This window comes from Pelodiscus sinensis, chromosome 5, assembly GCF_049634645.1.
Source record: "Pelodiscus sinensis isolate JC-2024 chromosome 5, ASM4963464v1, whole genome shotgun sequence".
Taxonomy (NCBI): Eukaryota; Metazoa; Chordata; order Testudines; family Trionychidae; genus Pelodiscus; species Pelodiscus sinensis.
Genome location: NC_134715.1, coordinates 21,160,295 through 21,304,473, shown reverse-complemented (window position 1 = coordinate 21,304,473; position 144,179 = coordinate 21,160,295). Strand labels below are relative to the sequence as shown.

The 144,179-nt window shown below is 44.7% G+C and overlaps 1 protein-coding gene across 1 annotated transcript; it reads right to left on the bottom strand.

The window, feature by feature from the left end:
- Nucleotides 1–55,579: 55,579 nt before the first annotated feature.
- LOC142829501 (uncharacterized) lies at nucleotides 55,580–138,832 on the bottom strand. Its single transcript, XM_075929183.1, has 3 exons — nucleotides 138,788–138,832; nucleotides 56,596–56,938; nucleotides 55,580–56,209 (listed from the first exon to the last, which is right to left on the bottom strand). The coding sequence occupies exons 1-3, from the start codon at nucleotides 138,830–138,832 to the stop codon at nucleotides 55,662–55,664; spliced, it is 936 nt and encodes a 311-aa protein (XP_075785298.1). The 3' UTR covers nucleotides 55,580–55,661.
- Between the last annotated feature and the right edge of the window lie 5,347 nt (nucleotides 138,833–144,179).

Here is a 144,179-nt window from a genome sequence, read left to right as displayed (position 1 = left end):
CCCCAGAGTCATTCAAAGTAATTACTCCCCCATGCTTCCTGGGGCTCTAAGTTGAGGTAGCGAATCCACATTAAGGCAGCCTGCCTCAGATTTTTTTTTGAGGCTTCCCTGTGGTGTGGATACGCTATTTCAAAATTGTTATTTTGGGGGTATTTCAAAATAAGTCTCCTCATGTAGAAATGCCCTGAAAGAGATTGGTTTAAAGTGGAAGCATGAGGTGAATATCCCTTCCAAATTTCTTGTTATGACAGCTTTGGGTATTTGGGTATTATCCATAAAAATATCCAATCCCTTTTAAATATTGCTGAGTTCTTATTGTTGTATTAGTTTTGAATTTTCCAAATCTTAGTTCCATTCAATGTCCCCTTGTCCTTGCATTATGAGAAAGAGAAGACAAAACCCCCTGAAATACCTTCTCTTTAAACAGTCAGCAGTTTTGCACTTTTAACATGAACTCTCTTATTAGTCTCCTTTCTAAAGTAAACAATCTCTCAATATTTGACAGTTTCCTCATAGCTTTAATGATTCTCATCACTCTTCATTGAACCTCCTCTGTTTCTGCAACATACTTTTTGTGATGAGGAGAGCACTAATGCACAAAGTATTCCAAATGAGGTTACCCAACTGGTTTATGTAAACAACAGTTTCCATACTTTGGCCTGAGGGGCAGATGGATTGACAAAGACACACTGATGACAAGGCTCGACAATGGAAATGCTTGTTCAATCTTAACTGAAGACATCCTTAAATGATTGTGATAGAAATGTAGCCGTGTTAGTCTGGGGTAGTTGAAGCAAAATGCAGGACAATGTAGCACTTTAAAGACTAACAAGATGGTTTATTAGATGATGAGCTTTCGTGGGCCAGACCCACTTCCTCAGATCAAATAGTGGAAGAAAGTAGTCACAACCATATATACCAAAGGATACAATTAAAAAAAATGAACAAATATGAAAAGGACAAATCACATTGCAGAACAGAAGGGGGATGCGGGGGGGGGGGGGGTGGGAAGGGGGAGGAAGGAAGGTAAGTGTCTGTGAATTGCTGATATTAAAGGTAGGGAGAGTGGGATGTTTGTGAGTTAATGGTATTACAGGTGATAATTGGGGAAACTGTCTTGGTAATGGGTGAGAAAGTTCAAAGTCTTGTTAAGTCCTTGGTGATAAGTGTCGAATTTTAACATGAATGACAGTTCAGAGGATTCCCTTTCAAGTGCAGATGTAAAAGGTCTTTGTAGCAGAATGCAGGTGGCTAAGTCATTTAGAGAGTGTCCTTTCTGGTTAAAGTGGCAAGAAACTGTTTTCTCTTTGTGATCTTGTCTGATATCTGTTTTGTGGGCATTAATCCTTTGGCGAAGTGTCTGAGATGTTTGTCCAATGTACATAGCAGACGGACACTTTCGGCACATGATAGCATAGATTATATTTCTGGATGCGCAGGAATATGTGTTCTTGATCTTATAACTTACTTGGTTAGGTCCAATAATGGTATCAGCAGAATGAATATGTGGACAAAGCTGGCAACGGGGTTTGTTGCAAGGGAAGGTACCAGGGTTGGTATTAGTGTGGTATGTCCTGTGGTGGTTGGTAAGAATCATCTTGAGGTTAGGTGGTTGTCTATATGAGACTATGGGTCTGTCTCCCAGAGCCTCTTTGAGTATGGTATCCTGTTCCAATATAGGCTGTAGTTTATTGATAATGTGTTGGACAGGTTTTAGTTGGGGGTTGTAGGTGATGACAAGTGGTGTTCTATTGTTGGTTTTCTTGGGTCTGTCTTGAAGTAGATGGTTTCTAGGTATTCGTCTGGCTCTTTCAATTTGCTTTTTTATTTCTCTGGGTGGGTAGTTGAGATTTATAAATGCTTGGTAGAGATCCTGAAGCTTCTGGTCTCTGTCAGTGGGGTTAGAGCAGATGCGGTTGTATCGAAGGGCTTGGCTATAGACGATGGATCGTGTGGTGTGTTCTGGATGGGAGCTGGATGCATGTAGGTAACTGTATGAGTCGGTGGGTTTTCTGTAGAGAGTGGTGTCTAATTTTCCATTGTTGATTTGTACGGTGGTGTCCAGGAAGTGGATCTCTCGTGTAGAATGGTCCAGGCTGAGGTTGATGGTGGGGTGTAGGTTGTTGAAATCTCTGTGGAATATCTCCAGTGTTTCTTGGCCATGTGTCCAGATCATAAAGATGTCATCGATGTACCGTAGGTAGAGGAGGGGTGAAAGGGGACGGGAGTTGAGGAAACGTTGTTCTAGGTCAGCCATAAATGATTGTGTAAGTGTCTGGTTTACAGGATGAGCACAACAGATAAGCAATATCTGATAATCTGCATCCAAATTCTGTAAGGCTACTAAAGTCAGTCAAGTTACTCTAGATTTGGTATAATTAAATGCAGACTTTTTATTTTTGTTTCTGAAATAGTATGAGTTTTTAATAATTTGGGACAGGAATAAGGATTTTAAAATGCCTACAAAATTAATTCAGTTAATATGCACAAACTATTCTCAGCTGAGATGTTCTGGTTATTAGGAAGATTAAAAGATCAGTGATAATTACTGACCCCTGACCAGGATAATTCAGGTTTTTGATTGCTCAAAGCTAGGACTTTTTCTGAAGATACTTGGGCGAGTCACTACTCTTACACCCAAGCCATCTTCCTGAGAGAAATATTGAGTTGAGTGGACAATGCTAGGGTTGGAACGTGCAATGGCACTTGAACTAGATAGCTCCAACTTGGCTGACAGTGTGAGAAGCTGAAGAAAGCAGGAAAATTAGCATAAATTCCTTTGTAGGGGGCGAGGAGAGAAGGTTCTTTCTTTTTTTCTCAAGTGCTCATCTAACAATACTAATGATACAAGTGGAATAGCTATAAGCATAATAGTCTATAGTGCATAATCAAGCATTGATAGCTTTTGTATCATATGGCATGTTAATGAAATGGCTCCCTGGTGTAGTCTAACCTCTGTCAAGAACATTCCACACAAACTACTACCAGAAAAGGCTTTTCATCTTCACATATTAAAATACAATAATAGTTGCAACAAAATATTTTTTTCCAGTGGAAAATATATAAATAGTTTTTAAATTAGAGGCAGGATATAATCACATTTTCTTTCCTGTTGTGGTTTAAAATAACAACTAGTTTGAACACTGGGCTCCAGTTAGGCAGTATTTTACTAAATACAGAGGGCTAGATGCCATAAAGCAGCATACCCCTATTAACTTCAGGGAGTCTATGCAGATTTACCACAGCTGAGAAATCTTTTAAATAATCACATACAACAGGAGTGTCTAATATGCAGCCAATATGCCAAACCTGGACTTCATGAGGTATATGTGTGCCCACCTGGAATTTAAATTATCTAGACTCTCAGCTTTCATTTAAAAAGAAATTATTTCTAACCCTCATTGGTAACAAAGGAAATCTTTTCAAAAATGGACAACTTGATTTAATAAACAGGAGATCCACAAAAGTAGAGTAGAGGCATAGGAGCAGTAAATAAATAATGGAGCTATATCTATCTCATAGAACTGGAAAGGACCTTGAGAAGTCATCAAGTCCAGTCCCCTGCCCTTACAGCAGGACCAAGTACCATCCCTGACAGATTTGCTCCAGATCCCTAAGTAGCCCCCTCAAGCATTGAACTCACAATCCTGGATTTAACAGGCTAATGCTCAAATCGCTGAGCTAGCCTAGTAAGAATTAATAGGAAAGAAGAGAGGCAGTGGAAATAAAGGGACTAGATTGTCTCACTGGGGCTAGGTTCACACAAGGGCATAGATTCAAATTAAGATGCACAACTCCATTTACGTTAATTGCGTAGCTTGAGACGAAGTATCTCAGATCGAATTTTAGTGTCATCCACGTTGTGGGAGGTTGACAGGAACACACTCTCCCTTTGACTTTCCTTACTACTTGTAGGAGCAGGACTAGTGGAATCAATGGGAGTGCCCTCTCAGTTCAAATTAGCATGTCTTCACTAGAACTTCTCATTTGAACCCTGGCAGATTGACTGCAGAAGCTGCAAACTTCTCTGTAGTGTAGACATAGCCTGAGGGATTCTGAACATGACAATGAGACAGTAGAGATGTGATGAATATATATCAAGTTAGTATATAAAAGCTGTATCCTTCTCTTGCTCCCTGTGACATCAGTGGAGGACTCTGCTGTGGATTGAAGAGAATATGATTTCTGAATTTATATGCAGAGAAAGGGGCGTCAACAGCCTCTGCAGGCCCCATGGCAAAGTGGGTGGACAGCTCTGAAATCCCAGAAGAGGTGGGGCTGAGCGCAGAAGGGCAGGGCCGAGGGCAGCCAATCTTCCATGCCACCTGGAACACAGTATGCCCCTTTTCCCCAACTCTTAGAGCCACCCAGAGCATGCAGCATAGCACTCTGACAGTGATTTAAAGGCCACAAGGAAACTGCAGTAGCAGAGATGGTGGCCAGGAGCTCTTGGCTCCTTTGAATCACCAACTCCTAGGGCAAATGCCCTCTTTCCTCTGCCCTCTTCCCTCCCGCCATTGGTGGGCTTGTCCAAAGATGATAATTAAATGTGAAATCTTGCTCCTTGCACCAAGGGAATGTGACACTATTGCACTTCTATTTAAAATTTTTGCTTTATGTGACAGTATTTAGAGGTTGTGTTGGTTGATTTTCAGAAGAGCTCAACAACAATTTCAGCAAATTAACAACAAATTAAAGAAGCAGATTTTAAGAGGTGCTCAGCATATTGGGTGCTGAGGCCTTTTGAAAATCTGACCCCACTCGTTGGTTCTAAGAACTTAAAAATCTGCCCTACAATAACTGGTTATCGTGGGCAGATCAATTAAAATCTCAGTGTAAATGGCAACGGTAGCCAAAAACAATATGTTACCAAGCATAAAGAACTGAGTAGAAAACACAGTATCTGATAACTATTGTACTTAGAGGAACAGAAAACGAATGCACAGAAAATAAGATACCAAGGAAAAGTGTTAATGACATTATTTTTAGTTTTTATAGGAAATTAAGTAAATTGATAGCAAACCGGCCCCTTTTAATTGCATATGCAATAGTCCCAACAGGTCTCCCTATAATACACATACTTTATATATGACAGAATTATTATTGCTCGCAGACCTCTCTAGCTTTCTATATACCTACATACAACAATGTACAGTAAAACTCCGATGGTCCGGCATCTGATGGTCCGGCACTCCTGATGGTCCGGCACCATCAGGAACCCGGAAGTGCTCCGGGCAGCCAGACCATTGGAGCTGCTCTGCCCCCCAGCTTCTCCTATTCAGCCGCTGCCGGGTAGGTCCCCTAGCGCTGCCCCTCGGGGCTGCGGGACCAACCGGGTAGCACCCCAGGTGTCCCCGACTCAGCCGCTGCTGATACTGATCAGTGGCTGACTCCAGGAAGCCCGAGGCAGAGCTGCTCTGCCCCGGGCTTCCTGGAGTCAGCCGCTGGTCAGTTTCAGCAGCGGCTGACTTGGGGACGCCTGGGCAGAGCAGCTGGGGTGCTGCCGGGTTGGTCTAGTAGCGCCGAGGAGCGGCGCTGCGGGACCAACCCAGCAGCACCCCAGCTGCTCTGCCCCAGGTGTCCCCAAGAGCAGCTGGGGTGCTGCCGGGTTGGTCCCACCACGCCAAGGGTCGGTGCTACCGGACCAACCCGGCAGCACTCCAGCTGCTTTGCCCCAGGCGTCTCCGATTCAGCCACTGCTGGTCAGTTTCAGCAGCGGCTGAATCAGGGATGCCTGAGGCAGAGCCGGACTATTGGAAGGGGGGGCTAGGAAGGGGTCTAGGGTGGCATCCCCCCCACCCCAGACCCCTCATAGCCCCCCCTTCCGATAGTCCGGCATATCTGATAATCCGGCACCCCCTGGGTCCCAAAGGTGCTGGATTATCGAAAGTTTACTGTAGTTACCTACATACATTATCTTTTCATTCTATGCAATTCACTGTTTGCAAGAGCAAATACAGAATTTTACATATAGAAACAAATGCATTTTCAAATTTTGCAGGTCCAAGAAAGAGACCTGTAAAAAATTCATCCCAAGAAGATCTTAACAGAGAATTTACCAATACTTGCCCATTCCTAAATACATAACATTTTTGCTTAGTGGAAGTCAGTTTGGATTGGGGAGTCTTTTCAAATAAGTATATTAATGTTGATGGTCATTACAGCTTGAATCTTTTTGTCTTTAGTGTTATTTGTATAAGCACAGCTTTCATCTAGGATTAATGAATTCATTTTTACTTTATTACAAGTTTTCAACATACCGTAAGTTTATTAATTCTCAGCATTTTAGAGAATTTCAGTTTTGGCTGTTTCATTGCCTAATTCACATCTCATCACCTTAACCCATCCCCAAGTCTGTTTGAGGTGCTGAACATCCTCAGAAGGTGCTCAGCATTGCGAAGGATTTGATAATGTTCACTGCTCAGGTTTATTTAATCTTGAAAAGCCAAAACTATCTATATCACATGACATTACTTTCACCTCACCCAGGATTTACAAGAGGGTTAGTATATAAGGGTGAACAAAATATTGAGATTTGCTAATATCAATAGAATCTTAAGCTTCCAGAATGTAATTCTATTCCTCTAAAAGGATCCCAAATGTAATGAAGAGATGGCTAAACCGAGAAAACTGGACTGTCTAGTGTCTGGGTGAAATGTCTGAAGTCTCTGGGTGGACGCACACAGTGAGCATTTTTTAATGTTTCTCTCTTGTCACAGAATTATTTTTTTTAGATGAGATGATGAAATGTCTCCGTTAGCTGTGCCATCTGTATTGCTCACTGTGAAATCTGACATGGAACTGAAATCACACAAAGGGAATGTGGTCAGGCTTTCAACTCTGGCAGTCAGTGGGAGGAGAAGGAACACCCTTGCTTTGCAGCAAGAAAAAAAGGACTGACTGTAGGTTGAAGGTTTTACACTTTCCTTCTAACTAATACTTTGTGCTTTTTTTTCCAGATAGGGTTTAATAAAAGTAGACCATTTCCAGTTTCTCTGTACATTCTTGGACTATCAAGCAAATCAGGCTTTGTTGTTTTAGTGGTGGAGACTTCATACTTTAGCAGAAGATTTGGGAAATTACTTGAGCAACTGATAGGAAACGCAATTATTTTTCATGCAAGTAGGGAAGATTAGAAACCCCTCTGGGCGTCTAGTACAATTGTACACAGCTTCCTATGCTCAGTGGAGTTATAATTTGGGGGTTGGGGCAGATGTAGCATCCCCATTCATTGAGTGAACAGTGCTCATAACCTACTTACTTAGTGGGGCAAAAGCCTGTCCCTTTGCCTTTCACGTCCCAACATGTCTTCCTGAGTATTACCCATTTCATGCACCCTCCACTCCCTTAGGTGTGGCCTTATATTGTACAAAAGTCAACGTGCAAGGTCATCAGGATTCCATAATCTGCACATCTGGGAATGTTTCAGAAGATTCTGGCTAAGGGGGTATACACATGTAGTATTCTTGCAGAGAGGATTGTTAAAACACCAAAGCCCCCTGTACTTGGCCACAGTGCCCATATGATAAACAGTTACGTAAACTAACATCTAATAAGTAAAAAGAAAGCCTGGGTATATATCGTGATGATATAATTTGAAATATCAATTAATAAATCTTAAATCAGAGCCTGCTCTTTAGTAGCTAAAAATGGATATAGTCAACAGAGCAATGGGGGCTTGCACCAGCTGAGAATCCAGCTTCAGGGGCTTAAGAACTTCAGAGAGAAATATTGACCATGATAGTCCACAATAGTGAAACTTTTGTAGCATTAGATGGCCTCTCACAAATACACATTACTGTGTGCGGTAATTTATTGCGGTTTTGCTGAGCAGTATAAAAACACTAACATGAGGAAAAGCTTAAAGGAGACTGTCCTTAGATAAGATAATTTTTCAAAAATGTCAGTGAAATTGAGTAAGTTTTTTTAAAATTCAAAGCCTTAAAACTTGGCTCCCTTTTGTGAAAACTTTGCAAACTGCTTAGCATTTGTCTCCTTCGCTCAGTCTAATAAAGTCACCTCACTTTATAGTGTATGGAATATATATAGTTTGACACTTTCTTGGGCAAAGGGAAATTTTCAAGGGCAGGAATAGTTAAATGGGGAAAAACTGACATGGAAAAATGACACTGGCTCTTCTTCACTGAAACCAAATGGGGCATGGAGGAACATTAGCCGAATATAAAATGTTTGTCATTAAAACCAATGGATGAAGTAGTATGTGAAAACCCTATGACAGGGAAAATGTTATGGCCAATTTTTTTACTAAAGTGGCCACTAATTTAACTGTCATCAAAACAAGTGGCTTTAAAAGTTTGTCTTATTGTCACATGGAAAGCTTTATTTATTAGTGTTCCTGGCAATAGCCAGCACTAGACTTTTGGTGATTCAGAGGAGAGGAAAGACAGATAAATGGCTCAGGCCCATGAAATGCTCAGAGAACTCCTGCTAAGTGTTTGCTGCATTCATTAATTTCAGTGGGATTCAAAGGCACCTGTCTCATGTTAGGAAAGGCTCTTCGACTCACAGCCTCAAAGCCACACTGTAGTCATCTGCCTCAACATACTTCTTTTCTATCTTTAAGGAGTCTACGCAGTACCCCAAACTCAAAATAAGATATGCAATTTGCACTATGCAAATCGTGTATCTTATTTTGATTCTATTTTGAAATAGCTTATTTTGAAATTTGGCATGTCTATGCAGTGCTAAATTTTAAAATAACACACTAGTTCAAGACACCCCTTAACCCTCGTGTAACAAAGGTTACAGGGATACCGAAATAGCGCGCCCATTATTTCAAAAAATATTTCAAAATAACGGGTGGCTTGTTCAGATGCAGAGTAGCTATTTCAGGATCCTGGAAGTATCCCAAAATAGCTGTGCAGTGTAGAAATACCCTCATTTAGGGTTAGCAAACCACTAACAAATGTAAAAATATAAAATTTAAAACCTTTAATAGGTAGCAGGTTTAAAACAAAACAAAGGAAGTTTTTCTTCACTGAAAGCAGAGTCAACCTGTGGAACATCTTGCCAGAAGATGTTGTGAACACCAGGGCTACGTCTACACTGGCCCCTTTTCCGGAAGGGGCATGTAAATTTCACCAGTCGTTGTAGGGAAATCCGCGGGGGATTTAAATATCCCCCGCGGCATTTAAATAAAAATGTCCGCCGCTTTTTTCCGGCTTTTAAAAAAGCCGGAAAAGAGCGTCTACACTGGCCCCGATCCTCCGGAAAAAGTGCCCTTTTCCGGAGGGTCTTATTCCCACTTCAAAGTAGGAATAAGACCCTCCGGAAAAGGGCACTTTTTCCGGAGGATCGGGGCCAGTGTAGGCTTTTTTAAAAGCCGGAAAAAAGCGGCGGACATTTTTATTTAAATGCCGCGGGGGATATTTAAATCCCCCACGGATTTCCCTACGACGACTGGTGAAATTTACATGCCCCTTCTGGAAAAGGGGCCAGTGTAGACGTAGCCCAGGACTTTAACAGGGTTTAAAAAGGAACTAGATAAATTCACAGAGGTTAGGTCCATCAATACTTATTAGGCAGAATGGGTAAGAATGGTGTCTCTAGCCTCTGCTTGTCAGGGACTGGAGATGGATGACTGGAGAAGGATCACTTGATGATTACCAGTTCCGTTCACCCTCTCTGGGGCATCTGGCATTGGCCCCCGTCGGAGGACAGAATACTGGGTTAGATGGACCTTTGGTCTGACCCAGTATTGCCGTTCTTATTTTTAACTCAATAAAATGAAGCAAATACCAGTGAATACAAGAGATATAGACTTAGGAATAATGTTTGGTTTCCAAGGAAAGAAGTCATGTTCCAGGTATGAGGAATCATTGCGAGCAGGTCTGAGGCACCACTGTTTAATTCTGGGGGAATCTGCAATTGTTGCATTTGGAGCCATAGTAAAATTTCAGAATATTCCCCAGAACTGAATGTTGTACTAGCAGCAGAAAAACTACTGCTCTAATACCAGCATAGCATAGTTGCTTGTGATGTGGAAAATAGAGAAGAAAGCCAGCTGGAAACAGCCTAATGCACAGGTGGGATCCAAAATATGTTGCTGCTCCCAGGGTAAATTCTACAAATATTTCCTAAGAATGGAATGACCACCTTAATAATAGCAACACAGTTCAGTAATGGGAAGGAAGGAGAGATGCATTTTTGGTGGCACTAAACAATGGTATCAGAAACAAAAATGGTGAGTACGACAATTAAGAGGAAATGTGCACACATCTGAATATCTATTGCTGCCCTCCAATATGCATTGATCTTTCAACGGTGAAGAAAAGGAACCACCGCCAATGCTGAGAACAGTCCACTTAATAGGAGCCTGACAAGTGATACTGAATCCTATGGTCACAAGCCACGCAGGAATAATCTCTTCTGATAAGGTATCATTTCCAAAAGACTAGAGGTGCTTCAAGTAAAATGTGCAAGTTATAAGGAAAATACTTTGTCCCATGAGAGACCAATCATTGTTTATAGCCCCCAGCAAAGTAAGCTAATTCACCCTCAACTGATGTATGGTACTCCAATTATGAGGGTTGGTCTAATTTAAGCAACAAAAGAAATGGGCCACACTAGGAATAAAAAAAGATTATCCTTGACAAATATTTGTTAAACATGGAAGTCTTTTCTTATTCATATGAACTTCAATCTCTATTTCATGAACAATGTGTTCAAAGTCAGTTTGCTATGTTAGACTCCCTCCTTGGTCTTCAGAGCCTTTCATTTGTTATTATATCCCCTATACGCGTGTCTTCAGAAATGACCAAAAAGACCCATTCAATTTCCATTTTATTTATTAAAGTAATTTTCATCAAAGAGACCATCATGAATTATTTCAACTTCTGGCATCATTACAACCTGCTTTTAGAGTTTGGCAATTCTAAATAACTCCTAAAGAGATGGGAACATACATAAAAAGAAGTAAGAACATATGGATTTGTTTATTTAAGTATTTCTAAAGATGTATGCTTCTCTACATGGATTATCATGACAGTACTAATTTGGGCAAAACTATTTGTAGGTGATTAGATTTGGAACAGAAAGATAATAATGCTTGTTCATAGGAACTGTGTGTATTAGGATGAAAAGAAAAGATACCAGTTTTAAAGCACATTTGCACTTGTATGAATCTAGAAAAACTACAGAGATTTCAGTGGTGGTCTAGTCATTTGAATGAAATGTGGAGTACTGGAAATTTGTGGTGGTCTTGCAGCTGTCCACATCTGAGCTTCTAGAAATATGCATATGATTATGTGCTTATGCATATTTTTCTTTAGGTACCTAATGCTGTAGAGGGGAAAAGACCAGAAAATCTACAACATTTCTGTAATTGCTAAAAACATGGATCTAGATTAGCATGGGCCATGCATGACACAATATACACAGTTTAGTTTTATAGTGGAGAATTTTCTCAAGTCCACTTGCAGGTTAGAAGCGCCTGTTTCCCTTCTTGGTTCCCAAACACTGGTACTTGGCCAGAAACAATTTAGTATACAGCCTTTGGGAAATACATACAATATAAATCCCACCTTGCCCCATAAGTGGTAATGGAGTTTGACCATTGGCTTTAGTGGCAGATGGACTTTAATGCTTTTGCATGCTTTTTTATTTTTTAAACAAGGTTTTCGAATCTATTTCATATTATAAATGAAATATCTTTATCCCAAGTCTGAGAAATTATTATTCTAAATAGAACAATCACAAAAGTGAAAGAGGATTAACAGACTGGACATGTGCACATATACTTCAGAATGCTACCTATACCCTCTGAATACAAACAAGCTAAAAAATTTAGTCTTTACCCTTATTACCCTTTCCCAGATGGTTACAGACTAGATATCTGAATCCATGGCAGTTTCTTTGAATTATGCTGCTGACTATTGTGCTCTCTCATTCCTGCCAAGAGAAAGAGAAAGAAAACAAACTGAAAATGAGAAAGACATAAAATCTTTATTTACAGCCTGTGATGAAACAAGAGGGTATAGTAGAACTCTGTCTTTAATCTTGCTAAGAAAGCAAAGTGAAATGGCCAGCCAGGAAAAAGAAAGGCTCCATGGAGGAAGGAACAACAAAACAAACAAAAAGTCTCACGACTATGTCTGAAAGCAGCAGGGAAACAGGATTCCAGAGTTTTATCTTTTATACTTATTAAGAATTGCAAAATAACCAGGCAGATTGATCACAGATGTGGTACAGGATGTGAATTCCCACCTGTAAATTGGGGATAATACCACATAATTATGTGCCTGCTAGGCATGTCATTGAGGATTAATTAGATAATGTTTGTATTGCTCTTTGAAGATATAAAGCACCATAGGAGTGTCAATTATTACTGTTTCCAAAGATGGAACATCCAAGTTCTGTTAAACCTCAGATCACAGACGACCCCTCGGGGGTGCCTCCTGCCACTCGCCTTCCCGCTCTCTGGGGCTCCTCATTGCCCGGTCCTGCTGGGCCAGCTCCACTGGTCTCTTCCAGCCAAGGCCCCGAGCTGAGGTCCTTGCCCTCACTGAGAAGCAGTAAAGACAGTGAACCACTTCAGGTCCAAGGAGAGAACAGTTTAGGGCCCAGCCTCCTGAGAGAGCTCTCCCCAGATGGGATCAGACCCCACGGAATTAGGTAAGCCCCCTTTAACAATGAAAGGGGGAATGTGCACACTGGTTGCCCCCCCAGGTAGCAATTGCTTACACTGGGCTTGATAGAAAATAAACATGATTTTATTAAGTGGAAGCAGCAGGATTTAAGTAGTAATAAGTGAGAACAGGCAGAGCAAAGTAGGTTACAAATCAAAATAAACAAAACCGCTTGGCTAATTCTCCACTGAAACCTCAGTACAAACTTAATCAAACTCACCCTAAAACCACTTTTCCAGCTGCCCCTCCAAACAAGGGCTTTCTTACACGCCCTGGGGTCCCTGGCCACTTCATTCAGGTGCAGCCCAACCGAAAGACCCCAGGCCTCTGCTCCCCTATTCCTTTTGTTAAAGGATTGAGGCCCCTCCCTACCAACCACTGCTCAGGCTGGAGGACAAAAGAGATAATTTAACAGTTGAGGGTAAGGTGTTACCCTCTATGTCTCTCATTCATACATTTGAAAATCACAAAGTATTCCCCACGCCACATGTCTAATTTTACAAACACAAATGATACATACAAGAGAGTAAGATAAAGAGAACCAGTGGATTGTGACATGAAGATTGATGGGTTACACAAAATTATTTGCTCAAAACACTTTTGAGATATGTATATTCATGTCCATAAATCCATTTCCAAAAGCATGGGGGAAGGGGTCCGTCACATTTACATTCCTGCTAGATAATCTGCAGTCATATTCTGACATTTGCTGCCACTTCTTTGCCATCTTCTCAGCTGAGATAAATCATAGAAATTGAGGAACCTACATCTGTTCACATCACTTGAGAATTTGACCCTTTCCTCTATTAGCAATATAATTGGATTAAAAAAATATGGGAATACATTTTATTGTGGGGCCTGCTACAGAATAATTCTTAGCAACCTTAGGCGATTGCAGTGTGGATGTAAGTGAAGTTTTTCCGAAAAAACTCTCTAGTGTAGATATTGCCCTAATGTCTGATAGTGCCTGCTCCTCCTAGGCCCTCTGCAACACTCCTTCCATCCACACAGCTCTTTGCACACTAACTAACTGCAGAGAAGCTCTTTTTAATCAGTCTCAACTGTTTCAACACTGGCCCCAGGTGTTACAACTAGCCTTGGTTCACTTGACTCTGTAAACCCACTTAATTAGCCCTGGTTGATGCTGGGAAGTTCTCGCTGATTCTGGACTAGCCCCTGCCAATTTACCTTGGGAACAGAGATTTACTCAATCTGAAGCTAATATGCTTCCCTTCCATCACTTTCTTGTGTCCCTCTGGCCTGCCCATGTCACAGTATATTGATATGTAGTCTACAAAACAAAATGAAAAACAACCTCATCTGGTTTGGGGTATATAGTCAGATTTTAAGTATCAGAGGGGTAGCCGTGTTAGTCTGGATCAGCAAAAGTGACAAGGAGTCCTGTGGCACCTTATAGACTAACAGATGTATTGGAGCATAAGCTTTTGTGGGCGAAGACCCACTTCGTCAGAAGCATGTAGTGGAAATTTCCAGAGGCAGGTATAAAATGCAGGCTAGAGATAACGCGGTTAATTCAGTCAAGGAGGGTGAGGCCCATTTCTAGCAGCCGATGTGGAGGTGTGAACACCAGTCAGATTTTAGTGTCAACCCAAGTTCATTGAGATGTCTGTGAAGGCTTGTAAGCCTTCAGTGTAAATTCCAATTGAAACATGGACTGACTTTTCACTTTGAGTTCCTGGATGTGCTTGAATTGGAAATTTGGAGCAAAACTCAAAGTAAAAATCTATGTCAACTGAAACAATGCAGCACGGTTGGAGAACCAGAATTGCCAGAGTGCACAGAACTCTAATTATCTGCATAAAAAAAGGAAACACTTTTACAGTTCAAAGGAAATATGTGAAAAACACAATTGAAAAGAATGCAGTACAAGGGAGGCTATGCCATCAAAGATGAACATTTATTAACTATGGCAAAGGATTCAATGGTCTATATCACATGCTGGTAAACAATCAGTGTAGCAAGTTTCTCATCATAGGAAGTAAGAAGAGATTAGGAAAAGGAACCTAAAGATTAAATCGGTCTTTTGTTAATCTGAAAAGAAAAAACATACTGGGTGAAAATCCTGGTTCCAGTGAAGTCAATGACAAAATTCCCATCAAATTCAGTGAAGCTGGATTTCACTCATTGGCTACGTCTACATTGGCCCCTATTCCATAATAGGGATGCTAATGTAGCACTTTGGAATAGGCAAATCCGCGGGGGATTTAAATATCCCCTGCGGCATTTGCATTAACATGGCTGCTGCTTTTTTCCGGCTTGTAGATAAGCCGGAGAAAAGCGCCAGTCTGGACGCGATCCTCCGGAAAATAAGCTCTTTTCCGGAGGATCTCTTATTCCTACTTGAAAGAGCTTATTCCTCTGGAAAAGAGCTTATTTTCCGGAGGATCGCGTCCAGACTGGCGGTTTTCTCTGGCTTATCTACAAGCCGGAAAAAAGCGGCAGCCATGTTAATGCAAATGCCACGGGGGATATTTAAATCCCCCGCGGATTTGCCTATTCCAAAGTGCTACATTAGCATCCCTATTACGGAATAGGGGCCAATGTAGACACAACCATTGTGCCTAACCAATTTCTGGTGTAATTCCACTGCATAGAGAAGAGTTATATTAGAAATCAGTATGACTGATTGTATTTAATAAAGCTTTGCTGGATCACAAAGGCTATGTGCTTAAAAACGTGGCATTTCCAATGACTCAGGGCAGAAATCTGGAATACCACTGGGAATTTATCATTTTCCTGTGGTCTACCAGGACCAGCGAGGAAAGGCTGCCTCTTCAGCCAGAAAGACATCTTTGCTTGCAAAGTGGTAAGCTGCTTAGCATAACCTCATGAGGTTGACATCACACTGTTTTCCTCTGACAGGAGAACACACCATTCTCTTAGGGTACATCTACAAAGCAGCATTATTTTGGAATAACTGACATTATTCTGAAATAACATAGTCCGTGTCTATACTACAAGCCTTTATTATTAAATAATAGTGAGCTGGAGGACTTCTTACTCTGACTCATGGGATCCCTCATTTCATGAGGGCTGTGTCTAGACTGGCAAGTTTTTCCACAAAATCATCTGCTTTTGCGGAAAAACTTGCCAGCTGTCTACACTGGCCGCTTGAATTTCCGCAAAAGCACTGACGATCTCATGTAAGATTGTCAGTGCTTTTGCAGAAATACTATGCTGCTCCCGTTAGGGCAAAAGTCTTTTTCCGAAAAACTTTTGCGCAAAAGGGCCAGTGTAGACAGCAGAGAGTTGTTTTCCGCAAAAAATCCCCGATCGCCATTTTTGCGATCGGGGCTTTTTTGCGGAAAAGCGCGTCTAGATTGGCCACGGATGCTTTTCCACAAAAATTGCTTTTGCGGAAAAGTGTCCTGACAATCTAGACGCGCTTTTCTGAAAATGCTATTAACGGAAAACTTTTCCGTTAAAAGCATTTCCGGAAAATCATGCCAGTCTAGACGTAGCCGAGAAGTAAGGGAAGTCAAAGGAAGAGTGTTCTTCTTTTGACTTCCTGCTGTGTAGACAGCGACAAAAGCCATATTAAGCTATTTTTACTTCAGCTACACAATTTAAGTAGCTGAAGTTATGTAGCTTAATTCAACTTTAGCCTGCTGTGTAGACGTATACTTAATCTGCCAGAATCATCACTGCAGTGTGCTTTTCCCAGCTGCTACCCAGAGGAATTTTGGCTGAGGCAATGAAAATTCCTCTCGGATTTTCCTGCTGGTGACTAGGTCTTATACACTCCCCACCTGTGCAGGTAATGTCTATAAGTCAAAAGGCAATCCATACTACATTTCATACTCTAGCTAACCCCACTAAATAAAACATACCCTCCCCTGTAAAAAAACAACACAGCAGCATTATTTCAAAATAATATAAGTTATTTTGAAATAACAGAGTGCGGTTTACACAGAAAGCCCATTATTTTGAAATAATTTTGAAATAATGGGCCTCTTACTCCCTCACTTCATGAGGAGTAAGGGAAGTCGAAGGAAGAGTGTTCTTCCTTCAACTTCCTGAAGCTAGACAGCTCCAAAAGTCGAATATGGTACAGGCAGTCCCCGAGTTACACGGAGCCGACTTATGTCGGATCCGCAGTTACGAACGGGGCCCTCTCCCTGGTCTCCAGCAGACCAGAGAGAGGAAGCAAAGCGGTGGAGCACGCGGGCATCGGACAGCCCAGACGCTGTCTGCTGCCTGCGTATTCAGCCGCTTTGCTCCCCGTCCTTCTGGTCTGCAGACCAGGGGGACGGGGAGCAAAGCAGAGCAAAGCCGCGGAGCCCGAGGGCAGCAGGACAACCACGGCGCATCTGGGCTGTCCCGCTGCCCCCATGCTCCGCGGCTTTGCTCCAGACGCCTGTGGTACAGCAGCTGGGGTGCTGCCGGTTGGGCGCAACTGGACCAACCCAGCAGCACCCTAGCTGCTCTGCCCCAGGCGTCCTGATTCAGCCACTGCTGGTCAGTTTCAGCAGCAGCTGAATCAGAACGCCTGGGGCAGAGCAGCTTGGGTGCTGCTGGGTTGGTCCAGTAGTGCCGAGGAGCGGCGGCGCTACTGGACCAACCCAGCAGCACCCCAGCTGCTCTGCCCCAGGTATCCCCAAGTCAGCCGCTGCTGAAACTGACCAGTGGCTGACTACAGGAAGCCCCTGCCCCGGGCTTCCTGGAATCAGCCGCTGATCAGTTTCAGCAGCAGCTGACTTGGGGATGCCTGGGGTTCTTAAGTTGAATCTGTATGTAAGTCGGAACTGGCATCCAGATTCAGCCGCTGTTGAAACTGATCAGTTTCAGCAGCGGCTGAATCTGGACGCCAGTTCCGACTTACATACAGATTCAACTTAAGAACAAACCTACAGTCCCTATCTTGTACGTAACCCGGGGACTGCCTGTACTTCAACTTCAGCTACACAGTTAATGTAGCTGAAGCTGCATATCTTAACTTGACTTTAGCATGCAGTGTAGATATATCCATACAGTCCCCAGCACAAATGTCAAACTAAAGTGTGTAAAAGGAAGATTAGCAGAAACATTCAGGTTATTTTCACACCTAATCTTGTCTACCAGAAGAGTGTCATATCCATAGGGCATATGACATGGCTAATATTGTATGAAACTCTGATCAAGTATATCTACAATAAAAGCACACAAGAATTCTGGCATGCTGTTTTTCTAAACATTTTCATTAATATTATCTTCGGTGGCTAGCAAAAAGAAGACAGGGTTAAAAATCCCAATTTGCCAAGGCCACTTCCTATTGCTGACTACAAGTAGAGAAAAGAAAGAAGGGAACATTTTCAATCGATCCTTATGAGTTCCACTGCTCTAAAGCCATAAAAAGCAAAGATAGCTGACCATAGAAACCACCAGCATGTAATACAAACGGAAATAGGGAACTGCTTGTAAGTTTCTGACTTCTTTCTGTCTAATACGGTTTCGATGCTTTAACTACTAGTTACCTTGGCTATGAACTACCCTTAGAAGCAAAATAATGCCTGGGTACATCACCTCAGTGACACACTTTTGTAACTCTGCTACATTATTTAATAACTCTTCAGATCAGATCCTCGGCTGCTGTAAGTCCACATAGCTCTATGGGCTTCAATAAAGCAACACTGATTTACTCCATCTGACAATCTGTCTCTCTGTTCATTAATCTGAAGAGCTGGTATTTGGGCAAAGTACAGGAGAAACCAACACCTCCAGAGATCATTCTCATTGTGTGCCATAGCACGCAGAGATCTCACAACTAGGTTGAAGAAACACAATTAGAATAAAGGCTGCATCTACAATAGGTAAATTAGGATTTGTAATTTACCACCCTCAAACCAGAGTTATTCAACAAAATGGCAAAAATGCATAACCTCACACAGGATAGATTTTACCTTTGAAACCAACCATTGGAGCTGGGCTGGCAATGAATTATGGGGTCTAATTTTCATAGAGTAGAAAAGGCCAAAAGGAAGGCTACAAAGGATGCCACTGAGCAGGAGAAGTGGTCGGGAATTTAGAACTGGGGAAGCACAAAAAGTAATACTAAGATGCTGGAAGTTGAAGAAGGGAGGGAGAAAAGTGAGAGTGGAGCAGCTGTAAGCAGTGGGAATTAGGAGCTGGAAGAAAAGGCATTGGAGACTACAGGAGTCAAAATGAAGAAGTGTGGCCTAGGGATTATGGCACTATCCTGTGATATTGGGTTTTCACCTCCCTACTCTCACCAGCCAAGATGAAAATCTTTATTTTGAATCAGGAACCTTTCTAGTTGCTGTAAAATGGAAATGCCATCCTCAGGATAGCTCTGGCATGGCTTTGTGTTCCATTGGTAAGAGTTTGCTTAACCCTAGCTCAGAGTTGGAGTGAGATGTGTGGAAGGAAGTTAACAGAAAGCCTGTTAGTTACCAAGAGAAAGGAGATGTTCATGGGGTTCTCATGGATTCAGAGGGAAATGGATTGGGGCTGTGTGCCAGGACCTGAGAATAAAAAAAGATGAAATACAGATTTAAGCAAGAAGAATAGTCTAGTAGTGGCTAGGATGTATACAGGCTTGTGCAAACCTGGGTTCACTTCCCTAATCTGCTGCAGACTTCCTGTGTGACCATGAGCAAGTCACTGCAGGCCAACTTTTACAGGTGTTGAAGCACCAAAGATGAAGACAGCCACGTAATTTATATGTAATTAATTAATGTATTTATAAAAGTGCCTAATTGAAAAGAAGGTGCTTCCAAAAATCCCACTAGGTGTATCTTTGTATCTTTAGCTGTCTAAATACCTTTGCAGATCTGGTGCTTATGCCTTGGTTCCCCAGCTATAAAGGGGAGAAGGGTTTGATAACTCTCCCCTACCTCAGAGAGGTGTTGGGAGGCAGGCCCAATGGAAGGGGTATGTGGTAAAGGGGGTAATTGCCCTGGAGCCAGGCAATTCAAAGGTAGCTGTGGTGGCTGAATCTTTGGGCCCTTTAAATGGCTGCTGGACTGCCATGGGGTGGGGCGTCACACTCCAGTTGAGGGCGGGCTGCATTCTACCCCACCCCTCTGCTCTTGGCTCCCTTTCCTCCAGGAGCGCACAGTCACCTTCTCCCTCATTGCACAGGGTCCTGCAGAGGCTGTCGGCTCCGCTATTGAGTGGACACATATTTTAAGATTACGAGGTGCCCAGATTCTATGGCAGTGGGGAACATGCGAGTACCTACCATACACTGACAGGGAGTCTGAGAACTGCTTGTGGATACCAAGGAAATGCTTTGCATTCCTCACTCCGAATACCTACAGAGCAGGTAACAATTTCAGATTTCATCCATAATAATAAACAAATATAAGTGGCAACCAATAACCATATTCAACTGGAGTTCATAGGAAAGGCTTTCCATCAGCTACTGATTGCAATGGGCAAAACTGTAAAAAGACAGACTTGTGTTAACACCCCTGATTGAGAAAGAACCACAGACCTGGATTTGTATGATGTAAATGAGATGTCATCCATTACTGGGCTTAGGTCATTGTTATTTTCAAAGGAATCCTAGACATTTTGAACCTAGCTCTTCTTGCGCCAATCAACATCTGGGAGGATGATTACATCCAGACCAGCCTCTGATCAGGTACTTCTACTACAACTTTAGTTACCATAGGTAGGAAATATGTAATGAAATTGGAAGAAAATACACTTTCCCCTCTCCCGTGATTGCAAAAGCCAGTTCATTGGGAGTTCATGCTTAAAGACAAAGAAGTTGATGCTGGCTTGGCTGGGTATCTATTCAACTGAGGAATTAAGTTATGAGAGCGAGAGGAATGGCACTGGAGAAATGACTATGCAATCCAACAAACACGCCTCTGACCTATTCTACTGCAGCAGGCTGCAAAGCTCTATAAATCACAGTAAACAAGTATGCTGGTCGATCATATGCTGCTGGACTTACAATGTCTGGCAGAGAGTGTGCCAGAAATCAATTGAACCTCTTTCCAGGATTTTATATTGCCCCACCACATTGCTAAAGGCAAACCAGAACTCTCCCCCTTACCATATTAAATCTTAAATTATTGTATTGCATGCAACCAGGCATAATGGGTACTATTCAGTAAAACATGGAGATGGTCATAGGAGAAGCAGGCAGATATTTAAGGCTAGAATCCTGGCCAGAGCAAAGAGGTGGAGAGAGGTTCACATTAAGGGTGTGTCTAAACTACATGGCTACATCGATGGGGCCATGTAGATTAGGCTGATCGGCAAAGGAAAATGAAGCCGCGATTTAAATAATCGCAGCTTCATTTAAATTTAAATGGCTGCCGCGCTGAGCTGACAAACAGCCGATCAGCTGTTTGTCCACTCAGTGCGCTAGTCTGGACGCTCCCGCGCCGACCTGAAAGCCCTTTATCGACCTCCCCGTTATGCCTTGTAGGATGAGGTTTACCAGGGAGGTCGATAAAGGGCTTTCATGTCGACAGGGGAGCGTCCAGCCTGCCCCGATCTGCCGACAAACAGCTGATCGGCAGAGCGGGGCAACCATTTAAATTTAAATGAAGCCGCGATTATTTAAATCACAGTTTCATTTCCCTTTGCCAAACAAACAAATCTACAAGGCTCTGTTGACGGAGCCATGTAGTCTAGACGTACCCTTAGAGTGGGACCTTGGCTGAAAAAAATGGAAGAGAGTAAGAGTGTGGGCTGGAATAGATATGGGGAGTGGGAAGTGAAGGCAAGAACGTAGACTTGGGTAGAGGCTAAGAGAGGCAACAATTCTCAAATGTGTGGAAAAGGGGGCATGCCTGGAAGCTGGGAATTGTGTTGTGGTTTGGGGATGTTCTTGGTGGTCTCAGAGAAGGGATGGGAGAAATAGGTACTGTGACTTGAGAGAAGTACAAAGACACTGCTTGTCTTTGAGGTAGCCTGGTGTTGAAGAATAAGGAGAGGGTTGGAAGAAGCGTTAAATCAAGTTATTTGCTAGGCAGAGGGCTGGTTTCTCCAGCAGTGATTTTTAAAACCCTTCTCCAGCTAAACTCCTGTTGACTTAAATAAAAACTTCACTGTTACATTCATGGCGTTCAACTGTGAACTTGCTTAAACCTGTGAGAATCAGAAAAACCTCCACTGAACTCAGTACAGTTACAGTAGGGTAAAACTTGCCGTGGGAGCAGAATCATGAGTATGTATTAGAGGGCTGGAGCACATAATGTACAAGGAGAGGCTGAGGGATTTGGGCTTATTTAGTCTACGGAAGAGAAGAGTGAGGGGTGATTTGATAGCAGCCTTTAACTACCTGAAGGAGGTTCCAAAGAGGATGGAGAGAGGCTGTTCTCAGTGGTGAACAGAACAAGGAACAATGATCTCTAGTTGCAGTGTGTGTGTGTGTGTGGGTGGGAGGAGGAGGTCTAGGTTAGATATTAGGAAAAACTACTCTACTAGGAGGGTGGTGAAACATTGGACGAGGTTGCCTATGGAGGTGGTGAAATCTCCAATCGCAGAGGTTTAAGTCCTTTCTTGACAAAGCCCTGGCTGGGATGATTTAGTTGGGATTGGTTCTGCTTCCAGCGAGGGATTAGACTCAATGATCTCTGAGGTCTCTTCTAACCCTATGATTCTATAACTATCTGAATGAGCAAAATGAAAATACAGTAAATAGGTACAGTAAATAGGTATCCAGACTAGGGATGTTAGATATCGTGTAACTGAATAGCCATGAAACTGCATGAAATCTTAGTGGTTACATGACTATTTGATAGTCCTTGGGGTTGGGGCCAGCAGTCAGGGCACACCTAGCCCCACACCCAGGGAGCCCCCACCACCCCGCACTGCAGCCTCTATATCAGAGGCAGCAGTTCAGGGGGGCAGATGGAGCTAATCTGCGAGGGGAGCCAGTTTAAAAACCAGCTCCCCTCGCAGACTGGCTGCCTGCCACTCTGCAGCCCCCTGTAGACAGGGGCTGCATCTGCGATAGATGCAGCAATGCACAGGTGGGAGGGCAGGCAGCACCACAGAGCTGGAGGAACTGGCTTTTAATCTGGCTCCCCCCAACACTGGTTCTTGTCTGCCCTCTCTGCCTGTGTAGGAGGCAGCAACAGGGGGGCAGGCGCTTCTGCAGAGCCGATATATGCCTGTATCAGCTCCAGCCTGCCCCCCCCCAACCTTCTTAGCTGCTGCCTTTCTATCAGAGGTAGCAGCATGGGACTTGGGGGAAGGACAGGAAGATCCGATACTTGTGAGGAGCCTGCTTTTAAGCCAGCTCCTCATGGGCACCAGCTCCCACTCACCCCCTTGCTGCCTCTGATACAGAGGCAGCAAGGGAAGGGAATGCAGTGTAGTCAACAAGATTAACTGATAAGCCTAGGCTTATCAGTTAATCATATAGTCGTCTACACATTGATAGCCCTAATCCAGACTTCTAATATCTTTTTGAATACCTGCTCTGAAGTATATTTCACAGCATGCAGTATGGAAGATTTATACAGGCAAGATCAAGGTTCTGACACTAGTTTGGTATGCAACAAAATCAGGACATTCTAAGCGATGTTAAAAACATTGCTTCCAGTTTCACCAAATTAACATGAAACAAGTTTCAAAATAAAAAAAAGTCATATTTGATTAACCCACCCTCCCCAGATTTCACTCTTATGCTTATACAATTGGGTTTGAACAAAGTTGAGCATGACGAGGATGTTGAAAAATCATTTCCATGTGAACGGTGTCCCTGTGACATCTGCATTATTTGTTTAAGAATTGTACATGCACCACACCACGAGCTATCAACTTCCACTTAGCAAAGCTCTGAATGACCTTACCAGAATGACGTGCTCATGTGAGTCACAACTCCTGATAGTGTTCACTCAGTTATGTCTCAGTAATTTGAACTAATTGAGTCAAATAATATAATGTTACAGGACTTAGGTGTAAACAATTTCTGATTATTCTTTAGCTTCTCATCTTCAATTATCAGCTCACACTAATCACTATTACTGTCAGAACTGACATCAGAATCTACAGCAGTGTTTATCTTATTCCCAGTTCTGATTTCAGTAAGTTCATTTACATATTTTATCTATTTCCCACCTTAATGTCTCATTCTTGGTATTCTGTCTGAATTAAAAGTGTGCTCCCCCATACTGTACTTTTCTCTTTTCAATATTTGTTTTATTCCCATTGCATTTTTTTTCATTTTGGCCTCAATTATTTTATTTCCAGGATTGCATCTAACCTTTTAAATTCCCTGCTTGCCTCACCTCCCATTTCACCTCCTAATTACTTATTATCATAACTTGTTTCTTCTCACCGACTTGCTGACTGACTGCTCTACGCATGTGTCTAATGAAGTGTATTGCAAACAATTGAAGGCTCTCAGCAAGAGAGTGCCAAACAGCCAGATCCTCAATACCCTCTTGTGAGCTCTATGAGGGTTTGTGTATACTGTACCATAACTCAAAATAAAATCCGCAATTTGAGCTATGCAAATTGCCTATCTTATTTAATTGATATTTCAAAATAGGTTATTTTGTCATTTGGCACTGTCTACACCAAATTTTAAAATAAAGCGCTATTCTGAAATGCCCCTTATTCCTTGTAGAATGAGGTTTATAGGGACGTTGGAATACCGAGCCCGAAATAATGGGCTTGCTGGGAAGATGTGGGATACTCCCGTATCCCGAAATATCATTGCATGTAGATGTAACCCCAGAGAGTAGTAGCAGATTGTGGTTTTAGCTTGCCAACTTTGAGATCCATGGTTATCCATTGTTTACAGAGAGATGCTTCTGCTGCTGCCCTATTCTTGGAGTGGTTTTAATAGCTACACTGTATGGAAACAGTCAATAACATAAAACATGTTCATTTTATTAATGATACTTAATAACAGGCAAACAAAATATTATTTTCATCTCCATTGTGTTTCAGGGCTTTTAAATATTCTCTTATATTTTACAGCTCTATCCTCCCCCCTAACCTTTTCATTTCTGCTATTATCCTTTGTTTTCATCCTAAATGTATCTAGCCTGGTTTTAGGTTTCCCTTTATTTCACACTCCCATTCTCTCCTCCCCCCAACATAATTATATTGGGATGCTAGGATCCCCACACTATTATACATTTAGCTCTTGCAGCTTCTCTCTCTGTATTTATGTAACTGTATATTTCTCCTTTATCTTATTATGTCTGCCTCTTCCGGTGCCACATCTCTGTGTATCTTGCCTCTTCTTTCACATCTTCTTCCACTATTCAATTGCTCCCCCCTTGCTCTCTATCCCATTTCCTTATTGATTTTCTTAACATCTAATCATTAACCTTTTCCAACTCTTAATCCAGTGCAAGTCTTTTTTTCTTTTAGACCTTGCTAGTAAGCAGTGCAATTTAAATTGAAATTTGAATAGAGCACAGGTCAGGATTCGAGTGCAAATATGGCTATGATTTGTTCAGTTTAAAAGGTTATATTGCGTTTTGGATAGTTGGTCTCTTTCATGGGGTTTACTAGATGAGCACATAATATAGCGGTCTATGACATAATAAACTAACATAATTCAGCCAAATGAACAAAGTAGGATTTGATTCCAATCACTGTACAAATGGTGAACTATGAAAAATAATGGCATACTTTAAGAATAGTGCTACCTAAACTCCATGGCTATGTCTAGACTGGAATGATTTTCTGCAAATGCTTTTAACAGAAAAGTTTTTCCGTTAAAAGCATTTGCGGAAAAGAGCATCTAGATTGGCACGGATGCTTTTCCGCAAAAGCACTTTGAAATCTGAAAGTGGCTTATGATTTGGGATGGACGTCCATATTAAAACTTTAACCAAATATGATAATAATTTAAGCTCTTTCCAAATGCATCTATTGATTCTTATACTGTTTATTTATTATGGGCGTATGTCATCATTTCAGGAATAAAAATAATAAAACATAGCAGAATCTAAGAATATTTAACTGGAAGATGCAGGAAATGGCATCCAGTTCCAAGATGATCACTTTTGGGCTCTGCCTCATTTAGGCCGTGTCCAGACTCAGGGTTTTTTTCGGGAAAAGTAGCCTTTTCCCGAAAAAACTTCCCCTGCGTCCAGACTCAAGCCGCGTTCTTTCAAAATTATTTCGAAAGAACGCGGCTTTTCTTTCGATGGCAGTAAACCTCGTTTCACGAGGAAGAACGCCTTCTTTCAAAAGTTCCTCTTTCGAAAGAAGGCGTTCTTCAATGTAAAGAGGCCGTCTTCGAAAGAGAGCATCCAGACTCGCTGGGTGCTCTCTTTCGAAAAAGCAGATTTCTCTTTCGAAAGATCCGTCTGCAGTCTAGACGCGATCTTTTGAAAGAGGCTCTTTCGAAAGATGCTTTCGAAAGAGCCTCTTTCGAAAGAAGCCTGCAGTCTAGACATAGCCTTAGAGAGAGCCAGACACAGGAAGGCTATGTCTAGACTACAGGGTTTTTTTTTTTTTTTTTTTAAAGTGGCCTTCTTAAAAAAAAAAATTCACCTGCGTCTAGACTGCCGCCATGTTCTTTCAAAACTAAATTGAAAGAATGCTGCAGTTTTTTTGACAGAGGTAAACCTCATTTTAGGAGGAAGAACGCCTTTTTTCAAAAGAGCGCTTTCAAAAAAAGGCATTCTTGCCCACAAACAGGGCTTTTTCAAAAGAGAGCATCCAGATTGCCTGGGTGCTCTCTTTCGAAAAAGCGGATCCCTTCTTCCAAAAAAGTTGTGGCTGTCTAGATGATCTCTTTCAAAAGAGGTTTGTAGTCTAGATGTAACCAAAGATGGCATGCCAGGAAAAAAATCCCTATGAGGAGTGAAGCAATTCTAAAAGAAGGGATTCCAGAGCAGAGGACTTCTTCAGTATGCTAAAGAACATCACTGCCATCGTGTTTTCCAGGTGCTTCCTTTTGGCTATTTCAGAATTGGTTCCCTAAGTATGTCTTCACTAATCATAGCACTGATTGTCTCAGTAAAAGGAATGAATATTGTATGAGAAATAAATGCTGTTTGGCAGGAATTGCAGAGTTCAGCAGCATATTCCTGTTCTGTGTACGGGAAGAAAATATAATATAGAGAATATTTTGTCCCTGTGTCGCATATTTCTTGCACGCTTTTTATGATCATAAATTCTGTAAAGCCTAGCAATACCACATACCTGACCGAGATATACTGCAAGGTTTTTTTTATGGTGCTTTGTAGCAAGTATCTCACTGAAGCAATAGGTATTGTATAACAAATGTAACTCAAAGTTTTCAGTTCCATGGGGGAGGGAGGGCGTGTGAAATACTGTATTCTCTACTTTCAATTGACATTTGCAAGCTTGGCAGTGATATGCCTCAGCCAGGAAACAGGTCTTTCACTGTGGTAGTATGGGGTTGACCCAGTACAATTTGCTGCATGAGATGGAAGTGTAGCAGACAGTCTTCCTGCTACCCTTAATCTGTCTACATTTTACTTCAAAATTCCATTGATTATGTAGGTATTCTGATGTCTATAAATAAAAGGACACATAGGTCCCAAACAGTTTATGTAAGATATACTATAAATTAACATTTTTTTTATTTTCAGACTGGCCTATCCTCACAGATGGTTATCCACCCATTGGCTCTGTATCACTCCCACTCTAAGGCTGTGTCCAGACTCAGGGGTTTTTTCGAAAAAAGTAGCCTTTTTTCGAAAAAACTTCACCTGCGTCTAGACTGCAGCCACGTTCTTTCGAAATTAAATCGAAAGAATGCGGCTTTTCTTTCGACGGTGGTAAACCTAATTCCACGAGGAAGAACGCCTTCTTTCGAAAGTGCTCTTTCGAAAGAAGGCGTTCTTGACAGCAAACAGGCTTTTTAGAAAGAGAGCATCCAGACTCACTGGGTGCTTTCTTTCGAAAAAGCGGCTTGCTTTTTCGAAATTCCGCGTGCAGTCTAGACGCGCTCTTTCGAAAGAGGCTCTTTCGAAAGTATCTTTCGAAAGAGCCTCTTTCGAAAGAGGCTTGCAGTCTAGACATAGCCTATGAGCAACAGTGGTCTAACAGCTGACTGATCACCTTTATTTTTGTTCTTAGAAACTTTTGATCCATAAAAATCTGTACAACTGAGAGAGACTGGGGTGAAATTATAGAGATCAACATCAAGACAATTTCCATAAGGTATTCTTTGCTGTTTAGCTTCCTACTATGGAAGATTAGGAGCATCTGTTTCTCTTCTCACACAGCACAAACAAAACACACCAGTTGGTGCAGACCTTCCCCAATAAAGCAGGTTATAACATGAATGATAGGATTTTCCTCAAAAATGACCTAGAGCTGCTCAACCTAGCCAAGTTAGAAGCTGAGAAAATGTCTGTTGAAAGAGAACATCTTTTGGCCTAGAAATTGAGCAGCGGACTCATGCTTGTGATACTTGGCCTCCATTCCTGGACCTTTCATTGGTTTGTGGACTGACAGGGGGCATCATTGCTCTATGACTCAGTTTCCCTATCTGTAAAACAGGAACCTCCTTTGAATTGAACTTTGAGAGCTACTGATGAAACATGCTATATAAATAGTATTATTTTATTAACAATAGTGCATTATTATTCAACCATTGTTTTTGCACCTAAAACTATTGTGTTGTACATATTAGAAATTCAGGGAAATAGATGAAGCTCTTGTAAGTTTTTTAAACAAATATAAGTGTCACTATTTACATGGGGGGAAATGGAAGCAGAGAAATTAAGTGATTTGCACAGAGGGAAGTATGGTGAAAACTAGGATCTGAATACAGGAGACCATGAATAATATGCTCATTTTCAGACTGAGTTTACATTTCTCCTTCCAATTTATTTGGAAGTTTTGGAATTTCTATCAGCCAATTTGTTCCCTCATTCACAGTCCATTTAAATAGTCTTAGACTAGCTAGTTAGTGGCTGGCTGACTGTCCTCCTCAACTATAATGAGATGCGGATGCATTGGTGAAACTTTCCAGTCTTCTACTTACCGAAGAAAAACAACTCACTGGAGTTTGACTTAGAGGTGAAATGTTTAGCAAACCCTAAATCATTATCGCTGCTAGCACAAGTCTAAAGAGGAAGGTTACTATCTGTCTCATGAAAAATAGGTTTCATATGTATTTCATGGATTTTGTCAAATAAGGAAATAGTAGTATATGTCAGACAATTAATTGGTAGGGTCACTAGTACAAAAGGCCACAATTGCAAGAGGTTAAATTATTTCTTTGGCTGGGTGACTTTCAAGGAAGAAGAGCACAAGGTAGTAGACATTTTTTATGTAATTATCCTTTCCCCCAAATACATTTCCAACCACAAGTATATTTTTGTATTATTTTATGTGTATATTTTAAACTTAGACATATCAAAATTTAACTTCAACAAGGGGGAAACGAAAAGTTTTATAAAGATTTAGGTTGGTTGGGTGATGAATGGAGAAAATAACACCTGACTGTTAAAATTTAAACTACAGTTATCCAGAAGAAGTCCCCTCGCAGGCATAAGAGGTGCATCATAAACATACCCCCAGTGCAACACAGTGAGTTACAGGCAGAAGTGTCAATCTCATTTCATATAAGAGGAACCAAATTCCACTGCGAGCATTTTCTATGGACACATCTCTCGGTGTGTGATTGAAGGAAGGGATGTCTTTACTTGTCAAGACTGCTATCAATTTTATTTTCCCAGGGTGACCTCTACAGCATTGACAGCTCCAGAGTGGGTCTGAAACACTAGTTTTGATACAAAGACCTGTGTAGTTAAATGGCATATTGTAAAAGAAGGTAATTTATAAGCACATAATAGAAGAGACCATTATGGATCACTATACTTCAAAAGGAAATTCATGGATGTACATTTCTGACATATCAATTTGGAGCATATGCCTCTGGATGACTTCACCCCTCCCTGCCTTTCTTCCTAGCCTGTCTGTACTTTAAAGGAAGCCATAATAAAACTAATTTCTATCATCACCAAGGGCACTGCAGATGAAAAATGAGCACACAAGTTGAAATGAACATAAATATTAGATGCCAAAATACATCACTGTTCAAAATGCAGTAGGGACTGGCTGTTGTACAGGCCCGTATATATTCTGCAGTTTGAGACAGAGTCATTTCTGTTTCTTTCAGAATGATAAATAAGTCACAGAGTTCAACCACATAGCCAGTTAACATGTACAGGATACAAACCTTGATAAAAAGTGTTGCATTTTCTCTCCTTCCATCAATCTTTGTGGTACCATATAATAATCACCAACCTCCCACCCTCTAAATTTAAACTGCAAATCAGCCACTGCATTACAGCCTTCAAATTTCTATCCCTGGCTCCACCTTCAAAAATATTCCAACAAACAACAGAGTTCAGGTTAAAAAAAAAAAGGACTGGTGGAATTTTATAGTTTGTTTTCATCAGGGCTCAGCACTCACAATTCCAGTGGAATCAAAGGGCTTAGTCCTGTAAGGTGCTGAGCGACTCCTTGTGCTACCATTGAATTTAATGCAAGATGACTATACTGAGCACCTGGTTGGATTCGGAGCTTTTTGTGTGTTTAGCAGTAGCATTCTGAAAACAAAGTCCTTTCTTCAGATTCAGGCATTGAAAAATTCAGTGTAGCTATGCCAATGTGTGATCCTAGGACCTCCAAAGTTCCTCTCTCTGTCAACCATTTCCCTATCTCCAGCTGCTAGAGAAATATCTATGTTTAAAGAATGGATGGTAACTAAAAACAATAGTAACATACATTATATTTGTTCTCTTGAGCAGCAGATATGTTAACTTTCTGTGGGGAAAAATGTGTGTCTCATATCTGCTTTCTATCTTATTCTACTCTAGGCTAACAAGGGCTCTGATATGTTTATCTTATTCCCCGAATGATGCTAAAAAACTGGAAAACTGCTGAGAGCACATTTTGACCTGGAAATGAACTATTTTTGTTTTTTATAATCTGAGTTTACCTAATTGCTTTCAGTGATACCAACACAAAAAAAGACCAGAAGAAAGGAAAGTTTGCTCTGGGTAAGTTATTTATTCCCCCTATAATCAGACCAGCAGTTACATATTATTACTTTGATGCCATTCATTATAGTTATTATTATGGAAGCTATTAACATTCAAGAATGACCTCTTTGTCCTTATAGCCACATAGACAAACTTATTGTGGGATGGGACCACCAGCTGTTTCAGTACCATGTTTTCACATACTGTACTGATTATTATTATTAATAGTTTTAGAATATTAAAATGTGTGAGTAAAAGATCAAAGGGAAGCCATGAAAACGGAAAAAAAAGAATAGCCCATGTCCTTGGCTAGTCTCAGGCTTGGGAAATGCTGCACAGCATTATCACACCATCAAAGATTTCTTTTTATCACATTTTATTGTACATCCATAGCACAGAGGCATAGAAGACCTCCCGGCTGGACATACTGACTTCGCATCTTTCAAGTCTTTCTCTTTGTGTGACAAACTAACTTACTTGCATCTTCACTTCTATTTTGTTTGTTCTCCTTCCCACCTTAACCCTTTATCAATGAGTATTCAGAGCCAATGATACACTCATTCTGGTTATTTTCTGCCTTTTACTGCCACTCCTAAAATAACATCAAATACGCTGGACCACATTACAATGTTAAAAGTTTCCCTTTAAAGTATTCTATCTATCATGGTTTACATATTTCAAGTGAAGTTTCTTTGTGCAGTTTTTGTCCAGGTTGCTGTGCCTGAAAGTGCATATAGTGTTGTGTGTTCAGGGAAAACCAACTGAAAATCTCTGTGGAGGGGAGTAGGTAATCCATAACTGCCAAGCAGTGGGGCCAACAGACTCTTTGGGACCTTAGCAAGGCAGGGGACCAGCTCTGCATCCTAGAAAGGTGAGGCCTCAGGGGAAAGGGGAGGAGCTGTGGATAGCCTCCCTCAGGTAGCCTGCAACACCACCTGGAGAACATCACATTTCAGAGAACACCGTGTAGGACTCCAGCAGCAGTGGGGAATTTGACCAGTATCTAGCTCACAGCTCTATCAACCTCAGGCAAAGATATGTGAAACAGATATTTTAATAATTTCAGGTGTAGCTGATGTAGAAATGGATAACTATCAGAAAGACATATATGAGTGACTGAAAAGACTGGGGCTGTTTAGAGAGCTGGTGAATAAGAGAGAGTGTGATAGAGCTGTACAAAGAAGGTAAACTGTGTGCTTGTATTTGGCTTATTATAAAACAAGAGGAAGGCAACAAATGCAATACGGATTAAAGGAAATACATTTCTACAAAGCACATATATAACAGTGGAATTTACATCCACTATACATAACTGTAAAAACAGACTAACACAACTACTTCTAAGAATACATAACTGTGTATTTTCTACTTTTAAAAACCAGAAACATGCTATAAATAATGGTGACCACTAAGACCCTGATCCAGCAAATATATACATTATTAAGTTTAAGCATAACAGTAGTTTTCAAAGGTCAATGTTACCAATTGTATCTTCAGTTTTAAAGAATGTACTTAAGTGTTTCCAGGATCAAGATCCTTATTAGCTCTGTGTACATATGCTCAAAACACCCTCATCACTAATATCTTCACCAACCACTAACCAGTTTCCATGTTGTGGGGTATATTCACTAAGAAGATAATGGTGTCCAAGTATGTAATTTTTCAGATGGCATGGGTCCCTTCATAATTGCACTTTAAAATGGGCCATAGAATGGAAATAGCCCTACCACTGACAGTGGATGACATCCTCCTGGTCATGGAAATAAGAAAGACCCAACTGGGTCAGACCTAAAGTCCATCTAGCCTAGTATCCTGTCTTTCAACAGTGGCTAATGCCAGGTGCCCCAGAGGGAATAAACAGAATAGGTAATCATCAGGTGATCCATTCTCTGCCACCCATTCCCAACTCCTAGCAAACAGAGGCTAAGGACACCATCCATGCCCATCTTGGCTAATACACATTGATGGATCTATCATCCATGAACTTATCTAGTCTTTTTTGAACCCTTTTATAGTCCTGGCCTTCACAAGATGTTCTGGCAGAGTTCCACTGTGTGTTGTATGAAAAAAATATTTCCTTTTGTTTGTTTTAAACCTGCTGCCTATTAATCTCATTTGGTGACCCTACATCTTGTATTATGAGGAGAAAATAACACTTCCTTATCTACTTTCTCCACACCAGTAATGATTTTGTAGACCTCTATCATATCCCCCCTTCGTCATCTCTTTTCCAGGCTGAAACAAGGGACAAATCCTTGCTCATGCTTTTGAATCCATAGCCTCAACAGTGTTTGAGAATATCAGTCATAAGGTGCTGCTTTCACACTAAAAAAAAACCTAGTGGGATTTGATCTTTATTTTCTGACAGAGCTCAGAGAGTCAGAATGAGCAGCATCTCCCATTACTACCAGGCTCAAGAAAGATTGAGTTTCTTATGGTGAGGATTCTGCAGACATACCCTCCTGTTAACATCTAGGCTACTTCTAGACTGCATCCCTCTGTCGACAGAGGGATGCAAATCAAGCACATCGAAATTGCTAATGAAGCAGGGATTTAAATGAGCATAAACATGGCCACCACTTTTTTCAAAACAGAGGGTTTTTTTCAAAAAAAACCCCGGAAGTCTAGATGCGGATCTGTCGAAAATAAAGCCTTTTTCGACAGGTCCTGTATTCCTCAAAAAATGAGGTTTACAGGATCTGTTGAAAAAGGGTTTATTTTTGACAGATCTGCGTCTAGACTGCTGGGTTTTTTTCGAAAAAACTCCGTTTTGAAAAAAGCAGCAGCCATGTTTATGCTAATGAGGGGCAGGATATTTAAATCCCTGCTTCATTAGCAATTTCGATGTGCCTAATCTACATCTCTCTGTTGACAGAGAGGTATAGTCTAGACACACCCCTAGACATCACAACAATTGGTGCCTGCTCGGTGCCTGACTAGAGCACATGGTTATTTTTACATGGATGTTCAATCATGAAGGGATGCTACCGATTCCTTTTTCTCTCTCAATTGCAGTAGAAGTATAAACATTTTAACATTCCTCCTTGTAAGCCAGCCAACTCAGTCCTGGGGCTCAGGCCTATCCTCAGGCCAACACCCACCCCGTTCCCAATCTATGAAAACCCAGTCCCTGGGGCTGAGCCAGGCAAATAAACAAACACCCCATGGTCCACTTTAAACCCAGGCCCTTAGTACAGGGTGAGAGCAGACAAACAAACTCAGGTGGTGGGCTAGGCCCAAGCCCTGGGGCAGAGCAGGGCTGACACAAATACAGGTAGCGACAGTTTTAAGCCCTGGTCCTAGTGCAGGGCAGGGCAGATAGTCAAAGGCTGTTTGTAGTTGCAAGGACGAGACTGCACCCAGGGAGTGGAGTAGCAGGGAGAGGAGCATCCCAGCCCAGGGCCCTGGCAGTGGCAGGGCTGACTGCCACTGGGGTCAGTGGGGATCCAGCTTGCAGCACACTGACTCACTAGAGCACAATCAAGTCAGCCTGACTCTCATCAGCTGCCCCTGGGCAACTTCCAGATCCCCCCTTGGGGTATATGTGGCTCCATGGAAGGTTCTCAGGGTCGTCAGGGTAGCAACCCCTGGGTAAGTTCAGCAGCGTTTCCTCATCGGTTTGGGGGCCTGGTGATCTGGGCCAGTCTTCAGCATCTGCCAGCTCTTCAGTGGATTCCCAGCTTGGGAGTGTAGGGAAGGCCTCGGCTCCCTGGCTTTTATACAGATAGTCCTGCCTCCTGACTTCTGGTCAGGTAAAGGGGCAGGGCTAGTCTTTGCCCACCAGGGCTCAGAGAGGGGTTCTTCCCACTCTGGGTCTCTGAGCGGCTACCCCTGCTCACTACACTCCTACACTTGGGACATTTTTTAGCTCCTAGTCAGTGCAGTAGCTCAGCAGTGAGGCAGAAACATTTTTTGCACCAGCTGCTACAGTAGGAGGAACAGGCAGCCTGCAAGCCCCACCCCCACCAAAAGACGACTGTAAAATGGATTTGGACTGCAGCACAGCAGGTGGATTATCTTGGCATTGTGGTGATCTCTGGTAGAATGTCTACTGAGAGTCTGGAGATGTAGAGGAGGGGAGATGATGGCCCATTGATGAATAGGAACCTGGAGGAGGGTTGTAGGCCACTGCTTTGTTCTGTACAAAATACATGAATGTTAAAGGTATATGTGTGTGGAGGTTAGAGAAGATATCACTGGACCTATGTTTCAGGTGGGAAAAGGAGGTAATCTATGGGTGCATGTGCAATGCAAATGTTTTCCCTTGGCTGTAAACTTTTCCAGGCTGTTCATCACTGAAGTATCTGAATGCCTCAGGGATATTAACACATTTTATCTACCCTATATATTATCACATAGGGAGAACTGAGAGTCAGAGTAAGATTAAGGCCAATAATGTTCAAAGTGGCTGTTGATTATCGGTGCTTTTATTTTTGAGACACGTTGGGCTGTATTTTCAGAAGTCTTGAGTATCCACAACTCTATATGGAGTCAGTGGGGACTGCAAGAACCCAGAGCATGTAAAATTAGTCCTAAGGTATCGCAATGAAGACCCAAAAGTAAGCTGCCAGTTTGGAAAACTTGTCTTTTGTTAACTCTTCCAAGGTCACAAAGGAAGTCTATGGCATAGTGGACATATTTTCTGGGCCTCAGTTTACCGCTGAGTTTATTTAGATAACTATACAGACTATTCAGCATTTTTAAAATTTAGATTGCACATCCTAGTACATATGCATATTAGACATAACCTCATACAGCTTAATATGTTTCTCACAAATTGAATACAATAGCATTAACCCTTATATTGACTTTAAACATTCCCATGAACTCAAATATATATTACTCTACCAATCACACACATATTGGAACAATTGTATGCAGTCATATTCAAATTCATATACATATGATAAATAGACATGAACTTTTCAAAATAAAAATGCAGTTGAGAATGGAAAATATAAGAATAGTTAAGGCAAATAAATAAAATAATATCTATCTATCTATCTATCTATCTATCTATCTATCTATCTATCTATCTATCTATCTTTGCCTTAACTATTCTTATATTTTCCATCCTCAATTATATTACAGAATGTATTGGGTTTCATTTTTTTAAAAACTAATTTTACACAAATAATAAAGGACTGACTATTTTACTTTTGGGATAGGTTATTTCAGCTTTTTTGAGCATAGTTCTACAGCAAAAGAGGAAAGGTTTTGTGAGAAAAACTGACAACCAGACAAATATACTGTAATAAATAGAACAGCATTCTAAAACCAAGGAGGTGAAAAGGTGCCAGTGATGGGAACAGAACTGGGAAGCTTCACAAGATAATGGTTCAATTCACCACTACTCTAACCAAGGTGCCTCTCCAATGAAGCTCATGCCAAGCTGCTCCTGATCTTGCCAAGGCTGAATTTGGCTTGAGGGCTTTCGGAGGAATGTGAAGTGAAGACAATTCACTTGGAACACAAGAAGTGGTAAGTTTTCCCAAACATAGAAGACAATATCAAAGAATGTGAGGGGAGAAGTTATGGGTGGTTGGAAGAGATTGTATGTCATAATGATAAAGCTTGAAGGCCAAAAGCCATTATTGTTTCCTGTGCCTGAACACACAATTCTCAGTGATATTTATAGGAGTGCCAAGAACAAAGCCTTACAAATTATAGCAGACATCAAAAGGATGGTGCATGGCCTTACTGGTGAATAAGGCTGCTTGTTTTACTGAAATAGTTTCATTCAATTATACCTTTTTCATTCTAAGAAGGAAGGAGGAATCCCTTCCTTTCAGATAGTTTGTATATTTTGAAAATAGTAATCATAATATTCTGCATGTGATGCATTTGATTCAAATACTTTATGCAGGTTGCCTCACAGATAAGTACAAGGAGTTAGGAATCTGTGATAAATTATCATAATCAGAGACTCAGATTCATGCATAGTGGAATTATTGTAAAGAAAATTATTTGCTTGTTCATTTTAGGCTTCCCTTATAATACAAGATTATAATACTTATTTACAGGAGCCTTTGGAGAGGTGTAAAGCATTACTACACAAAGGAAACACATCAAAAGACAGCCAGGCAAGTTAAACTATAAACGCCAATATTATTTGTATTCAAGTAGGTCCGGTAGGTCTTACATACAGTATGGGTATGTCCACACTGCAGAGTTTTTCCAGAAAAACAGTTGTTTTTCTGGGAAAATAACATTACGTCCAAACTGCAATTACATTCTTTCAACAGAAATTTGAAAGAACAGAGGGGGGTTTCCTACAGTGGTAAACCTCTTTCTATGAAGAAGAAGCCTTTTTCTGAAAGAGCTCTTTCAGAAAAAAGGCATGTGTGGATGCGGAAGAGGGAGTTTTTTCAAAAGAAGAGGTCTCCAGGAAAAAGCACAGGTTCCCTGATGGCCACGTTGTCCACAGCAACCAGAACTTAAATGCGAGATAGCGCCCAATCAATGTGGATGCTATCTTTTGAAAAAGCAGATTGCTTTTTCTTTGCACTTTTGCTATACGAACGCTCTCTTTTGAAAGAAGTTTTTTCGGAAGATCTCTTTGGGAAAAGCCTGCAGACGTAGCCTTAAGAGATTTCTTGAAGCAGGGTGACTGCTCCGCTCCAGGATAAAAAGGGTAAAAAACAGCCCTCGGGGAGGGCTGTCCCAGGAGCCAATGAGAGGTGGGATAGAGTCAACCAAACAGGACTTGGCTAGGCCCTAAAAGATGGGAACCTGGATGAGAGGGGTACATACTCTTACTCTAGCTCTGATGGGAGAGGGACCTAACTTCCTGCTAGGGAGGTACGATGGACAGAGCAGTGCTGGGGAAAAGCAGGGGTGAGCCAGAGGAGCTCCCGTCTGAGTAGTTCCAGGCTCAGGCTCAGCAACAGGTGCCTGAGGAGTACTAATGCTACAGGGAGACAGCCAAGGCAGGCGAAAGCAGCAGTCCACATCCACTTGCCTATGATGAGTGACCATTTCAGACTGCAATTTGCCTCTGAAGTATGGGCTAGATGATGACTGGCAGTGAGTCACTACCGACAGGTAAGTACAAGAAGTTGGAATTCCCTGAGGAGGAGGAACTCAGAATGCGGGTGCACTCTCATGGGGCAGTAGCCTGAGGGAAGGCACTGCGGTCTGGGAGGGATGTGGGTCCTGATTTAAGTGGATAGAGAACAGACAACAGGTAACAGTGGGCAAGACATTGGCTGGTTAGAGCTAATTCCTAGAGTGACCAGCAGGAGGCCCCATAGCAGAGAGTCATGGACTGTTACACTGCCCCAAAGAGCTTACAATCCTGAAAGGACAAGACAAACAATTGGTGGCCAAAAGAGAGTATTATTTTCTGTATTTTAGATAGGAAATTGAGAAGTCAAAGGTATGCCCACATTGCAGCTGGTAGATACTACTTACGACGAGTGTAGATAAAATTGTGCTAGTCTGAGCAGAACTAGCAGGGTAAATGCAGCAGTGTGGATGTTGTGGTAAGGGCAGTGGCTCAGGCTAGCCACCCAAATCCAAGCCCACCCAATCCCGATCATGGAAGGCCAGCCTAAGCTGCTGTGTAGGACAGACATTCCACAATGCTTTTTGCCCGTTAGCTGGACTCAAGCCAGCACAAGTCTGTCTAAATGCCTTGAGAGACACCAACCCCCTTCGCCTCCCACATGCTGTCAGTGACTTGCCCAAGTTCAAACAGAAAGTCTGGCAGAGGTAAGAAATTAAACACTATCTCTTGACTCTAAGTCTAGTTTCTCAAAAAGACCATCCTTCATCTCAATTTATTCCAGTCCTCAACATTATCTCAAATCAGCTTCAAATCCTTTAAGGTGGCTAGTCTGTAAGAAGAGAAAGATAAAACACATGCTTTCTTTTAGTGACATAATATTTTTTTTAAACCTTTCCCAAATCGCTTCCTCCTCTCACCCACTCCCTGTTGCAATAATAGCAAACAATTCCACGAGGAAAATGAAAGAAGAAAGTAGGAGTTAATGCAAAGAGTTAAGTTATATAATAAATCATTTTATCACTGCTAGACAGTAAGAACAAGTGGGAGGAGGAAAGTGGTATTGGCCTGTTTTAATCAAATGGTTATCAAACAGAGCTCATACACAAGGTTTATAACCAGCGTCTTTGCTGGCACCTCTTCTCCATCTTTTGCTCCCCAGCATTCTAAAGTTTGTATAGTTATAGTCAGTCATACATGAAGAAACAATTTGCTACAACGGCATCTTTTTTTAATATTGACATCATGGAAGGTGAAACTGTCATGGACTGAGTAAAAGGTATGCATGGCCAAACTCAGAGCGGAAGCTAAAAAGAGATCTAGTGTCCTTGATAATGTGTGGAGTGATTTCCCTCAGGATAAATATGATAAAAATTACATTATTTCAGGAATGAACCTAAGCTCAGGAAAACATCAGCAGAAGGATAACAAAAAAGAAACTTTCTGGGTAAAAAAAAAAAAAGTGGGTAAAACCAGAAACCTTTCTGAGTAAAAAATGAGTTATTATTTAACTGTGGGAAGAAGATGAATTTCGGGAATTATTTCACAATGGATAGCTCCCTATTGTCTGCCCTGTTTTAAGGCAAATATAGTATGATACTTAACTGCTGCTCTATGTGTACTCTGAGGATACCTGGCCACTTTCACTTGTCCTTCAAGCAAGAAATGATGTACATGCACCTCAGAGATCAGATGCTACTGAAAACAAATAAATGAATATTTTAATTATATCAAAGCTACTTCTGGAAAGACTATCATATCTTGGGGCATTTACAAGGGGAGTGATCTTTTTAAAATTATTTGTATCTGGCTAATAAAAATACATGTTTTTACACATCTTTTACTGTATTGGGTCAGGACGCAGTTACTGTAATAGATATTTTAGTTCACTGGAACTTTGCCCTTGGCAATGTGTTTCTGCCTCGGGTGCATATCTGTGTATTGCCTTTAGTGTTCTATGAACTCTGTGTGCAGAGACAACAGCCAGTTTGCTCCAAAAGTTGCTGCAGCTTATTACTCAGAAGTTAACATATTATGCTCTCTCATGGTTTTCCTTAGTCCAAGATAAATCATAGAATCATAGAATCATAGGACTGGAAGGGACCTCGAGAGGTCATCAAGTCCAGCCCCCCACCCTCAAGGCAGGACCAAGCTCTGTCTACACCATCCCTGACAGATGTCTATCTAACCTGTTCTTAAATATCTCCAGAGAGGGAGATTCCACCACCTCCCTTGGCAATTTATTCCACTATTTGACCACCCTGACAGTTAGGAATTTTTTCCTAATGTCCAATCTAAACCTCCCTTGCTGCACTTTAAGCCCATTACTCCTTGTCCTGTCCTCAGAAACCAAGAGGAACAAATTTTCTCCTTCCTCCTTGTGACACCCTTTTAGATATTTGAAAACCCCTATCATGTCCCCCCTTAATCTTCTTTTTTCCAAACTAAACAAGCCCAGTTCATGAAGCCTGGCTTCATAGGTCATGTTCTCTAGACCTTTAATCATTCTTGTCGCTCTTCTGTGTACCCTTTCCAATTTCTCCACATCTTTCTTGAAATGTGGCGCCCAGAACTGGACACAGTACTCCAGCTCAGGCCTAACTAGTGCAGAGTAGAGCGGCAGAATGACTTCACGAGTTTTGCATACAACATACCTGTTGATACAACCTAGAATCATATTTGCTCTAAATGTTAATATAGATTGAAGTATGTGTTTTCTGTTGGTGCAAAGGAAAAGATAAAACTTCCTTTCATTACCATTTAAAAAAGCTTACTGTTCTTCTGCATATACCATGTTTTTGAATAACTATCCTAAAGATATAGTACCACATGCATGCATGGTTGGTTGGTTGACATGCCAACATTAAGCAATGATAATTTCACAATTAATCTCATCTAAGGTGGTTAAACAGGCTTAGCTAGCAAAGCAGTATAGTGATGCATTCTGAATCAGCACCTAGTGGCCGCGTATAGACTGGCATTATTTTGTGGAAATACTTTTAAAGGAAAAGTTTTTCCCTTAAAAGTATTTCTGCAAAAGAGCGTCTAGATTGGCATGGATGTTTTTGTACAAAAAGTGCTCTTGCGCAAAAGCATCCGTGCCCAGTATAGACGCGCTTTTGCACAAGAAACTCTGATGGCCATTTTAGCAAAAAATTAAGGTGCCTGTCTACACTGGCCCTCTTGCGCAAGTATTCTTGCACAAGAGGGCTTATCCCTGAGTGGGAGTGTCAAAGTATTTGCGCAAGAAGCACTGAATTCTTACATTAGAACGTCAGTGCTCTTGCGCAAATTCAAGCGGCCAGTGTAGACAGCTGGCAAGTAAAATCTTGCCAGTCTAGACGCACCCAGTATGTTTCACTGCTCTTGCACAGAAAGGACATGGGGTGGATAGGTCAGTAGAGAGTTTTGAAAAATAAGTCTATTCCAGAGGATCCCTCAATTGACACATGCCCTGGAAAGTTCACTTTACTTTAAATTAGATCCACCACTCTACAGGGGCAGGCTTTGAACAGAAAAGATGAGCAACGCATCAGATAGATTCTAACAACAGGAAAAAATATGGAAATTCCACAGGTGAATAATGATGCTTGATGTTCCACAGGTGAATAAGGATGTTAATAATTCTTATGTTCATTTGGTCATTATCATATAGTCTGTATGTTCTCACAAGAGCTGAAAGGATTTTCTGTATTACATCTATATAGGGGCTTGATGTAAATGTGTCATACTTTTCATTGGATAGGACAACGTAGAAGATTAATAGGATAAAGCCTGTGTGTCTGATTAAGAAATGAACGCAAAAGTCCACATTTTCTATTTAAACTGAATAATCTACCAATTCTGCATCAAGTGCACACGTGTATGACATTAATAGAAGGCATTTAATTTGCGTATCTGTGCTCTAATCTCACCTTTCAATGTTCATTCAAAAGGAACAGGTGCAAACAAACCAGACATGGAAATAAGGGCTCAAATTAGTACATTCAAATGGAAAAATAAGGCCTGATTTTCATAGCTTTTGGACAATTACTAACAATTGCTAATGTCTTTTGGAGTGGCCAACTATAGTCTTACAGTCAAATATAATAGATCACTATGAATTATGTATGCATATGATTAATTGTGATGACTAACCACTGGTGTTCAAGTAAGTGACAACTATAGTTATTATTATATTACTTTGCAATTATAATGAACCAAACTGACTTCATTTACTTTAACATAATTACTATGTGTTTAGAATCATAGAATCACAGAATACTAGAACTGGAAGGGACCCTGAGAGATCATCAAGACCAGTCTCCTGCCCTCACACCAGGACCAAGCACTATCTAGATCATCCCTGGCCGATGTCTGTCTAACCTGCTCTTAAATATCTCTAGTGATGGAGATTCCCCAACAACCCTAGGCAATTTATTCCAGTGTTTAACCACCCTGACAGTTAGGAAGTTTTTCCTAATGTCCATCCTAAGCCTCCCTTGCTTCAGTGTAAGCCCACTGATTCTTGTCCTATCATCAGAAGCCAAGGAGAACAATTTTCCCCCCTTCTCCCTGTGACACCCTTTTAGATACCTACAAACTGCTATCATTTCCTCTCTCAGTCTTCTTCTTTTGAAACTAAAGAAGCCCAATTCCTTCAACCTTCCCTCATAGCTCATGTTTTCTAGACCTTTAATCATTTTTGTTTCTCTTCTCTGGACCTTCTCCAATTTCTCCACATCTTTCCTGAAATGTGGTGCCCGGAACTGAACACAATACTCCAACTGAGGCCTAATCAACACAGAAGAGCAGAAAAATGACTTCTTGCATCTTGCTCACAACACTCCTGTTAATGCATCCCAGAATCATGTTTTTTGCAACAGTATCACACTGTTGACTTATATTTAGCTTGTGGTCCACTATCACCCCTAGATCCCTTTCTGCCGTACTCCTTCCTAAATAGTCACTTCCCATTCTGAATGTGTGAAACTGATTGTTCCTTCCTAAGTGGAGTACTTTGCATTTGTCCTTATTAAACTTCATTCTATTTAGCTCAGAACATTTCTCCAGTTTGTCCAGATCATTTTGAATGTTGACCCGATCCTCCAGAGCAGTTGCAACTTCTCCCAACAAACTTAATAAGCGTAGTCTCTATGCCATCATCTAAACTGTTGATGAAGATATTGAACAGAACCGGTCCCAAAACAGACCCCTGAATAACCCCACTTGTTACGCTCTTCCAGAATGACTGTGAAAAGTTAATAACTACTCTCTGGCTGTGTCTACACTGGCATGAATTTCTGGAAATGCTTAAAACGGAACAGTTTTCTGTTATAAGTATTTCCGGAAAAAGAGCGTCTACACTGGCAGGCTGCTTTTCTGGAAAAGCCCTTTTTCCGGAAAAGCGTCTGTGGCCAATGTAGACGCGCTTATCCGGAAAAAAGCCCCGATCGTCATTTTCGCGATCGGGGCTTTTTTCCGGAAAAGACTACTGTGCTGTCTACACTGGCCCTTTTCCAGAACAGTTTTCCGGAAAAAGGACTTTTGCCCGAGAGGGAGGAGCATAGTTTTTCCGGAAAAGCAGCTGATTTCTTACAGTAAATCGTCACTGCTTTTCCGGAAATTCAAGGGGCCAGTGTAGACAGCTCACAGCTTATTCCGGAAAAGCGATTCTTAATAATTAAAGACATAGGAGAGAGATTTTCCATAGTGCTCAGCACCTAACAGCTCTCTTTGTGCGTTATGTATGGTCAGATTTTCCAGAAAGTTAGGGAGCCAACGTGCTGACATCTTTTAAAAATCCTACCAGGTATTTTGGTGCCTAAATGGGACTTGAGCTCTTTTAGAAACTTGGACAATGGAGTGCAAAATAACACTTGAAATTCTGGAATGCTAAAATTTTGTTCTGTAGTTTTGGAGCTTCTGTAACATTTTTCTAATGAACATCAACCAAACATGCAAAAAACAGTGCTGCCTATCGTTCCCTTGACTTGTACCTTGAAGGGAAGATTGTAGCTTGAAATGCCGCAACATACCTGGAATTGAATTGAAAAAAAAAAAAAAAAGATAATCTGAACATTAATTTTTAGATATCTACAAACTGCAAAATAAAATAGTATGGTGAAGCTATAAATGGAAAATATAGGCCTATTAAACATATGCTTCAGAACTAGTATGTGTATGCCCTTCTTATCATTATTCAAAGGGGAGAGCTATGTTCTCATTTAAATACCTATAGCCTCTCTGTCTTTAAAACACCAATCTTAATACTTTATCTATGACTAACAAGAGAAAAATTTAGAAAAATTAGGCCAACTCCATTCTATGAGAATCTTAATGAACATTCATTGCTTGTTTTCATTACAAAACACAGCTGCAGTGTCATTCATAGTGCTAAACATGCACATTCCTAATTTACCACCAGCTACTGGCTTGTCTTCACCGCTGAAGGGATGCATATTTTTTAGCAAAGGGTAACTAACGTGCATAGACTTTTTTGAGGTTAAAAAAAACCCCGCAGTGAAAACCAGACACTTTAGATTTTCTGAAAGTACCCCCACCTGACCTGAGCCTCGGCAAGTTTACCTTGTGGAAAATCTAAGGCCTCTTTGCAAGGTTTAAAACAAAGTAATTAGTCCAGGCCTGCAGAACTCAGAAAGCGGCGAGGGCCATATTACTCCAAAGAAAACAGCTGCGGGCCGCAAGTAGGGATGCTGTCCCAAAAAATACCGAACATACAGGCTAAAAATTTTTGTCGAGCAAAAAAAAAAAAACAACCCACCACCATACATGTCTCTGCTTGCCTTCCCCTTTCGCCTGACCTGTCCCCCTTCCCTCCCCTCCCCTGCCTGGCTTCTGCCTTCCAGGTTGCGGGACTGCTGGAGCCTTTTAGAATCCGGCGGTTGCCAGCCGTGACATCACGACACCACGTGACACCAGCGTCTTGGTGTCTGCCGGCGGCCTGCCCTCTGGCTCGTGCCCCGCCTCCTCGCACCGGAGCTGCATGCAGGCAGCCCAGCAGTGAGAATCGCCGCACTTCCCCTCCCCGGCGGCACTCCGCGCCTCCACCCAGCTGACAGATTGGATGGGGCTGCACTGTCTGTAGTCGGCACGGGCCGCACAGTGAGCCCCTGCGGGCTGGATGTGGCCCTCGGGCTGGATGTTATGCAGGCCTGAATTAGTCCATGCATGGTGGTAACATGAGGGTGAAAAAGGCTCTCTTTTTAGCATTGAAGGCAAGTCCTCTGTGAGCTATATATATTAAAGTCACCAATAAAACATGAACATTTCTGCAAGCCCAATTTCTCCAGACCACACATATTTTCCAATTCTCTTTACAAATGAACCATCTCACCTTCACTAAATCTTAAACATAATTCAGTTCTATCTTTGCTTATCAGCTCAGAAATATGGGCCTTTTGTATATTCTTCTGCATATGCTGCTTCAGAGGTTTACATTATGTGGTTGCATAAAGAGAAGGTCAGGACAAGGAGAGCCTTGTCACTGGAGCCATACAACATCCTCCACTGACTCTTGCAGAACAGAAGTGTGGGCAATGCAGAAATTACCACAATATTAGAAGAGACCCCAAAGCAGCTCTGTCAGGTGTCTGGAACTCACCAGAAAGATATCAAGCTACACAGCGGTAGAAATGTAGCCGTGTTAGTCTGGTGTGGCTGAAACAAAAACCAGGACTGTGTAGCACTTTAAAGACTAACAAGATGGTTTAATAGGTGATGAGCTTTTGTGGGCCAGACCCACTTCCTCAGATCAAATAGTGGACGAAAATTGTCACAACCATATATAACAAAGAATACAATTTAAAAAAATGAACACATATGAAAAGGACAATTTCTGAAATTTGATTTGTCCTTTTCATATGTGTTTGGTTTTTTTTAATTGTATCCTTTGGTATATATGGTTGTGACCATTTTCTTCCACTATTAGATCTGAGGAAGTGGGTCTGGCCCACGAAAGCTCATCACCTATTAAACCATCTTGTTAGTCTTTAAAGTGCTACACAGTCCTGGTTTTTGTTTAAGCTACACAGCCCATGCCATGGGCTGCAAAATGACCAGAATGTGGGACAGTCACGGTCTTCCATCCCGTTAATAAACCTTTAGCATCAGTCTTTCAGAATTGCCATCTCCAGTACCTAATATTTCATTTCCATTTTCTGCAGGATACAGAGCATGCTGCTCTTGTAGAATACTTTTCTTTGTAAAGTAGGTGGTTTTAAAGATGAAGTACTTTGAGGATGCATTTTTGTAACATGCACTGCAATCTCTTGGTGTAAGGCCAACATACCAAATGCTCACATACTAACTAAAACAAACTATCATTTAAGGCAGTGGCCTCCAACCTTTTTACACCCAAGAACACTTTTTAAATGTCAGGGCAAACCTAAATCTACTCCATCCCTTCCCTCTGACCCCACCCCTACCTTGAGGCCCCACCCTGTCCATTCCCCTCCTCTCCATCACTTTCTGTGCCCAGCCCTTACTCACCTCTCACTGGGTTGATACAGGAGGTGCAAGTTCTGGGAGGGAATTTGGGTGCAGGAGGAGATGGAGAAGGGGATGTTGGCTCAGGGAGGGGACTCCAGGCTCAGGTAGAGGGTTGGGGTGCTGAGCAAGCCACAGGCAGGAGTGCAGGAGTTGGGATTTATGAGGGGCTCAGGACAGGGGGGTTGGGTGTATGATGGGCTCAGGTTTGAGGTGTATGGGAGGGGTGCAGGAGTGTTATGATGCTGTGGCCAGATGGGGGCTTGGCCCCAATTGAGGGCTTGTTGGCCAGGCTTCATTTTTAAATAAAATATTATGTCCAACACAAGTGGCTTATCATTGTCTTTATTTATGGGAGGAGTAGGGAACATTTTTTGGGTCAGGAGCCACTGACACACTGAAAAATCAGTCAGGGGCCACACAAGTAAGAAGCAAAAAAACAACCCCTCCAGTCATCACTGGTGTTGCCCCAACTGAGAAACTTCACTCTCCTGGCACTCCAGCTCCATGGGGGAGTGAGGGAGGGAAGTGTAGGTAAAACTGAGGTTCAAGGACTCAGGCCAGAATAACTCTTCTGGGGTTCCAGGTCTTTAACAAAGTGATTTTCAAACTGTGCTCTGTGGATCATGAGACATCTGCAGAATGCTTTGTGATTGTTCTCAGAATGAAACACTTGGAGAAACAAATGGTGGAGAACTGGAGTAGTAGGTGGGATTTCTGTTTTAGTAATTGATTCTCAGAAGGTAAAAGTTGAAGAACCAGTGCTTTGTTGTATGTGAAATTTCAGTTTCTATATTGGAGTGGTCCTCAAACAGGGAGCATCAGAATCATATGAGAATTTCAGTAGACAAGAAAACGACATGGTAAACAGAAAGATGTGATTTCCAGGTCCAATACTTTGTGTCCTATCATGGTTAGAAAAGAATACAGCATATAACTGGTTCTTTGATTTCCAGTGATATATTCCTTTCCAGCTTTAACTTTTAATAAGATGTTGAACTTTATCATGATAGTTGTTGTCTCAATCCAGAGATACTTTTGGGGCACTGATCCAAGACAACATATAGCAAGTCCTGAACCTCAGAGCAGTATAGTTTTACAATCACTAGAAGAGGGGCATGACACTTTTCTATTGGGTTATTAAACACAACAGGATTTAGAATGCCAAGTTTTGGATCACTGCAACACTCTTCTTGACCTTGACTACCATACTGCTAGCCTCTCCTCCTGAATTCCTTTCTTATAGCTTATTTCTTGTAAAAAGACTATTCTACTTTCTTCCTCAGCAGCATATTAACTAATAACCACAGATGCCAGAAGGTTCTTTAAACATCTCCAAGTAAAATAATAAATCTAACAAATAAAACACCAAAATAACATCCTCCAAGTAAATAACATTATAGCTAAATAAACAACATTCTAAATAAATATGGATTCAACTCTGCATCAGTCCAGTTTTGGACTGATATAATCCCAATGGAAGGAAAGAAGCATTAAGGCCATGGTGAATTAAGCCCCCAAAGATTTTTTTTTTACCTGTTATACACTGTCAGTGTTTTAAAAGAATGATTTGTGATTAGCCTAGTGGAGGAATATGTGAGATGGTTTGTGAATGAAACATGGCTTATGAATCAAGAAATTCAGATTCTGTTCCCTTCTAATACTCACTTTGACTTTGGGCAACTCTGTCCTGTGGCACCTTAAACACTGAGGCTGTGCCTACGCTGCAGAGCTTTTCCGGGATAGCTCTGCTGTGTCCAAGGAATGCGTCTGCTTTTCCTAAAGAAACTTCGGAAAAGCAGAAGTGTTTTTTTGGCATCCCTATGAACCTCATTCTATAAGGAAGAAGGGATGTTCTGAAAGAGTGGTTTTTCCCGACATTTGGCCCCGTGAAGATGGGCTAAATGTTGGAAAAGCCTATTTCAGAAGAAAAACAGTTCGCAATGTGCGTATCTTTTTCTGACTTTTCCCTGCAGTGTAGATGTAGCCTGAGAGATTTATTTGGACATAAGCTTTCGTGTGTGTGTGCGCGTGCACACATACGCACGCACTACATGTACAAGAGTGTACAAGGGGGGAAAGAGCACAAGAAGCTTTTCTTCCTTACACTTCTCTAGAGATCTCGTCCTCACCTGAGCACAAGCACTGATTCTGGCTACCCCTGCTGATGCAAGTAGCCACGCATCCTGACCATAAAATGAATGAGGAGTGGCAGGGAAAAAGCAAGGTCCAAGGCCTTCCTCTCTCTCACTCCTCCACAGATGGCAGAACTGGCAGGTCAAGGATGGGAGGGCAGACAGCACTCCCTTAAGGCACATAGCAACAGGTGCACTTGCCTACCCTGTGCCTCCTGGTGCCCCCACTGGGGCAGTGCACCTTTGCCTCCCGCCAGGGGGCCAGTTCTGAGAGGTCTCAGCTGAGTCTGCAAATGCAAAATCCTGTCCTAAATAAATTTTTAAAGCACGTGGAGAATTCATCTTCCTGGGTTCCCTTATCATAATGACACCATGTAAATCCAGACGACAGCAATTATCATTAATACTGCATTGCTTTTTTGGAACACAGAATACAAAAAAAACATTTCTAGCTGAGATTATTAGCAATTAAAGAGTGTTGTCATTGTTCAGCCATTCTGAAATAGTTTTTGCCCTCTTTATTATCTCTTACACCGAGTATGCCTTTTCCTTGCATTTGTAATGTTTTCAAATCAGAAAGTAACTGAGAAGCAATTCAATCCATTGTCTGGGGCACTTTTTAATGTGCCTTTAACTTAATTCCACAAGAATGTTTAAATGCAAATAATAGAAAACCTGCATTAAATTATGTATATTAAAAGGAATAATGGTGAGAAACCATGGACTATTTCAGCAAATGGTAGCTTTATCGAGCAAATCTGATAATAGTTGCATTAGGATGAAATGAATAACAAACTATCTGAGGTCTCTTGTGACCTCTAACCCATTATATTTAAACATGGTGGCTGTGTCTAGATTGGCATGATTTTCCAGAAATGCTTTTAACGGAAAAGTTTTCCGTTAAAAGCATTTTCGGAACAGAGCGTCTAGATTGGCACGGACGCTTTTCTGCCATTTTCGCGATCGGGGCTTTTTTGCGGAAAACAAATCTCAGCTGTCTACACTGGCCCTTTTGCGCAAAAGGGACTTTTGCTTGAACGGGAGCAGAATAGTATTTCCGCAAGAAGCACTGATTTATTACAGTAGGAAGTCAGTGCTTTTGCGGAAATTCAAGTGGCCAGTGTAGACAGTTGGCAAGTTTTTCCGGAAAAGCGGCTGATTTTCTGGAAAAACTGGCCAGTCTAGACACAGCCAGTCTGTTTCCTTAATAGATATTGAAGCCTATCACACAAATCTTCAGTACCTACCCTGCTATTTTGTATTAACACTATTTATTATTAATTAACAAAAATCAGGTATATAGCTTAACAAGCACATTTCCCTAGCATTTCTCAAATCCTTAAGTCATTTTTTTAATTAATGGAAAATGTACATGTTTTATTTGATGGGGTGTGGATTTATTTGGGCATAAGCTTTTTTGGGTAAATAGATGCTAGGAGTGGAAATCATAGAGGTTGGGATATACAGGCAGTCCCCGGGTTACATGGATCCGACTTACATCGGATCCCTACTTACAAACGGGGTGAGGAAACCCCGCACTAGCTGCTTCCCCCCAGCAGACCAGGGAGACGCGAAGCTAGCGCCCCCCCCCCCCAAGCAGACCAGGGAGATGTGGAGCGGCTTTTCTCAGCAGACACCTCAGCTTAAGAATAAAGGACTGAGGGAAGTGAGGTGTGGGAGAATAAAACTGAGCTCTGGAGAAATGTTTGGCTAGAGTTTCCCCTACAATATGTACCAGTTCCGACTTACATACAAATTCAACTTAAGAACAAACCTACAGTCCCTATCTTGTATGTAACCCGGGGACTGCCTGTATCTATGAACTACATGTACAAGAGGGGCAAAGGGCACAAGAAGCTTTTCTTCCCTACATTTCTCTACAGATCCTGCCCTCACTTGAGGAGCTGAGAGCAGGGAGCTGGAGGTACGGGGGTGCAGGAGTCAGGGTTGAGGAGTGAGGAAGGGCTCAGGGCAGGGAAGTGGGTGTATGTGTATGTACAAGATTTGTACCAGAACTGCTTGCTGCTCCCCTTCCTGCTCCTGTCACAGAATGAAAGCAAAGTGTGCTGCTCGTGTGCCTCCTGCTCGCCCCAGTCATAGTGCGGAATGTAGCAAACTGGGCACTGTCCCCTTGCTCCCAGAAGAAAAGGAACAGACAGCAATGTCTCTGTATGAATCAGGGAGGGAGGAGCATTGGCCCCTCCTCCCAGCTCTCCCTAAAGGGTATCTAGGGTGTGGGGAGTAGGGCTAGCAGTTTCGGACAGGAGGGTCGCACACCTCCAGCCAGCCCCTTTCACTTGCGTAGTGATTCTGTCTCTTCTATATGGCTTTATGAGAAGCAATCCCATTCCAGGCATATCCCATTTCCCTGGCATAACTAGAAATGGTGTTGGCAAGAAGGCGTTGGCCGGTGGGAGCCTGATGTGTCCAAAAAACGGGTGAGAAGCATCAGTCCCTGGCCGCTATTGTTGCAGTAGGCACAGATGGAGGAGGAGTGCATATCCCCCAGCTGGGGCACAGACAGACACACAGAGACAAACTCTCTGAAATATAAAGTAAATAGGTGTCCATTTCTCCACCCCTGTTGGCCCAATGGGGATATACCTGTCTCAGTTCCCCTCTTTGGCCCATAAGCCTTGGTCTACACTAGGGCTTCATTTCAAAATAACCACCCTTAGGTCGAATTTATAAGTGGAGCATCCACACTACTAAGCCCACTATTTTGAAATAATGGGCTGCTTATTTTGAAATCTGTACTCCTCTTTTTCTCAGAGAACAATGCTCATTTCAAAATAGTTATTTCAAAGTAGCATTAGTGTGGATGTTCCAGTGCCACTAATTCAAAATAACTACTCCTCAGAGTAATTCGAACTAATTACTCCCCAGTGCTTCCTGGGGATCTAAGTCGAGGTAGCACATCCACACTAATGGAGTCTGCCTCAGACTAATTTTGAGGCTTCCTCATAGTGAGGGCACGCTATTTCAATTTTGAAAAAAAACACCTATAGACATAACCTATAGTTATGTCAATTTTAGTAATTTCAAAATAATTTCCTAGTGTAGACATGCCCTAGCTACCCTCTTGTCATTCTGGAGTATAACTCCGTTCTACTAGGCCTCTCCTTTTCCATTTTATGAGACGCAGTCCCATTCTAGGCATATTCCATTGTCCAGGCACAACCACATCCTGACCTTACTTTAAGTTATGAAAAGAGGAAGCTGCACACCAAATTTGGTGGACCTGGCTCTTTCTGTTTAGGAGGAGTTCTTGAACAAAGGAACTCAAAGATGGCCAGAGAGACAGACAGATACACATTTCTAAAATATGTATTAAGATTCTGTATATGCACTGGATACATTGCATAATTAACCTTCATTTTGGGTATAGGCTTTGAATTTTAAAGCAGACCACCTATAGATCTATAATCCCAAAGCCTTGTTTAGTCATTCTTTTCAAACATTTTTCAAAGTGCAAGTGAGTCTTGATATTTCATGACCATTAATATAACGATGTCAGAACTGGCTTGCAGCCAGTCACAGGCATGAAGTGAGGTTTATGGCAGCACTATTGCCACTTCAGACAATTGAGTGAAGTTGTTAACAGACAGATTTATCCTTGACTTGAACTGAAACTGCTCAAACATTAACAAATATGTTGCCAGGTCCTGATCTCATCCGCAATGGCCAAATTCTGTGCAGACTTTCATGGGGTAAGCCCAACAAATGCAGTGGGTTTACATACTGTGCACATCAAGGCAGATTTTGGCCCATTGACCTCAGTGCTGTTATTCCTCATTTACCCCAGACTAAAATCAGAATCTAGCTCTAGGTTTCCAGATATAGGGCTAGATTGTACCATTTGCACCATGCCTGATGTAGGGGGTGGGGCAATTCTGCAACATCCCAGGGCAGTCTCTCCTGGGCTGCTCATTGTGCATAGAGGGTGCATATTCGGTAAGAATGCCACATTTATTGCTCCCCTAGTGCCAGGCCCCTATTCCATAGCACAGGATAAGGCAGGGCCATAAACAAGAGTTGTCCTCATGATTGGCTCTTCTGGAAGCCACACAAAAGGATAAGTGGGTTCTTGTACGTCTCCTCATCTACATGCCTGTACTAGAACCAGTCACAATCTGGCCCATATGCTTGTTTTCAGAATCAGTGAGACAATCAGAAATGATGATGATGATGAAGAAAACCATGATATTCTCTCTATTGCCAGCTGAGGATTTAGTGAAGTAGGAATTTTAAAGATCACAAAGATCTGCTTAAAGGAAGAACAATGTTTAATAGCAAACTATCTACACACAGTTGCTTCTAGCTGTAAACCAGACCATCTTGTCCTTCAGCTCAGCCCCTCTATAAGTTCTTTCATGCTGAACAGCAGGTAACCATCAATATTGCTGCTGGTGTACAGTGCAATGAATTTTTAGAAGAATAAAGAGATTAAATGAAACTGAGCCTATGTTGTCCAGCAATTCAGCAACTCTGAGGCATGTATAGTCACTTATTTCATCTGTATTAATTTGCTTTGGGCATTGTATAAATTCATTCTTTTATGCAAAGGTTCTTTCCATAATAAAAAGACCGAGATGAAGGATTATTACACCTAGATGAAAATCAGTACTCAGTTTCATTAGGTCATTTTATTCTGTTGTAAAGATATTGTTGGTGCTAACTTACCTGTATACAGTTTTGACAAGCTGCAATAATGGAGATTAAGATAGAAGGCTTAACTTATAAAATAATAGATCATGAGCTTTCGTGGGTAAAACTCACTTCATCAGAAGAGTTGGAGATGAAGTGGGTTTTACCCACAAAAGCTCATGATCTACTATATGTGTTAGACTCCAAGGTGCCACAGGATGGCTCATTGTTTTTAAAGTTATGGCTATCCCTATGAGACTTCATAAAATAAGGCGGTAATCCAATCAAGTATGAAGATGCCAACTCCTGATATATAACAGGACAAGTTTTGAAGATGAGGTGATCTTTTGAATGTCTGCATATTTGTGAGTGCAGCCTCTGTCACCCAGTTTATGTACTGCCACATGTGCCTGGATGACAGAATTCATATGTACACACCCAAATTTTCAAGCTCAAACCAAGCCCATGTGGCTTTTCTGTTTGTGGATTATATTATTGCTATGTGGACGTGACAGTGTGCAATAGCACACACATACAACGAATGTGTGTACAAAGTTGTATGCATATGAATGGGCTTGCATCTCCAGTTTCACTCCAAGGCTGTGTCTAGACTGCAGGCTTCTTTCGAAAGAGCCTCTTTCGAAAGCATCTTTCGAAAGAGGCTCTTTCAAAAGAGCGCGTCTAGACTACAATGCGCGGATCGAGAGATCGATCCGCTATTTCGAAAAAGAGCGTCCAGACTGCTGGACGCTCTTTCGAAATTGAAAGCCACCCGGAACTGCTTCTGCCAGGGCATGGGGGCAGCATTTCCTTCCGGGTGCTGCCTGCCTGCCCTTTGCAGAGACGCGTGGTGAGAGGGACACTCCTGAACACCCGTTGCTCTGCTCCTGCAGCTGCCTTTGCTGTCCCTTGAGGAATTTTGCAAGGCATTGCAGTGCTGCTTTGGAGTGCTCAGCTTCCTGGGACACCCCAGCAGCTTTTTTCTTTTGAGGTTTTTCTGCTTGCAGACCCTTATTTGTGGCATGGAGCCAGAGCTGCCCCTGGGCAGGCGATGGCCCCACACCACCATACTGCAGCTGTTGCTGCATCTTCGTGAGACAATCATGAGGCTCCTTCCCGAGCTGGACCCAGACCAGAGGGACGAGGGGTTCCCCCGTCTGGCAGCCACACTGCCCTTGCCTCCGAACTTTTTCGTGGACAGGCGTGTTTGGAGGTTTGACACCAGCTCTGACTGGTGGGACTGGCTCATGATGGAGATCTGGGATGACCAAGACTGGCTACGGAACTTCCGCATGAGAAAGACCACTTTCCAGGAGCTGTGTACCTGGCTCGCCCCTGCTCTGCAACGGCAAGACACCCACCTGCGGCCCGCCATCCCCCTGGAAAAGAGGGTCGCCATTGCCCTCTGGAAGCTGGCAACCCCCAACAGCTACCGCTCCGTGGGACACCAATTTGGCGTGGGGAGATCTACTGTCGGGGCCGTCTTGATGGAGGTAAGTCATTGTCTGGGGACAGTCACAGTTTGGGGTGGGGGGAAGGGAGACTGTCAGGAAGGGCCAAGTGGAGTGGGAGTGGGAGGGAGCTCCTCCACTCACCCTGAATTGTGGGGGGGGGGTTCTGAGGAGGGGATTCCCGGGCTGTTTGAGAGGGAAGGTGGGCGGTGGGTTCTCCTCCTAAGACATAAGGCACCCCTTCTAACACTTTGTTGTCTGTCTCGTTCTGCAGGTGGTGAGGGCCATCAATTCGGAGCTGCTCAACAGGCTCATCTGTCTACCGGATCTGGACAGCATCATGGCCGGCTTTGCTGCCCTCGGCTTCCCCAATTGCGGAGGAGTGCTCGATGGGACACACATTGCCATCCGTGCACCGCCCCATCGAGCAGCCCAATTCATCAATCGAAAGGGCTACTTTTCTATGGTCCTCCAGGCCCTGGTCGACCATCGTGGACAGTTTTCGGACATTTGTGTTGGGTGGTCAGGGCGGGCACACGATGCCCGCATCTTCAGAAACCCGTACCTGTACCGGAGGCTTCAGGCAGGAACATTTTTCCCCCATCGCCAGTTTGCAGTTGGGGATGTGCACATGCCGGTGTGCATAGTGGCTGATGCCGCCTATCCCCTGATGCCGTGGCTGATGAAGGCCAGCTGGATGCGAGCAAGGAGCAGTTTAATGCTCGCCTTAACCGGGCTCGCAACCAGGTCGAATGTGCGTTGGGCCGTTTAAAGGGCAGATTCCGGTGCTTGCTCACATGCCTCGACATGGGGGAGACCAACATCCCCGAGGTGGTGGCCGCATGTTGCGTCCTCCATAACCTCGTGGAGAGGAAAGGGGAGGCCTTCCTACCAGGGTGGGGGAGAGCTGCTGATGCCCAGGAGAGGCTCTTTGCCCAGCCCCGGACAGCTGCCATCCGCCAGGCTCACCGGTCTGCAGTTGGCATCCGGGAGGCCCTCCGGGAGCAATTCTCCAGTGGAGGCCACTGAGTGCACTGAGGGGCTTCTGCCTGGGGACTGGGCCCTGGCCCCCAATAGAAGCTTCCCTCCACAACCCATCTCCTGACCCAGTTTGGACACATCACTTACACCAGGGTGTGTTTCAAAATAAAATGTTCTCTTTACTTATTTATAATTTTGTACATATTATCAAACAATGTGGCAAAATAACAAAAAAAAATTTCATTTTTGTTGATGCCAAACTATATACAATAAACAAACAGTTCCTTTAACCCTTTGTTTGTGCTTAATAAGTGGGGTGATGGGGGTGATTGAAACCTGGAGGGGGGAAGGGGACTGGAAACCTGGAGGGGGGAAGGGGATCAGGTTGAACGGGGCTTGGCAGATTTCCCTTTCCTGGCTGGGCCTCGTGTTTGGGGTGCTCCCCGGCTACGGGATCGGGTGATGCACCTGTCGGTTGGCTGGCTGCTGGGGGGCTCTTGGGACGTGGAAGCCTGGGGGAGAGGAGGGCCAGGGGGAGAGAGGGGCTGGGGAGCTGGGGGGGCTGGGGGAGAGGGAGGTCCAAGGGGGGAAAGGGCTGCTGTTGTGGAAGGGGGGTTTGGTGGGGTGGGGTCATGGGGTGCTGGAGGAGCAGGACCAGGCACAGCAGCAGGCAAGCCGCTGACCTCCCTCAGGGTGGCGTACAGCACCGTGCGCTGCAGGACCAGCTCATTCATGAGCCGATCACGCCACCGCTCCTCTGCCTCCGCCCTCTGTAGCAGGATGGCGTTCTGCTCCTGCACAGCCTCGACGTGCTGCCGGAGGATGTCGGCGTAGACACGCCTGTGTCTGCGGCTCCCATGTCTCCGAGGTGGAGATGGAGATGGAGGTGGGGCTGGGGTGCTGCGGCCCTCTTCCACGGCTGGTCCGGCTGTGGAGGAAAAGAAGAAGACACAATCAGTCCTATAAACTGGACTCTGTAGCACTTACAATACTAACAGGATGGTTTATTAGGAGATGAGCTTTCCAGGGCCAGACCCACTTCCTCAGATCAGAGTAACGCGGCTACATTTCTATCACAATCAGTCATGTGTGCAACAGCTGTCCAAAAGGGCATGCCCTCTCCCTTGAGACAGGGGAAGCAGACATTCTGAAGGTCACACTGTGTGTGTGTGTGTGTGTGTGTGTGTGTGTGTGTGTGTGTGTGTGTGTGACCTGGGCATCAGCCTGAGCATGACAGGTTTCCCTTGTGCATCACCCACTGTGCACCCACCTACCTCCCCCCCCCCGGGTGTGACACAAACTCACTGTACTCACCTGCTGCTTCCTCTCCCGCGCCAGATGACACCTGGGAGGCCTCAGAGGTCTGGGTGACTGGCTCCAGGGTGAGGGTCGCCGTCTCCTCGCTGTCCTCCTCCTCTGGGCCCATGTCCCCGTCTCCAGACTGCTGTAGCTCCCGCTCTGGAGCGTCCACCACCGGGTCTGCCAGTCCGGACTGCACGAACCTCCGTGGTGTGCGTGCTTCTGCACTGCCACCCAGGATCTGGTCCAGCTCTGGGTAGTAGGGGCAGTAGTGGGGGGCTGCCCCAGAACGGGAGCTCTCCTCCCCGGCTTTGGCGTAGCCCTGCCGCAGCTCCTTCACTTTGGAGCGCACCTGGTCCTGGGTGCGGGGATAGTGGCCCTTCTGGGCCAGGGCTTCAGCCATGCAGCCATAAATGTCGGCAATTCGCCGCCGGCTTTTGAGGGCCTGTAAGGCCTCCTCCTCTCCCCACAGCTCCAGCAGGCTCTTTATCTCTGCGCCGGACCAGGATGGTGCCCGGCGCTTGGAGCCCTTGGCTGGGTCCCCAGAAGGCTCGGTGGAAGGGCCAGGACGCTCTTGGGGCTGGGACATGCTGCAGCAAGGTCACCGTGTGCTCTGGCTCCTTGTCTGCAACAAGTGGCTGTGAGGGTGCGCCTGTCCCTTTAAGGAATGGCTGCAGCCAGGAACCACAGACATGCAACCCATGGCCCAGATTGTCCACCAGGGCTTGTTCCTGGAGGCCAATAATTTCGAAAGAAAGGGCTCCCCCCGTCCAGACTCACGTTCTTTCGACGGATCTCCCTCGAAAAAGGCGTTCTTCCTCGTGAAACAAGGTTTACCGCCGTCGAAAGAAAAGCCGCGTTCTTTCGATTTAATTTCGAAAGAACACGGCTTGAGTCTGGACGCAGGGGAAGTTCTTTCGAAAAAAGGCTACTTTTTTCGAAAGAACCCCTGAGTGTGGACACGGCCCAAATGGTGATGTCTAGATGGTGGTGGCATGTGAGTTCAGCTCCTGTAGAAGTTAGTTTTTAAGTTTTGTTCCTTGTGTTTGCATTTTTTTTATAGTTCAGTGCAAAGGAAAGAATCTTCCTCCCTTCCACACTTACCAGACCATTACACAGAAGCCATGTGCAAAGGAGCCCACAGGCAGTAGGAGCATTAGGTTCTGGAGTGCTCTTCCTCCCCGCCCCCCATCCCCTTTCTGTTCTGAAATGTGATTTGTCCTTTTCATATGTGTTCATTTTTTTTAATTGTATCCTTTGGTATATATGGTTGTGACAATTTTCTTCCACTATTTGATCTGAGGAAGTGGGTCTGGCCCACGAAAGCTCATCACCTAATAAACTATCTTGTTAGTCTTTATAGTGCTACATAGTCCTGTTTTTTGTTCCAGCTTTGGCTCCTTTTGGGAGCCAAAAGGAAGATAGAAAGGGGTGGAGTAGCACAAATCTGCATGTACTGTACACGGAAGGCTATGATATGTGTGGTCCTATAGTCGTCAGAGCAGTAGGTCTCTATTCTCCCTAGAATTTCAAGTCTCTGAGGGTGTGTCTACACTACAGCGCTAATTCGAACTAACTTAGTTTGAATTAGTTAATTTGAACTAAGCTAATTCGAACTAACGCATCCAGACTAAAAAACTAGTTCGAATTATCGTTTTGCTAATTCGAACTAGCATGTCCACATTAAGTGGACCCTGAACTGGGGTTAAGGATGGCCGGAAGCAGTGCCGGCAGGGCATCAGATGAGGACTTAGAGCATGGAGCTGCTGCCTCAGGCTAGCCGAGGGCTGTGCTTAAAGGGACCCGACCCCCACCCCAGACAGACAGTTCTCAGGGGTTCCCCGCTTGCAAAGCAGTCCTGGCTTGGAGTGCCCTGAGTGCCCACACTGGGCACATCACAGCACTCGGCCATCAGACCGGCTGCACTTGCCGCAGGCTGCCATCTGGGCAAGCCCGCAGAGCCAGCCCAGTCCTCCCCATCGGGGGCTCGTACCCCATTCCTCCCTCACCTCCTTCCACTTACCCCTCCCTAGCCCCCCTTCCTGATGTACAAAATATAGAAAATGTGTGGTCAAAAATAGAATTTCTCTTTATTGAACAAAACTCAGGGAGACTGGGAAAAGGAGGTGGGAGAGGGGAAGAGAGAGGGTGGGAGAGGGGAGGGCAACTAAAATGATCAGAGGTTTGGAACAGGTCCCATATGAAGAGAGGCTAAAGAGACTGGGACTTTTCAGTTTAGAAAAGAGGAGACGGAGGGGGGATAGGATAGAGGTCTATAAAAGCATGAGTGGGGTGGAGAGGGTGCATCAAGAAAAGTTCTTCATTAGTTCCCATAATAGAAGGACTAGAGGACACCAAAGGAAAAGAATGGGTAGTAGGCGTCAAACTAGTAACAGAAAGTTGTTCTTCACAAAGCAAAGAGTCAACCTGTGGAACTCCTTGCTGCAGGAGGCTGTGAAGGCTAGAACTGGAACAGAGTTTAAAGGGAAGTGAGATCAAGTGATGGAGGTTGGGTCCATGGAGTGGTATTAGCCAGGGGGTAGGAGTGGTGTCCCTGCCCAAGGTTTGTGGAAGGCTGGAGAGGGATGGCACGAGACAAATGGCTTGGTCACTGTCTTCGGTCCATCCCCTCCAGGGTCCCTAGGGTTGGCCGCTGTCGGCAGACAAGCTACTGGGCTAGATGGACCTTTGGTCTGACCCAGTACGGCCATTGTAAGCTCAGGGCTCAGGGTCGGGGGGTCTCAGTGGACCACCTTGATTTTCATGCACACCTGCTCCTGGGTGGCCAGGCTGGCAACTCTCCTGCCCTAGAAGGCCACTTTCCTGTGCCTAGTGCGGAGGTCGTGGACGAGGTCCACGATGTCCGCACTAGCCCAGACGGGTGCCCGCCTCTTGCGCTCCCGGGCAAGCTCCCGGGAGCCGCCAGCCTGGTCCCGGGAAGAGGGGGAGAGCTGGGGGGCATCGGGTGGCTGGCTCGAGCCGTGCCAGGTGCAGGGTCTGCTAGCTGGGTGCTGGCAGGCTTGCAACTGGCACGGGCACCGTAACCAGCCCATGCCCCTTTAAGGGGTCCGGGGCCGGGAGGGGGGTGTGACGGCGCGTTGGGGGTTCCCCGTCTCCTGCACCCCGAAATGGCACAAACAGACTGCACCAGCCGGTGGAATAGAGGAAGTTTATTGCCTCTCCAGGGTACAGCACAGCACAGATGTAATCTGGTCACAGAGCTGGGCTAGGATGCCTCAGGCCCCCTTGAGATGGGGGAGACTGGGCCCCTAAACTCCAGCCCCTGTCCCTAGGCTGTGTCCTCCATGCTCACAGACAGCAACTAACTAACCCTCTTCCAGCCCTGCCCCCCCAGCCAGGGCAGCATTCCACCTTCCTTTGTTCCTCTCCATAGGGGGTGTCTGGTTCAACAAGTTTGGCATTACCTTTGCATAGTGAGGTTTTCCCTGCTGGGTCTTGCTCCAGACAGCAGAGGTCACCACAGCCCAGCAAGTACCCCCACTATGTCACAGTTCTCCCCCCTCCGAGAGCGAACTGAGCAGGGTCACTCCGCTCGTGACCTAGGGAAGTTCGGGTCCTCTGCGTGGGAACTCGCCCTGGGGACATGGGTACTCCCCTTGACTCGGGCCGGCCGTGGCGAGGACCCACATGAGTTGGCTTCCCTCTGTCCACTCGCCACCCCACACCAGATTGACTGGCACAGGCCTGTCCTCGGGGGTCACACCCACCCTTCCACTGGCCTTGATCCCTGGCCAGGGTCTCTCGGGCCGGGGCCATGAGCCCAGCGAGCCTTCTCTGGACAGCCAGGGCGGCTTCCACCCCCGGTGCTCCATCCAGGGAGGTCTTCCCCTCCCATAGCTCTCTCAGCAAGCCCAGAGGGTCCTCTATCTGGGGTAGAGACCCCCAAGCCGCTTTCCTACTGTCTTGGGCCTTCCTGCCCCTCTGGCAGGAGTCACAGGACCGGCAGTACCGCTGCACGGCTGTAAAGATTCCCGGCCAATAGAAGTGCTGGAGCAGCCTCAGCCGGGTGCTCCGGATCCCCTGGTGGCCCCCAACGGGGACGTCGTGGGCCAAATACAGCAGCTTGAGGCGATACTTTCGGGGGACGACCAGCTGCCGCTGGACCCTCCATGCCCTCACCTTCCTGGGGGGAAGCCATTCCCGGAACAGGAGTCCACGCTCCCGGAGGAATCTCTCCTGGCCACCTCTCCCCCGGGGCTGAGCTGCACGGAGGCCAGCCTGGTCCCTCAGCCTCTGCAAGGAGGGGTCTGCCTGCACCTCAGCCTGGAATTCAGCTGCTGAGGCAGAGATCGGGACCTGTTCCCCACCTTTGCCTAGGTCCGGAGTCCCAGCCTGGCTGGACCCCGTGTCCACTGGGATGGGACCCTGAGGACGCTGCCAGGAGTCCTTCTCTGAACCCACGTTGTCAGCCCCCCGTTGGCTCTGGCTCCGGGTAGTGACTAGAGCCCGCTGGGATTCATGGGGCCACTCCTCTAGGTCATTCCCCATCAGCACCTCGGTGGGCAAGTGCGGGTGCACCCCCACTTCCTTGAGGCCTTCCTTCACCCCCCATTTCAGATGCACCCTGGCTACAGGCACCTTAAACGGGGACCTGTCTATGCCTTTCAGGGTCAGCTGGGTGTGGGGTAGTATCCGGTCTGGGGCCACTATATCGGATCGGGCCAGCGTCACCTCCGCCCCCGTGTCCCAGAAGCCCGTCACCTTCCTACCATCCACCTCCAGGGGTATGAGGCACTTGCTCCGCAGGGGCCGTCCTGCCCCCACCCGGTACACGGAGAAATCCGCCTCCTGAGAATCAGACCTCCCAGGGGAGGTGCACTGAGCATCCTTCCCCTTTCTCTGAGCTGAGGTTTGCCTGCCAGCCCCTGCCTCTGGGGCAGCCTGCCCTTCCTCCCGCCCCAGCCAGTTAACCCTGGAAGGTCCCTGGTCCTGGGACCTGGTGCACAGAGCCCTCTTGTGGCCTTTTTGCCCACAGCGATGGCAAGTTAGGCTTTGGGCTGTCTCTGTCCAGGCCCTGGCTGGTTCTCTGGGGCACAGACGACCTGTTCCTTGGTCTTGCCCCGTAGTTGACTCCCTCCGTCGTTCAGCCGAGAACCGGTCTCTGCGTGGTTCCCTTTCTCTCCGGGACTCCCGTTCACACCCGGACCGGCTCTCCGTGAACTCATCCCCCAGCCTCCCGGCCTCCTGGGGGTTCTCTGGTCTCCGGTCCTTGAGCCACAGCCTCAGTTTGGGTGGGCACGCTTCATAGAGCTGCTCCATCAGGACCAGCTTGAGCAGCTCCTCTGCGGTCTGGGCTCCGACTCCAGACACCCACTTGCGGCTGTATTGCGACAGGCGGGAGGCCAGATCCACATAGGTCTCCCGTGGCCCTTTCTGTACCCCCCGGAACTTCTTCCTGTACATCTCGGGGGTCAGCCCGAACTTGTGCAGCAGGGCCTCCTTGACTCGGTTGTAATCCCCTGGCTGTAGGTCCTCCAGCTGACTGAGCACTCTGGCCGCCTCCTGGCTCAGTGCGGGGATGAGCTCCTGCAGCCAGTCAGCTGGGGGAACCCGTTGCAGTCCACAGGCCCTCTCAAAGGCACTGAGGAACCTGTCTATGTCACCCATGTCCTTCAATTGGGCCACCACGAGCCTCTCCAAGCATCTGGCAGTCCTGGGACCCTGGGGCCCATCCGCACTTGGCGCAGCCGGTGCCCCGCCGGTTCTCCGCTCTGCCATGGCCAGCTCATGCTGTCGCTGCCTCTCTCGGTCCTGGCGGTCCCTTTCTCGATCTTGGCGCTCCTTCTCTCGGTCCTGGCGGTCCCTCTCTTGGTCCTCTGCTTCCAATTCCTTGATCCGCAGCTGGATCTCCAGCTGCCGCAGCTCCGCTGGGCTGGCCCCTGCCCTAGATGGGCTACGGCTTGCAGGCCTCCCGGGAGACGCTGTCTCATCTCTCTGGTGGGTTCCAGCGCTCCTCCCCCTCTCTGAGCCTGACACACTCTCGGGGAGGTCTGGCTGCTTCCCCTGGGGACAAGATCCTGGCCCTGTGGCTGGTCATTCTCTTCCAGCTGGGCAATCAGCTGGGCCTTGGTTGCTTTCTGCACAGGCAAGCCCCTCTCTCTGCACAGCCCCACCAGCTCTGCCTTCAAGAGTCGGGCGTAGGCCATCCGGCCGCTGGTCCCCTCGGTGCAGACTCACCAGTCTAGTGCTGCAGCGCCCCACAATTCCCAGGAACCGCTTCGCTCTTTCTCCAGCACGCCTGGCTCCAGGGCTCTTGCTTCTACAGCGCCTTGTCGTTCGCCGTTGGAAGCTCCATCCACGGGGTGCAGTGCATCCCGCTCCTGACACCAGTGTGACGGCGCGTTGGGGGTTCCCCGTCTCCTGCACCCCGAAATGGCACAAACAGACTGCACCAGCCAGTGCAATAGAGGAAGTTTATTGCCTCTCCAGGGTACAGCACAGCACAGATGTAATCTGGTCACAGAGCTGGGCTAGGATGCCTCAGGCCCCCTTGAGATGGGGGAGACTGGGCCCCTAAACTCCAGCCCCTGTCCCTAGGCTGTGTCCTCCATGCTTACAGACAGCAACTAACTAACCCTCTTCCAGCCTTGCCCCCCCAGCCAGGGCAGCATTCCACATTCCTTTGTTCCTCTCCATGGGGGGGTGTCTGGTTCAACAAGTTTGGCATTACCTTTGCATAGTGAGGTTTTCCCTGCTGGGTCTTGCTCCAGACAGCAGAGGTCACCACAGCCCAGCAAGTACCCCCACTACGTCACAGGGGGCAATAGAGTTTCCCTGGTGTTGGCTACAGTGGCCACCAGGGAAAGCTGGGGAGGGCTAGCCTCCCACTAGTTCGAATTAAGGGGCTACTCCCCCCTTAATTCGAACTAGTAAGTTCGAACTAGGCTTAGTCCTCGTAGAATGAGGTTTACCTAGTTCGAACTAAGCGCTCCGCTAGTTCGAATTAAGTTCGAACTAGCGGAGCGCTAGTGTAGCGCCTATCAAAGTTAATTCGAACTAACATCCGTTAGTTCGAATTAACTTTGTAGTGTAGACATACCCTCAGTTGGCAGAAGTGCCTAGTGGGTCAAGTCTATGGGTTGGTGGCAGGCTTTTCTGCTCCACTGTGTTTCAACCCAGGGTCTTGGGACTGGCAGTTCAGGTGTGTGCGGCCTGGGCAGGGTGTCACCAAGCCCTCTCCCCTGGTCACTTCCTAGTATACCCCCTGCCTCTCCAGAGGCCCAATGATTGGGGGCTGACTAATGACTTGCAATGTGAATTGAACTGAAAAGGGTCCAGAGGCTCTTGTCTGTCACTCACAAGTTGGCACTTGGCTCTTTCTCCAGCAGCTCTACACTGAGCTCTGCTGCAGGGAGCATGGGCCTCCTGTTGTAGTCCTAAGGAGGAATCAGTATAGTTCTGCTCCCATGCCCTGACTACCCTGACTGAGTTATGCTGAATCCTTTTCAGTGCCATCTCTACTGCAAGCCCACCCAACAGATATGGCTGGGCAAGGCCACCTCTTTTCCTCAGTGTGGGGTTTGTACACCCCATCACAGGGGTGTAGGGATAACCTGAAGGGAGGAAGCATCCAGCAAGTTCATTAGAATCTCGACAGTAGCACTAAAGGCAGAGAACAAAATCATCCAGTGTCCAAAAAATACTGACAATCGTTAGTAGAGCATGAATATTTCATTAATCTTCAAGCAGAGTGGCCCAATTAAAAAGAAACTGGTTTGAGATGTGTAATTTAGAATTGATTTCCCACAATTTGTCCCCTTTGAAGATTCTAAAGCAGAGAAGTGCAAGAAAAGGAGTATTGAGTATAGGCCCATGAAGGAATGGTTACAGGGCACAGAACCCTGAAGAGATGATTGTATAGACTGCTGCATGTACATTTATACCTTGTAGAGCTTATGCTAGTAGGAATAAGTCTAAATAATCAAACATTGCTCCATAATTGTAACAACTAAGTACAGTTGGATCAATTAAATCAATGTTAAATATTACCTTTGTAAAGCACCGTGTTTCCAGTGTCTAACTACGGAGAAATCATTGACATTGAGTGAACAGATACATATGATTCTCTATAATTACACTTCACTATCCAAGGGTAGTCTTTGTGATTAGTATAAGCAGAGCAGCATGCAATCAGTTTAATGTTTTATAATTAAAAAAAGATCATCATGGGATATGATGCATACTAATAGAACACAGCCTTCCTGTTATCCTCTCATTTACATTTAATGACCACTGTCCCTTTAAATGATGGGACGTTCCCATCCTTTGCGAATGGGTGTCCTTTGATGAGGTTCTGCTTAATTAGCAGTCAGGGAGAAATAGTGTTGTTTAACAACTTCAGACACTGCAGTACATAGATCAAGGCCCAATCTAATTCACAGCTAAAGAGAATGAGAATTTTGTCATTGACTTGAAGGCCTGAACCCTTATTTGTGTTGCTCTTTTAGAGTGTGTCTACACAGCAAAGTTATTTCAAAATAATGGCCATTATTCCGAAATAAATGTCAGCGTCTACACAGAAATTCCATTATTTCAAAATAATTTCGGAATAACGGACATCTTATTCCAACTTCTGTAAACCTCACTCTACGAAGAATAGCACCTATTCTGAAATAGCTATTTCAAAATAAGGCGTGTGTAGATACTCCACTTTTGCTATTTCTAAATAGCCCCTCACCAGGGACATTTTAAGTTATTCTTCCTGGGGCTCTAAATCAAGATAGCATGTCTGCATTAGGGAAGCCTACCGCAGATTAATTTTGAGGCTTCTTCCGAAATAACTGTGCAGTGTAGATGTAGCCTGTGCAGTGTACATATAGCCTTAGTGAGCTGGACAGGTATAGCATAAGATACTTTAAATGTCTATGGATAATGAGACCATCCACATTTATGTTACAAAGAGTAAAGAATATTGACAAGAAAAAAAAATGCTTTAGAACCACGCTCTACCTGACATAGGGTGATGAAGAAGCTTTCTCTTTGTGCAGGCAATTCCATATGTGTCCACTGCAAAGTCCTTGCACCCTGCTCTAAACAATCTGGTCATAGTCAAAATACTGGACTGAACTAATCCAGTGAGGAAACGTCCATATTCCTATGTCCCTATGTGTTTCAGTTTAGATATAATGCAGGATCCAAAAAGAGAAAATGATTGAGTGAAAATTTTATGGGTAGTCTTATGCTTGAGTTCAGACAAGATGACCACAGGTCCTTTCCGGCCTTAGAATCCATGAATATATACCAACTGACTGTTATAGCCTATTCTTTTATGATCAGGATAAATGTAAATAGTTGTTTATATATATATATATATATATATATATATATATATATATATATATATATATATATATATAAAGAACCCTTATATATGATAACTCTTAGCAGGTGGCTTTACATGATTAATTTTAGTAAACACTGCCTATCAACTTTCAAGAACCAGAAGAGTAAACTGAAATTTTTCATTGGAAAAATTTCTGTTTAAAACAGCTTCTAAAGTGGATGCCATTAAAATCTTGACATTTACCGCTCCATGGTATTTAACTTTTATCGTCTTATTTGTAATATTTCCAATATTTTGAATGGGAAATACCATGATAACTTTAGCAACTCTGCACAGCGAATGTCAACATTTAATGGTGCCCTCTTTATTCTACAGTAGGAGTGATGTAGCTGTCAGCTGTGGGGATGTGCAGTTCTGTTATCTGAAACAGAAATGGCCATGCTGAAGATATTATTCACATAAAACAATTTTAAAGTGGCAGCCAGGGACCCTCTTGGAAGTGTCACTCCACTGTTAACTCACTCTGCCATGCCTAGATACTGCCAGCATGGGAGACATGACACAAAGGCACTCAAATATTATGGCAATGGCCTCAGCATAAGAGTTAGATATGTAGGCATGCCATAATGCAGCATCTTGGTACTCCAGACATTAAGGTTGGAACATCTGTCATATGTTTCTTTGTTCTGCTCATACACAAACTCTTAATTGATGTGAATATTACCCCTTCGTTTTTAATGTCAATGTCAATGTTTTTCACTTGTTTTTTATAAGAACAGCTTCCAATGACACTGTAAAGATTCAGCCTCTGACACTGTGCTGAAAAATATGCCTGATATATGGAATAAGCTCACTTTTAAACAAACAGCTACAACATGGATTCCCTGCACATGTGAGTAGAGGGGACTCTACAATAGGCTTTTTTTGGGCAGCCCACATGAAGGTCAGCAGAATTCTAGTCCTTGCTCTCTGGGAATTGAAGCTAGCTCTTCTTCTCTATTCCCTTTGGGGTGCCTGGTGTCTCCAACATGGGATAGCAAAGGAGGGGAAGAGTCAGAGCTGTAGTTCTCCCTGCCTTAGGCACCAGCCACAAAAGTGCAGCAGTGGATGTGCTGCTAAGCACACTCAAAAACATGCCACTAGCATGCACTTTCCCTTGGGGCAGAGACCTACTCCGCACAATCAGGTTTTTACTTATTGGGGGCCAAATACTGGCCCACTATTCTGCAGGAGTACATGTTGTAGAAAATCCCTGCCTCTAATGTTATGCAGCTCTGCCTGACTCCGACCAGTCATGAACAATTCAGGGGTGGCGCATGGCCAGTCGGAGGGGACGAAACGGCAAAACCACTTGGAAAACTGCAAAACCACTTGGGAGGTCATGCAAGTGAGCTCCCCACTTCCTCCTCTTTCTCTGTGCAGAGTGTCTGGTTTAGTACAGGCTTGGTGCAGCAACCTCAGGGTTGGCACCACAGAGAGAAGATCAATAGCAAGATCTTTAAAACAACAACAAAACCCAAACTCAAACGCATATTCTCTTTCTTCTGGAGGGAAGGGAATCTTTGCTGTAATAAACACTGGGTCTCTCTTAGCTGAAAGTTCTGAATGCAAACTCCATTTCAGAACCCTGAAACTGAGAGTCAGCTTCTAAGACTTCCTGCCCCAGCATCCTGCTGAGAGCTATATTAGTTCAGCACAAGGCTACTCCCCCCACCCAGTGATATACCCTGGGAACAGAGCTATGGGTTGCACACCCTGTATATGATTCAGGCGTGAGCAGCCATGGAGCCAGCCTGAGCCAGATTCTCCTCTCACTAACACAGGTGCAAATCAGGAGCAACTCCACTGAAGTCAGCTGTGTTATCTCAGTGTCAAAGGGATCAGAATCCATCTCTATTTCATCAAAATTGCAATAACGCGCCACATGCAAGGAGCATGGCCAAGCCAGGAAGTTTTGGCAGGACTCTGTACTGCAGAGTAAGAAGGGCTAGAAATTGGCTCTAAACATTTAATCCTAAAATGTAATCTGATTACTTTTAAACACTGCTTCCTTTTCAATTATTTTTCACAGCAGGCATCTCCATCATTTCTATCTGGAACATGAGCAATGCTATTATGTTATCAGGCCTGGCCACAGTAACCCTGTGCAACTCGCTTGCAGAATGCTTTGTTCAAGGCAGGGACCAAGATTTTTTCCATGTGCAACACCTAGCAAAGGGACCCTGATAGTGACTGAGGCCTTTAGGTCAGAGGTTCGCAAACTGTGGTCTGCCTCAGGACTCCTCGTCGCTTTTGTGGTCTGGTGGACACTTGCAGTCTGTGAGCTCCATTCAGGTAGTCTGCAGATACCTCCCTCTACGGCACCTAGGCAACCATACATGAGAGAATGAAGGCTGTTCACCCAATTAGTGGCTCGCAAGTGTGGCCCCACGAATTAAGTGCTTAGATCCTGGACTTTCACATGTACGATGTGGTGGTAGTCGTGGGAGGAATGGGAGTGAGAAGTGTCTGGGGAGGGGGAATTTGGGACATGTCAGGTTTCAGTAGCCAGAGAAAGAAGTGATTTTCCCCAGATCCAGGGTTGTGGCTGCTGAGGAAAGATGACCTTCCAGCCCAGACTCAACTCTGTAAATTTGAGAACCACTGGTCTAGGTGCTACTGTAATATACAAAACAACAATAGCGCAATTTCTGATGCTGCAAAAGTAATCAGATTTGTGCGCAGGATACTCTTTCCCATGCATTTTAATTGATGTCATGATATGGCAAGTGTTCTTGTGGACAGTGCTGAAAACACTTTTGCAAATTGTAGGTGCATTTCCTTGGAAGCCTTGGATGCTCAGCACATCTGGAAATCAGGCCATTTTAAAAATGGCTAAATATGAGTGAAGTTGCTTTACTTTTGACACCCAAGATTGAAAGTATTAGGTCTCAGTTCTGATTCTGAGAATAATTCTGATTCTTCCCTCTTGCAAAACTCTTTAGATCTATGCCTTAAAAGCTCTGTAAACACTAAGTAGCATTATTGTAATAGTATGCACAATATAATTTCACATGCACAATAAATAATAGGAAGTTCTAGACTAAAGCAATACTATTAATCAGTGCAGTCAACGAGACGCCAATGATATCAAAACAATGGAGAGTGCATATCATTGCATAAAATTCCATTAGAAGGAGTGGATCATGAAGATAATCTTTATTGGAATTTTCTGCTCCATAATACTGTTTTTTTTTTTTTTTTACAGTTGACATAGTAAAATGGTGCATAAACAGGTGAGAGAAACCTTAGCTATGGAATGCACATCTCGATTCAGAACTATAAAATATGTATATTAAGAAAACAAAATAGCAAACCTTATAAACATTCAGTGTAAGTAAGATGTCTTTTTTAATTTTACAACTATTGAGCTGCAGACACTCACCTGAATTAATTCACTCAAATCTTTCTTGTTTCATCTACACTGAAAGTGGTCACATTTGGATTATGCATACTGCAAAAAGAGAAAGAGAAATTATTTTTAAGTGTAATTACTGGACTTATCTTTGTTTTTAAGTAAATTGCAGTTTAATTTTTACTGGGAAGTGCTTAGTTCCAATTCCCCATGCCCACACTCAGTACTGTAATCCAATTGTTTTCAACTGTCTTTTCCCAGTGAACCCCAGCATCTAATCAGGACTACTTTTGGTAATAATATTGGGACAAAGGAACATAACCCCACATGGCCATAGCCCATCATATTTCCAGGACTGTCAGAATAGGAGTTGAAAATAGCTGCATCCTGTAGTGAATATTTATTGCTGTGGTATTTGTAAAGTACATCAAGCGCTAGTTGTCACTGACAATTGGTGTACAAAGGGTGGTGTGTCAATAACATGCAACAGAAAAAATTTTGGGAGGGGAGGTGCTACCTATAAGAGGGATTCAGGGGGAAGTGCTTCCCTCCCATAGGAAGGGGAGCGATCTGTCACTGCAAAGCAAACTGGAATTTTAAGGGCGCCACCACCGGTAGGAGGTACTTCTTATTCTCATTGCTTAGCCTGTCTCCCAGAATACATCAGTCTACACTAGCTACAGGTTAAAGTTCTGAGGAAAGACACTACTTGGTTTATCTAATTTCCCTAACCCTTTCTTAGGCACACAAAGAAAACACAGACTGCAAATGTGTCACTTACAATCACAGACAGTTTTAAAATGAGAAGTCAACGAGATGAAGGTCTGCTCCCAATGCTGGTCTGACTCCCTTCACACACCTACCCAAACTAGTGGAATGTTAGGTGTGCGAGAGAGGCGCAAGGGAGAGGTTGGGGATTGAAAGTACAGAGAATGATATGAGACATCCTTCAATGTGTACACATACATATAGCTCAGACAGAGCAGTGGGGAGTGCCCAGAGGATCCAAGACTTACCTCTTCCCATGGGGAGACAACTGTGTCTCATTAGATTTAATGGCATAGATGCATATTTATTGATATTCAATCCAAATGATAAATTAGTGTATGAATCTTATCTTACTTTTAAAATAAATGCAGCAGCATTAAAAAAAAAATCACAACCAGAGATGTAGCAAGGTACGAGGGAAGTATATTACACATGTAGATGAGCACCAAGCCAATACAAAATAACAGGTGAATGGACTGGAAAGCATAAGAAATTCCCAGGATTTTATTTCTTTTATCATTGCACGTAAAAATAAACCGAAGTGTAATTACAGGTATTGCACTGTGATCACACTATACTTACACTGGGGTTATGCTCTATTATACCATAATTAGCACTAATTCACATAATTGCAAGTTTAACTATATAATTTAACTACTTCTTCCCCTTGCCCCCTTGGTGTCGTACTTAAATACTCACCATTGTAATTATACTCAAGCTACACTTTGATACTTGTACGGCTACCTGGGTTATGATTTTTATTGTAATTTCCATGTAACTGCAGTATAATTATAGCCCTGTATCATAAAGCATCGTTGTATTTTTAACTCTTATGATGCATGCATACTCTCAGATCATCACTGTGCACCTAGTCGTCTCGAAGACCCAACCATTAATTTGTCATGGCATCATCCCATTGGGAAACAGGAAAACACGGCTCCATGTGTTTTCTGCATGATTTCAATTTCCCATTCATGCATGTCTGTCTCTCTTCCTCTGAATGCTTTGTAGTCACTCCTAACTATTGCAACAGCACAGTATGAACCTTCAGCATGGCCTTTGATGCTGATATTCAGGGTGGCTTTACACGTAATGAAAAATCCATCTTAACAATTATTGGAGGGCAACAGCTATTTTAAATGAAAATAAGAATGGCCATACTGGGTCAGACCAAAGGTCCATCAAGCCCAGTATCCTTCTTCCAACAGTGGCCAATGCCAATTGCCCCAGATGGAGTGAACAGAACAGGTAATAATCAAGTGATCCCTCTCCTGTCATCCATTTCCACCCCTGACAAACAGAGACTGTAGACACCGTTCCTACCCATTCTGGCTAATAAGTATTGATGGACCTAACCTCCATGAATTTATCTAGTTCTTTTTTGAACCCTGTTAAAGTCCTGGTCTTCACAACATCCGCTGGCAAGCAGTTTCACAGGTTGATTGTGCACTGCGTGAAGAAGTTCTTTTTGTTTGTCTTAAACCTTGTACTTATTCATTTCATTTGGTGACCCCCTAGTTCTTATATTGTGGGAACAAGTAAATCACTTTTTCTTATTCACTTTTTCCATACCTGTCATGATTTTTTTGACCTCTATCATATCTCCCCCTTAGTCTCCTCTTTTCTAAGATAAAAAGTCCCAGGCCTAATCTCTCTTCATACGTTCTCTGCAAAGAAATTTGTTGGATGTTCTCTGCAAAGAAGTTTTGTTGCTGATCTGCAATTTATCTCTGAGAGCCTAATTAAGTTCTAAAATGAACATGTATGAACTTTCTCCCTCTGTCTCTAGTTTCCTGAATGTACCAGGAGAAGAATAACCAAAAACCTGAATCTCTGAAGCAACAGTACAGAACACCTCAGAATCTGGAATTTTCTTTTTGCAATCTGTTTAAATTTTCAGTTAGCTTAGAGAGATCAGGGCAACTGTGAAATATAATGCAAGAACTCGGCACAGGAGTGAGTGTGACATGATTCCAGTAGGTGTTTGTAGCTGAGAGGAGATGGGGGAAGGAGACTTGGCAGATATCTGTTTCAGAACTTCCCCTGATTAAGACAACAACAGGGGTCGCTTAGTTCCCAGAAAAATACCCCCTCTTATCTTCTTTCAAATTTTTAATTATTATTCATAAAATGAGGCTGTAATGGGTTGAGTGTCCCTTTCAGTCCCACTGAGACACTGGGCCTCATAGCTGACTGCACCCCTGGAGTTTGCATTACTTTTTTATGTGCTTCTGTTTTTTATGGAGTGCTAAAAGGCTTAATTACATTTTACTACCTTATTCTGCTTGCTTGCGCATATCTTCATTAGTCAGGCACGCAACATTTTCTTCTCCAAAATGAGGATATGTCATTTTAATATTTATTTAGTATTTTGGAAAGTGGGGGGTTGTTGTAGGCATTGGCAAGGGCCAGTGTGGGTGCACTGGCAAGGGCCAGTGTTTGCACTGATGTGGATCTGTCGAAAATAAACCATTTTTTGACAGATCCTGTAAACCTCATTTTTTGAGGAATACAGGATCTGTTGAAAAAGGCTTTATTTTCGACAAATCTGCATCTAGACTGCCATTTTTTTCGAAAAAAACTGTTTAAAAAAAGTGGCGGCCATGTTTATACTAATGAAGTGCGGGATATTTAAATCCCTGCTTCATTAGCAATTTCAATGTGCTTGATTTACATCCTTCTGTCGACAGAGGGATGCAGTCTAGACATAGCCCCAGCAAGCCCACCACCCAGTTTACATCCCTTGAGCTTTCAAGAGGAATTGAATACTGCTCTAGTGTGCAGCTCCTTCAATACGGCCTACCTCGCCCTGATTGACTGCGTCCCTTGTAACCACTCTAGCCTGCGCCGAGAACTTCTCTATAGACTCTCTGGGCAGGGTGTGGCAGAAACACAAGGTCTCCAGTGGGGGGGTCCTGGCTCACCCTATCACAGGAGTATTTCAGAAGCAAATAGGATCTGCAGAGATGGAATTCTGTGGCTCCTCCAGATCATACTCCATAACACTCCTGCAAAATCAGAGGCATCTGACTGTGCTGGTGAAAAGTTGCACTGAAACCCTAGTGCCAGATGTTTCCAATAGCAATTTCCATTAGGACTATTCAGAGTATGGAACTACTCCATGTAACAGGCTGGCAGAATTTAGCCTTTTGTGTAAAATACTTTACTGCATTTTAAGTGTTCCACAAAAATGACTCTTTGTATGAGGTTATGATAGTCTCCCTGCTTGTTTGTAACCATGTGCACTGTGTTTCATTCAATTTAAAGTGACTTCTACACCCTGTTGTATGATCATATTATACTTTAAAGAGACACCACTAACAAGTACATATTTCTAGCTGAAAATTTTCTACTTATTACAGTTAGCAGTAGCCTCTAAGTGTACTGTCATGGAAAAAGGATAAGTGATTTACATCCCCCCTTGTGTAATTTGTTTATAGTTTTGTTGATCAGTACACTTGAAAAGAGTGTTTAACTGGAACAGCTGAAAGAGAACTGAAATTGAAACCAAGTACTTGTCTATATGATGAGTGACTCCACAGCAAACTAAGATCTGAATCTACAGTACAATTTTTTTGTATAGCAATATCCTGTGTAGACATTTCTCTGGAGCAATGTAAGTCTCAGAGTGTGGCTTGGCTCCAGAAGAACTAACATAAGCTGAACTTCATTTGCATAATTAATTAGGGGCCACTTTTGCACAAAAAGTAGCTGTGTAGATGGCAAAATGGCCCTTAATAAATTATGCAAATGAAGCATGGCAATATGCTAATCTGTGCTTCATTTGCATCAGCTTTTGCGCAAGAAGGAAGCAGTATAGATGTAGCCTAGGAGTGTCCATGTGGAATAGTCTGGTGTGGCAAGCAGCTGAGCTGTGGATTCACAGTAATGCTCAGTAATTTGATGCTCAGTAATTTGCTGTGTAACCATGGCCTGAAAGCAGAGGTAAAAGTAAATGGGTGCGCCCTGGTGCGTAGCTCCAGAAAGAGCTGGCTGAGCTGTGGCAAAAGCCAGCTGGAAATTATTTAGAGCTGGCAGAGACCCAGGTTGCAATAGCCTAGAACCTGTAAGAAATTTTAAGTTACTTTCACCACTGCCTAAAAGTGAATCAGTGGCATAGCGAGAAGGAGTAGGAGGGGCAGTTGCCCCTGGGTGCCATGCTAGGGCAAGTGCAGGGAGAACGGTGTGGGTAGGTCTGATGCGGCTGTGGCTGCTGTAGCAGGGCCGGGTGATCCCATTCTCCCTGAGCTTGCCTTAGCATGGCACCTGGGGGCAACTGCCCCCCTCTCTGTCCTCCTTTCAATACACAATAGGTACTTGTGCACACAAAGAGAAATGAGACAACGGCAGGGGTGGGTCTGAGCCTATTGTGGGGGACTCCTCTCAGTCTTGTATTAAAGACCCTTCAAAATATAAGCTTCATTAAAGGATTTTTTTAAACAAAACCAAACTGTATTACTAGTTTAACAAATTTTATGTATCTGCAGTATGACTCAACAAGCAAAGTGGTCACGCTAATAGGAAAAATGACTTGTGGATTTAGAAACATAAGTATTTCTTCATGAAATCACTTAACAAGGAAATATTGTGACAAATTTTCTAATTTTTTATTCCAGCTGCACTCTCCCTCCCCCATTTTTAAATCTTTGTTTTGATGATACTTCAAAGATTTGTATGCTTTCTTTAGCCCTGTTATGTCAGAATGAAGTTTGGATTTTCTGAAGCACAGACTTCTTGCATTGCTTATGAGCTAAGGCCCCGGTATTGCAAATACTTACATAAGTATAATTATACCACTGTGAATAGTTCTGTCAACTCAATGGCCAAATCCAGTGGCAGGAATTCTTGACCTACTGCCACAAATGGGTTAAACATCAGGTATTACAATAACTCACTATTATGCTGCAGTTCCACTCACCCAAGTCATCACGCAACTCTTTGTATATGATCTTTATCAGAATGAGTCTTACCTCTAAATCAGTTGCCACTGAGTACAGGGGAGGGCAATTTTAATGGCAGTATAGCCAAAATAATTAGATTACATAGACAGTTATCCTAGTTGGCTTGAGAAGAGTTGCCTTTAGCTCCAACACATAATAACTTCAACAAATAAATAATTTAAAAATAAAAGGGAAAAGAAAGAATAAGGAAAATTGTACACATTTCCTCCTTGAGAACCTCAGATTCAAATTAACTGCATGTGGTCAATTAGGAAAGAAAAGTAACTTTCTCTTCTTACACTGTGTTTCTTAAAAGATTTATTATAAATCAAAGGAATTGCAATGGGTTCTTTTTTAATTTATAATTTAAAGCTAAACTCCATCGTATGCTTAAAGTTCAGAGGCCATTTTCCCCTACAAGAGGGCAACAGAGCAACCAAAGCACTCCAACAATTCAGTTTTCTATTAAATCTCCATTATATTGGATTTTAATAAGTAAAAGAAAAGAATAAAAGTTAAAAGAAAGAAAAGATCAGAGCAAAGAACAGAAAGGAGGAGGCATTGAAAGAGGAGAGATGGGAGGAGAAAGGAGAGCAATACTTTCCTATCAGTCACTTTTCCTGCTCACCTCCTTGCTTTCCTTTGGGGTCTGAGTCATGACTCTTAAATATTTGGGACTGGCAGAGTCAGGTGTAACTGACTACCCAAGGCAGAGGAAAATTGGGCCCTTATTGGGGCAAGTGACACTCATTTTCAATTGTTACTAATATCAAAGGCCTGATCTCATATACAAGAAAGATCCCTCTAACAACTCTAGCAGTGTAGAGGAGCGTTAATTTAAATGGAATCAAACCCAACATCAGTGCAAATTTCTTTTTACCTCTTAGCCCCATTTTCTAACCAGTCTACAACTGACATGACATCAGCTTATATCACTCTTTATGTCCCCATTGGTCCAGAGTTTCTGGGATATTTGCATTCACTGAATTAGATTTGAATTTGCATCTAGGAGCCAAATTAATCTTCAATGTAACTTCACTTTTGTCAGTGGAGTCACACCAGGAATTAATTTAGTTCATTTTGTTTCAAGTTTTATTTACTGTGTAAAGACGAATGTATTATTGTTAGGTACAAAATCCCATTTGCTCAAACTGCATGATCTGTGTTCTGTGTGCCTGAGTTATCATAGTTATTATTTCACACATGCTCTGATACTTTTGGATTATCACTTAATTAACTGGATATAAATAGAGAGAACAATTGGTGTAAGTCCCACCGGAGAAAACACTTGACTTTATGATGGATCCCAAAAGAAGCCCTGGAAACTGCTCAGAAAAGAGACAGCCACCTGCTTTGGATCTGACATGAGTAGATGGACAGAGGCTTTTAGTCTCTTTCAGGAAACTACCCTACATGGCAGGATATTAAAAACAGCAGCTGTGGTGTCAGTGTGGTTCTTTGGAGTACTTTCAAACCTTATTCCCACTCCTCGGAACTGGGCCATTGCAGAGAGTAGCGATTAATTTGAACATCAAGTAAGTGTGCTGTACATACATTGTCTTCTTTTCCTTTTATAATTTTCCCAATAAGAATACATATTTACAAGTATGGTATGGTAAAATATAGGGTATAGTTATTCTACGTTTTCCCACAGGAATGACTTTCAAATGTGCTGGATTTGGATCATGAAACAGAGGGGATACTGACTTAGTCTGGTATTCTTTTTTCCCCCATTAAAAAGGCTAAATACTTTTCGGACTTTTATAGTTGCCTTGCCCATTGTGTAGACATTTACACTACAAGTGTAAAAGGATGTAAATCCCTCTTCTAATTTTAAACCCAGTTTGCATTCATGTATATGTCTAAACAAAATGCAACTGCAGGGCCAGATTAACTGGGGTGGGGGCTGCCCAGGGTGCCAACCTATGGGGGGCACCTAATTGCAGCCGTAAAGGGCACCGCACAGGGCCCCTTACAGCTGCAATCAAGCGCTGCGTGGCCCCCGCCCCCGGGTACATGGTGCCCCTTGCAGCCCGGGGGCGGGGGTCGTGCAGCACCTGATTACAGCTGTAAGGGGCACCATGCACTCGAGGGGCGAGGGCCGTGCATGCGCCGCGCATCCGCTGCCTGGGGCGCAAGAATGGCTCAAGCCAGCATTGTGCAGCTGTAATCCCTCTGGAAGTGAGCATTTCACATTCCCCCTCTGCTTCTATTCCCAGAGAATGAACCTCATCGGATTTCTTTAGTTCAAGACATAGGAGCTCTTCAGGAAGTTACTTCAGTTTCCAATGAGTTGGCCAAGAAGATGGGTCTCACAGTACAATGGAGGCTTAGGCCTTCAGTGCTGTGCTAGATACACTCAAGCTAAACAGAGCTGACGGGTGCTCAGTCCTTCACAGGATCAAGCACCTCATCTACCAATCATGTTTCATGGAATGATGTCAAGAGGAATGGTGTAGAAGTACACCAGTTTCTTCCTTCTCTATGTGCACCCTGGCAGAAACTGTGGGCAAGGCTGGATTTAAGTGTCACTCAAATGGAATTTCCTGGTGTTCAGCTTCTGGCAGGATTTAGTTCTAGGAACAATCTTACAACGTAGTAGGGATGTGAGAAATGTTACCAGCTGAACCCCAAATGAATGATTCTTGCATCGTTACATCCTCAGAATTCAGATGTGTGAGGTTCAAAAGAGTTGTATGTCTCACAAACTTCTCAGGCAAATTTCAGCCTGTCATTGTTATTTGGGGCTCTGACAACTTAAAACTAGTGAAGAATATTTTCACAAAACCCTATGAAGTGAGCCCATCAGGCTTCAGGAAGTTTTATAGACTTATAAAGACTCATGTAAGCATGTACATGAGTAATCAGCTCTATTCTTGAATACCTGCACCTCTTTACCTATCTCCCATTTCTAACCATTATTATATCACACTAGTAATAATAGCTTTTGACTAACTAGCTATGTGTGCATGCAAATTCCAGTCTTGTGCTCCTACCTTATGTGAGCACACACTTGCATTAATGCAAATGTGTGCAATTTAATTGTCAACGTCTGGCCTTTAGTGCATTAGGAATGAGGAATTCAATACCCACAAATGGTATCATGATCCTGATAATAATAGAGAAATTGGAGAGAGAGCAGCTACTGCTGTTTCTAAGATTTTGTCCTTAAGAAATGTCCAATAATAGTTTCTCCTACTGTATTAAAAAGTTGGCCGTCAAAGCAGAACTAGATCTCAACTCTACTGTTTTTTACATTTCAGTAGGATATCAATTTACTTTCCACAGTGCCTAAAAAGAGCCTAAACCGATGAATGTGCTGTCAAAATAGTGGATCTTTCTGCACAAAAATAAGGAGTTCTGCATTAAATCAGAATATTTTTGTCATTCACTTTATCTCAAGTTGCTAAGTTAGCAAGGACAAGGGGGGCTGAAACATTCCACATAGCACAGCATATAAATCAGAAACAGTTCTTTGCTCATTTTTGTCTTAAATGAGCAATCAAATTAGCCAGTTGAGAAAACAAATCTGTTTTGCACCTGCATGTATCACTTCTTCCCACAATCTGTTCTTTCACACATAAAATACAGGGGCATGCCCAAACAGGCGAACAGGTACAGGTGTGACATAACTATAGCCATGAGGCTAGTTTCCTTCCTTTGCCAGCAGGGGAACGGAGGTGCAGAGGAGAAGTGGGAGATACAGAAAGGCTGGTTCTCATCTCCCCAGCAACCAACCTGTCACTTCTTTAATCTTCCACTTCAGTGTTTTGGTGGGACTGAGAGGAGCTAGTCCATCCCCCATAGGGGCTTTCTCATTCTTCCTGCTCCAGTAAGCTGGCTGGCAACATGATTTGCTTTCTCAAAGCTAGAAATTAAAATTGTAGCAGAATCTGTTTTAACTAAACTGAATTAAATGGCAGATGTGAATGTCTCTGCCTCGCTTCTTGTTACTGGAGCACTTAACCGTCGTCACCTCAGATAAGACAGCATAGACAGCAAGGCTTTTTCTCCTCCCTTTGTGGGTTTGATCCTATTACAGAAAACAAGTTTGCCAAGCATGAATTATTGCTACAATTCTTAATGCTTCTCTAGGAGAAGAAAGTGAGCTTTAGATATTAGTAAATATGCAGAGCTGTAATGAGAATGCCTCTCCTCAATACACTTTACTCTCCCAACTTTCAGCTATGAGAATTATTTCAAAAGATAAGCTGCAGAGAGAGGATCAATTAATCTGCTGAGTGAATTTTAGAATCCATTCTCAATGCTGTTGATAGCCACAGACCCCCTCCCTGTGTCTGGTAATTACCCCAATATTTCCTGCACGCTTGTTTAAACGGCTTACACTTGGGCTTCCTGTGAAGAAGAGCTCTCCCTCCGCTGATCTGAGGCATAAGAAAAAGGCAGCTTGCCTTATCTCTCTGCCTCATTCCATCTGCAGCCAGTGGGGGGTCCAACTAATCATTGTCACTGGGACAGCGGACAAGCAGTCTGGGGGACGCAGATAGATGTGACACTAAAGGAGACTGGGACTTTCCTACAGTGAGCTTGCCACAAAAAACTCGAGCTCTCCCAATTTCAAAGGCAAAAGAGGAGCCCCTTTAAACCAGAGGCCTGTCCCTTAATTATACAAATGCAGCAATCAAAGTTATTATCTGTCTTGACAAAGGCTGGGGCTTTAATTGAATGGTGCGCTGCTACCTTTGAGAGAAAATGTTCAATTCGCATGGGGAGCAAAGTGACAGCAAGAAAAAGAGAAAGGCAGAGATGGTATTTAACAAGCATACTGCTTTATATGGAAATGTAATGAATACAGCTGATAAAAAAAGGAGAGAGACAAAAGTTGTGAAGTTTCAAGCTGAGAAATAACTTCAAAGTGTATTCAAATGTCACATTGATTTTTCTTCAAATCTCTAAGTAGTAAGTTTTTCAAGAGAGGAATATGATCCCCTATTTTATCCACTAATGTATTATCTACAAACCAGGGTGAAAAAGCACTGTTTTCTTTTCACATGAAATAATCCCTGTATTGGAAGTCTTTATCTCTTTTTTTAAAAAAAACCAAAGACTTAAAACGTTTGAAAATGATGACGTCTTCATCACATTTGTATATTGTAACTTACAAAGTCTTAAGAATGTAGGGTTTGATATTCTACTCTACATTTAGATAAATGATGGTAAGTCATGCTACCATGTAAAAACAACGAGTAGTCCTGTGGTACCTTGGAAACTAACAAAACCCCATTTCTTCAGATGATCTTGAGTGGAGAAAAAAGGTGGAATCTCAGAATCGATAACAGAAAAAGAAGGGAGAGGGGGAAAATGTATCTGTCAATATTAGTGCTGGTGCTAATTAGGCTAATTGAGTGTGTTGGATTTGTTCCATATTTCATATGCAAATTTGACACGGTTTCCCTTGGCCTAAATAAGTCCTAATATCCAGTTCAACAGAAGAGGCCTGGAGCAAGAATACATTCCTGGTGTTCATGTGAACTTGTGTAGGAACACAGCAAGAGCCACGAACAGTGAGTACTCTTGCAGTAGGAACAGTGTGAAGATCACACGGGATTTAGCAGAACATCTAGGATGCCAAGACATCTCCTTCCACAGAATCCTATTAGTCTACCCTCCTTACCCCTGAGAGTCCTCCTACATGAATGGAGATGTGGTGGGTGACACAGAACTGGCACAGGGTCAAGGATTTAATCCATTGAGCCTAATTCTTTCTTTTAGCGGAGTATCTAAATAAGGTGTCACTCCATTCATGTCAATACATTTATAACACTGCACAATAATGGAAGATGGGAATGAAGGCCCAATGGAGTTACATTAGTTTACAACTGGTATGGAAGCAAATAAGCCCTGTTTTCCTCTACTTGTATGATTATTCAGGCATCACAATATAAACCAGCTGCAAAAATGATCTGTTGCTGCTATTCCTTGTCTGGGAAAATGAAAGAACATTTTCTTTTTTACCCTGCTCAATTCAAGGAAGTGTAAACTTCCATGTCCAAGTAGGATGATTTAAATGCTAACATTACTGAACACAGCCAAGGCAATTTTTTTTTCCACTCTGGCCCCTTTTTTATCTACTATATATTTGAGAGAGTTTGTCTGTTTGTGGGTCTGCCTGTCTGTGAGCCCGCCTATCTGTCTGTTTTGTTCAATAATGGTTTTAGGGACCTGCTTCATCTGGAAGATTTCCAGATGCTCTCTTTTGGCAGCTGGGTATAAGACAGAGGAGCCTGATAGATGTTGTATCTAATGGGAAGGATGAGAGAGGTGCCAGGTTTTTTTCATGTCCTCCATTTTGTTTTCCTCTTTAACACGGCAGCCAGCCTCCTCGTCACCATCTCCTATCAGAGAAGAGTGGGGAAAAAGAGAAAAGGCGGGGAAAATGGGTCACATGACCCTAATCTGCCCAGTAACCGGAGAGTTCATAAGGGGAGTTCACCTTCCTCTCAGGGCTCTCTATGTGCATATCATCAACACAACCCAGCGGTGCTAGAGCGACAGCTAGCAGGCTGCTAGGCCTTGTAGACCATCTCGGGCAGAAGCCAGCCTGGTTGCTGGCAGCCCTTTGTGGTGCAGCAATCCAATTTCACAGCTGTAACGACTACTAGCTCAGGGTTTATTTGGTTTAGTTCGGAGGCTGCAGCAGCGTCAGGCATACACACACGCATACGCACCATCTCGTCCTCCAGTCCGCACACAGGACGACGTGTCAAGTATAGAAGGAAGGTGGAAAGAAGACCAGAAATAGGAAGACTGTCCACTTACCTGGATCTCTGTAACTCCCTCCCATCTCTGCTTATTCCTTTCCCTCAGCCTAGAGAAGTTCACCTACCTCTTTTCTCCAGACATCGAGACAGTGATAATTCATTCCTGTTTGGGGTTCTGGCCTCACACCAGGCTTCATTTGTGACAACTGAATCTTGTGTTTGCTTTCTAAGTTTAGTATTTTGTCAAATAAAAACCAGTTATTGCTTTAGCTATTTTTGTTTGACTTGATTAATGTATGGTGATACAGATACAGTGCAGGCGTAGAACCTGTGTCCCAATAAGCATGATTCAGTCTTGGTGTAATGACATGGAGTAAGCTGCTGCTCAGCCTGAGTAATGGCTTCAGAATCTGGCCCAAAATGAGTAAAAAAATAATAATAATAAAAAGATTCCTGGGCTGAGGAACCTATACAAATAGTTAATTCTAAATTTTACTGTATAATCTTCTAAAACGAAGAATTACCAATGAAAACAATGGGAGTCTTTCCAAAGACTTCAGAGGGTCCTGGATGAGACAAATGAAACCCTGCAGTGTTGCAAGCAGGCACTGACAGTACACCGTGAATAAAAAATAAGCCCTTTCTTGTCTTCTCTAGAGAAAGCCTGTGTTATAGTTGTGAGTACAATGATGACAAATATGCTCTCTGCTAAAAAGTCAGACTTTCTTTACAAATCCCATAGAATCCTCAGCAAATGTCCTTGCACATTAGATAAATGCAAAGAACAAAAACTGACATACAGTTTTCCACAGTTTACTAAATAGTACAATGCCCAGAAGCAACACAATAAAAGCAGGCACTTCATGCACACATGGTAATTCTTCCATGTGTGGGTTTTCTTTTGCAAATAACTGAATATTTCTTTTGGAGCTGCCTATTTCTCCACTGTCATTTACACAACGCCCAGCAGTTGTCACTCAATGCCACCTTTGCCTTCCTATGGAAGTTTCCACTTTCTCAGCTCACATTCTACTTTTATTCCTAGCTGACACATCCCTCATCAGGGAGAAGAATCTATCAACAGATGCATCAAGCTGCAGGATTTCCATCTAAGCATCACAGACAATTTGAGATGGATGGGATCTAAACAAAAATGATCATAGCGTTCCATGACTGTACAAGAAAGCGGGAGTCTCTTTTCCCCATCTTGTTGGATAAACATGGACTTATTGGGAACACAGAAACATGTGGCCTTTACCGGACTATATTTATCACACAGTTGCTACACACAAAGGCTGTGTCTACACTGGCCACTTATTCCGGAAAATCAGCCGCTTTTCCGGAATAACTTGCCAGCTGTCTACAGTGGCCCCTTGAATTTCCAGAAAAGCACTGACGATCTACTGTAAAATCATCAGTGCTTTTCCAGAAAAACTATGCTGCTCCCGTTCAGGCAAAAGTCCTTTTCCGGAAAACTGTTCCGTAAAAGGGCCAGTGTAGACAGCACAGATTTCTTTTCCGCAAAAAAGCCCCAATCATGAAAATGACGATCGGGGCTTTTTTGAGGAAAAGCGTATCTACATTGGCACGGACGCTTTTCTGGAAAAAGTACTTTTCCGGAAAAGCATCCTGCCAATGTAGAAGTGCTTTTTCCGGAAATACTTATAACGGAAAACTGTTCCGTTTTAAGCATTTCCGGAAAATCATGCCAGTGTAGACGTAGCAAAGACTTTTTCATGAGTTACCAAGGGTATGTCTAAACTACCCCGCTAGTTCGAACTAGCGGGGTAATGTAGGCATACCGCACTTGCAAATGAAGCCCGGGATTTGAATTTCCCAGGCTTCATTTGCATAAGCGGGGAGCCGCCATTTTTAAAACCCCGCTGGTTCGAACCCCGTGCAGCTACACGGGGCTCGAACTAGGTAGTTCGAACTAGGCTTCCTATTCCACGAGGTGTACCGGTAGTTCGGAATAGGAAGCCTAGTTCGAACCAGCGGGGTTTTAAAAATGGCGGCTCCCCACTTATGCAAATGAAGCCCGGGAAATTCAAATCCCGGGCTTCATTTGCAAGTGCGGTATGCCTACATTACCCTCCTAGTTCGAACTAGGAGGGTAGTGTAGACATACCCCAAGGGAGTTACCAAGTTTACATGGAGGTTTTGTGTTCAATACTTAGATTATTTTCAGTGTACTGAAATATTAGGCACTCAGTGTTTTTTTTTAATTATTGGAAGACAAAAATTAAATGACATCCCTCTCCCAAATACATATGTTCCCTTAGTTGTCACAGTTTCATGGTGTGGACTTCCATGCCCAATATTCTTTGCTGTGTGATCTGAAAATAAATGTGAGCATAAAATTGTTACCCCAGAGTTAAATTCTGGCCCTATTGAAAGCAAAAGGAGTTTTGCTACTCCGTTCAATAGGGCCAAGATTTCACCCTCAGTTTTCCCTACCAATAATTTTGTGGTCAGAAAAAGGGGAGGTCACTGAATGCTAGGAAAAGCCAGGGTAGTGGTGGGTAAGATTTGTTACTTGGATGAGAGATCTGTACTAGCTCTTGACCATTACTTACACTACAGACTTAGAAACCATCCATATTTTTTCCTCACAGTTCTAAACTCTCCAAACCCCATATAAGCTGCCAGACAACTCCCTCACCACTACACTCCCAAAACAATAAGGATCTTCTTCCTTCCTGATGACCTGTTCCTTCCCATTTCCCACAATGCTCTCTTCCTCCCTTTCCACTAGGCTGCCCCACACAGCTCATACTCTGGTGCCATAAACCCTGGCTATCTCCCTCCCAGCTAGTCGGCTCCTGTCTATGCTGTCTGTGCCTCATCTCCTAACAGTCTGTTCTGCTCAGTCATCCTGAACTCCCTCCTCCAATGGCCCCCTCTTTCTTCGTCAGTTTTCCTTTCCTAAAGCTTTCTTAAAAAACAACAGAAAAAGTTATAACCATACAAATCAGATTTAGCAACATAGCTATTTTATAGTAACATTTTTTCAGCAATCTCGCATGCTTTAGAGACCCATTATTTTCCCTTTGAGAAGCTGTGCTGATTTGGCTCTAATATATTTATCCAAGTGTTGTCCTATACATAGATTCTCCATACATTTCCTTGAAGCTGAGGTTAAGCTCGTCTGGCTGTAATTCCTGAAATTGCTACTCTCTTCACCCCTTGCCCCCTTTTTAAATTCCAGCACCAGGTTGGATTTTCCAGTTTTTAGGGAACAGCTGCTATTTTTAATGATTTATATTCACTGTTTTGCACGTTATTTCCTTCAGAACCCCCCAATGAATACCATCTGGTCCAAATGATTTACTGCAATTGCATTTCATGAGTTCCTCCATGACATTCCAAATTAAGACGAGGAAAATAAAGGCTGAATCTCAGGAAAATCTTCCTGTCACATTTATTAGACCATGGTCTAATCTTCCAAGGAAGTCTCATCGTCAAAAGACATTTATATAGAGGCTAGACAAAGCAGTGGTAAAATATACTGCAGGAGCAATTCTGAATTAGCAGAGGGATATCCTACAGAAATGGTTCAATAGCTTTTCTATATTGTGGACCACATCTTTAACTAGAGAACTTTTGGGGCAATTCTCTCTCTGCCCTTAATTTACAAACTCTAATTCTATACTCTGTGATAACTGATGTTCTAGTGTTTGATTTTCTAAGTAGAGTATTAAAATTACATCATGACAAATAAACTCAGTGTAATGGAATGGGTACAGCTGCTTGTTTATAGTCCCATATTCAATATCTGAGTGGGTGGGGCACTTGGTATCCCCACTACACCCAGGGAAAGGAAACAAATCAGATATCCCCGAAGGGCTCTTACTACATTTAAAAGGCAGAGGTGCAGCAGTCGGGACCGGGCGTGAGTGGGGACTGCTTGAGCCCCTGTTTGCCCCAGGTTCCCCACTGTGCCTCTGCCTCTCTTGTCCCCCTGCAGGGATGGTGCTGGGGAGAAACCAGCTTTCAAGCCGATTCTCCCCCAGTGCTGGTTCCTGCTCTCCCACCCTGCTGCATCTGATACAGGGGTGGGGGAAGCAATTAGTCAAGTAATGACTCGATTACCAGATAAGCCTAAGCAAAGGGTATGTTTTGCTATTTGCTGTTTCGAAATAGCGTGTCCACATTGAGTGGACACTGAATCATATTTAAGGATGGCTGGAACCAGGTCCTACCTACCTTGATGAGCGACAGCAAAGCATTTTGTCTCTGCGTGCTCTGGTTGCCCTCACTCAGGACACCACTGCCCATGGGAACTCTGGTGCTTCTCATGGACCTGTTGCTGTGAGCCTGGCTGCACTTTCTGCAGGCTGCCATCCAGGAGGTCCATCGGGGGGGCTACCAGTATCCGGGAGGCCCTGTGGGAAAGCTTCTACCCTGAGGAGCACTAAGATCCTCCCTGGTCTGCCCCACTGGGGGCTTCTGCCTCATTCCTCCCTCACGTCCTTCCACTTACCCTTCCCTAACCCCCCTTCCTGATGTCAAATAAAATACATGTATTTTCATTAACACAAACTCTCTTTATTTAACAAAACTGAGGGGGGGGGGGAATGAAACTCTGGTGAGACTGGAGAAAGGAGGAGGGAGAGGGGAGAAGAGAGGGTGGGAGGGGGAGGGGGAAAACTGGGATGAGGGAGCTGGAAGGGGAAGCAAGGGGAAGAAGGTGGAAGGGAAGCTCAGGGTTGGGGGTCTCTCTGGACCAACTTGATTTTCATGCAAACCTGCTCCTGGGTTCACATGTGGCCTTTGATGGCCAGGCTGGAAGCTATCCTGCCACAGATGGCCGCGTTCCTCCATCTAGTGAGAAGATCATGGATGTTGGGGACTGTGACGGGGCGTGCCGCCCCCACACCTCGCCCGGCAGCCCGCCCCGCACTCAGCCCGCGATCGCGTTGTCCCTCCTGGGCGCCACCCAGGGGGCGCGGCGGCACTGTGAGGCCTGTTCCCTGGCCGCGGCCCGGATGACGGGCGGCGCGGCGGAGGCGGGGCTACGCCCGGACAGCAGCGTAGGGCGGGGGCGGAGCCTCGGCGACGTGACGGCTGACGTCGCCGGGCGCGCGCACGCACGGCGGGGGCGGAGCCTGGTGACGTGGCGCATTGCGTCACCCGGGCCGGACGCCGGCGGGGGAATTCAAAAGGGGAAAGGGGCAGAAGGAAAGAGAGAGAGCCGGGAGGAGCGAGGAGGAGAGGAGGGGGACGGAGAGCGAGTGAAGGAGGAAGGAGCGGACAAGGAGGAGAGAGCGGAGGCGGGAGAAAGAGCGGAGGAGGAGAGGAGAGGAGAACAGAGGAGGAAGGAGGCACGGGGCACCGGAGGAGAGGCACACAGCGCGAGGAGGAGGGGAGCGGAGGAGCACAAGTGGTGAGGGGGACGTCAGAAGGGGGGCAAACAGATTCACGGCGGGGAGCAGGACGGGCTCCCTCGTTACAGGGACATCCCCCCAAATCTGAATAAGGTCCATGATCTCCACCCTGGACCAGGAAGGCGCCCACCTTCTCCAGTCCCTGGCAGGCTCCTGGGAGCTGGCATACTGCTCCTGGGGAGCGGTGGAGGGCTGGCTGCCAGTGGCTTGCTGGCTCATGGTTTGGGATCACTGGGTCAGGGGCAGTGACTACTGCCTCTGGATTGGCAGGCTTGGAGCTGGTACAGGCACTGTGGCCAGAGTCTACCCTTTTAAGGGCTCTGGAGAGGGGGGAGAGAGAGGAGTGTTCTTGGTTGAGGCTGGAGTGGCCACCAGGGCACCCTGTAAAGGCTGGAGGCCCCCTATTTCGATACGTGTCTACACAGCACTTATTTTTAAATAGCTATTTCAAATTTGGCATTATTCCTCATGGAATGAGGTTTACCAAATTCGAAATAAGCGCTCCGCTATTTCAAATTAATTTCAAAATAGCGGTTTGGCTGTGTAGATGCTTGTAAAGTTATTTCAAAATAACGGCTATTATTTCAAATGAACTTTGATACCTTTAGTGAGTAGTCGACTGGTCACTTACATCCCTACTCAGGAGAGGGAGTTGGTGTGTGTGAGGGATGGACAGGGAGCACTGAAGCCCCACACTCAAGATTTGCACCAGGATGCAGCTTGCTCTTCCTCTTCCTGTCACTGCGAGGGAGGGAGAAAGTGCACAGCTCGTCTGCCCCTTGCAATTCCCAGTTTGAGCGAGAGGAATGCAGGAAACTGCACTTTCCCCTCACTCCCTGACAATGATGCGAAGGGGAAGAGCAAACAATGTCCTGGTACAAATCTCAGAGGGGGAAAGAGTTTCAGTTCCCCTCTGTCCACCCTGACTGGTACCGTGATGAAAGTCTCGGGGCTGAGGCAGTCCTGGCCAGTCCTTTTCACCTGCCTGGAGCAGAGCCCCAGGAAGTTGGGAGTGGCTGTGCTTCCTCCTGTAGCCAAGCATTCCAGCCTTCTGGCTCCTTTATGCTGGAATGATGCACTGGGGTGCACCAGCTTACTTTCCCTTCTGCTGAAGTGGCCTGTACTCAGAATGGGGAAATATGGTCACCCTACATTTAAAGGATATTTTAGCCCCCGAAATGCCTCCTTCTTGCCTTGGCCTAGCCACTTTATATTTTGCATGTGTGGAGCAGGGAGGGGGGAAAGTGGTATATTTTTTTATCAGATTTATTGCATAGCCAAAGGGGATCCTACGGTGAAATGCAGTTTTGCATTGTCCCTAACAGAGAAATGTGCCTTTATAGATACAAGCAGTCCTTAACTTGGTATTCTTTAAAAACCTGCAGGATTTTTAAATCTAATTTTGCAGCTCATCCTGTTGTGGCACTTTTCTTTCACTATTAAAATCTGCACTTTGTTGCTGAAGTTACAGAATCCACTGATTTTACCAAGGGAAGCCCCTGGAATAAAGAATGCAGTAAGGCCAAAGCTCGTCTCTGGAAGTATGAGGTGAGGAAATCTGAAGTCCCTAAGCTGCTTAGAGGGCAAACTCCGCAAAATGATTTTCTCTTCTTGTTTATATCCATGCTTAGCTTTGTGGCAGGAACACTGCATTTTGTACAGCAAAGCATGCTGAATACTGTGTATGAAACTGATGATGTTTGCAGTTTTAAAACTAGGATTAGGCAAACTATAAAAGCTCCAGTCAAGAAGCAAGGCTGGGACAGGATATACCCCAAATATCAAAGCAAGTGCCAGTCATGAAAACCTGAGTATTCTTACGGGGGAAACATAGTTTCATTAACATTTTCATTTTAAGCTTAAAACCTAAATATAATATTTGGAAAGCAACTTTGCTCATTTCTATATATCCCATAAGTGTCGTTCTCTGCACAATACCACTTCTGAACTGAATAGCATTCACTGTATACATGTACTTGTATCTCAACTGTAAAAAGTAGCAAGGATAGTACCTTCAGGTTATGATTGTCATCGCTAACTGGGCACAGCAGGGATACTTTTATTCCTACATCTTCCCATACTTAGTTTATGTGAAGCAGAAGATTTCAGATTCTATAGCAGTCTTGTGCCACATTTTACTCCCCACTCATCCAGACTTCACATTGCCTTTGGGAGGTTGTATACCATTTTCTACACTGATTTACTGAGCAAGAGCTACAAACTACTGGATTTTCACATTTTGAAATGAAATGATAGAACACATTGTGAAATGGCATGGTAATTATTAGCCAAGAAAATGTTCCAGCAAGTAGCCTTTAATTAGAAGAAAAGGTATACAGTGGAACATAACAATTTCTGAATTCTGTATAAGCAAGTGCCTTCTCATTTCATCCTCCCCTCAGAGTAGATAATACAAATGGAATCACTTGCCAGATATGCTTCCAGTTTTAGGACAAAACTGAAGAGAACATAACCATGTTCTTTGAATCTATGGTAGGAAAACCAACTTTCAGGTATAAACATTGCTAAAATATAATTGTCAACTTACCTTCTGGTTAAAAAGGGATAAATTATAGCCTAATCAGAATGGTACATTTTAAATAATGGTGGTTGCTTTGCATCTGGGGAATATTATGAATAGTAATATTTAGAATAATTTTACTGACAAATTACCTAATATATATATGTGATGGGTTCGGGGTGCGATCACCCCCTCTCAGCCCGAGAGGGGGGGTCTGCAGACCCTTTCGTCCTCCTCTGGTCCTTTGCTGCGCCCTGGGTCTCCACTCTGGGGCCCGTGACCTCGGGTGTGATCACCCCCTCCCCAGCAGAAAGGGGGGTCAGCGAACCCCCAAACTAGTTACCCGTCCCTGCGGGATGGGGACGAAGTCCCTAGTTCGAGCCTTCCCCTCTCTCAGGGTTCCGACTCACACTTCGCCTCCGCTATAGTCGTTAGGAGCGGGATGCTCCCCTAGGAGAGGGAGGGGGACCCGGTCCCACACTCTCTCCAGGTCCCAGCCCGGGGCCCTAAGCGTCAGGGTCTACTAGTGCCCCAACGCGGCGGACGGGGGGTCACTCCCTCCGTAACCCGTCCACCCACGGTCGCCAAAAGCGTCCTGCCCCGGGCTCCTTCCTCCCTTCGGGTGCCTCCTGCCGGTGACGCTCCGCATCCCCGAACCTACCCTGGTTCTGCAGTCCAAGGCTCCCGGCATCTGGGTGAAGTCTCCGGGTAGGTTCCCTGAGTACGGTCCGTTCCCGGCTGTCCCGTTCCCTCCTGGTCCGGCGCGGCAGGGTTCGTCCGCCGTCCGAGGAGGGGCTGACCGACCTCCAGAGGCAATGGCTGTCCTGGAGGCCATGGGACCAGCGCCGGGCCGACAGCCAGGCGGCGTGTCGCTCGGGATCCGTCCTGCGGCGGGGGCTACTCCTCCGCCGCTGCGAGGAGTCTCTCCCCTGCCACGCTGGCGGCGGACCCTTTTGAACCGGCCCGCCGTGCCGGCCGCCGCCCGGGGCCCCACCACTTCTGGGTGCGTCCCGGCGTGCGTCCCTGCCGGGCAGCCGCCCCCCTCCACCCCGCCCTCGCCGCGCGGGGCCTCGGGAGATGGACTGTGTTCGCACCGCCGGCGCAGGTGCGGTGGCAGCGCGCCGGTCCTCCGCCCCCTCCAGCTTGCGCTGGGGGAGCCCTGGGGGGTTCGAGCCCGGCCGTCGGCTCCCTGCCGGCGGGGGTCCGGTTGTCTCACCCCCGGGTCAGTGACGGCCTGTCACAATATATAAAATAAATTTGTTAACAAATTGTAGCAATATTGGTATACACATACTAGAAGTCTAAATACTGTACTAACATGGGTGAAAATGAGTGCGTTGGTATTAAATGAGGATATTGATGTAACAGGCATCACAGAAACTTAAAAGAGCAATAACAATCAATGGGATACACTAAAACCAGGGTGCCAAATATATAGGAAATACAGAGTACATTACGTAGATGGGGAAAATGTATTTTGTAGCATGTATACTCTGCAGTGGGAAATCACTGTGCCTTCCCTTGAACAAGTGTTCAAATATTTTTAGTTATATGTATCTAGCTCTGTTCTTTTCTCACCTTCCAAAAATCAGATGGCTGTGGCTGGATATGTAGAAAATATATACAGGCACAACTGCCCTTGGTCAGCAAGAGGAACTTCTATTTATGAGATGAACACAGTGGCTGTGTCTACATTGGCACCCCTTTCCGGAAAAAGGATGCTAATGAGACACTTCAGAATTGCAAATCCGCGGAGGATATAAATATCCCCCACGGCATTTGCATTTACATGGCTGCCGCTTTTTTCCGGCTCTGTTTTTTTGCCGGAGAAAAGCACCAGTGTAGACGCGATTTTCTGGAAAATAAGCCCTTCTCCGGAAGATCCCTTATTGCTACTTGAAAGACACATATGGCCCTAATACAACATTCTTCCAATTGTCTACATGGGTGCAGCATGATTGTACTGTGTCATATAAAGTACATCCATTCAAGGTCACTGACTTCCTTTTGTCCTTTTCTTCTAATAGTTCTATTTCATCTTCATCCACTACTGTCAGTGGTGTAAGACAATGATGTGGTGATTATATGTGATCCAGCTAAAACTGGTCAATTTTCTTGTCACTAATTGGGATTCTGAATATTTAATTTCAATTTGTGAGGGTAATTTGTGAGTTTAATTTACCACCAGAAGCAGAAGAATTTGACTCTATTTTTTAATCCCTGCAGATACAGAGGTCACAGCCCAGCAATTGCCTCCTTGTAGCACCCCTCTCCCCTATAGCCCACTAGCTGCCATCACACATGCAAATCTTTTTAGAAGACATTTCCTGTTGCCACAATTTTCTGTAGAAACAAACTGATTGTGCATACCACTGAATGCCAAATCCATGCTAAACCTTATTTGCCCAAGGATTCTGAAGGAAAGAATTTTAGAAAGTGAAATGACTTCCGCTATTTGAAAGAGGGTTGGAACAGAAACAGAAGCGTGACATACGTACAGCAAAGCTGTCTGCCTTCCAACTACTTTTGATATAGTCTTGTATTAATACCCACAGAAGTTCATTATGAAACAAGATTTGAAAATTAAATGATCTGAATGGCAGTTATGGCTTGATAGCCTGTCGTTATAGAACAGTGATCACGTGGACAAGACATAACTAATCCCATCGCCTTGTCATTAGACAGAAAATCATTTAATTGTGGAGCTCTGGCCTTTCAAAGCCTCTTTAAAAAAAAGACAAATATGGAAAGGAAAAATGATTGACTCACCAATTTTCTCACTCCCTCTATATAAAAAAATTCCCATGGGACGGCAGTGATGTCACCACATCACTCTGCATTCACAGGAGCCAAGCCCCACCAGCTCCCAGCCTGGTCCTTCCCAGGGCCCTGTGGCCCCAACCCACCGCCAAGGAGAGCCATAGATGCTGTGGCCTTGGCCCAGTACTGCCCGGTGGGGGGCGGGGTGAAAGAGACCAGGAGTGGCATGGCGTCAGCCCCAGTGCGGCCTCGACCCAGCCCCCATGCCAGGCAGCTGCAGGGAGAGCTAGGCCCACGTGCCCTTGGCCTGGCTGTTCCTGGCCGCCAGGGAAGAGCTGAGCCCGGCACACTCTTGGCCGTGATCCTCTCCCAGCCTTCGGGGGAGTGCCAGTCCCAGCCCCGGCCCACCCCTCCCACTGGCGAGGGGGAGAGCTGGGCCCAGCAAGTCCTCGACCCGGCCCTGCTCCTGGCAGCTGAGGGGAAGAGCCAGGCCCGGCCCAGCCCTGGTTCTCCTGGCTGCCAGACCTCAGCCCAGCCACAGCCCGGCCCCTCCCGGTAGCTGGGGAGAGAGCCATAGCTGCCGTGGCCTTGGCCCAGAGCTGCCTAGTGGTGAAGGGGGAGAAGAGACCGGGGCTGGCGTGGCCTTGGCCTGTCCCCCCACTCCGCCCGCCCCCACAGCTGGGGGAGAGCTGGGCATGGTGCTGCTTTGGCCTGGCTGCTCGGCCTTCTCCGAGCCCCAGCCCGGTTCCTCCCGGCTGCCAGCGGAGAGCACCCTTGGTCCTGTTCCCCCTCCTGGCAGCAAGGAAGAGAGCTAGGCTTGGCATGCCCCCAGCCTGGCCTAGGCCTCCTCCCCCCCGATGGCTGGGGGGATAGCTGGGCCCAGCCGATCCTTGGCCCACCCCTCCCAGTGGCCGGAGGAAGTACTGGGTCCAGCGTGCCCTCAACCTGTTCCCCCCTCCTGGAGGCCAGGGACAGAGCCGATCCCAGCCCATCCCCTCTTGGATGATGGGTCTTGGCCTAGCTCCATCTCTCTTCTGGCAGCTGAGAGGAAAACGCAGCCCAGAATGGCCTTGGCCTGGTTCCCCCTCCTAGTGGCCGAGGGCAGAGCCGGACCCAGCCCAGCCCTGGCCTGTCCTGTCCTCCCCAGCTGAGAAGGGGGGTTGGCGAGTGTAGAAAGCAGGGGTCGCAGTTCCCAGTTAGATGTAATAATTTGTCCATGAGAACATGCACAATATTGTAGCCGGTCACCTGAAAGGGCATGGTAGTACAGCTCTTAATTTTTGAGGAGCACAGATTTTAACTTTCACTATTGCTTTAACAAGCTAATTTGAGACTATAACAACTCCTGATTTAACTGTTTCAATTAAATGTTAAAAAGCACTATGGCATTGAATGTCATCGTATCATTGGAATATTTATATCCTTTTATAGTATCACTCATCAGAAAGTATTGCAATGTTTCAAAGTGGAGTACAGTGCACAAAATCTACCTTACAAATACCATAGGGTAGAGTCCATTTATGGTGAACTTGGATTAAAAGCTATTAATGGGACCAAATCCTGACGCCTTTACTCAGATTTGTAGTAAAGTCTGAATTATCAGTACAGCATAGTCTGGTTCATAACTGAAGCCTCACTACTCTCATGAGGTAGGTCTAGACAGGAGTACTTGTTCCTGTTTTAATTCACGTGAACTCAAATTAATAAGAAATCAGATTAACTCAAATTAAAATAAGACAAACTAGTTTAGACACTAGTGTTAAGGAATTTTATTGGTATAATAATATTGTTTGGGAGTTATTTTTACTGGTGTAGTTATAATGCTATAAGCCTTATGTGGAGACACTTCTACCCATGTAAAAGTGCACTAAGGACTGTCAACAAGGGGAATAATTATTCTGCTTCCAAAGCATGTAGACAGCCCTTATACTGTTATAAGTTATGTTGTTCCCTAACCAAAATAAACTATAAAAGTATAAAAACTTTTATACTGGTAATATGCCTACACCAGGGTGAGTGAGTTGCAACTTGACTTATACCACAATAAACAAGCTATCAATGAAATTTTCCTCTGCTATATGAAGGTTTCACAATACTAGTCTTGAAATTGACCTACAATATAGGTGTTAACTGCACAACATAGCAGATGTACTGGGTTGGAGAGTGCAGAGGTAGTAGGCGATATACCACAAATAAATGAAGTCACTAAAGAACAACTAAACAGCCTTCACATGGGGAAAAATTCCAGTCATTATTGCCATAGGCTGGGTTTGAACTACTGACCTAGAATTAAAAAGCTCTGTTCTATAACCAATCTTCTGAATCATCCAGTCCCTTGGAATTAAACACTTTTATTGTAGAGAGTGTTAGGAGTCATGGGCCAAGCAGAAAGGAACAGTTTAGAAAAGAGTCAGGAAGTCAATTAGATATAAAATGCAGTCAAAGATGGTAAAAGACTGATCTACCTACTTACCAAAAAGTATCAAAGAGAGAGCACAGAATGATGTCAAGTAGGGATTTCAATGAATAGTCAGCTATATGATTAACCGTTAGCCTAGGCTTATTGGCTAATCTTGTTGACTACATGCATTCCCCTCCCCCCCTTGCTGCCTCTATATCAGAGGCAGCAAGGGATGGGGAGGAAGCAGGAGACGGTGTTTGCGGGGACCAGGCTTAAAAGCCAGTTCCCCCCAGAACCAGCTTTGCGGTGCTGCCTGCCCCCTTCCCCCCACCACCACCCCATGCTGCTGCCTCTATCAAAGGCAATGGGGGGGAAAGGGGGACAGGCAGGGGAGGCTGCAGCAAAGTAGTCTCTGTCCATAGCACATCTGGGCCCACTGCGGTTTTTAAACTGACTCTCCTCACAGACCGGTTTCCCTGCCACCCTGTGCTGCAGCCTCTGTTACAGGCCTCTGTCCCGGTGGCCTCTGTCCCGGTGGCAGGCGGCTCCCCGGGAGTGAGGTTATGAATGCACTGGCTGATGTCCCCACTCCTGAGAACTATTGAATAGTTGTGTAACCACTAAGATTTCATGAGGTTACACAACTATTCAGTTATCTGATATCTAACATCCCTAATGTCAAGACCATTCAATGAAGGTATAGAATGGTCTGGAGAACTATGAAAGTCAAGGACAGGAGAAACAGAGTTTTCCACAAATTTGCTCTCTGAAGAGTAGGAAGCTAACATTTTCTTCTGCATTTTGAAATAGTGCTTAGGATGAGAAGATGTGTTTAGGTAGGAAAGAAGATGAGCCATTACTTTTTGAAAAAATTGAAATCTGGAGAGTTGGTATTTGGAGAGATCATAAAAAGAGGCAAAAAAGGAATACATTGGCTAGGAGTTTTAGGAGCAGTGCTGGGAGAGATGCTAAATTCTTCCTTTGCACATGAGGTTACTGGAGTATCCCTAGAGCTACCCAGAAAAACTTAGTGTTTTCAAAATTGCAATTTAAAGGGAACAGTATGTTCTGTAACACAGCTATACATTCATTATGATCAATGGCATTTAAAAGATTTTATAGCACAAGTCTCATTGACTTTTGCTCAAACTCTTTAGGCCCTTTTTGTTGCAAGGGCCCTTTTTTCCCCTCTGTACTTCTCCCGGCGAGGTGGGCCTCAGATAAAGCACCCCCTATCTGCTGTATCCAGTCAGCCAGCCTTCCCCTTAGCAGAGGTTTAGAATCATCATCTTTTCTTAAGGTAGGAAGCTCAGAATTTCTTCCTGAAGCTGCTCACCCCCTGCTGTCTCTAGCTTAGAAGCATCTGTGGCAGGAGTGGGGGGTGTCTTTATCTCCTTCTCCTTTCCCCCAATAGGGGAGGGCTTAAAAGTCTCAGGAAGCCCTGAAATGGAATTAATTGACCCTAGTTGGTCCCAGTCTCAGCCAATTCTAATCTGTTTGAGACAATCCCTTTTTGGAGCTAGCTGAATTCACCTTATGCATATAATTACAGAAAAAAAACCACACCTACAGTGCTTTATTGTTCAGGTATGGACACTGATTTAGAACATGCATCTTGTGAAAAATTGAAGTCCCTTTTTTCCAGAAAAAAAGCTTGCAGCAAAAACCATTGTACCCGACAGAGGGTATGTAAGTGATTTGCATGAGCAATAGCAATTAAATCATACTGCTCCTCTTTCTGGAGATGATGATGGGGTAAATGTCTGAATTTATTGTGGAAGGTTTTTGGCATTAGTTGTTTCTCTTTAATTCAAACTGATGAGACAAGGTCTAATTAACATATGCATCTCACAATATAAAAATGTGTGCATATATATATTAAAATGAGCAGAGGATTGAGCTAGCTCAAAGATGTTAGCCACATATCAGGGAGATATGCATATTCATTATGTTGATTACCCTACAGTACTTTCAGTTTACCAATTATTTTTGTTTACTTATTTTATTATGTCAATATTTTCATCAGTTATTACGTTCCCACTTGAAAATGAGATTGTGCATATTTCAAGCTAATAAGTAGGATTTTTAACATATATAAGGAAGTTCAGAGACTTCTGAAAATTTTCATTATTTTCTGGAATTAGTGAACTTCAGTGCACATTTGAAAATGCACGAATGTGTGTGCTACAGAAACCATTAATGCCATATCCTAGTTTGGGTGCAAAAGAGAAAGTTGCCCTGGTAACATATATTCTATGTCATTACACTTTATATTCTCAGAACTCTCTGTTGTACCAACTTAAACACCATGAGGGATCAATTTTCATCCAAGGTACATGAAGATCAGATGCAACAAAACTTTTACCTAACACACCTGAAATCATAATTGTCAGCAAGGGGCTCTGCTGATATGAAAGAGGAATATGCCAGAGGAGCGTTAGGGAGGCAAGGTGGGCCAATATACATACCTAACACAAAAGTGAAGATCGACCTTCATAAAAAAAAAGAAAAAGAAAAAAAAGGACAAATCATAGAATCATAGAACCATAGAGCTGGAAGAGACCTCAGAAGGCCATCAAGTCCAGCCCCCTGCTCTAGACAGGACCAATCCCAACTAAATCAACCCAGCCAGGGCTTTGTCAAGCCGAGACTTAAACACCTCGGCTGTGTCTAGACTGGCCGGTTTTTCCGGAAAAATCAGCCACTTTTCCAGAAAAACTTGCCAGCTGTCTACACTGGCCGCTTGAATTTCCACAAAAGCACTGACGATCTCATGTAAGATTGTCAGTGTTCTTACAGAAATACTATGCTGCTCTCGTTCGGGCAAAAGTCCTTTTGCGCAAAAGGGCCAGTGTAGACAGCTCAGATTTGTTTTCTGCAAAAAAGCCCAGATCGCGAAAATGGCATCGGGGCTTTTTTCCGGAAAAGCGCGTCTAGATTGACACAGACGCTTTTCTGCAAAAAGTGCTTTTGCGTAAAAGCGTCCATGCCAATCTAGATGCTCGGTTACGAAAATGCTTTTAACGGAAAACTTTTCCGTTAAAAGCATTTCCGGAAAATCATGCTAGTCTAGATGTAGCCCTCTAGGGATGGAGACTCCACTACTTCCCTAGGTAACCCATTCCAGTGCTTCACCACTCTCCTAGTGAAATAGGTTTTCCTAATATCCAACCTGGACCTCTCCCACCACAACTTGAGACCATTGTTCTTTGTTCTGCCATCCGTCACTAATGAGAACAGCCTTTCTCCATCCTCTTTGGAACCTCCCTTCAGGTAGCTGAAGACTGCTATCAAATCCCCACCTCACACTTTGCTTCTGCAGACTAAACAGATCCAACTCCCTCAGCCTCTCCTGGTAGGTCATGTGCTCCAGCCCCCTAATCATTTTGGTTGTCCTCCACTAGACCCTCTCCAATGCGTCCACATCCTTTTTGTAGTGAGGAGCCCAGAACTGCACACAATACTACAGATGTGGCCTCACCAGAGCCGAATAAAGGGGAATAATCCCATCTCTGGATCTGCTGGCAATGCTCCTCTTAATGCAACCTAATATGCCATTAGCCTTCTTGGCTACAAGGGCACACTGTTGACTCATATCCAGCTTCTTATCCACTGTAACCCCCAGGTCCTTTTCTGCAGAACTGCTACTTAGCCATTCAGTCCCCAGCCTGTTACAATGCTTGAGATTCTTCTGTCCCCAGTGCAGGACTCTGCACTTGTCCTTGTTGAACCTCATCATCTTTCTTGTGGCCCAATCCTCCAATTTGTCTAAGTCACTCTGGACCCTATCTCTGCCTTCAAGCGTATCTACCTCTCCCCCTATCTTAGTGTCAGCTGCAAACTTACTGAGGGTGCAATCCATCCCCTTATCCAGATCATTAATAAAGATATTGAACAAAACCGGTCCTAGAACCAAACTCTGGGGCACTCCTCTAACAACCGACCGCCATTCTGACATTGAGTCGTTGATCACTACTCGCTGGTCCCAGCCTTCTAGCCATCTTTCTATCCATCTTACCATCCATTTATCCAATCCACATTCACTTAACTTGCTGGCAAGAATATTGTGGGAGACCATATCAAAAGCTTTGCTAAAGTCAAGGTATATCACAAAGAATCTCTTTCTTCACCCATGTTTGTATTTTCCCCATCACTGCTATAATGATGGAATGAATTTACACCCCTGTCTTTTTCAATGCCATGGAGCAGAGAAGGGGAGCATATTTATAGTGTAAATGCTAGCTATGCATTTTAACATTCTGTTCTTTCACTGCCTGGCATATATGTAATTATTTACAATTGTGCAGAATGTAAAAATACTGAGTTTCTGTTGATTAGCAGTTTACACCTGCTTTCCACAATAGATTTTAATTTTCAGGATTGGCCAATGAAAATCTAATGTGAGCTTCTTGACTTGCCCAAGAATATGCAATGCTCTTAATATTGAGAGATACAGTGCCCATAGCTTTACAGGAGCTTCAGGCAAATATCACAACTGTTTCAATATTGACATGACCATACATAATATTAAACCTGGACTTGTACACTATGCACTAAGGGAGACTATGTTGAACAATGTGGGAAATACTAACTCTGATCATACAAAATATTTATTTTGTACGATCAATAAGGTTACTCTATGGCTGGGGAGGGAGGCTCTATGAATTGGTAATATCAGTACATTTCAAGGAAACCAAGGGTTCAAGTAAAAAAACAAACAAACCCAAAATCTCTATCAAAATGGTGGAATCTTCATTCTGCAAAACCTGTTTCCTTAATAGCAATTATACTAGATAGAACATGGATTAAATGGACATGGAGAATTAAGTACTATAAATCTCCATCTCAGACTTTCAGACTCAGGGGTGAAGCACATTGGTACAGTATCCACCTCCGCTGCTATGCATACTGTGCAAATTTTGTGGATAAAATAAATTCCTTAGTCACCTTTCACTTATATCAAGTTTACTATTAAAACATTCAGAAAAAAAGACATGAAAATCAAGATTGTGGTAAATTGGGTCAGCCCAGTACCCCTTATGTAATGGTGTCCCCGTGCCAAAAGAAGATCTAGTTTACTTCTTGAGTCCCTTGTCTCTCACTTCTTGGAAGCAGAAGTTGTATTTGCGCCAGGGCGAGAACTCAGAGAAATTTGAGACCCATTTCCAGATATAATGGGATAAGAAAATATGAGGTGTTTCAAAGGATGCCCGACCTCCATTCCACCCAGCCTCTCCTTTCTCCTCTTTCACATCTCTCCCAATTTAAAGATGTCTTCTATTTTATTACTGTTACTCCTACCCTAACATGGTACAGTCTATCCTCACTATAAATCCAAAATACTTTCCAAAAAACTTGGACTTATAGTGAAACAACTTAAAGTGGGGAATTTTTTTCCCATGGCTGTCTTGCATTTGTGCAAATTGGTTTTTTTTTTTTGTGTGTGACTTATAAGCGGGGAATGGGAAGATTTATAATACATCAATTCCTACAAGTGTCAATGAATTTAGCGCAGAACATATGCATATTGGGACGACTTATAGCTGGGACTCCCTGAATGTCTGTCTAGTATTGTTTGGCTTTGCAGCTTTGATATGATGTAAAACTGCATGATGCTGTTGGAGATCTCATCAGGTATGTGGTATTAGAAACATATACAAGCTATACACTGTTTACCTGTTTGTACTGTCCATTGCCTGCTTCTTTGCGAAAAAACAATAAAAATTTATCACAAAAATAACATTCCTTAGAATTCTAGATTAAATAATATATACTTCAATACTCATTTCAACAATCCAAGTCACATTATTATTTCTCAAACTGTCACTACAGATTTTATTGCTATTTTTTCAGAAAGAGTAAAGCTCATTGTTGCCATAAATTTTAGACATGTATATCACCAAATAGAAAAAATGAAGAAACATATATATTTTGATAGAAATGTAGCCTTATTTGCATCTGTTATATAGGATTCCTGGTAGGTAGTAGAGATAAATGTTAATGAGTCATTTTAAGTTGTAAAAATAATAGACCTCAGGAAAGATAAAAGATTATGTTAAGTAGACCACATACAATTCATAACATTTTGTCTGAGTTTTGGGATTCTTTCCAGAAATCCTCTCTAATTTATTTGTGGATTAGTGAACTACAAAGACTGTATAGCATTTCCTTTCATGATAGAAATCATCATAACATTTGTAATCTTTCTTTGCATTATGGAAACCAAGATCTGTTAAACCAGTTATAGCTTTCCATTATGTGTCTTAAGGCATTGTACAACAAAGCACTACATGAGCATGTAATTAAAGACTGTATATATGGAAGGAGACCACATTAAAGTTGCACAGGTCACCCTCATTCCAGAATCTCTTTGCTTTCGAGTGCTAGACTTAATGGTGTTCCTTTAAAATAATTTGATGTATAAGTGCCTAGGTTTCTTTATTAAAAAGGGAACAAAAATATGTGTGGAAATATCAAAAATACATAGACAATATCAAGAAAATGAGTGTGGAAATATCAAGAAACACAGTTAGACTTCCACTGCAGTTAACTGAATGTGGTCAGACAGATTAGACTGCAAAAATATTCTAAATATGAAATGCAAAAAATTTATTTTCCAATCTATTATGCCATGACTTTCTAATTTAAAAAGGAATAGGAATCTTTAATATTTAATTTCCTATTTTAAAGATATTTATAGCCCATTTTATTAATTTTGTAGGTGTACTTGCAAGAAAAATCCCAAGTATTGCCAGTGTCCTAAAATTACAGGAGCGACATTGATCAGGTTCGCAACAGTGCTCTAGACTGCTAATCACAGAAATTCATTCATGTCTCAGTTTCATTATCTCGGACAAGATAGCTCACATGTCCCAAATGGATCCCAAAGGCCCCTATGGAAGTTCACAACTTTCACTCATTCTTTTCTCCTGGGTCACACCTTGCCATCAAAAGCCCTATCAAGCTTCATTCCTCTCCAATGCTTAATAGCAACACCCACTATACGTGTGTTAGAAGCAACAGCAAACTTATGCCAGCAGCTGTCTTCTATAATCTGCAATACTTGCCCTTCAAAATGAAGTAGGTATCAAGTCTGACCCTCAACTCTCTCTACTTCTCTTTACTAAAGGCTATTTTCTTTGCTGTATCAGTCCCTGAATTCCCCTCTCAGAGCTTGGCTTTTTAACCAAAATGATACCCGTTCCTCGGGATGCCTTAGGGTATGTCTACACTTGCTCCCTAGTTCGAACTAGGGATGCAAATGTAGGAGACCGAAATTGCTAATGAAGCGGGGATTTAAATATCCCGTGCTTCATTAGCATGATCTCACCAGCACGTTACTCCGCTCAACAGCTGTTTCGAAAGTGAAAGTGCGTTCCGGGACGTGTTAGTTCAAACCAAACCCCGTGGTTCGAACTAACGTTACTCCTCAAAAAATGAGGAGCGCACTTTCACTTTCGAAACAGCTGCTGAGCGGAGTAACACGCCGGCGAGATCATGCTAATGAAGGGCGGGATATTTAAATCCCACTTCATTAGCAATTTCGGTCATCTACATTTGCATCCCTAGTTCTAACTAGGGAGCAAGTGTAGACGTACCCTTATTCAGCCATCTTGTTGTCTTATATATCTCTTGTGGGATATTTTTCATTGACTTGGGGAAACCAGCCAAGTCCTACTGTCTTAATGTCTTTCACTGCAATGAGCAAAAGGAATATCTTACAGATAGAGGAACAAGTCCTTGGAAGGGAAGCTGAGGGCTATTGTTCCCATCAGCCCAGATGTTTACAGCTCTCAGAATTTCAATATCGAAGACTGACTCCAGGAACAAAGCCATGACACATATGGGCCCAGTCTTTAAAGGGCCAACATGAACCTTTACAGATATTTCTTATATATCCTGTCTGGGAAATCTTAGCATTTCATAATCATTTCCTTAAAATGTTTTAAGCTGTGAGACCATTGGCACCCCATAGTCACATATACCACACTACTGCAATAGTATTTGTACAAAATATGCCTTGTGAAATTGATTATTGGAAATTAGTTCAGACAAAATGCTAGTTTGCAGGCAGGGATAAAGGTTTACAAATAAACAGCCATTCTGCAGTGCATTTTAGGAACTGTGGTTACAAGAGTTTTAGTAACAGTTATGTTCACAACATAAAGATATCGTTGTTTGAACTTGAGATGAGGAAAGTTACATTCACAAGAAATCCTGTTAATGAGGAAGAGCATGCTTTCTCACAAACTAAACGTAAACTCTAATTTCAAAATATGAGAAATGTATCTCAGGTTATGTATACTCTTGTAATTATTATAGTCATTTAATTCACTGTATTAGACCCCTTTCTCATATTAGAGTTATTAATAACATATGTATAATTTCATACTGTTTATTTTTTTCTCCCAAGGTTCATAGATTTGCATTCTAGCTTCTAACTATAAGGATCTCATAGTTACAGTGAAGAAAGGGGAAAAATTACTGCCAGTACACTGCTATTGGAATTTAGATCAAAATTTCCCACCCTCCAACATAAAATGTGCATTTAATTGTAACTTAGGCCTAAGCAAACCTCAAAGGTATGATCATCTTGAACTTTGTGGGCAGGGCTGGCCTTACCATGAGGCGAACTGAGGCGGCCACCTCAGCTGCCAGACTGTGTGTGTGGGGGGGGGGGGGGGGAAGGGTGGGGAAGAGCGCCACTAGGACCCAGAGTATAGAAAATTGTGTCTGCTGCTGGTGCATATGTATTCTCTCTGCAGTACCATGAGTGGAGTAGAATGGGAAGAAGGCAGAACTGAGACCTATCAAAGTTTTGGCCCAAGCAAGAGGGTTTGGGGGGCGTCATTTGAGCTCCCCGCCTCAGGTGCCAAAATGTTGTGGGCCAGCCCTATTTGCGGGGTGGTGTTTGCGTAACCCATGTACCTAATAGGGAGCTATCTCTTTAAGAGACCCCTGGGGGAGACAGGAGTGAGTTGTGTCTGGGTCATTGTTGCTAGGCAGATTTAGCACTCCACACCCAGAAGCTTCTGGACTTGGGTGTGGCAGCTTGGGGTCAGCTCCAGTAGGGTCTGTCTCTGGTGCTGGGGTCAGACTCCATGAGCAAGCAGGCAGGGAGCTGCTTTTGTAAGGGTCTTGTGCCCTGTGTGAGCTGGGAGAGGCTGGGCTCAGGAGCAGAAAGCAGGCTGCTGTCGCTCACTCTGAAGCCCCTTGCAGCAGGCTTTTAACCAGTGAGCTGCCTGTCTAGCCCAGATCCACAGCAGAGCGTGAGGCTGCCTGCATTCTGACTGAGGATATTTATAAGCAAATGGAGGGAGAATGGTTCAGACTCAGCACATTGTCCACATTTCATGATCAGAGAGACCCTTAGGTGAACTAAACCTAAGATTTTGGGATCTTTCAGTTTCTTACTGTGTTTTGTGTGGACTGAACGGTTGTTACTTTTGGGTTTTCCCTCTCTGTTTGTTGCAACTGTGAAGATAATATCTGTGGGTTATAAAATAGCTATGCTATGTTGTAAAAATTAGATTGTTTCTTCATCCTAATGTAACCCCTCCTGTTGGCTAGCCCAGTGTGAGGTTATTCAGCATAGGGGAAGCTTGTGACTTCTTACACCACTGTGGGGGGAGGGCTAGGCATGAGGCTGCTTGGTGTGCTCTGCCTTGTGTATGTGTAAGTGCACCTCAGACCAGACCCACTCCGACAAATCACCAGGAACAGGCTTTATTCTGTAAAAAACATAGAACAGGAAAACAGTTCAGCAGCCCCTTCTCTCAGCATACAGCCTGTGTGCTGCTTCTAGCATAGTCCTTGCTGAGACCCTGCTGGGGGCAGAGGGCTTACAGCACACAACACAGCCCCCTTGGAACACATGTTCCACCTCCCACAGTAACTAAACCCCACATAACCAAGTCCGGGTTCTCCCTTTGTGTCACTTAAACTCCTCTCAGGGTGCTCTATAGCCCTTTCTGGTCCTACCTGTAAAAAACATAGAACAGGAAAACAGTTCAGCAGCCCCTTCTCTCAGCATGCAGCCTGTGTGCTGCTTCTAGCACAGTCCTTGCTGAGACCCTGCTGGGGGCAGAGGGCACATCCGGGAAGGAACGAGGAAGTTCTCCCAACATGGCACAGTTTGTAGTCCACAACTTGTAGTTCCCAGGGCTGCTGCTGAAACACACTGGAACTTGGGCTACACTAAGATTGTATAAAGTTATTTAATTCAATTCATTTCTATAGTTCCTTTTGGGACTTGAATGTAGAGAGGCTAACACTATGCATTCCTTGCTGAAATTCTTTTGAGATTGTACTCTGGGTATCCAGCTACTTTCTATAGGAATTGGGGTGGGTTTTTTTAAGCCACTGGTGAAGGGCAGTGAACTCACAGTTAAATTTGCAATTCCAAATGGGATCAATCATGATTCTGAAATACTATGCTGAGGATCAGGTCTGTGGTAGTGATGGAACAGTTCTTGATTGCTCTGCCCAATAGGTAGTAATTTAACCACAGGTTTACACACACTTTCCTCTGATGTAAAGCACTATGCAAGATGAAGGACACAGAAATCAGATTCAGAACGTTCAGATCCCAAGTTTGCTTTGGGCCCATTTTTACTCAGGTAGGAGATTCTTTGGCCAGAGGAAAATGGGAATGGTAAAATGTCTACAAATCGATGTAATTATCCTCCTGGCATTTGTATCCTGCTCTAATATCACCAACAGGAAAGTCATAAATTACTTTCCTGAGCTTTCAACTAGTGATGGTTGTAGTAAAAACATTGTATAAACTAAGAATTAGAGAGAAAAAAACCATACTAAAGGAATATACACCTAAAACTTGTACAAAATACAAAATTTCTTATAAACAATCACTTTGAGAAGTATGAATAACAGCTGTATTTTCATTCAGCAGAGTGACAGTTCCTAGAAACATCCTGGCAGAAACTCAAACTTACTGTAAATGAAAAGGAACACACAGACTCGACAGTGCCTTGTGGATTTGCTTCAGTTGGCAAAGCAGTGTATTTTTCTATCTTTGACTGTGACCCACTTTGAAATTGTGGTCACAAAACTCAGCTTCACAGATCAGATGATTTTTAAAAACTATCAGAGGCATTTCTGGGTGCTGTTCTGCTCTTGGTTATGTGGGTGCAACCTCATTCGACTTACTGTAGTTTCGGACGTATAAATGAGAGCAGAATTTGGTGCCCAGAGTCCTAATTAGGAGAAGAGACCTCTAAGTTTTTCTCTTAATATGACTGAACCCATTTCTAAGCTCAGTTCTGTTGATATAACTCTTACTAACAAAGAGCCATAATGGCTCTTAAGTGAATAGTTTAATATGATGTTTGTGTGATGCCTGAGCAAACTTTGCAAGCAAATGATTTATGTGCCTAGGATAAAGTTATCTTCACCAAAGTACAGAAGTATTTCATGTTTTTATCTGCAATATTCATTAGGAAGTCTTGTTATGGATTATTTTGCTCACTTGATGTGAAATTTGTTTCCCATTATGCAGTGGCAGCCATTAAAAAGTCAACATTTGCCAAGGATTACCATACAGCAATATTTTTTATTCTAAGATGTATTTCTGGTGTCATTCTGACTGATCATTTCCAGAGTTTATGGTTGGGATGAAAAGCTTCCAAATGAGTATAACTCAAAACCTCTTAAGGAGTTTGCAGTGTGAAACGACTCAAAAGAAATGTAAGCTACCTCAGTTTATCTCAGCAAAGTGTTCACTCTTAAGCTTACAATGAGTGGCAAGTTAAAAATGTCAAACTTTGACAACCTGAATTTTTAAGATATCAGATATACCCAGGCTGAGGCTCTTTAATGTGTTACTTGTGGCTCTTTGCAGCAAATGATATTAGACCAAAGTGTAATTTAACTATTAACCAATTTAAGCTATTAGCCAATTAGGATGCTTTTATTAGGACAACTGCATGAATGGTGGAAATAGGAGTTGTCCTACATGTAACCTCACTAAGGGTGTGTCTAGACTACAGGGTTTTCTCGACAAAAGTGGACTTTTGTCGACAAAACTATACCTGCGTCCACACTGCCTTTGAGTTATGTCGACATAATGTCGACAAAACTCAGCAGTTTTGTCGACATATGTAAACCTCATTCTATGAGGAATAACGCCTTTTGTTGACAGAGTTCTGTCGATAGAAAGCATTATTGCATCTACACTGTCCTTTGCGTCCACACTGTTATGTCGACAAAGCGGCTTGCTTTGTCGACAGAACTGGCTGCAGTCTAGACGCTCTTTGTCGACAGAAGCTTTGTCGACAGTATCTGTCAACAAAACTTCTGTCGACAAAACCCTGTAGTCTAGACATACCCTAACTGTAAGTGCGGTCTTTATATAAGGGTAATTCAGTAATTTAGTCTCTAAAGGTAAGCTGACAAATCTTTTTAGTTCTCTAAATGTCTCAGGTTTATAAGTTCTTTCCCATATTCCCACCACCCATAAACTCTAAACACGTCAGCCCAGATCCCCAGAGGTACTTCAGCACACACTCTTATGATTTAGTTGCCATAGACCCACAAAACATCTGCTAGCCTGGTATCAAATCCTATAGGTGCCTAAACGCATTCAGCACCTAAATTTCAGGATGTAAGTTCCCAAGGCATTTATGTTTCCACTTCTAAACATGCACACTCCTGCCTCACTCTAGTGCCCAGATGTCTGTTTCCTACCTACAAATAAGCATAATCCACAAACAGAGAGATGATGGGCATTCATGTACTGATCTTTTCTGATGGGCTCAATCCAATACCATTAGGTTTTCTCAGAGGCTACCTAATGGATCATGATTTCTAGCCAGTGGAAGAAACTACTTTATAAACCTCTGGCTCATAGTTAGATCACTCACCTGGCATATGGAGATCCAGCTTCAATTACTCCCCATCTGCTAAAGGAGGAGAAAACATCTGCAGAGAGATTCCTACACTTTCCAGAAGAGTGTTCTGGCCATTAAGCTGTGGGAAATGATGCTGTGTATCTTACTGAATCTCTGCTTTCTGAGCTGTTCCACTTTATATTAAACAATTAAAGACTTCTTGGACCAGAGACAGAAAGCAAGAGAGAACAAGTTTATAGCCTGGTGGTTAGGTTGGGAGATCTAACCTCTGGTCTCCTTACTGCTCCAATGACTACTTTTATGCCGAGGAACAGCATCAGCATGTGTGATTAAGTGAGCACTCCAAGCACTTGGCTCAGAGTTTTAGGGTTGGTCGTGGCTTACTTCCTCCAGTCATTTTGTGTGGAGTGAAGCAGGTATCTAATTCATTCAAACAAGAAAGGCCTACATCACCTGAGTCTAGTAAATGGATTCCCAGCTGTGGCTCTCTAAGAGAGCTAGGCACCTAAATCTCTGCAGCCTGAATTCAAGTGTCTATCTCTATGAGAGGGGTGAGGCTTATGGCACATGTCCCTGTGCTTGGAATAATTTGTTGTCTAGATTAAAGAGTTGTCCACCTCTTGTTCTGGCTTTTGTGGATAGAACTGTCAGTTTCCTGTCTCTCCCCATAAATTATGTAGGCTCCTGAGAATCCTATTTAGGATTTGTGGATCACCATGTTGTTTTTATGATTTTCTAGGTGCATAAAAGTTACGCATTGTGATGCTGAGCATCACAACACTAAAGTCTGTTATTGGATCCTGGTGTTCCTTCTTCATGCCTTTCTTAGAAATTTCCAGAGTCCCCTGCATCTCCCACCAAACATTCTTCATATTTTTCCTCCCTAATGTGTATAAGAGTAGTACAAGACCCGGACTTTGTATTCATGAGCTTTCCATTCCTTCTGACCTTAAACTCTGATCTATAACAACCCACAGACCATAATTAAGGGGTAGTTTAGCCTTCTTTGCAGAAAAATTGCCCTGTGTTAATCTTGATTACCGTATATTTTGTATAATCATTGTTCCAAAGACTCATTTTACCTCTAGTTATTAAAATTGGAATGGAAAAGCAGAAGTTTCCAGCTCTGTTTATAGCAATATAGTTGTCACTATTGTTAATAGAATTTGTAGAGCTAAAACAAGTGTCTCTGCATCTTTGGGTTTTTTCTTCATTTTATCATTGTAATCAGTCCACCTTTTGTGGAATGAAATTAGTTTGAAACCAGATTTTGTTTCTAGTTTGTGTTTTACATGGGGAAAAAGGAACGGTTTTGATTTTATCCATAGACTAATTAAGATTAATGGAGATCTCTAGTGTGCCATCTAATCCATTCCCCTGCATCAGGTAAGAGCAAATTTCATTATCCATAAATAATCCCTCATTCCTGGCTCTAACTTTCATGTTTCTATTGAAGATGATTTCTCAGCCTCCCTTAGTAGTTCGTTCTATTGCTCTACTGCACTAATGGATATACATTTTTCCTAATATTTAACCAAAATATTCCCTGCTGTAGCATAGTCCCATCATTTCTTGTTCTGTCTTTACAGATTAAGAAGAATAATTCATCCTTCTCCTCTCCTTGTCATCCTTTCATGTAATTGTAGACAGCTTTTACATCTTCATCTCTGTCCTTTCCTCCAGATGGAAAATGGCTCCTTTCAATCTTTCTTCAGAGGTCCTATTTTTCAAACCTTTTATCATTTTTGTTGTCTTCTGAACCTTATCTTTACAAAAGTTAGATTGGGAATACAAATAAGATAGCAAACCAGTCAGTGAATGGTTGGTACCTTTTTTTTTGGACACTGCCTGTATTATCTAGTTATTTTAGAGAAGTAAAAAATGCAGAAGTTTGTATTTAATTAAGGGCCAGATCCTGCCATCCTTATTCATATTGCACACTGTCATACTCTGCAAGTAGCCTCACTAATATTAATTGCACTACCTATAGAGTAAATTGCTACTCAGTTTGTGTAAGAATAGCAGAATCTGCCCCTAATGATTCTGTATATTGTGTCCCCAGGAGTGAGATGCCACTAACACATTGTCAATAATAGCACATGATATTTATATGGAAACGGTAAATATATGATTAGATAGATAGATAATTACCTCTCTAGTTGTGCATCACCTTCAAATGACTGCTGGTCTTTTATTAGCATCCCTGCACCAACAGAATACCATTTTTGCTCTCCCGCCTATGACTCTGATACACAGAGACATTTTAATTGCTCTACATTCCTGAGTAATCATTTTATGATGGGTTTATTGCCACCTCTCCCTTATCAGGGCATGGCACAGTTATGGACCCTAGCAATAAATTACCCTTTAGAGAGGAAGAAGACAGTGCCACTTTAACAAGTGCAATAAAGCACTTTTTATACAGGGAGAGTTCAGTGCATTTCCCATTCATCATACACCCTCAGTGATTTTACACAGATTTTACACTGTTGATTAGCTCATTAGTGGGGTTAATTGGATACATTAACTGGCAGAATTACAGCTTGACTATGAACCAGAGGCTGCAGCATTATAAATGACAGACAAACTACAGACATGCATGGCCAGCCTGAAGGAAGTTCTTCTCTTTGATTAACTTTCATTAGGATTTAATTCTTTCCTCTCTACTTCTATAATTGACTGTACATGAATATTTACTATACTGCAGAGTGAATAAGGAGATAGGTTACATTAATGCACATTTTCTACAGTTGCCTGTCCTGATATTACAAATATGTATAAAGTGGACACAATACATTAATGTACATACAAATAAACGAAAACCCCAAGAAGGTAGAAATCAGCTAGTTAAAGCAACAGACAAAATCTTGCAACCAAATAAACAGTTTAATACAGCAGGGCCCTGCCTAACTTGTTTATACCCTTGTTAGAGAGCAGTGTTTTGTGGTTCTTCATTCAGGACCTAATTCTTTTCACTGCACATGCAGCCTGAGTCATACAGGACTAGGGTTTTGTAAGGGAGAAGGAATCCATCCTCATGGGCCCGGGTGTGACAATAGAGCTAGTAAGTGCCTGCTCCATTAGTTTAAATTCTGCAGTAGGATCTGCAGCTGCTAGAACAATATAGCTGAAGATTACTTTGTAACTTGCTGCATCCTCCTGCCTCCCCAAAGTAGTATCAGAATAGTATTACAGGCAGTCCCCAGGTTACGCGGATCCGACTTATGTTGGATCTGCACTTACGAATGGGGCTTTTCTCACCCCAGAGGACACGGGCGGCAGGACCGCCCAGATGCGCCGCGGTCCCGCCGCCCACATCCTCCGGGGCGAGAAAAGCTTCTCCACGTCTCCCTGGTCTGCTGGGGGAGGCCCCCAGCAGACCAGGGAGACGCGGAGCAAAGCTGCGGAGGACATGGGCGGCGGGACCGCCCAGACACACCTCAGTCCCGCTGCCCGCATCCTCTGCGGCGAGAAAAGCCGCTCCGCGTCTCCCTGGTCTTCTGGGGGGGGGGGGGGGAGGCCCAGCAGACCAGGGAGACACAGAGCAAAGCCACGGAGGATGCGGGCAGCGGGACTGCGGCGCGTCTGGGCGGTCCCGCCGCCCGTGTCTCCCTGGTCTGCTGGGGGGGGGGCGCAGCTAGTGTGGCAGCTAGTGCGCCCTCTCCCCCCAGCAGACCAGGCTTTTCTCACGGACGTCTGTGGTAGAGCAGCTGGGGTGCTGCCAGGAAGTATAGACTGTTCAAGTGGTCAAGCTGCTGGTCAGTTTCAGCAGCGGCTGAATCAGGATGCCTGGGGCAGAGCAGCTGGGGTGCTGCTGGGTTGGTCCAGTAGTGCCGAGGAGCGGCGCTACTGGACCAACCCAGCAGCACCCCAGCTGCTCTGCCCCAGGCGTCCCCAAGTCAGCCGCTGCTGAAACTGACTAGCGGCTGACTACAGGAATCCCAAGGCAGAGTTGCTCTGCCCCGGGCTTCCTGGAATCAGCCGCTGATCAGTTTCAGCAGCAGCTGACTTGGGGACACCTGGGGTAGAGCAGTTGGGGTGCTGCTGGATTGGTCCCAGCAGCGCTGAGATGCGGCGCTGCGGGGACCTACCTGGCAGCGCTCCAGCTGCTCTGTCCCAGGCGTCCAGATTCAGCCGCTGTTGAAACTGATCAGCGGCTGATTCCAGGAAGCCCAAGGCAGAGAAACTCTGCCTCAGGCTTCCTGTAGTCAGCCGCTGGTCAGTTTCAGCAGCGGCTGAATCTGGACGCCAGTTCTGACTTACGTACAAATTCAACTTAAGAACAAACCTACAGTCCCTATCTTGTACGTAACCCGGGAACTGCCTGTATTTCCTTCTGGATTCCAGAAAGAGACATTGGAGTTCGCTTGACCACTTGAACAGTGTCTGCTACAAATGCTGCCAGTGAATCCTTTACTTTCTAAACTCCAAGACACCACTGGGATATGGTGCTCTAGTGATTTGTCAAACCAAGATGACTTGGTGGCTAAAGCAGTGTAAAACTGCCCTGGTTTCCCGCCAGTGAGTTCCGTAAGCCTGGTAACATTGCTCTCTGTAACAAGGAAGAAAGGCCTGTCAGCTTCATTCAGTTCATTGGTTCAGCTAACTAATCAGTTCAAATAGGGCATAATATGCCTTCAATTGATTTGATTTGAATGCTAGTGGTCCTAGGTAGAGTATTTTTCTGCTTGTTGTTTCTCCATGAAGCTACAAATTTATTTTATTTCTGGTTCCAAACTTTAGACTACCATGTCTATACTTCCATTGGCCATGTCAATGGGGATTCCCCCTATCTCCAGTGCAAGAATATAAATCAATCTCTTCTCTCTGACTGGAGGCTATTCTGAGCCTAGAAGCAATAGATATATTTACAAATTATAAACAAATGGGGATTTGTGCATGCAAATGGGGGAGAACTTTATATTACAACCTACAGGCACAAATATGCCCCATAGCGACTGAAGGACAATAACTCAGGCACATTAATTCAGCTATGTAAACAAGGGGGCTACGTCTACATTGGCCCCTTCTCCGGAAGAGGCATGTTAATTTCCAACTTCAGAATAGGGAAATCCGCGGGGGATTTAAATATCCCCTGCGGGATTTAAATAAACGCATTTTTCCGGCTTGGGGAAAAGCCGGAAAAAAGCATCTAGACTGGCGCGATCCTCCGGAATAAAGCCCTTTTCCGGAGGATCTCTTATTCCTACTTTGAAGTAGGAATAAGAGATCCTCCGGAAAAGGGCTTTATTCCGGAGGATCGCGCCAGTCTAGATGCTTTTTTCCGGCTTTTCCCCAAGCCGGAAAAAAAGTGGCGGCCATGTTTATTTAAATCCCGCGAGGGATATTTAAATCCCCCGCGGATTTCCCTATTCTGAAGTTGGAAATTAACATGCCTCTTCCGGAGAAGGGGCCAATGTAGACTTAGCCAGGATGTTTCCTTGTACCTTTTCAAATAGCTTTTGTGCCCCAAATAAGCAGAAGGCTTCCAATATGTTATTGTAGGTTATTACAAGGTGTCAATTGTGAGATATTGGTTGTTTTAGTAACAGAAGAAATGTTTGTTGTGATTACTAGGGATTTATTTCTCATTAGTATGCATGGTTTGGTTTGTGACCTTTGTTTTCACGTCTGCTTGTCCATCTGGAAGGGAATATGTTCCTTTGTCTTTTTCATTTACTCAGTGTGATTTTCCATCATTGTAAATTATCTTAAGTTTTCTTATTGCAGCAAGATATTCTTTGGGAAGAATTCCATTTATTTGGAGCAGCATTCTCAGGGCCACTTTTATTTGCCGTTCTAATTTCTTTTTTAAATAATGCTGAGTTTGGTAGCCCCTAGGCTGATTTTGTGACTAACACTGATAGAGCATTTGCTTAGTTAGTGATGAGTAGAGATAACATCAAAGATCTACTATATAGTTCCTCTTGACTTCATGTAAAACATTAATTTTAAATGACTTTATCAAAATAACTAAAAGCAATTTAAAAATGGAGTTTGAAATCTTCAGGTTGTAAAAGCCATGTCTATATCAGCGTGAAGAAAATTAGTCTTGCTTTTGATTTGTTTCTAGCAGCCAGTCTTTGAAGCTAAATAACCATTTTATGCTGAGAAATGTACTAGATTTTTGAAAAAAAAAAGTTCCTTAGTAAAGAGGCTTCCAGACTTCCCAGGTAGGCACTTTATTAAATAAATCAAATTTTACCTTGAAGCTTAACAGTGTTATTCAGCTCTGAAAGCACCAGCCGCTAGAGCAAATCAACAACAAAAAATGGGCACGTTTCTTCTTAATGGAGTGGAAGTGATCTTAAAACCTACGAGACAGCTTTCAAAAAATTTTCAGTTATTTCTTCATGAAATAGTGAGAAAAGTGTCCTTTGTTTTTCTGGTCTGTAATCTGATTCTCTTTGACCTTGTGGTTTATTCCTTTGGGAATAATTATTATCTCAGACTAGTGAGCAGTTACTATTATCCCCCAAAAAGAATAGTGTGTGGCTTATGATTTCAATGCTATTGTTAATTCACTTACTGACAGGAAGACTGATTCAGAATTTAATGTTTCAGTGCTGTAAGAGCTAAACACCTCAGTTTGAAATGTATATTATTATTATTAAATATTGTTAGCCTGATCTTGACACACTTAGGCTATGTCTGCACTACCACTTTTTAATGGAAAAAGGTGCGCAAATTGTACTCTGAAATTTGCGTACCTTTTTCCGATAGTTTTGTCGGAAGAGGCTTTTCTGAAATTTGGCCCATCTACACTGGGCTACATTTTGGAAGAGCCCTTCTTCCTTGTGGCATGAGGAAGACAGGGCTTCCGAAAGAGCACGTCTGCTCTTCCACAAAAAATGTCAGAAGAGCAGATGTGTTCCCTGGATGTGGCAGAGTTTTTCCTATACCAGAAAAAACCTGTAGTCTAGACAAGCTTTGTTGTCCTGTAGATACTTGGACTGTGACAAAATCATCATTTAAGTGTCACTTGGTCAAACATTTGCTTTCCTCCAGTCTTCTGAAACTTCCCCAGTGTTCCAAGACTTATTGAAAATCAGCATTAACATTCTAGACAATTTCTTGGCCACCTCTTTTGGAACTGCTGGATGCAAGTTATCTGGACTTGCTGATCTAAAAATGTCTAGTTTTAGTAGCTGTTGTTTAACATCCTCTTGAGTTATAACTGGAATGGAATACAGCATCATAATTATCATCATCATGAGATACACTACATCATCTGTTATTTTCCAAAGACAGAACAGAAATATCTCTTGAATACTTCTATATTTTCTGCATTATTATTGACAATTCTGTTTCTAGTAATGAACCAGTACAATTAAGATTCTTTTTGTTCCTAATGCATCCTAAAAACCTCCATCTTATTGTCCTTAACTTTGCAGATCATATTTCTCCTTGAGCCCTTTTGCTTCCTACATAGTTTTTCTATAATTCTACACTTCTGATATATAGTATCATCAATTTTCCCTTTTTCCGCTGTTATATATTGTTCTTTTTTATAATTCCCTCTACATCTCCTCTAATCAGTTTTTTTCTAAACTATTATGACCTTCTTTCTTTCTTTAGGATTTCTGGCATCTATTAAAATGTTCTTAAACAATCCCCAATTACCAGTCACATTTTTTTTCTATTTGAATTATCTCAGCTGTTTTGGCTCATTATTGTTTCCAGCTTTGTGAAAATGACCTTTTTAAACCACCAAGTATATGTGTTTGTGTGTATGTGAATTTATCTATTGAGAGATTATACCATTTTGAATGTTACTCGGTTTATACCTTACAGATATCAAGTCCTGTATCTAAGCAAACACTAAAATCAATTCCTTTTTAATCTGTCAAGTTGAGATTTAATATAGAATTCCCTTGTGTTAGATACACCAATTTTTAATTAGGGAATTGTCATCTATAATATTCAAAAATTCTGAGGCTGTTTAAATTTTTGTAGCATAAGACCTGCTCAGCTTCCCTAATTTCCAATATGAATATGACAAATGTTATGTGCTTGGCTACACACTCTTTTCCCTAACTCTTTTCCTCTTGTTTCCACTTATTCTGAGTCTAAAATTGATTGCCATATCTGGGAATGGGAAGGTATTTTCACTTTAGTCAGACTGTTAGAGACCCTTGGGGATTTCACCTTTCTCTGTGGCATGGTGAATTCTCTGTAACTTGAAGACTTTAAATCATGATTTAGAAATTAAGTAATTCAGACAGAGATTATGAGTCTATTACAGGACTGGGTGGGTGAGTTTCTACAGGCAGGAGGTCAGACTAGATTATCATGATGGTCCCTTCTGGCCTTAAATCTATGAGTAATTTGATTTCATAGTAGAAAAATATTGCATTGAGTTACAAAAAGAGATCATATTTTCTTTTGCAGATATTGAGTGGGATCTTGCTCTGCCATAGACTTCCTAGCCAACGTTAGGCAAGACTATACAAATGCTTGCCACAAAGAAGCAGCCAAATTAGGATTGCAACCTTAATTCTGGTATTTCCTAATGTCCAATCCTGTATTTTAAACAGAATTGAATAAAGGATTTAGTAAACTTGCTTTCTACCACCTACTATATGAACTCTGTGAGAATGCTGCTCCTGGCCAGTTCCTTAATTCTAATAAGCCCCTTTAATATCATGCTCGGACCATTCCAAAATAGCCCACTGCCCTCTCACATCCACATGAGAAAGAAGAGTCCTGCTGGTACCTATATTGCTCTACAATGGGAGAAGGCTAGCATCTTCCCTACCTATCTCTCAACTCCTTCACTGAACCATCCTCCTTCAGAACAACTACCTAACTACTCTCCTTTTCATTTGCAGTAATTCCAACAAAAGAAAACAAAAAATAGGCATCAAAGGGTTAAAAGTAAAATATCCCCACAGAATATTAATTTAACAGAAAAACAGCCTCAAATATTTAGCTACAATTAGAAACTGTTGAAAAACCTCAAATTATTTACACTATTTGTATAACTTTTATTTACTTTTCAATTAAAGATGGATGCAAAAAAAAATTAGAGCTCAGAATATGCAAAGGAAGACAAAGCACCAGCTGCACATTTGTGAACAGAGACAATATGGATTTGAGAGAGCAAAGAGACAGATTTTCAAAAGAGCTCATCTCCCATTTAGGTACTTTAATGAAGAAGACAGATTTTCAGAACTGCTGAACACCCAGCAGCTTCCATTGTCTTCCATCTTTTAAAAATCTGAACAAACTGTTCTGCATGGGCATTCTCATGAGTTTTCATAGCTAATCAGATCAACACGGAGATTGGGGAATTGGTTGACTGGGACACTTCAAACTAGAGTGGGAAAAACAATAAGGAATCCCCTGGTACCTTGAAGACTAAGGGTATGTCTACACTACAAAGTTAGTTCGAACTAACGGACGTTAGTTCGAACTAACTTTAATAGGTGCTACACTAGCGCTCCGCTAGTTCGAATTTGAATCGAACTAGCGGAGCGCTTAGTTCGAACTAGGTAAACCTCATTTTACGAGGACTAACGCCTAGTTCGAACTAGCTAGTTCGAACTAAGGGCTGTGTAGCCCTTTAGTTCGAACTAGTGGGAGGCTAGCCCTCCCCAGGTTTCCCTGGTGGCCACTCTGGCCAACACCAGGGAAACTCTATGCCCCCCTCCCGGCCCCGGACCCCTTAAAGGGGCACGGGCTGGCTACGGTGCCCGTGCCAGGTGCAAGCCTGCCAGCACCCAGCTAGCAGACCCTGCACCTGGCACGGCACAGAGCCACCCACCCGATGCCCCCCAGCCCACCCCCTCTTGCCGGGACCAGGCTGGCGGCTCCCGGGAGCTTGCCCTGGACCGCAAGAGGCGGGCATCTTCCTGGGCTAGTGCGGACATCGTGGACCTCGTCCACGATCTCCGCACTAGGCACAGGAAAGTGGCCGTCTAGGGCAGGAGAGCTGCCAGCCTGGCCACCCAGGAGCAGGTGTGCATGAAAATCAAGGGGGTCCACTGAGACCCCCGACCCTGAGCCCTGAGCTTACAATGGCCGTACTGGGTCAGACCAAAGGTCCATCTAGCCCAGTAGCCTGTCTGCCAACAGCGGCCAACCCTAGGGACCCTGGAGGGGATGGACCGAAGACAATGACCAAGCCATTTGTCTCGTGCCATCCCTCTCCAGCCTTCCACAAACTTTGGGCAGGGACACCACTCCTACCCTCTGGCTAATAGGACTCCATGGACCCAACCTCCATGACTTGATCTCACTTCCCTTTCAACTCTGTTCTAGTTGTAGCCTTCACAGCCTCCTGCAGCAAGGAGTTCCACAGGTTAACTATTTGCTTTGTCAACAACAACAACAACTTTCTCTTACTAGTTTCAAGCCTGCTACCCATTCCTTTCCTTTGGTGTCCTCTAGTCCTTCTTTATGGGAACTCAGGAAGAACTTTTCTGAATGCACCCTCTCCACCCAACCCCTGCTTTTAGAGACCTCTATCCTGTCCCCCCTCCGTCTCCTCTTTTCTAAGCTGAACAGTCCCAGTCTCTGTAGCCTTTCTTCATCTGGGACCTGTTCCCAACCCCTGATCATGTTAGTTGCCCTCCCCTCTCCCAGCCTTTCTCTTCCCCTCTCCCACCTCCTTTTCCCAGTCTCCCCCAGTTTTTTTCAATAAAGACAGAGTCAATGTTGGAAGAAACGTTATCTTTATTTTGTACATCAATAAGAAGGGGGGCTAAGGAAGGGTAAGTGGAAGGAGGTGAGGGAGGAATGGGGTACGAGCCCCCGATGGGGAGGACTGGGCTGGCTCTGCGGGCTTCTGGGGGTGGAAGCTCTCCTGCAGCCCCCCAATTACTCCCTCTCCCCAGATGGCAGCCTGCGGCAAGTGCAGCCGGGCTGATGGCCGAGTGGTGTGATGTGCCCAGTGTGGGCACTCAGGGCACTCCAAGCCAGAACTTCTTTGCAAGCGGGGCACCCCTTAGAACTGTGTGTCCGGGGTGGGGGTCGGGACCCTTTAAGCGCAGCCCTCGGCTAGCCTGAGACAGCATCTCCATGCTCTAAGTCCTCCTTTTATGCCCTGCCGGCACTGCTTCCGGCCATCCTTAAGCCCTGTTCAGAGTCCACTCAATGTGGACTTCCTAGTTCGAACTAGCAAAACGCTAGTTCGAACTAGTTTTTAGTTCTAGATGCGTTAGTTCGAACTAGCTTAGTTCGAATTCACTAATTCGAACTAAGTTAGTTCGAACTAGCGCTGTAGTGTAGACATACCCTAAGAGACTTATTAGGGCATAAGTTTTTGTGGGTAAAACCCAGTTCAGATTAATTGGAATACAAGTTACAGAGGCAGGCATATATACATTTAGTAAATGAGGCTAATCAAGTCAGGGTGGAAGAAGCTTATTTGCAGCATTTGGTGTGGAGATGTGAATATCAAAAGAGGGGAAAGTGCTTTTGTAGAGCGTTAGCCAGTTAAGATCCTTATTCAGTCCTAAATTGATTAAACTTCCACTTCAATTCATCAGATGAAATAGGTTTTACCCACAAAAGCTTCTACCATAATAAGTCTCTAAGGTGCTACAGGATTTGTTGTTTTTGTGGATACCCCTCTGAAACTTTTAAAAGTGGGAAAGTTACTAGAATATATTGCAGTAATCTATTTTGCATTACTGGTGAGATGGACTAGATGACCTAGTAAGGTTTGTCCATTTCTGATCCCTATGGTCTTATTTATCCCTGGACCAGGGCTTGGTAGCAAGCAAGAGAGAACCCATTTATGTGTCTACCACCTCAGATCTAGGTGCACAGAAGTAGATGGGCCACTGCAGGTGTTACTAATCTTATACTGAGAAGATAGGTGAAGAGTGGGGTAGGGACGGATGACAAATGTGAAGAGCCTTGGCCTTACCACCTTAGTGTGCCAGCCAGAAAAGATGAATCAGGGTGAAGGGGATATATTTGCAGCTAATATGGAGTAGCAACAAATGCTTCTCTCTCTACAGCTTCCCAGGAGCAAGGTGAAAGAACTGTGGGAATCTTTCCCAGTACTGCTCTACACTTTTCTGTATACTTAGCTCCATGATTCTTAAAAGTATATTGAGCTGTTTTTCTATTCTGGCAGATCTGAGTAACATGAAGTGGCTAGAAAAGCTATAGGAATAGACAACTTGTTCTGTAGCAGATTCTCTTTAAAGTGCCCAGTCTTTTTAACTTACTCATTTGCTCCCCCTGGTATTCTGAGATTCATATTCTGTAATGTGATTTTAGCCACTTTCTTTCTCTCTGAATTGATGTTTCTTTCCATTGCTGTTAGCGATCATGTAATTCAGATTCAAAACATTATTATATTTCTCCTCTTTTAAAAAAGATCAAACCTTATTAACATCCTGATTTTGACTTTTCAGTGCCTTTAAAGTGTACCCAAATGCCTCTAAGCTTTAAGAGGGAAAAGGAAACCATACAATTAGTTTACAGAGGAAAGGCATTTTACAGCCTTCTTTTGTAACCCAGAATCACCATTTTTACATCCTAACATTTTTATATAAAATACTATAAAACCCTTTTTCTGGTGCGCACATTCTTAGTTACTACACTTCCATAACCCTCATTATTGCATTTTCTCCTATAAAAATCTCAGAATGTTACTCTGACCATTAAAGGATTCTTCCATCTTATTATATGACCAGCTCTTAAAAGCTATCTTAATCAATTAATCTAGTGTAAATGGCTGGAAATGTAATCCAGTATCATAAATTAGATGACATAGTATATTTCTGGATTTAGTAGGATGGATTTCATAAGCCATTGGTCTTCATAAAAAGATAGAGCCCTGTCTAGGGCACTTTGAGAAACAGCCACAATTGTGTTGTTTTAAAATATTGACCTTGATAATATATTAGAAGTGGATCACAAAAGAGTTTTCTGACATTCCTAGGAACTCAAATTGTAATAATTTGTTATGGAATTTGTAAGCCAGTACCTCAGTTAGCTCTCGAGTCACAGGATCTGCATGAACTGGTGAAATGGTCCCATTTAAACAGGATGGAATTCAGTAAGGACATATGCAAAGTACTCTAGTGTAAAAAGAACAATCTATTGCACACATACACAATGAGAAGGGAGAGTTGCCAGCCCAGCCAAGTTGGAGGTGGATGCAAAGTGCAGGGCTGGCAGCAGGACTTGGGGGGCAGCACAGCCTCTAGGGCCAGTAGTCTGCCCCCCACTGGATGGCAGGCTGCAGAGCCCATAGGGTTGGTGGGCAGCGGGACTCCAAGAGGTACTGAAGCTGGCGGGGTCAGCAGGACCCCTGAGAGACCTCGTGGAGGCCAGAATTTGCAGCCAGTGGGACCCCAGAGGGGCCACGTGGAGGCCAGTAGATGGGGATGGTAGGGCCAGTGGCGAGGCCAGCCCCTAAGTGCAGGGAAGCCAGGTGGAAAACCTGGGGATGCTGCAGCATCCCCCACACCCTTCCATGAGGCATACAGCTAGTTCAGATAGGAAGCCTAATCCGAACTAGCTAGTCCGTGCCGCGTGTAGCTGCGCGGCACGGGGTCCGACCTAGCCGGCATTTAAAAATGGCGCCGGCCGGCTTTATGCAAATGAAGCCCAGGAAATTCAAATCCCGGGCTTCATTTGCAACTCCGTATGACTACATTACCCCCCCTAGTTCGAACTAGGGGGGTAGTGTAGACATACCCTGCGTTCTATGCTAGTCTCCCTTTTGGCTACGCAGTTACACATAACACTCCTATTATTTCTGGTGTTCTCCCTAGTGTTATGCGACTTTTTAGCCTTCAAAGCCCTCTCTTCCTGTTCCTACCAACTCAAAAAATCTGTATTGTTTCATTAATTTACATTCAGAAAGCAGCTTAAACAAATACAAAATGAATTAATAAAATCTGATCAATAAAACTTAAATACTAACCAGACAAATGTCATAATACTCTTTTTGAGCACTAGCAGAGTATCTGAAAGTCACCAAATCCGGGCTCTGGAAAAATCAGGGCAAGATATAATTTCTAGACTTAGAAAATTTCATTGAGAATGCCTTGTTGCCAGTCTCCTCCCATTGATGTCAAGACTCTTAGATGGCCTCGGTTGCTATGGTATCATAGCAAATTATATTTTAGCGTATGCTCAGTAGAACTGTCACTGTTAAAATTGTAATGTAAACCCAGCCATTTCAAAATATAAATGGAAAAATCCAAGATTTTAAACAAAAAATGATGCTATATTTGTGGGATATGGTACCTTCAGTCTAGCAGCCTCTTGAAAGCTCATAGTCAGTGCATATTTCATGAAAGATGCACATACTGATTTCATTTTTGCTTCAAAAGTGGTGAATTGCAAAAGGTAATATCATACCACATCATAAACAAAAGCCGACACAATTTGTTATAAAGTTTTTCTGTATCTGCACAATTTCAAGCAGCAGCTTTAAGGCAAAAATATAGCTTATTTGGAACAGTGTTTGATAAGGGCCACCTGCTCACACCAAATCAAATTTAAAGTATCTAGATTCATTTATTTGGCAGCCAAAATACAGTTCCTTCCAAAACTGTCTATCGTTTATTTGGGATTCCAGATATATAACTACAATAGATTATGAGTACTTACATAGACTAGTCACATTATAGTAGTAGTAATACAAATTAATTAGATCCTCACCATGGGATGATGTGAGAATGCCACATCGTAGTGCAATCTTTGGGGTAACATAGACTTTCACTTTGAATATTAACATAATGTACAATCTCCCCCCCCCCCCCTCGGCTATGTCCTTGGCTCCTTTTCCAGGTCATTTGGTCTGCTGTGGTTTTGCTGCAGGCAATGCAAAGCATCCAGAAAGCTATTGTTAGGCCCCTACCAAATTCATAGCCATGAAAAATGCATCATGGACTGTGAAATCTGTGAAATTTACCTTATACTCGATGGATTTCATGGGGGAAGGGGGGTGACACCAGCATTTGTCAAACTTGGGGTCCTGACCCAAAAGGGATTTGTAGGAGATCACTAAGTTATTTTAGGGGCTCAGGGAATTGCCACCCTTGTTTCTGTGCTGATTTCAGTCTGTTTTGAAATTTACCATTTTTAAAATCCTAAGACCATGAAATTGACCTCAGCTGTCATTAAGCCACTTTAGCTATTTCTGTGCCATGCCTCCAGTCCCCACTGGCACCATAGTGTTCCAGGCTTTGACAAGGAAACAAAACTGGATTGTATTATGCTACAAAAAGCAGTCCCCAAGTAAGCTTTTCATAAGAGGCTTTAAATTATACAGAGGGCCATTGTGGCCTCCAGGTAACACCACAAATTGGGGAGCAAAAAAAGGCTTATTATCGTCTTTCATTTCTCCATCCGGAGTCCAGCACTAAACACAGCTCCAACAGCTGGGGATCTGGCTCAACATGTCCAAAGTACAACTATATATTTTTTATCCGTTTATATTGCTGAATGCTGGAATCAGAAACACTCATATCATTAGCATTGCATTATATGTGATATGCCTGATTCTTATCTAGACCTGGTCTACAGAATGTATAATGCCACTGGCTTCACTTTGCTTAATCTTGAGTTGCAACAGTGTAAATGGGAAGAGAATCAGGTTCAAAGTCTATCAGAATTAGAATCCTAATTCCCTTGCTTGCTTTTGAAAATCCCAAGCTAAATTCCTCAAAACTGCAACTGAACCAATCAAATCATTTGTGTGTCTTTCCAGTCCTTGACATCTACAGTTCAAAGTATAAGCAGAAATCTACTGATGGAAGATTCTGGTCATACAGGCAGATTGCTTTACAAATATGTATAATATATCCATTATACAGCAAATGTTATATTTGGCAGCTCATTATTTCCCATTACATGCATGTTCTATCATTGTTGAATTTGACATAAAGATGGTTCTTGCACAAAGTGTCAGGATGGCACCCAACATACAAATGAAATTTCCTGGAAATGGCCATATTCCACTAATTTTAATGATTTTGCTTTAAAGCACATACAAAAGGTTTCACTGTGGAATAATTTTGTACAGTACATTGTTCCCAGTGACAAGAAGAACAAATAGCTGTGGTTTCTTCTCTCTCTCTCAAAGCACAGGCAGTGATCACAGGAATAGAGCCAATGTTCCCTCTAATTGTTTCCATCCATGTGCAGAATAAATTGTGTTGTGTGCACCCTTGCTTGTGTGGATGTGAACCACTAGGAGAAACAGAAGCCTAGCTGTGGGTACTTTGCTAATCAGTTGGGCAGCATTGGTATCTCTCCCGAGTGGCCACCCAAGCGCTCAGTTTACAGGGAATACATATTTTAACACTGGACCCCAGTAATTCCCTTCTATCCTGAGAGCTAACTAGCCTCTGGGAAGTGGCTGTAAGAGTACGTCTACACTGCAAACTTATTTCAAAATAATCTATTCTGGAAGAATACTCCAAAATAGTTTATTTCAAAATAGCACATCTACACTACAGGTAAGCCTCAAAATTAGCCTGAGGCAGGCTGCATTATGTGGACATGCTACCTCTATTTAGAGTAGTGGTCCCCAACCTTTTGGGGCTGTTGGGCACCCAGGGGGGGGGCCACTCACATGCCAGGCACCTGGGAGCAGGGCCACGCATGCTCCACATGCCCGGTGCCGGCGCCACCCATGTGCTGCATTCCCAGGACTAGAACTCCTGAGCTGCGTGCCCAGGGGCAAGGCTGCCCATACGCCGTGCGCATGGGGCTAGAAAAGCCCATGCGCTGCATGCCTGGGACCGGCACCGCTCCTGTGCGATGCCCATATGCTGTACACCCGGTGCCGGCACAGCCCTTGCGCCATGCACCCCGGGGCGGGGCCGCCCATACGCTGCGTGCCCAGGGGCCGGCACCGCCCATGTGCCACGCACCCGGGGGCAGGGGCGAGGCCAGCTCCGATCACTCGGCGGGCGCACAGAAATGGGCCGGTGGGCACTATGGCGCCCACAGGCACTGCGTTGGGGACCACTGATTTAGAGCCCCAGGAGGCACTGAGGAATAATTAGTTTAAGTGGCCCTGGGGAGAAGCTATTTTGAAATAACAGCAGTGGAGCATCCACACCACTACTATTCCGAAATAGCTGTTTCAGAGTAGGCATTATTACTCATGGAATGAGGTTTTCAGAAGTTATAATAAGCTGTCCGTTATTTTGAATTTATTTCAAAATAACGGAATTGCTGTGTAGACACTTGCATTGTTATTTATTTCAAAATAACTATGCTGTGTAGTTGCACGCTAAGGAAAAGAAGAGATGCTTGGCTCGGCCCTTGTAGTAGCAGCACCAAGAGGAGCTGGCCTAGGAGTGGGGCTGTAGCTCCCCATGCAACATGGAGTCCGTCCATTCAGTGTGATGGCCCCAAATGTCACTGTGTTCATGGAGCTTCAACTTAGTATCTCGGGGTCTCCGCAGGAAGGCATCTGCTCCTAGGTTCCAGAAATATTTGTTTGCATTTGTCAAGTGGCCTGGCCTGATTGCTTATCAGGGTGGTGATTGTTAATATACATACCGGTAGCGAGTTTCATGGAAGGCTCATAGCTGATAGATGAAGGTGAGATCTAGGATAAGCTGACAAGTCTCATGTAACAGATCTCTCTGTAAACTTGTGAGGGGGTCACTCACCACCGTAGCGGGGGTCCGTCGTCTGTCCCCGGAATCAGTCCATTCCGCCTGCACAGGGCCTCCGCTCACGTGGGGTTTCCCCTCTGGAATCCTCCGGTCACGTCGTTCTCTTCGCCACACTGCCCTCCGGCAGTGCCCAAGTCACTCGCTCTGAGCCCCCCCTTCCGGGGGTTGGTGTCTCTCCGGCAGGCCTTACTTCAGGCCTAGCAGGCTGGCAGTTTGTCTGTCCGAGCGCCCCTGGCCCAGCCTTGACTCTCTAGCCCTACCCTAGCTCCAGGGAGCGTCCTGCTCCCTCGGCAGCCAGGCCCACCCTCCCTTCTCTGAAGCAGCCCTCCCCTTTTATGGCTCCCAACTGGGCCTTAATTGGCCAATGCCACCCAGCTGGGCTGAACTCCCCGGGCCTGCTCCAGGCTGGGGTTTGACTCTTAAAGGGCCAGTACAGGGCAGCTGCCCTGTTACAAAACTGAATGGTTCCACCCTGAACTTTAGCTGTTTCCTCCCTGGGCTGGAAGTTTACTTTCTCAGAACTACAGGACATATACTCTACAGAACTAAGTTGAATTAAGCTATGCCAAGGTACAGCTACTGGGTTTCTGTAAAGGGAAATAATGTCTTATTAATGTATTAAAAGCTTTGAAGAGGTCAACAAACACATGGACAAGGGGGATCCAGTAAATATAGTGTTCTTAGATTTCCAGAAAGTCTTGGACAAGACTCTTAAGCAAAGGAAGTTGTCAGGGGAGAAGAGGGAAGGTCCTTTCATGGACCAGTAACTGGTTAAAAGATAGGAATGAAAAAGTGTGGAAATAAATGGTCAGTTTTCAGAATGGAGAGAGGTAATTAGTGGTACCATGCAGGGGTCTGTAATAGGACCAATCCTGTTCAACATATTCATAAATTACCTGGAAAAAGGGATAAACAATGAGTTGGCAAAATTTGCAGAAGATACAAAATTGTTAGATAGCCAAGTCTAAAGTAGACTTTGAAGCACTTTAAAAGGATCTCATAAACTTGGGTGATTGAGCAACAAAATGGCAGATCAAATTCAATGTTAATAAATGCAAAGTAATGTGAAAAATGTAATCCCAACTATACATATAAAATGATGGGGTGTAAATCAGCTGTTGCCACTCGAGAGAGGTATTGGAGTCATTGTAGATCATTCTCTGAAAACATCCACTTAATGTGCAGCATCAATCAAAAAAGCAAACAGAATGTTCGGAATAATTAATAAAGATACAGATAATAGGACAGAGAATATCTTCCTGCCTCTATATAAATCCATGATACTCCTGCCTCTTCAATACTTTGTACAGATTTATCTGGCTGCCCCATCTCAAAAAGGTGACATTGGAACTGGAAAAGGCACAGAAAATTTCAACAAAAATGGTGAGGAGTATGGAACAGCTTCTGACTGAGGAGAGATTAATAAGACTAAGTCTTTTCAGCTGGGAAAAGGTATGACTCAGGGGGGTAGGATAAAAGTCAATAAAATCATGACTGGTGTGAGAAAACAAATAAGGAAGAGTTATTTATTCCTTCTGATAACATGAGAATTGGGGGTCATCAAATGGCAGAAGATTTAAAGCAAACAAAAGGAGCATTTCTTCACTCAAGGCACAGACAGCTTGTTGACAGGCCCCATGTGCAGTGACAGAGCTGTTTGGAAACAGCTCCATTCCATCAGCTGTAACGTTGTCTCCTCCCTGGAAGGCAAGTTCAGTTCTCAGCACTTCATTGTTTGCAAGGGTATCAACTCATGACTCTGTGAGAGCTCCGGGACATGTCAAGGGCTGGAGCAGTCCAGTGAGGAGAGAGAGGCAGGGACTTTCCAAAGTGCCTACATGCCTCCAGGAGCCTTGGGCCTGGTCACAAATGTATGCCTTTCTGCTTCATCTGAGTCCACAGTGTGTTAGCTGGCATTTTCTAAAGCACTGAAGGGGTTCGGTTGTCCAGACATCATTGACATGAATTGGGAAGTGGGTTTCAAATTCTGTTAAGATCCTTTTAATTTCCTACCCCTCCTTGGGAATCAGTACATCGGCCAGTGGAGGGAAACCCATCTTCCCTGGTACCTAAGGAACTAGGCTGGTGCTGAGTGTGCCCAACTCACATGTCCCTGTCTTCACTCACTGCTGAAAATCTCCCCGTGGTATCTAGCTGCTGATGGCACCCACGACTCCAGAACTTTGTTCATGCCCACCCCCAAGCACTTGGAGGGGATCTTAATGTAAGCAAGGTCTGAATGAATGCACCCACTAAGCCCCTATTGAAGGGTCCAGGGGAGCACAAAGAGCAGAAGGGGAAGCTGGAAGGAAGGCAAGGGTTCCTGCTCCAGGTGAAGGGATTTGGGGCAGAGGGATAGAGCCTGCTCCACAGAGAGGGAGAGAATTTCTGCCAGTGCTTCGGGCTCCATTTCTCCTTCTCCTTGCTCCCCTTAGCCAGGCAGCCAGAGGAGTAAGAGTTGCTGGCTTCTCACAGGCACAGCCCCTGCAGTGCCTCAGGCAGCTGGTGCAGGTGCTGGATTGATGATGTTCATCCGTCATGTTCGAAGAGGACCTTGACATCTAACGAGTTGTGGGCTGTCCACGGTATGTCCGCAGATGGCTGATAAGGCCAATGCGGGCACGAAATGTTCTGCCACATGTCGGGCAGACATGTGTAGGCACCACTGTTGCAGCGTTTGCAACTCTGGCTTTACGGAGTGCTCGCTTCTCTTGTGCTATGGTTGTCCTTCTGGGTTCAGATATTTGACAGCCTTGGTGGATCAGCATGCGCCATGTCGATCGATCTTGTGCCAGGGTCTCCCAGGAGGTGGTGTCGATATCCAGGGACTTGAGAGAGGCTTTAAGCGTGTCTTTGTATCGCTTCTTTTGTCCCCCATGCGATCGCTTTCCTTGAGACAGCTCCCCATAGAAGAGCTGTTTAGGGACACGTTGGTCTGGCATCCTTGCAACATGGCCAGCCCATCGTGTCTGGGCTTTCATCAGCAGGGTGTGAACTGACGGCAGGCCTGCTCTAAAAAGGACTTCTGTGTCTGGCACCTTGTCCTGCCACCGGATCCTCAGAGGTCCGCGGAGGCAAATCGTGTGGAAGTGGTTCAGTCCAAGTCTCACTGGCATACATCAGGGTAGTTAACACTACTGCTCGATAGACTTTAAGCTTTGTAACAAGGCTTATTCCACGGCGGTCTCACACTTTGGTCAGCAGTCTGCCAAATGCAGAGCTTGCCTTGGCGATTCTGCAGTTGACCTCGATGTCAATTGTCACTGCGCGGGAGAGGGTGCTGCCAAGGTATGTAAATTGGTCCACTGCTTGCAGCTTTTGTCCCTTCACTGTGATAGTGGGCTCTTGATGTTGGGCTTTTGGAGCTGGCTGGTGCATCACTTCAATTTTCTTTATGTTGATGAGAAGGCCGAAGTTGTCGCATGCTGCTGCGAATTTGTCCATGCTGGCTTGCATTTCCTGCTCTGATCCAGCATTCAGGGCGCAGTCGTCAGCAAAAAGGAGATCTCGTAGCACAGTCTTCTTTATCTGGGTGACATCCTGGAGTCTTCCCAGGTTGAACAGTTTCCCATCAGTCCTGTATCTCAGGCTGACTCCCAAGGAACTGTTCTGAAAGGCGTCTGACAGCATGGCTGAAAACATTATGCTGAACAGGGTCGGTGCCAGCATGCACCCTTGCTTGACGCCGTTTGTGACGGGAAAGGCCTCTGAAGCTTCTCCGTCGTCCAGAACACGAGCCGTCATGCTGTCATGGAACTGACATACCATCAGGATGACTCTATCAGGGCACCCAAACTTTGACATGATGCGCCACAGACCTTTGCGACTGACAGTGTCAAAAGCCTTGGTGAGATCCACAAAGATGGTGTACAATTCACGATTCTGCTCTTGACACTTCTCTTGGAGCTGTTGGGCTGCAAAAATCGTATCCACAGTGCTACACTCTTTGCGGAAGCCGCACTGTGTCTCGGGTAATAGACCCTGTTCCAGGTGGTCAATCAGGCGATTCAACATCACTCGTGCAAGGATCTTGCCTGCGATGGAGAGCAGTGATATTCCTCTATGATTATCGCGGACTTGTCGATTTCCTTTCCTCTTGTAGAGGTGTACAATGGACGCGTCTTTCAGTTCCTGAGGAATAGATCCTTGATTCCAGAAGGACTGGAACAGCTGAGTGAGTTTGTCGACAAGCACTGCACCACCCCCCTTAGGGTATGTCTACACTACCCTCCTAGTTCGAACTAGGAGGGTAATGTATGCATACCGCACTTGCTAATGAAGCCCGGGATTTGAATTTCCCGGGCTTCATTAGCATAAGCGGGGAGCCGCCATTTTTAAATCCCCGCTGCTTCGAACCCCGTGTAGCGCGGCTACACGGGGCTCGAACTAGGTAGTTCGGACTAGGGTGCCTATTCCGAACTACCGGTACTCCTCGTTTCACGAGGAATAACGGTAGTTCGGAATAGGACCCTAGTCCGAACTACCTAGTTCGAGCCCCGTGTAGCCGCGCTACACGGGGTTCGAAGCAGCGGGGATTTAAAAATGGCGGCTCCCCGCTTATGCTAATGAAGCCCGGGAAATTCAAATCCCGGGCTTCATTAGCAAGTGCGGTATGCATACATTACCCCGCTAGTTCGAACTAGCGGGGTAGTGTAGACATACCCTTATAGACTTCCACTGGGATTGCGTCAGATCCTGGGGCCTTACCACTGGACAACTGGCTGATGGCCTGTAAGGTTTCAGTTTCTGATGGTGAGACATCCAGGCTGTGGTTGATATCCGCCTGGGGCATTCTATCAATTGCCTCGTTATTGATGGAGGATGGACGGTTCAGTACGGATTGGAAGTGCTCAGCCCAACGCTGTAGAATCAGAGTCTTCTCAGTAATAAGAGTTACACCATCTGAGTCCAGTAGAGGGGAGCTCCCTGAGGGCTGAGATCCGTACAAAGATCTAAGGGCTTCGTAGAACCGTTTGGCATAGTTTCTGTCAGCAAACTTCTGGATTTCATCTGCTTAGCACTCAACCAGGAGTCCTGCATCTTGCGAAGCTTGCTCTGTATGGTCCTGCGAATGTTGTTAAAGGCATTTTTCTTAGCTGTTGATGATGGGTCATTCTGATGAGCATGGTGAAGGCGATGCTTTTCAGCAAGTAGGACCTTGATCTCTTCATCGTTCTCATCAAACCAGTCCTGCTATTTCATGTGTAAGGGTCCAAGAACCTTTAGTGCAGAAGAGTGCACAATATCCCAGAAGCGTTCCCAGTCCTTCTCAGCATTTTCCTCTAATTGCAGCTCTGTCAAGATCTTCTGCCAGTGAAGCTGCTGTGTTGGGGTTCTTCAGTTTACTGACGTTGATCTTTTTCATCACCGCTTTGTTTCCCTGTGGACGTCTCTTAAGCTTGATATGAAGGCTTAATTTGGAGATGATAAGTCTGTGGTCAGTCCAACAGTCAGCACTCAGCATGGCCTTGATCACCCTTACATCCTGTCTGTCTTTCCTCCGCACAATGACATAATCAATGAGGTGCCAGTGCTTAGAGCATGGGTGCATCCAGGACATCTTTTTGTGAGTGGGCAGGCGGAAGATGGTATTAGTGATGATCAAATCATGAGCCACACGTGTCTTCAGTAGTAGTAGGCCATTGCTGTTACATTTACCGATTCCATTTTTTCCAATGATGCCATCCCAGGCAGAGTGATCAGATCCTACTCTCGCGTTGAAATCACCAAGTACAATCAGCCTGTCGGTGCGCTTCACAGATGAGAGTAGGGCATCGAGATCTTCATAAAATTTGTCCTTTACTTCATCCGGATTCGTCATTGTGGGTGCATAGGCGCTGATCAGTGTGGCTTGCTTTCCTCTCAGTAGTGGAAGATGCAGTGTCATGAGTCGATCGTTCACGCCCTTGGGAAGACTGGCAAGTTTGCGGACAAGATGATTCTTAACCACAAAGCCAATTCCAGATTCACGACGTTCGTCACTGCTGCGTCCACACCAGAAGAATGTATAACCGTCTCCTATTTCTGTGAGCTGACCTTCGTTGGCTAGACGAGTTTTACACAGGGCTTCAATATCGATGTTAAATCTTGTGAGCTCTCTAGCGACCAGGGCTGTTCTTCTTTCTGGTCGATCTGCTGAGGGGTTGTCTTGAAGCATGCGTACGTTCCATGTGCCAATAGTGAGTGGTGTCACCTTGCGTTTTGTTTGAAGTTTTATTGTTCGACCGCATGAAATGGGATCCCCTCCAGCTGCGGTAAGCTGGCCAGGGTTCTGTGAAGCAAACAATGTTTAGGGCACCTTTTCTAGCCCCTTTCTCTTGCTACGGAGGTGAGCAGTGCGATCCTAAAGAGGACTGCTCAGTCACTCAGGTAGACGCTGAATCCAGCTGTTGCTTCGGCCAGCAAGAAGACGACCATTAGACCTGAGCCGCCTGTGTGCAGGTCCGCGGCTACAGCTCCCAGTGTATCCACACCTGCTGCTTCATCGCTCGCCCGTCGCCACAGGACTTTGAGGTTTACGGAAGTTAGGGGATGTCAGATGTCAAGACTTGCGCGTGAATTGGATTAAAGTGAGGGAGAGGTGCGCATAATCAGCCTCACTCTCTCTTCCCAGATTCCATCTTGCTCCAATGGCAAGACTAAAGTCAAGATGGTTGGAGATGGGCTGGGCGCAGTGGTTGACCAGGGCATCTTTCGTGTCTTGCCATGCTCTTAGCGTACCACATCGCTTGCAGAAACCACCTTTATGACCGTTGGTCCTATTCTAGATCTATTCTAGATCTCATCCGCTCAATCCGCCGGAGTCTGTCTTCACATGCACGGGATAGACAAGTCCCTATCTCACCGACGGTCAATGACCCGACGGCTACTCTCAACCTGGTTTGGCAAGCCTGTCGAAGCTGTTGCCCGGGGTGTGGCCGCTGCACATGCTACAGCTGCTAGGAGCTACAGGTGAGAGCTGAGTGACTAGTGGGGACCAAAGGTGGACGAGCTGCCCTGAAAAGGCACGACATGCCCCTACACCAGAGGTGCTACCCCTCCCTGAACATCCCATACACCCCTGATTACATACAACTAGCACACGACCTTAGTTGTCACGTCCTCCTGCTGCAAGGGAACGAGAACTTGTCAGAGACTCAGCTGCCCTCAGGAGTCAGAGGCACCTGGCACCAGCAGCTTTTCTATCCACCCCCGTTAGAGGGGTGAATTCACCTCCTTACCCCCAGCTTGGAGCTTGTTCTCTTTAGTCATCTCCCTTGTCAGCCCCCTCCCTGTAGGGTGAGCTCCTGTCTCCGCCCCGCCCCCCAGTGTCCCTGACAGTTCTTTCCCCTCCTGCTCTCCTGAAACAGCTCGTGTGCAGAGCTTTGCCCCTCCCCAGCTCTAGGAGAGATTCTGGCAGTAGGGAAGTGGGGTGGGGATGGGGGGACATTTCCCCAGGGCAGCCCAGGGACTATTGCTGTAGTCCTGGGAAACACGGTGGGTCAGATGTCCCTGCTGGGATGGGAAAGAGACCCCATCCCTGCCCCACTCTTCTGCATCTCCTCCAGCTGCTCACCACGTGGCCCATTAGCTGCTCGGCTTCCCCCAGGAGGGAGTAGGCCAAGACCAGCCCGGCCTGGCTGATGTGCAGCAGTGGGGAGCGGATGGCCAGCATTGCTCTCCCGCTGGAAGAAATATCTCTGCTCGTCTGAGAAGAACTTTCCAAAGACCTAAAACCAAGAGGGCACGAGGCTTGAGCTGACGGTCCAGAGCCAGGCTCCAAATCCTGGGGCTAGAACGGCATCACCCACCAGTGGCCCTGGGCAGGGGCAGAGAGCTGCTGCAGCCAAGGGCTGTTCCTTCCCAGGACTCTTTGAGGGTGGTCTGGCTCAGGTAGGGCCCTTTATTCCAAGGTCACCGGCACAGAGGGACGCCAAGCCTGTTGTGGCTCTTTCTGGAGGGCCAAAGATCATAGGGGCCGTGGGCTGGATGTGGATCTCCATGTGTGGGAGCAGGCACACGCTGGCATGCAGCTCACAGAAACGACAAGGGACTCTGTACTGCTCCCAGCAGAGAAATCTCCTGCGCCTCAGTGGCTAGAAGCATGAGGAGTTTGGAGCTGACAGACCAAAGGCCTGCTCCCCCCAGCACAGTGATGTCTATAGCAGCTGGATCTGGTGTCTGCAGCTCATCGGTTTCTTCCCAGGGGACTCCAAAGTGCAGCATTACAAAGACAAGAAGATTCAGGTCCCTCCACAAAGACACTCATAGGAAACTTCTGTTCTTCTGCAGCCATTCAGCATGTGAGTGGAGGACCAGCTCACAGTTTCTTTCATGTGGGATCTGCAGAGCAACACTCTGAAGCTGCACTTGTAGATCCAAGAGCCTTTCCACGACCACCTTTGTGATGTGGAAATCCCCCATTTTGCCTTTGACTCCAGTTCTGGGCACTGTGAACTGGAGTGTTCGAGGGTTGGGATGTTCTCACTGCAGCCATGCAAAGAGGGGTCTTTGATTTTCTTCTTGAGCAGCAAGTGGCCACAATGTGGGTCAGTGACAAGGTGCTTCTTTGGCAGAACAGCTGAAAGCCATCCATACATCCCTGGCTGGCCCTGGAGACATGAGTTGGGTGCACATGGCCCATATTGGTTTGGAGCTCGCTGGGTCCCCTATGCAGTTTCCAGCTTGGGGCATTCTATTCCCTGACTGGTGTTGGCACTGGGCAAACCCCACCTCCTTCCTCTGCTTCCACAGGGAGAAGGGAACCCAGCCAGCTTTGGCCAGGCAAGAGTGGCTCACTGACCCTGTGCTCTGCTCTCAGACCTTCAGCTCCCAGCCAGGGAGACAAGGAGTGAAGAAACTTCCAGAGCCCTCATCCTGCATTCTCCAGCAAACTTCCAGAGCCCTCATCCCCCACTCAGTGTGACAATATTGGATTTTTTTGTAGCACCCCCTGTGGGACGTTTGCCCCAAATGCCCTGGGCCAAGTGAGATGTCTAGTGAAAGCTGGTGCCTTGATGATTCTGTTTACAATGCAAAGTATTTCAAATGTTTGGACTTGTATTTCAAATGTTTGCTTCTGGGAGATATCAACAGGCCTCACCCACCGATTGTGTAAGTGTGGATAGTCCAGTGAATCGCGGTACTTGACTAACAATGGGCTTTGAGTGGTGCAACCCACATCTAAGGAATGTTGCTCTAAGTCTGCAGACTAGCTGGTAGGCAATGGCTGCTTGCCTAAAAAGGACATGAACAGGTGACTTGCTCATGTGGCAAACTCCATTTTGGGAGGTAACTTCACACAGCGAGAACAATGGAATTCCCTCCATGTAGGCCAGGTTATAAAAAGGGCTTTGGGGTTTCTTCCAGGGTGGTCCTCACTCCAGCTCATCACTTCCAAAGCATCTTTGAACTGATCCTGGAAAGACAATCACTCATCCTAACAAAGGATGATTTCCAGAGACTCTGAAGATAGCAGTTTGTTTCCTCTCTGCTAATTGCCTGAACCTGGAATGTTGGGTAGGTCTACCCAGCAAACTTATTTTGAAATAAGCTATTTCTAATTTTTTTGAAATACCACGTCTACACTACAGTGAAGCCTCAAAATTAGTCCGAGGCAGGCTTCCCTAATGTGGATGTGCTACCTCGATTTAGAGCCCCAGGAGGCACTGAGGAGTAATTACTTTGAATGGTCACGGGGAGGAGCTATTTCAAAATAGTAGCAGTGGAGCAGCTATTCCAAAATAGCTATTTTGAAATAAGTGTTATTCCTCATGGAATGATGTTTACAGATTTTGAAATAAGCTGTCCATTATTTCAAAATCATTTCAAAATACAGGCAGTCCCCGGGTTACATGGATCCGACTTACATCGGATCCCTACTTACAAACGGGGTGAGGAAACCCCGCACTAGCTGCTTCCCCCCAGCAGACCAGGGAGACGCGAAGCTAGCGTTCCCCCCCCCCCCCAAGCAGACCAGGGAGATGGGAGATGTGGAGCGGCTTTTCTCAGCAGACACCTCAGCTTGAGAATAAAGGACTGAGGGAAGTGAGGTGTGGGAGAATAAAACTGAGCTCTGGAGAAATGTTTGGCTAGAGTTTCCCCTACAATATGTACCAGTTCCGACTTACATACAAATTCAACTTAAGAACAAACCTACAGTCCCTATCTTGTATGTAACCCGGGGACTGCCTGTAGCAGAATTTCTGTGTAGATGCTCACATTGCTATTTCAGAATAACAGCCATTATTTCGAAATAACTGTGCTGTGTAGATGCACCCTTTGCCATTGGTGTATGTAATTTGATTCTTTTAACAATTTTACTCTCCACCTGTCCTTTTTTCATTTATTAATAAAGCTTTAGATTTTAATTTCTGTGCGCTCTTTTGGGTCAGAACTGAGGTATAAATTGAGCTGGGAATGTGGCTGGTCCTTTAGGATGGGGATATCCTGTTTGGATTTGGTGAAATTGGTTTTCATAACCTCTCATCTGTGTAAGGAGTGGTGCTGGCTGTGGCACAGGTAAAGCTGGAGAGTCTGAGGGGATGGCTTGTGTGTCCTCTTGCTGGCCAGAACAGATGTGTTGTGTGTAACTGGTTGGTGCCTTATAGAGAAGGACCCCCAGGTTTGGGCTGTAAGTAGCCTCTGAGCAATTTGCCCTGATTTGACTTTTGCAGCAGTACCCTCAGAACTGTTTATATGACACCCATGAATTCTCCTGACTCCGTTAGCTGCTGGTCCCTGTATGTCAAATCAAGGCAGCTACGTGGGATCCTTAGTACCAGCTTCCCCCCAGTGCTGCACAGAGAGCTGTGAGCTGGGAATAAGCAGTGGGACTTTTGGCTTGTCCCTAGGAGACAGCCACTGCCAGGTGTAGTGAGATCTGGGCCTAAGGGACGAACCACAAGGTCTAGTGTGAGGCCTAAAGGACGAGGCCTAAGGCTTGGCCCACAATGGTCACAACTTTGCTACTATAAAACAGGGTTCAGCTGTAAGCCAGAATCAGGGCCTGTCACAGAACGTGGCACCAATGGGGCTGAGAGTGTAATATACTCATTGGTACAGAGCACAGGCGTTTTGTGCATCTTACAGGAATGGTAACAAAATCTCGTTAACATTTTGCGACCAACATGCTCCCCACAGATAACAGGGACAGGCTGATCCAGGGTCAGGACAGGGTCTAAACTGACAATGTGTACAATCTATTTGGGAGAGCTTGTCTGTCTATATTTCTGTCTGTCTGTCCTAAACAGCTGGAGCTGCAGAGGCCACAGAGAGGTGCTTCTCATGTGGCTCTAAGCTGCTGCGGTAAGTGAGGGCTGAGGTAGACCTCTCTCCCCGGGGCAGCCTGCATACTGAACCCCTCATCTCCAGCCCTTCCTCAGAGCAATGATTTACATGAAGTAAAACTAAAGGACCCGAGCAATGCTGGGTAATGAATAGAGGTGTTTGAATGGAACCACCAGGTACAAGGTAATATGTGGTGTCTAGGTAACAAGGTGCAAGGTAATATGTGGTATCTAGGTAACCTCAGAGGGTGGTAACCTGATGCATCAAGAGTGATGTGTAACATCTTTGTACCTGGGTACAAAGCTTTGTCTTGGAGGAGCTGTCTTTGTCCAGCCAAAGGGGCACGGAACCTCCCACTGACTGAGCTGAGTCCCTTATAACAAGCACACATGTTCGCCTAACTGTAGACATATGATCCAGGAAAGCTAGAACCGTGTTTCATTTATAATAAACCTGGCCTAGTGCCTTCAACCCTTATCCTGAATCTTGCACCCTAGCCCTTCCTGTACCCCAACTCACTGTGCCAGATCTTGACTCCCCCCTAGACTCAGCATCCCCCCAGCCCAGAATCTGCTTCCCAAACCCCACAGCCTGGCCCACTTAACAAAATCTTGGCGTGCCACTTCATCAAATATTATTTCTCACCCCTGTTCTAACTACAAAGGGAACCCAGCCAGCTCCACCCCCTGAGCTGTGTCTTACCCTGGCAAAGTGTCCTTGCGTCTCCCACCCTAGCTGTGTTTTTGTATCCCAGGAGCCAGCTGTCCTCATACCACTGCCAGCACCACAGATCTTCTGCCTGTTGGATGATGAGCCTTGGGAGAGACAAACACATGAGTCATTCTGCTGGCAGCGTCTGAGTCCTTCCACTCCCACTGGTGGCTGCACAGTGGGCAGAGCCCTCCTGGCATCCCCTGACCAAGAATCAGCAAGAAGGGTAGGGGGCGCAGAAGGACAGGAACAGAAAGTGACTCATCCCTCCTTTGGGTCAGTCTGACAGAGATGGGCTGGGTCCTATAACTGTACTGTGGTAACTCTCAGTGTAATATTGGGTCCCATTTCCCAGCTGGGTTCCTTACCCCTGTGGTGCAGCAGCACCTGGTAGAGCCGTACACACTCTCCCTGGCCTGCCAGCTGACATCCCTGGATGGGTCACCGATGAACAGAGCCAGCTGTGCGACGTGGTGTCCCATCCTAGGGGGCTTTGCTGAGTTCTAATGGAAGAGATCAAAGAGGGGACTCCATCAGCATTATATTGCTGGCACTGACAGTTAAAAAGGTCAGAGAATAGTCTTTAAACTAAGAGCTGGGGAAAAACTGACAGGAATGGAGTAACATGTGAATTGGACAGAGACATCCTGCATGGGAGGGTCTATTAATAGAGATTATCCATGTCCTAGTAAAGAGGAGAGGATGGAAAATAAGAGATGGGTAAGATCAGATGAGAAACAGTTACATGAAAAAGAGTCCCATTCAGACGCATCAGGAAATGGCAGACAGCTAACTAGTAACAAGTTTTTAAGAGTGCTTATACACAAACACTAAGGCTATCTCTACACTGAACGCTTCTTGTGCAAGTGCTGTTTTGCACAAGAGAGCATCCACATTGGCCACAGCACATTGTCAGAGCCATGCACTTTTGCACAAGAGAGCGTCCTCACTGGCGGGATGCTCTTACACAACAGCTTCAGCCTGGAACTACTTTGCAGAGGGCAAAAGAGCATCAGGACTTTCCAGGGGTGGGGGCTGGGCTTCTTTGAGACGTGTGCTTAAAGGGATCCCCCTGGACAGCCGTTTCTCTCCTGCTGCGTGCTTTGGGACCTCTTGCAGGGACTGACAGCCATAGTAGTTCTAGTTGTGGTTGCCCTCAGCCTCTTTGGACACCACAGCTTCTGCCCTAGTGCCTTTTGTGCCTTTGGCATTATCTCTGCTGTGCCATGGAGCCAGGGGTGGCCCTGTGCCTGCTCTGGCCCCACACAACCATCTTGGAGTGCCTGCAGCTGCTGCTCCATGCTGCTGCACTAGTCCTACAGGACCTCGAGACCGAGCTCGAGCTGGACTCCCTCACCATGGATGCAGTGGTGTCCCTGGGGCATCCCCACCCCACCGTGGAGAGGCGTTTTTGGAGACTGGACACCAGTTCCGACTGGTGGGACCAGCTGGTCCTGGAGCATTGGGATGACCAGCAATGGCTCTGGAACTTCAAGATGCAAAATTAGACATTCCTGGAGCTGTGTGCCTGGCTCTCCCCTGCACTCCAGTACCACCTGGCTGCGGGCCGCCATCCCAGTGAACAAGAGGGTCGCCATCGCCCTCTGGGAAGCTGGCCACCCCGGACAGCTACTATTCGGTGGGACACCAATTCGGGGTGGGCAGGTCCACCATCGGAGACGTCGTGATGCAGGTAAGTCCTGGGGGGGATGCTGCACTCCTTGCTTGGAGGAAGAGAAGACTCCAGGCTGGAGGGATGGGGAGACTGGGGAACGCCCCATCACCCAGGGTTTTGTGCCATCCCTCCCTCACACAGGCCTGCTGGTATGGGGGAGAGGGGCTGTGAGGTAAGGGGGCCCTGGTGTGTTTGGGGACAGAAGGCATCAGAGGGCATAACAGGGGGGCAGGCACCCCCCAAGGGATCATGCACTTACCCTGCTTCATTCGGAGCGTTCCCTGTGTTTCTGTGCGCCCTTTTGCAGGTTGTCCATGCCATCAACAACATTCTGCTCCAGAGAGTCATCCGTCTTTGGGACGTGGACACAACAGTGTCTGGCTTCGCTGCCCTGGGGTTCCCCAACTGCGGGGGAGCCCTGGATGCAACCCACATCTCCATCCGTGCCCCAGAACATTAAGCGGCCCATTTTATCAATCGGAAGGGGTACTTCTCCGTCATGCTTGTGGACTACCGTGGCCACTTCACAGACATTTATGTGGGGTGGTCCGGCGGGCACATGACGCCCGCATCCTAAGAAACTCCATCTTGTTTCCCAGCCTGGAGGCGGGAACTTTCTTCCCCCAGCGGGAATTTACTGTTGGGGATGTCCAAAGGCCTCTCTGTGTTGTGGGGGACGCAGCCTATCCCCTGACGCCCTGGTTGATGCAGCCCTACACAAGACGGATGGACCCCAGCCAGGCAAGTTTCAAGGACCACCTCAACCGGGCCCGCAACCAAGTCAAGTGCACCTTTGGCCGGCTGAAGGATCGCTTTTGTTATCTGCTCATCTGTCTCGAGATGGGTGAGCAGAACATTCCTGAAGTTGTGGCAGCATGTCGTGTGCTCCATAACATTGTGGAAAGGAAGGGGGAGGCCTTCCACAGCCCCGCTCAGCCGCTATCTGCTAGGCGCACCGCAATGGGGTGCACATCCGGGAGGCCCTGAAGGAGATGTTCTCCCAGGCCCCACACTAGGGTTGCTTCTGTCTCCCATTTACATCTCCCTCCCATCCCTAAATTTTCCCTTCCCTCCCCCCCCTCACCTCCCAATAAACAAAACCAAACTAGTTTTTTCTTCAAACAATAGAAACGTTTTATTTGTCTAAATAATAGGGAAAGAAGGGTGGGCAGTGAGAGGGGCCTCTGAACTGGGAGGGGGAGCTACTGGTGGGAGGTGTGGCTCCCACCAGTGTCTCTGCCAGGGTGGAGGCCTCGCCGGTCTTCAGGCCGGGTCGGTGGGCAGGATGGGGTGCAGCAGGTAGGGGCATGGTGGCAGCAGGAGGGACGGCTGGAGGGGCAGCAGGAGGAACAGCAGGAGGGGGCATGGGCAGGGCAGGGAGGGCAGGTGCATGTGGCAAGGCCATGCCATAGTGCACAGTGTGACCGATGTGCGATGTCAGGGTTGTAATCGCATCTCACTTGCGGTCAGACTGGTGCAAGAACTGCCCCTATGCCTGCTGCTGCCACTCCAGGTCTGCATCGATTTTCCTGGTGATTGCCACCTCAGATTTTTCCACGGCCTGGACATGCTGCCATAGTAGTTGGTCCCGCTGCCTGGCCCGCTGGACTGGAATCTGGAAGGCTAGGGGTGCTGCCGCTGCTGCAGGGCTGGAGCGTCCCTCGCTCCTGGATGGTCCTGCTGCAGAGAACAGAGGAACTGATGGGTAGGTCAGGTAGCCCTGCCCACACTGTCCCTGCACCCCGTGCCCTCCGCCCTGAACCCAGGTGACACCACAGTAGTGTGGCTTAGGCCCACTCAGTCCCCTGCTGTGTGTATGTTTGCATACAGAACTCCCTCTGGAGTAAAGTGATCCTCCATGGACTGTAACTCCTTGTCTGTGTCTTGGCCACTTGGCATGTGTTGTGTCAGCCTATGAAACTCCTTGCCCGGGGAGGCTGTGAAGGCTTAGGACTACTAACAGAGTTTAAAGAAGTGCTAGATAAATCCCCACATTTCATGGGAGCAAGTATGGCAGATGAGGTCTGGGCTCTCGGACCCCTGTCAATTGATGTCCTCAGAGACAGAGCCAGGATGACTGTGGAGTGTACCGTCCTTGCAGCAAAACTCAAGTGGCCATAGGGCCAGGCCAATCGCTTCCCCTCCCCCCCTCGCTAGCCCTCAGACAAATAGCCTAGAGACGTGCATGGCCACTTTGAGGGGCTTCCCTTAGGGGCAGCCTACGGGCCGGGAGCAGGCGAGGGGGGGCTGCGCTCACAGGGCTGGCTCACTGCGGTTTTCCCAGGAGTGGCTGCTGTGTCACACAGCCAGGCATGGCTGCATACTGTCTGTGTGACGCACCCTTCGGGAGGTGTGGGGTCTTGCCTGAGCTCTTGGGGCCTTGGCTGCTTCCAGCCAGTATCCCCCTTCCCCTACCCCCCCCCCCCGTCAGGACGTGTGCAAGCAGCACGGTCCCAGGCGCACCCTATAGCTGCCTATGCGTCCACATGCCGCACAGTCAGGCTGCACGAGGTTGCACATGCTGTGTACTGTTACACAGCTGTTAGAAGCGTGCTGCTTGAGTGACTGTCCCTCCCTCTCCCCTCTGGGCACCCGGCTCCCCCCGTCCTTGCGAGTGCAAAGCACAACACTCACCAGAGGATCCTTCACCTGCCTTGGATGAAGCCCGGGAGACATCCTGGCTTCTCGGCACTGGCTCGAGGGGGAGAGTTACGGTGCTGCCCTGGTCATCCTCATCCTCCTCCAACCCTCGTCCTCCTCCAACCTGATGACCAGCTCACCCTCGCCCTCCGGCTCGGCTGGCCTAGTGACTGGGGGGGCAGGACACAGGGTCCTTCCACGGCTCTGTCTCCCAGGCTGGTGTGGAGGTGGTCATAGTGGGGGCGGGTGTTGGCTCCTGCCCCCTGGCCTTCACCTTAGCCTGGACCTATTCAAGGGTCCAGGCTGGATGTCCTTGCTGGGAGAGTGCCTGGGCCATGTGGCGAAAAATGTCGGCATTCCGCGGATGGGCACGGGGGTCATGGAGGGCTTCCTCCTTGTCCCACAGGTTGAGAAGGGCCTTCACCTTGGCCTGGGACCAGCACGGGGCGCACCTCTTGATGCCCCTTGGGGCCTCTTTGGAACTCTGGGGCGACTGCTGGGGGGGGGGGGGTGCAGGCTGTTGTTGTCACCCTGGAGCAGACATCCTGGTGGGACTTGTGGCTGCAGCCAGGCACGGGATTGCTGGTGGCTGAGCTGCTGCTGCCGTGTTGCATTGTGCCTTTAAGGGGGGGGGTCCGGTAACCAGGAAGTATGGAGCTGTGAGTACGGAGCGTCCGAGTGGCCACCTGTCTTTTTTCCTGTGAGGTCGGTTCTTGCGCAAAAACTCTTGGCTGCCTGTCTACACTGGCCTCTTGTGCAAGAACGCTTGCGCAAGAAGGCTTCTTCCTGAGAGGGAGTGTCAGAGCTCTCGCGCAAGAAGCCCTGATTTCCAATGCTGTACTGTAGATTTATTTGCGCAAGAACGCGCGTGCAGTGTAGACAGGTAAGTCTTTTTCTTCCACAATTTGATCTGAGGAAGAGGGTCTGTCCCACAAAAGCTCATCACCTAATAAACCATCTTGTTAGTCTTTAAAGTGCTGCATAGTCCTGTCTTTTGTTTCAGAAATGAGGTGGAACGAGGTGTACAGATAGTTCGGAATAGGAAGCCTAGTCCGAACTATCTAGTTTGTGCTGCGTGTAGCCATGGGCACGGAGTCCGCACCAGCGGACATTTAAAAATGGCGGCGCCCGGCAACATGCAAATGAAGCCCGGGAAATTCAAATCGCGAGATTCATTTGCAAGTTTGTATGACTACATTAACCACCCTAGTTCGAACTAGGGTGGTAGTGTAGACATACCCTGAAGGAGATTCCCAAACCTGATCCATTCTTATTAGGTGACAAATCTGAGGCATTGTCCCTGATTTAAATGTCATTAAAGGAGGTTTTGGAACTAATTGAAAAACTAAACAGTAACAAGTCACCAGAACCAGATGGCATTCACTCAAGAGTTGGAGCATGGTCCCCTTAAAGGCCCAGGATCATCCCTTTACTGGGAAAAGGAGAACTCGACTCAAGCCTAGCCCATTCCTGGCTCTGACTCTGCCTCCCAAAGGGAACACTCCTAACCCACTGCCCCGCTGATCCTAGAGCCTGTCACTTATGTTAAACTCTGGAAGGCTGATGACGAATTTCAGCAGGGTCGTGCTGTTCTAAAGGGCTCTGGCTCGCTTCTGGGGCACCCAGGACACCAACCAGAAGTAGAGGTTCTGTGGAGGAAGGAGACAGATCAAAATCAATGGGCAGGTGCCTGTGCTATGCAAACAAACCTCTCCCCATCTTCAGGGGCTGGGACCTTGTGGAATAGCTGAGACCTTGATGGCAGAGCTTTAGATGGGATTGTTACAAGAACCTCAGGGCCCATCGCAGAGGATGGCTGATTCCCTGGGGCTCTCCTGTGACCCTAGCGAGGAACCTGTGGGTCTTCTCTAAGGCCCAGCTCCTGGATCTCGCAGGGAGATTCAGACTTTCACTCCTCAAGCTAGGGGTGGGGGGGGGGACGGAGTGCTCAGTAGAGCCTGGCAGAGCTCTGGCTGGAAGCCCCAGCTTCTTCCTCTGCCCTTTGAGGAGGCAGGGCCTGGCACTGCATTCCCTTGACTGACCCAACTGAAGATAGTCTGGGAGCGGAGGGGGAGGGGGGCAGACTGGAAAATGGAGCTTATAGTCTCTCCCTACCAGTCTGCCTGTGAATTAAGGGAAAATTGCCCCCGTCGGAGACCTAGACACCATTATGGCTGGTTTTGTTGGGCTGGGATTCCCAAACTGCAGAGGAGCACTCGATGGAACTCACGTTCCCATCTGTGCACAGCCCCATCGAGCAGCCCAGTATATTAACAGAAAAGGGTACTTCTCCATGGTGCTGCCATCGTTGGTTGACCACCGTGGACTATTCACAGATATTTCTGTGGGTGGTCGGGCCAGGTACATGATGCTCGGATCTTCCACAATTTGTATCGTTACTGCAGGCTGCAGGCTGGAACCTTCTTCCCCCAGCGAAACTTTGCTGTTGGGGATGTGGAGATGCCGGTTTGCATCGTGGGCAATGCGGCGTACCCTCTCATGCCCTGGCTCATGAAGTCATACACTGGGCATTTGAACCCGAGCAGGGAACTCTTTAATGTGCTCCTGACATGGGCACATTTACAGGTGGAATGCACCTTTGGCCGGCTGAACGGAAGGTTTAGGTGCCT

What these genes read in the sequence shown, in the direction of transcription:
- LOC142829501 (XM_075929183.1), bottom strand. Translation starts at nt 138,832, where the DNA reads ATGGCGACCCTCTTGTTCACTGGGATGGCGGCCCGCAGCCAGGTG. An exon ending in TGGCGGCCCGCAGCCAGGTG is followed by an intron (nt 56,939 to 138,787) that starts GTACTGGAGTGC and finishes CCCCGCACCCAG; the next exon opens with GACCAGGTGCGCTCCAAAGT. An exon ending in CGCGGGAGAGGAAGCAGCAG is followed by an intron (nt 56,210 to 56,595) that starts GTGAGTACAGTG and finishes TTTCCTCCACAG; the next exon opens with CCGGACCAGCCGTGGAAGAG.